This window comes from Mesoplodon mirus (genome assembly GCF_964341445.2).
Source record: "Mesoplodon mirus genome assembly, chromosome: 3".
Classification (NCBI taxonomy): domain Eukaryota; kingdom Metazoa; phylum Chordata; class Mammalia; order Artiodactyla; family Ziphiidae; genus Mesoplodon; species Mesoplodon mirus.
In genome coordinates, this window is record NC_138978.1 from 140,643,030 (window position 1) to 140,787,208 (window position 144,179).

At 39.2% G+C, this 144,179-nt stretch overlaps 2 protein-coding genes and 1 long non-coding RNA gene across 3 annotated transcripts; all 3 read right to left on the reverse strand.

Annotated features, from left to right (window-relative positions):
• Positions 1 to 25,837: 25,837 nt before the first annotated feature.
• On the reverse strand, positions 25,838 to 35,287 carry LOC309800334 (putative spermatogenesis-associated protein 31C2). Its single transcript, XM_082614395.1, has 4 exons — positions 32,768 to 35,287; positions 28,161 to 28,218; positions 27,758 to 27,818; positions 25,838 to 27,544 (listed from the first exon to the last, which is right to left on the reverse strand). The coding sequence occupies exons 1-4, from the start codon at positions 32,792 to 32,794 to the stop codon at positions 25,978 to 25,980; spliced, it is 1,713 nt and encodes a 570-aa protein (XP_082470521.1). The 5' UTR covers positions 32,795 to 35,287; the 3' UTR covers positions 25,838 to 25,977.
• A 15,798-nt stretch (positions 35,288 to 51,085) lies between these two features.
• Positions 51,086 to 100,345, reverse strand: LOC309800337. Its single transcript, XR_014293444.1, has 4 exons — positions 99,989 to 100,345; positions 64,788 to 64,914; positions 55,057 to 55,101; positions 51,086 to 51,150 (listed from the first exon to the last, which is right to left on the reverse strand). It is a non-coding gene; the product is annotated as an uncharacterized lncRNA (long non-coding RNA).
• LOC309800335 (uncharacterized protein) lies at positions 82,566 to 99,786 on the reverse strand. Its single transcript, XM_082614396.1, has 4 exons — positions 99,017 to 99,786; positions 98,224 to 98,279; positions 83,146 to 83,226; positions 82,566 to 82,676 (listed from the first exon to the last, which is right to left on the reverse strand). Exons 1-3 carry the CDS (start codon positions 99,699 to 99,701, stop codon positions 83,167 to 83,169), a joined length of 801 nt encoding a protein of 266 aa, XP_082470522.1. The 5' UTR covers positions 99,702 to 99,786; the 3' UTR covers positions 82,566 to 82,676; positions 83,146 to 83,166.
• Positions 100,346 to 144,179: the final 43,834 nt, after the last annotated feature.

Genomic DNA, 144,179 nt, shown 5'->3' on the forward strand with positions numbered 1-144,179 from the left:
ATTATGAGCTGTTCTTTACATTAGCATTCTGTAGATTGGCAAATTTATAAATAAATGCTATTTATAATTTCTAAAAATATGTGCTTTCTTACGGAAAATGTCTCAGTGTGACAGCAAACATATTTATTAATAGTCTTAAATATCTTTACTTTCTCTGTAAAAGGAAGCCAATGTTTAGTAATTAATATTTCAGTATATTATTTTATTTGGAAAAGACCTCGATATTCAATGAATTCTCATCATTTAGCTTAACTTAGTTAAACTCTAAAATTTCAAGTTACTAAAACTTCCAGAAAAGCTATTTTTAAGTAGACATTCCTAAAACATAATTATTCCCAGAGTTCACCTAAAAACTCCTGTCTCATTTACCTCTGTTTTATTCACTTGTTCTCAAAAATTATGTTTAGATTACCCAAGAAAACTTTATGAGACATTAGACCAAGTCAGCCATTATCCCACATTTAATATTGAATATTTTTCAGATCACATGAATCTGAAATTCATTCAAGTTAGTTTCTTTTATATTTCTGAGAATTTCTATAAGTGCTTAATTTCCTTTAAGTCAATTAAATAGAGCTCATTTACAAACTAACTTTGATAATACCATCCAAAGGAAAAGAGACATATTTATAATGTACACATGGACATACATACATCCAGACAAACAGAGATCTCACAGTTTTCCTGCCTGAGTTTAAAAAGGACTCTTCTCCCCTTTTTTCCCCCCTCAGTCTCAGGAATTGGCGATGGTATAGACAAGAGTGAGTGAGAGTACATTAGAGCCCAGGGTAGAACATTTACATTTCAACGGCACAGGGAGAAAAATGTAAGTTCCTCCTAGTAAGATTCGTTTCCTTCTGGTCAGAATAGTGAAGAGATACTTTTAACAAGCCAGCTTTTTCATATGCAAAAACAAGTTTTAGAATGTCAAAAAGTGCCCCATCTGGGTCATTATTCTCCAGAGCCTAAAGAATACTGTGACCACATGATTTTAGAAAAACATCACCTTCTCCTTTTCATGGGTATGAGCCCATGAAATGAAGAGCTAAGAATTTCCCAATTCTGCAAAATACACCGTAGGGAATATAAGATGAAACAGAGCTCTGATTACCCATTCTCAGTTGTTTATGGCTGGTAATCTTAAAATCTCAAACAAACAAACAAATGTAGTCTCTCAGTGTTGCAAACTCCTCAGCCCAAAAGGGAAAATCCCAAAAATGTTTAGCCACTGACAGACCCAAATGGCTAAGAGAATGAATACCCTGGTATTATCACACACAAGTTCCACTACTTACTAGAGAAATCTCAACCAGCAAAGCATGTGTCTTTTTCCCTTTACCACAGAAATGAAAAGTGCCATGGGCCAATGATGCCTGGTCAGTGGCAAGTGTTCAGGGCCATCTCTGAGACAAAGGTGCTCAAGCAGCTGCTGAGTAGTATCCATGAGCTGCCACTGGTCAGGGGCCAGTGTGCTATGGTTGAGATGCCCACTAGGGATGGTGGCCCCTTCATGGTTGCCAAAATTATTGCCAAACCAAACACAGATTCACTCACCCAATACAGAGCAAAGCCAATCTACTGATACCAGTTGTGGTGAAGGGTTTTATTTGCAGGATGCCAAGCAAGGATAACAAGCAGCTAATGCTCAAAAGACCCAAACTCCCTGAAGACTTTTGGGCAAGTGTTTCTAAAGGCAACATTAGGAGTGAGGGTCTCAGGGTGAATTATCAGTTCATGGACATTCTTTTGATTAGTTGGTGGAGAGGTGACAGGGTGATGTTTTGGGAACCTTAATCATCAGCCTTCTTGTTCCAACCAGTCTGGGACCTACATGCTTGTGATCAGCATGTAGTCAAATCCTCCATCAGGTGGAGAGCCTTAGTGTCTACAAAAAACGCTCAAGTGTCGTGGTCCAAACGTGGGTTGGAAAAGAATTTCCAGACACAAGGCAGAATGTAAAGAAGATAGAATTTATTGGAGGAAAGTGTCTCTGCCAGAACAGCAGGCTGACTTCCTAGTAGTCTGGGGGAGTCGACCCCAAACATGTGCTATTGATCAGTTTTTATAGCCAGAAAACAAAAGAATGGTCCAAGGGGAAAATTTCGTTTACTAATTGGTGGAGGCACATATACTTTCCTTCTGTAGGGTGGCAGTGGGACAGGGAAGATGCCTTTTCTTATTTGGGACAGGTCTCATGGCCCAGCTGGGCTCAGGAATTTCATAACCATCACAACATGGTGGGGAGGGCAATTAAGGGTCTGATAAGGGGTGTAACGCTGACACTTTTTCAGAGAGGGTTGTCCTTTGTCCTTGAAGCACCATTGTCCTTGGAGCACCACATCAAGGATATGTGTCAGACTGTTATCTATATCCCTTGAGGAGAAAGGGATATAGATAACACTGTTTTTCAATCTATTGTTACTTTTCTTGCTTGACTGCTTTTCCTTTGTTTCTGAGTTTTGTCAGTTCTATAATCATTAACTGCTCTTTGGAAATCAAGGGAGGCCTAGGAGACTAAAGCTTTTTTCTACAAACAAGAAGCAGGGAACACTGGGAGTCTGTCACTGGGAAGGCCCCACAGGATTCTACTCAGTTTCACAATCATGAATAAAGTTGTTTCTATGAACGTTCATGTACAAATTTTGTGTGGACATATTTTTCTCATTTAAATTCCTAGGGGGTGAAATTAGGGGGTTGTATTAATGCTAAACTGTTTTCGAAAATAGTACATCATTTCACATTTTCTTCAGGAATGTATGGGACTTCTGGTTGTTCTCCATCCTTACTAACATTTGATGCTATCAATCTTTTTAATTTTAGTCATTCTAGTAGATGTGAAGTTATTTGCATTGTGGTTTTAATTTTTCTTTGATGACTAATAATGCTGAACATTTAAAAAAGTTGCTTATTTACCATTCATGTATCTTCTTTGGTTAAGTGTCTTATTAAATTTTTTGCCCAATTTAAATTAAATTGTTTGTCTACTAAGTAGTGTTTTAGTAAAAGCTGGAGAAGAAGTAAGTTTGGCTGGATTACAGAAAACAAGGGGGAGAGTGGTAGGAATGAGGCCAAGAGAGACATGGGAGAAGGGGAGAACAGATCAAAAAGGACTTTGAGGCCTTGGTGCAAACTTTGGATTTATTGTAATTAAATTGAATTCACTGGATGATTTTGAGTATAGAGTGGCACAATCAGGCTTAAATTTTAAGGGACCACTTTGGCAGCTCTGTGAACAGGCCAGAGGAATGGGAGTAAACACAGGATAGACTAGGAGGTTATTGCAGCAGTCAGAAAGAGAGAAACTGGTTAGTTGCAGTTCTGAATGATCTTTCCCCTCACTCTTGTTCCTGACATTCCAAACTGTATAATTTCAGATGTGGAAGACTGAGAAATTTCCTGGATTTTCTCAACAGAATATTGACTTACTCAAGGCCTTTAAGTGGAACACACTCTACTGAGGGTTGAGAGAAAGCTGACAATAGTGGCTTGCTTAGCTTAACTCAGTGGTTATGGTTGTTAGTTGTGGTTGCAATATTATGGTTGTGTGACTCTTTGGTTAGTATTCACTTTCTCCATCTTGGAATATAAGTTTGATGAGGATGGAAAAGTTACCTCTTTTTTTAACTCACCACTGTAGCCTCAGTTTGAGCACAGTGCCTGCCAATTAGCATTTAGTCAATGGGTTTTTTTGTAGGGGAGTGAATGTGTGTATGTGTGAGGGAGAGAGAGAAGAGGGGCAGAAACAGAGAGGGGAAGAGACAGACATAGGGACAGGGGAACAAGTCCATATTGCAAAAGAACAGGACAATATTTTCTGTGAGTAGAATGCTCAGAGCCTGTGTACTGTGTTCTTTTCTACTTTCTCAGGTTAGATTTATCACTTCATAAATTTTCTTTATCTTATCCAAAATGAATCTACATTTTTTTTTCTTATAAGTATAAAGAAAAAGATTTTGGGGGGGGGAAATTTTTAATGTCTCACTACAATTCAAGTACCATAGATGTCTCTTTCTATTATTTGTATATCTTGAAAATATACCAGTATTATTGTCTAACACAAAGGAAGCACTAAATAAAACTTTTTCTTTGAAACATTGGTACTATAAATTATAAGAGACAGGAGCTATGTTTTCACAGCTCTGTTTCTTGAGCACCCAGCCCAATGGTATTGTGGAGATGGAATAACAATCACCATGAGCACAGGTCACTGCTGACATAGGGACTTGCTTTCTCTCTAAACCATTTGACTTTGTTGGTGCCCAGGGCAGGATGCTCCAAAGTATGCCTCAGTGGAATATTACTTTGAATTAAAGTTACTGAAGAAATGACTGATGCAAGAGAAACACACTGACCTTCCTATCTGTCTCCATGAAAGCAGGAAATTAATATCTCATGTGAATGCTGCCCTCCCTGTACCAGGAGGTAGAAAGACATCATTAGCACCAGAGATAGGGAATGCAGGGTCAAGAAGACTGTATAAACCTTTTTACTTCTTTAACTCAAGAAGGTTGGCAGGGACATTTCTTCCTCCTCAACAGCTGACAAGACAACCAAGAGGCTGGCTAAACCCTGCTTCCCACCACAAGACTGCTGCAGCTGAGAGATCCTAGGACACATGACAAAGGCCAGCAGAAGGTAAAATTTCTTATCTCCTCAACTTCCCAGGCCTTTAAGATCTGGTGGGAGGGAAAGTGCTTAAGAGTCTCCTTTTCTCTATCTCTAAATTTAGATTAGCAGAAGAAAAGACTTATGGAGCAAGATCCTTGTGACATAGAAAATCTGGTATTTGGAAATGAGTAATCTCGTCTCAGTTTTTCTTAATCCTTTCCTCCCAGAGACAGTCACTGTTTTTCTTTGTCTCTGTCTCCTGAGTCATGTTTCATAAGAAGAAAGAACCATAGGGCAGAAGACAGGCATAGGCCCTATAAGCCTGCTGTTTGAGACAGCCTCACAGACTGGTGAGTTAACAGTTCTCTCCAGTCCAGTGCCTATTAAGACAAACTTTGCTGTCAGTCCTCTGTATAAAAACTGGATGAGATTTTTCCTTCTGTATTTTTCTATGTCCTGAGAGTTTGGCTTTTTGTCCAGTGAGAATATTATCTCTGGTCTCCACCATCTGGATGGTGTATTTACTGGGGTGCATCTGGTAACCCGTTGAATTGACTGGGGTTCTGAGACACAAAGTCATAAACAGCACACTCTAGTCTTGTTGTGCCAGCTGTCAGAAGAGTTTGTCCTAAGGGGACCCAGTCCATAAGGGGCCTTTGTTGTTTCAACCTTCATTGCCTTGTTAGTGTTGGAAAAGTCCCATTCCAGTAGCATATGCCTGATGTCACAGATTAGTAGGTTTGGGATCAGAGGTGCCTCAAATTCCCAGGAGAGACCAGGGACACAGTTTGCATTATACCACCCTTACTGCCTGTGCAATGAAGGCCTTTGCTTTCTTAGATTATCCTTGGAAATGAATTTTCACATTATAGGGGCTATATCATCTGTGCCCTCTCCATCTGAAAGTCTGCTTATTTTATCCATGGTAAGGATTTATTCTAAGCCTGAAAAGTTACCTCTGGGTCGTTCCATAAAAAGGCTTACTGATTTGAGTCACTATTTGAAATTAATGTAAGGTCTTACTCCTCAATGGCCAGATGATGGATCCTTTAAATTTGCTGTATTTAAAAGATTGCCTTTTTGAGAGCTCTCATCATAAACAGCTGTCATATTGATATTTATGGAAGGATCAAATTGAAAGGAAAAATAATGTATAACAGCTAGCCTTAGGGAATCGTTATTAAGATGAAATAACAGAAATTAGACTTAAAGATCCAACATGAATTCCCCTTTTTAAGAAAAATTTTAAAAATTGCCCCATCTCCTCAGCAATTCCTTAGGCCCTCCTACAAATAATTAGGAAAAGATCAGTTGGAAGCCAATATTCAAGAGCTAATAGAAACAATTATCTTTGTCTTCCAAATCTCTACAAAACCAGAAATGCAACTTAGGAACGAGTCAAGGCCCATTTATCTTCACCAGCCCTGAAACCTATTCCTCTCAAATTCTTGTAGATATTATAAAAGTTAAGGATAATTGGAACAAAATTGTCCTGTACTTAAGAAGAAAAAGTTTTTTAAATAATAATTACCCTGAGACTTATGATAATAGAAAAATACACTCCAAAACTCATAGAAGAAAATTTACATTTTTTTCCCTCTGTCCCTTAAAGTTATAAATCTTACCATGTCTTTGAAATGTAAACACAGCCACATTGGCTGAGACTGAGCCCAGATTAGCTCAATTGTTAGAACCTGAAACTAAAATTTAAAGAAAAAAAAGAAAGAGGTTTTTTTTTAAACAAAAACCCTCTCTTGCTCAAACTCTAAATCACAGTCTCCTTAAAATTGTTTATCAAGGGCAAGTACACTTAAAGGGCAAGAAGACTTAAAAGTCTTCTCCATAAATAATAAAAGACTGTAGCTATCTGAGTGAGTAAACTTAATTTATTCCAACAAGCAATATAAAAATTCTCAAAAATATAACAAAAACAAATACAAATATTTTTCAAATTCACATGATCTAAGATAATTTTTGGTAAGTAAAATCTAGTTCAGGTTTAGGTTTAATTAATACAGACATATCTTAAGAGTTATCAGCATTAAGTATAATAGCTTTATTCTATGTAGTTTTACTAAAAGTCAAATAAGCTCATGTTATCTCTTTTACAAAATTTCTCAGAAAAAAGTAATAATAATAATAATTTAAGATGATGGCTAACACTACTTTAACATCTTATGAAATTGTCTTGAGTAATCTGAGTGATTGTTAAGAACAAATTAATTAAATAGACATAAGATAAGAATTCTTTTAGGTAAACTTTTTTTAGCAATAATTGTTTTTGCCATGTCAACTTAAATAGTTTTCTAAATGTCTTTGATAAATTGTACCTTTAGAGTTTTGCTAAGTTAAATTAAATGAATTGAATGTCTAGATCATTTCCAACTAAGACAAAATACTGAAATATTAATTGCTGAACGAGTCTAAGTTTACCTACTTTTGACCTCTTATTACACACTAAATATGTTTGGTTCTATTAGTAAACATGTCTTGTGCTTCATTAAAAGCTTGTACTATGAAGTAGAATATGTTTCTAGAAATTATGAAATGTATTTATAAGTTTGCCAAGCCACAAAATACTTACACAGTTAATAATTTTAACTTTATCTTTACAAAAAAATTAAAGCTTCAAAGGATTAAGAATTGTAAATAATATATGTGGTTAAAACTACTAGGAATTATAAGGAAATTAGAATGTGTTTTGGGGTAAGAAAAAGTGTAAGGTATGGAGATGTTTTTGTTAATGTAAAAACTTTGTTAAGTGATTTTTGTCCTAAAGCCAGTTACTTCTAAATGGGAAAGAGAACAAGGGACGAACCAAAATGGACATAGAAAGTTGTAAGAGGTTTGTTAAAAAGGAATCTTTAGAAAGGAATTTTATGTGTAGTCAGGTCTAAGATTGGAATGAATTTAATAAAGTGATTGAGTTTTAATATCCAATGTAAGCTGGTAGAAAATTAAAATTTGTTTTTTCTCTCTTTTTGCAAAATTTTCTTAATTATTAGTCTGCTCTTAATGAGAAATTGTAAACAAAGACTTTTTTTTACATTTAATGTAATCTGTCTAGCAAAACAAATATTGTTCATTTTGTCTTTATGAGTCTTTGATAATTTTGAAGAAAAACTGAGTGCTTTCAATATTAAAAGAGCTAAGTCTTTGTACAACTATTTAACTATCTGTATTTACATGTGAATCTTTGTCACTTTGATTAAATTGATAACTAAATATTAATTCACAGTGACATATGATCGTATTTGACAAAGTGTTTTAAAACATTTTTATTTTTGAAAAAGTAGATTTTCCCCCAAATCAAATTCTAAATGAAGTCTTATTGACCTGGAAATAACGTTCAGGTTTTCCAGAGGCCCCCTGGAACACCTTAAAAGATTTGTTTTATCTTATTAGAAAAGAGAGCTATGAAACTCATTAGGCTTATTTGGTATGTTACTTACATGGGAAGCATTGCTAAATAAATGATCATAAACTCTAGGTTATATCATAAGGGTGAATGTTATTAATATAAATGTTCTAGAAAGTATATGAAATTCCTAAAATTGGATATGTCCTAGTATAATGTTATCAGTCATAATTCTAGTTATTATCTTAAATGTTTTGTGTCACAGATAAATTTTCTTGTCAATTCCATTAGAATGAATCAAATTTTTAGTAATGGATATTTGTCTTTTATTACTTAGACAATGGTTTCACTCAGATGCTTTTACAAAAGCTTCCTGAAAATGTGTTTCATGTTCAGAGAAATTCTTGGAAAAGGATCTAACAAGTATTCTAGAGCACAAGTTTCTGATGAATTTCAAATCATTACACTGAACTGAGTAAGAATTTACAAAACCCTAATGGAGAAATTGATGGTTTCATAAAACTTCTAACAAAAGATCAAACAAAACAAGAATTAATTACATGGGACTAAGTAAACTGAAGAAGATGGTTATAATGTTTTATGATTTTAAAAATAAATTTATTTATTTTATTTATCTTTGGTTGCGTTGGGTCTTTGTTGCTGTGTATGGGCTTTCTCTAGTTGCGGCGAATGGCAGCTACTCTTCATTGTGGTGCGTGGCCTTCTCATGTTGTGGAGCGTGGGCTCTACGTGCATGGGCTTCAGTAGTTGTGGCTTGTGGACTTCAGTAGTTGTGGCTCATGGGCTCTAGAACACAGGCTCAGTAGTTGTGGCGTGTGGGCTTAGTTGCTCTGGGGCTTGTGGGATCTTCCTGGACCATGGCTCGAACCCATGTCCCCTGCACTGGCAGGCAGATTCTTAACCACTGTGCCACCAGGAAAGCCCCATTTTATGATTTCTTTTTCGTGGTACACGGGCCTCTCACTGTTGTGGCCTCTCCTGTTGTGGAGCATAGGCTCCGGACGAGCAGGCTCAGCGGCCATGGCTCACGGGCCCAGCCACTCCGCGGCATGTGGGATCTTCCCGGACCAGGGCACAAACCCGTGTCCCCTGCATCAGCAGGCAGACTCTCAACCACTGCACCACCAGGGAAGCCCTATGATTTTTAAATTTGAAACATTGCTGGTTCTTTTTTATAAGTTTTGTTTCTCCAAATTTAGGAAAATTTGTTTTTCTTTTTTTTTTTTTTTTTTTTTTTGCGGTATGTGGGCCTCTCACTGTTGTGGCCTCTCCTGTTGTGGAGCACAGGCTCCGGACACGCAGGCTCAGCGGCCATGGCTCACGGGCCTAGCCGCTCCGCAGCATGTGGGATCTTCCTGGACCGGGGCACAAACCCGTGTCCCCTTCATCGGCAGGCGGACTCTCCACCAGTGCGCCACAAGGGAAGCCCTGTTTTTCTCTCATAAGCTTAGAGCAATTTGGTAAATTATACCCTTGTAAGCAAAATTGAATCATTTGTCTTTTTCTCCCTACCCGATTCCTCCAGAATTCAGAGGCTTTCAGTGAACATTCTTATTTTCTTGGCAATATAGTTATTTGCATAATTTCAATAAGAATCTGTTCTCCTTATAATAGCACATAATTGCAAACATTGATTATATTACTAAAGTTTTGCCTAGAATGTCATATTTGAGAGAGATATACATAAACTTAGATTTGACCAAACAGCTTTAAGAAACTAAGGTTGACTTCATGGAGCCAATAAAGCCCCTTGGGAAAATAGTGTGGTACCTTGCTTACAGAGTTCCCAGCAGCCTTACTAGCTGAGTAAGGAAGGTCACTTCCTGGCAAATGCAAGAACCTCAGAATATTTGGGGGACATTGAGGAGAAAAATTCCCCCAAATCTATGGATGTCAAATGATTGGCTTGGCTTCTTAGCCTCAAGGGACTATTAAAAGTTTAATCTGGAGATTCCTTATAAAAAGTTCCAGCAAAGCAGATTTAAAAGAGCCTATATGGGAGATTTCCCTCTAACCCTGGAGATATTCTGCATAGATAGTGGTTGACCAGAGGTAAAGCCTGAAGTCCTTCATGAATTTCAATCAAAATTGGACTTTAAGAAGCCAGAACTCCTCACAGTGACATTCAGGAGAGAGGGTAGAGACAAAGATGGCAGAGTAGAAGGACGTGAGCTCACCTCCTCTCATGAAACCACCCAAATCACAACTAACTGCTGAACAACCATCAACAAAAAAGACTTGAACATACAAAAAAGAAAGACATTCTACATCCAAAGACAAAGAAGAAGCTACAACTAGATGGTAGGAGGGGTGCTTTCGTGATATAATCAAATCTCATACCTACTGGGTGGGCGACCCAGAAAGTGGAAAATAATCATCATATCACAGAGGTTCTCCCACAGGAGTGAGAGTTCTGAGACCCACGTGAGGCTCCTCAGCCTGGGGACATGGCAATGAGAGGAGGAGATCCCAGAGCATTTGATCTTGAAGGCCAGTGGGACTTGAGGGCAGGAGCTCCACAGGATTGGGGGAAACAGAGACTCCACTTTCGGAGGGTGCACACAAGGTTTCATGTGTACTGGGACCCAGGGCAAAGCAGTAACTCTGTAAAAGCCTGGGTCAGACCTACCTGAGGGTCTTGGAGGGTCTCCTGGGGAGGAAGAAGTTGGCTGTGGCTCACTGTGGGGGCAAGGACACTGGTGGCAGAGGACCCAGGGAATATTTTTTGCTGTGAGCTCTCCTGGAGGTCACCATTTGGGCACTGAGACCTGGCCCCACCCAATAGCCTGCAGTCTCCAGTTCTGGGATGCCTCAGGGCAAACAACCAACAGGGTGGGAACACAGACCCTCCCATGAGCAGACAGGCTGCCTAAAGTTATTCTGATCCCACAGCCGCCTCTAAACACCACGTGACACAGCCCTGCCCACAAGAGGGAGAAGACCCAGCTCCACCCACCAGTGGGCAGGCACCAGTCCCTACCACCAGGAAGACTGCACAAGCTCCTGAACCAACCTCACCCATCAGGGGGCAGGCACCAGAAGTGAGAGGAGCCATGATCCTGCAGCCTGAGGAAAGGAGGCTACAAACACGGAAGGCAGAGAAATGTGTTCCAGATGAAGGAACATCATCAAACTCCAGAAGAACAACTAAGTGGAGTGGAGACAGGCAATCTTCCAGAAAAAGAATTCAGAGTAATGATAGTAAAGATGATACAAGTAACTGGAAAAAGAATGGAGGCACAGACCAAGAACATAGATGAAATTTTTAACAAAGAGCTAGAAGTTTTAAAAAACAGAGATAAACAAAACTGAAATGAAAAATACCCTACAAGTAATCAATAGCAGAATAAATGAGGCAGAAGAATAAATAAGTGAGCTGGTAGACAGATTGGTGAAAATCACTGCTTTGGAACCGAATAAAGAAAAAAAATGAAAACAAATGAGGACAGTCTAAGAGACCTCTGGGACAACATTAAATGTGCCAACATTCACATTATAGAGGTCCCAGAAGGAGAAGAGAGAGACAGAGGGGCTGAAAAAATATTTGAAGAGATAATAGCCATAAACTTCCCTAACATGGAAAAGGAACAGTCACTCAAGTCCAGGAAGCACAGAGAGTCAAATACAGGACAAACCCAAAGAGGAACATGCCAACACACATGAATCAGATTGACAAAAATTAAAGACAAAGAAAACATTAAAAGCAACAAGAGAAAAACAACAAATAACATACAAGGAAACCCCAGTAAGGTTATCAGCTGATTTTTTCAGCAGAAACTCTGCAGGCCAGAAGGGAGTGACCCACTATATTTACAGTGATGAAAGGCAAAAACCTACGACCAAAAATACTCTACCCAGCAAGGCTCTTATTCAGACCTGACAGAGAAATCAAAAGCTTTATAGACAAACAAAAGCTAAGAGAATTCAGCACCATCAAACCAGCTTTACAACAAATGCTAAAGGAACTTCTCTAGATGAAAAAGAAAATGCCACAACTAGAAAAAAAAGAAAATTATGAATGGGAAAGCTCACCATTAAAGACAAACATACAGTAAAGGTAGGAAATCATCTACTCACAAATATGATATCAAAACAAGCAATCATGAGAAGAGGAGAGTACAAATGCAGGATATTGGAAATGCATTTGAAATTAAGAGACCAGCAACTTAAAACAACTTTTCGTGTATATATATATATATATATATATATATATATATATATATATATACACTCTGCTATATCAAAACCTCATGGGAAATGCAAACCAGATATCTACAATAGATACACAAAGAAAAAGCAACCCAAATGCAACACTAAAGATGGTCATCAAACCACAAGGGAAGAGAACAAAAGAGGAAGGGAAGAAAAAAGAGCTACAAAAACAAACCCAAAACAATGAACAAAATGACAATAAGAACATACATATTGATAATTACATTAAAAGTAAATAGACTAAATGCTCCAACCAAAAGACATAGACTGGCTGAATAGATACAAAAGCAAGAACCATATATATGTTGCCTACTAGAAACTCACTTTAGATCTAGACACCCACACAGACTGAAAGTGGGAGGGTAAAAGAAAGGTATTCCATACAAATGGAAATCAAAGGAAAGCCAGAGTAGCAATAGTCATATCAGACAAAATAGACTCTAAAATAAAGACTGTAACAAGGACCAAGAAGGACACTGCATAATGATCAAGGAATCAATCCAAGAAGAAGATACAACAATTGTAAATATATATTCACCCAACACAGGAACGCCTCAATATATAAGGCTAATGCTAATAGCCATAAAAGGAGAAATTGACAGTAACACAATAGTATTGGGGGATGTTAACACCCCACTTTCATCAATGGACGGATCATCCAGACAGAAAATCAATATGAAAACACAGGCCTTGAATGACACATTAGACCAGAAGAACTTAATTGATATTTATAGAGCATTCCATCTGAAAGCAGCAGAATACACATTCTTCTCAAGTGCACACGAAACATTCTCCAGGATAGATCACACACTGGGCCACAAAGTGAGCCTTGGTAAATTTAAGAAAATTGAAATCATATGAAGCACCTGTTCCAAACACAATGCTATGAGATTAGAAATCAACTACGAGAAAAAAACTGTAAAAAACACAAATACATGGAGGCTAAACAATATGCTATAAGCAACCAATGTATCACTGAAGAAATCAAAGCAAAAATTAAAAATATACCTACAAATGAAAACAAAAACACGAAGATCCAAAACCTATGGGATGCAGCAGAAGCATTTCTAAAAGGGAAGTTTATAGTGATAAAATCTTACCTCAGGAAACAAGAAAAATCTCAAATAAACAACCTAACCTTATAAGTAAAGCAACTAGAGAAAGGAGAACAAACAAAACCCAAATTTAGTAGAAGGAAAGAAATCATATAGATCAGAGCAGAAATAAATGAGAGACAAAGAAAACAGTAGGAAAGATCAATGAAACTAGTAGCTGGTTCTTTGAAAAGATAAAATTGATAAACCATTAGCCAGCATCATCAAGAAAAAAATGGGGAGAGCTCAAATCAATAAAATTAGAAATAAAAAAGAAGTTACAATGGACACCACAGAAATACAAAAGCTCATAAGAGACTACTACAAGAAACTATATGCCTGTAAAATGCACAACCTAGAAGAAATGGACAAATTCTTAGAAAGGTACAACCTTCGAAGACTGAACCAGGAAGAAATAGAAAATATGAACAGACAAATCACAAGTACTGAAATTGAAACTGTGATTAAGAAACTCCAACAGGGCATCCCTGGTGGCGCAGTTGTTAAGAAACCACCTGCCAAGGCAGGGGACATGGGTTTGAACCCTGGTCCAGGAAGATCCCACATGTCACAGAGCAACTAAGCCCATGGGTCACAACTACTAAGCCTGCTCTCTAGAGCCCACGAACCACAGCTGCTGAGCCTGCATGCCACAACTACTGAAGCTCACGTGCCTAGATCCCATGCTCTGCAACAAGAGAAGCCACCGCAATGAGAAGCCCATGCACCGCAATGAAGAGTAGCCCCCGCTTGCCACAACTAAAAAAAGAAAGCCTACATACAACAACAAACACCCAACGCAGCCAAAAATAAAATTAATTAATTAATTAATTTAAAAAAATTTATTTAAAAAAAAGAAACTCCCAACAAACAGAAGTCCAAGATCAGATGGCTTCACAGGTGAATTCTCTCAAGCATTTAGAGAACACTAAACACCTGTTCTTCTGAAACTATTCCATAAAATTTCAGAAGAAGAAACATTCCCAAACTCATCCTATGAGGCCATAATCACCCTGATACCAAAACCAAACAAAGGTACTACAAAAAAAGAAAAAGAAGTCAATATCACTGATGAACATAGACTCAAAAATCATTTACAAAATACTAGCAAAGTGAATCCAACAACACATTAAAAGGATCAGACACCATGATCAAGTGGGATTTATCCCAAGGATGCAAGGATTTTTCAATATCCACATATCAATCAGTGTGATACACCACATCAATGAATTCAGTAAAGTCACAGAATACAAAATTAATACACAGAAATCTCTTTCATTCCTATACACTAAAAACAAAAGATCAGAAAGAGAAATTATGGAAGGAATCCCATTTACCATCACATCAAAAAGAAAAAAATACCTATGAATAAATCTACCTAAGGAGACAAAAGACCTGTACTCTGAAAACTCTAAGATGCTGATGAAAGAAATCGAAAGTGACACAAACAGATGGAGAGATATACCATGTGCTTGGATTGGAAGAATCAATACTGTCAAAATGACTATACTACTTAAGGCAATCTACAGATTCAACGCAATCCTTGTTAAATTACCAGTGGAATTTTTTTTTTTTAGACTTTTTTTCATGTGGACCATTTTTAAAGTCTTTATTGAATTTGTTACAATATTGCTTCTGTTTTATGCTTTGATTTTTGGTTTTTGTTTGTTTGTTTGTTTGTTTGTTTTTTGGTTGCATGGCATGTGGGATCCCAACTCCCTGACCAGGGATCGAAGCTGCATCCTCCTCATTGGAAGGTGAAGTCCCAACCACCGGACCGCCAGGGAAGCCCCCACCAATGGCATTTTTCACAGAACTAGAACAGAAAAATTTAAAATGTGTATAGAAACACAAACCCCCAAATAGCCAAAGCATACTATGAAAGCAAAATGGAGCTGGAGGAATCAGGCTCACTGTCTTCAGACTATATTACAAAGCTACAGTAATCAGTATGGTACTTGCACAAAAACAGAAATATAGATCAATGGAACAGAATAGAAAGCCCAGAAGTAAACCCACACAACTATGGTCAATTAATCTATGACAAAGGAGGCAGGAATATACAATGTAGAAAAGACAGTCTCTTCAATAAGTGGTGCTGGGAAAACTGGACAGCTACATGTAAAAAAAAATGAAATTAGAACAATTTTCTAACACCACAGACAAAAATAAACTCAAAATACATTAAAGACCTAAATGTAAGATGGGATATTATAAAACTCTTAGAGGAAAATCCAGGCAGAACACTCTTTCACAGCAGCAATATCTTTTTGGATCCACCTCCTAGAGGAAAGAAAACAAAAACTAAAATAAACAAATGGGACCTAATAAAACTTAAAAGCTTTTGCCCAGCAAAGGAAACCATAAACAAAACAAAAAGACAACCTACAGAATGGGAGAAAATATTTGCAAATGATGGGACTGACAATGGAATAATCTCCAAAGTATACAAATAGCTTATGCAGCTCAATATCAAAAAAGCAAACAACCCAATCAAAAAATGGACAGAAGATCTAAACAGACATTTCTCCAAAGAAGACATACTGATGGGCAAAAAGCACATGAAAATCTGCTCAACATCACTAATTATTAGAGAAATGCAAATCAAAACTACAATGAGGTATCACCTCACACCAGTCAGAGTAACCATCATCAAAAAGTCTACAAACTGTAGACTACAAAAATGTTGGAGAGGGTGTGGAGAAAAGGAGTCCTCCTACACTGTTGGTGGGAATGTAAATTGATTCAACCACTATGGAGAATATTATGGGATTCCTTAAAAAACTAAAAATAGAACTACCATATGATCCAGCAATCCTACTCTTAGGCATGTATCTGGAGAAAATTATACTTCCAAAAGATACATGCACCCCAGTGTTCAGTGCAGCACTATTCACAATAACCAGGATATGAAAGCAATTTAAATGTCCATTGACAGATGAATGGATAAAAAAGATGTGGAACATATATACAATGGAATATTACTCAGCCATAAAAATGAATGAAATAATGCCATTTGCAGTAACATGAATTGATGTAGAGATTATCATACTAAGTGAAGTAATTCAGAGAAAGACAAATATCATATGATATCACTTATCTGTGGAATCTAAACAAATGATACAAATGAACTTAATTACAAAAGAGAAACAGACTCACAGACTTAAAAAACAAACTTATGGTTACTAAAGGGAAAAGGTATGGGGAGGGATAAATTAGGAGTTTGGATTCACATATACACACTACTACATATAAAATAGATAATCCACAAGACCCTACTGTATAGCAAAGGGAACTCTACTCAATATTCTGTAATAACCTATATGGCAAAAGAATCTGAAAAAGAATGGATATATGTATATGTATAACTGAATCATTTTGCTGTACACCTGAAACTAATTCAACAGTGTAAATCAACTATACTTCAATATAAAATAAAAATTAAATTTAAAAAAGAGATTAAAAAAAGAAGTGTCTTCCAATGCAAGGATCAGATCAAAGAACATGAATGGAATATTCCTACTGGGACGATTAGGAGGATAACACATCCTTGGTAGGTGCAGAGCCTGTTCACTTATCCTCTGACTTTCCTTGTTCCCTTTCTCCACTACATCCAATTAAGCAGATAAAAACTTTGAGAAAGCTGCCTCTTCCTTCACCAATGCCAAGAAGGACAAACTCAAAGAGCCATTTGTCTGTCTGTCTTCCTCTGATGTTGCTTCTTCATGTTTGAGCTATTGGGAGGAGAGAGAGGCAATAAATTCTCTTAATAAAAGCAAAAAATAAAAATAAAAAACAAGCCTATATGGTCAGTCACAATCCTTGCTATACTTATATAAATAAGACCAAGTTTATTGAATCTAGACTTATTTTGCAAACAAATTTGTCTTAATTTGGCTATCTTTGATAGAAATGACGGTGATTTTAGAGGGAAAAATTATCTTTCAATAGAAACCAAAATACGTATTGTGGATATTAGATTCTAGTGCTATTAATTTTCCTTGAAGTTTTGTTAATTACCTGAAAACTGTACTGTATCCTGAATTTTTCTAGTTTCCTCCACTACCTGACTACAACTCTCCAAACTGGTGTTTCCAAATTTTCTCCCACCCTTTTGACTTGGAATCATTGCAACTAAAACTGCTTTTTTTTCTGAAGTCCTGCATACTGAAGGTAGATACCTTAATATAAACTTCAGAGAAATCTCCACAGCAGCTCATGTTTAGACAATCTTCTTCGTTCCTGTTGCTATATGGACCACTCAGAAAGTTTACCTGAACATCTGATGGACATTCAAACTACAAAAGATGCTTTAACCCTGACATTTAGAGATCTTCTCAACTGTCTACCCTCAGAACTCAAAAACTGATCCGAAATTTGCCTCAATTATTAACCATTGTTTTTTTGTCTCCATAGCAATGCCTCTTATTAAATACCTGATTGCTTGTACAGTAAGCTTAACTTCTACTTGGAAATACTGCTTTGGAAGAGAAAATTAAGGTAAAATGATCATATGGATGGACTCTAATCCAATATGACTTGTATCTTTATAAGGGGGGAATTTTAGAACACAGACATGCACAGACTGAGGGGCAACCATGTGAGGACACAGCGAGAAGGTAGCCATCAAAGGAGAGAGACCTCAAGGAAACTAAACTTGATACTTTGATCTTGGACTTCTAGCCTCTAGAACTATGAGAAAATATATTTTTGTTGTTTAAGCCACCTAGTAGCCAGTGTGGTATTTTGTTATGGCAGCCCTAGCAAACAAATACAATCACTATTAGGGAAAAAAAATCATGTGCTTTGTTATTCCAGTAGAATGATTTTAACACTGATTACTTCTTACCTTGAGATTATAAAAGACAGGGATAAACATTACTGTAGAGTATATATGAGTTGTGTCCTATGAAACAAAGCTAGTTAACAAACACCTCTCAGCTGTAGATGATGCCATGTGTTCATCTGATCAGCAAGAGGACATGAGTGGAAGGGAGAACCTTTTCTGCTTCAGACAAGCAACTTCCTGGGTTACCCTGAGTATGACAAAGAGGGCCATTGCTTGGGGACCAGGTCTCCAAGCAGTCGCAGCAGGCCTCAGGGACCCACAAGAAAATTGTGAAGGAAGAATATTACTAGCCAGGCCCATATGTATCTTTTCCTCCCATCACTGCTCTTTTGTGAAAAATTCTTCCAAATACATATTTTTGTCCCAAAATATCATGTTGGACGCTCGCTACTAGGAGCAAAATTTTCTAGCATCTCTGTTGGATGAATTTTCACACTTGCAAAATCACTCAGAAAAGAGTTCATCCTCCCAACACCTGCCCTGCACCAGTGTCCCCCTAAACAGCATCTGACCACAATATGAAGGAACTTACCTCCCAGGTAAACAGGTGCTTGAATGTGATTTAATTATCTCTGCATCCTCTCCCTGGTCTCCCTGTGAAATCTAGTCACCTCTTTGCATTAAAGCATTTCTGTGAGAAGCCCTGTAAGGTGCTGGATATTCTCAATTCTGTCCTGCTGGTTTCTCTGAAGTGCCTAGAAGCTGTCCTCTCCACACACAAACTGTTCTGACAAACTTCATTTGAATGATTTGGATTTTAATTCTCAATTTGCTTCTGTTCCTAAGCTCTTAAGGCTTTTTTTTTTTTTAACAATTCAGAAAAAACATGAAAAAAAAGACAAGGTTGGGCTTCCCTGGTGGGACAGTGGTTGAGAGTCCGCCTGCCGATGCAGGGGACACGGGTTTGTGCCCCGGTCTGGGAAGATCCCACATGCCGCGGAGCGGCTGGGCCAATGAGCCATGGCCGCTGAGCCTGCGCGTCCGGAGCCTGTGCTCTGCAACGGGAGAGGCCACAACAGTGAGAGGCCCACGTACCGCAAAAAAAAAAAAAAGGCAAGGCTACTCGCAGATCTAACATGCTAAGCTTTAACTTAGTACGTTCTTAAGACTGATGTTTTCCAAGGAACAAACTTTCATGTTTCCTGTGCAATAATAAAGGTTTGTTATAAAAGTTAAGTACGAAAAGTGAAAAAAAATAAAAATTGTGGTATCTTCACAGTTGAGTTCTTAACATATTTTCTGATATATGTAAAAAGAGAAAAATTGTCAAAATGAATACCAACATTTTTAAAAATAATAATTAAGCCTAAATCCCTAGATTTACCAATTTTATAAAATAAGAAAATAACATTTTATAAAATACAATTTTATGAAATATGATTTTATAAAATGTGTTTAGCTAAGTAACAAATGATTTGCCCAAAAAACAGATTGAGCAGGTGGAGTCCAGGGGGCACATTCTACAAAATAAGTTTATTGACACTGTAAAGGGTCACTAGCATAAAATTGTGGCGGGAATAAAAAGGGCAGTGACCTTCCTCCTGAAGTTTAGGAGTGATCCCTGAATTGAGAGATATCTGAGTTGAAGTGGTCATTGGAAACAAATGGTAGAGAGAAATCACAGAGAGCAGACTATCAATTCCAGCTTCAGGACTCAGAGAAGGAAGGAAGAGCTTCAGATTTCACTGCAGAGAATGAGGCTGAGAAACTTTAAAATCAGATGCTGTTTCCCAGATCCAGGGGGCCAGCTAATGCACAAAAATGCTTAAAGCCACATAGGTATGTCACCTTTATTTCCTAGAGAAGATGTTAGCATTTTCTAAATCCTCATCTACCGTGCCTGGCATGCATTATTTTATAGCTTTCTGGAAGTTTCATCAGCACCACTTGTATATTTGTAGTACGATGTGTCTGTGGAGAGTACAGAATGCAGGTCCGGGGTGGGGGCAACGGACTCTTCTAGCTACCACAGTGAGTGGTGCCCCTGCAAACCTGAGTAAGGAAGACAACTTGCCTTTGGGTGGGTAGTGTTACAATCTGCATGTCTAGGGGCACAAATGTAAAGACCGACCCTGTTCTGGGAATGATTCTGATTCTGACTGACCTCAAAGGGGTAATTATGAACCCCCTGGATCATCAGGATCTGGATGTTCCCTACTTTTTCCATGGTGTGATCATGACAGAAAGTGTGGCTGTAGATATCTGGGAACATTTCCAGAAATGTCCTCCTGTAGGAGTTAATTATAAAGTAAATGTGTATAAAACAGAAAATAATATTGAAACCTATCAAGGGGAGTAGATATTAAGGGTTAATATTGTAGATGGACTACTTTGGAAAAACTCTTTTTCCCTTGGAGTATTAAGAAGTCATCGCATAATTGCCATCTCTCCACATTTTGTTCTAGAGTGCCTGGTTTATTGATATCAGTGTGAGACCTGTTTTAAATAAAAATCTATTTGTAAAAATCCAGATCTGTAATATGTTCTAAATATCATTATAGTGTCTTTTAACTATAGATTAAAAATCACTTCATTTTCAACAAAATATTTTGATGTAAACATCAAATGTTTTGAAAACAAAGGGGATCTGTTTTTGTTGTTTTCTCTTTTATCTAATTTTTGTATCCATTTTGTCTGGGCATATTAAATGGTAAAAATATTTATAAGATTTGCAGTAGGTGAATCTTCTTAAAAAGAAAATACTGAAGGCCACAGAGTCTGGGAATATTAATATCTTTTTAATAGATTGATCCCCCTTGATTTCTTATTCTGGAGTAAAAGTACAAGTTTTTCCATGAAAATTAGACACACAAATCATCTGACACAATGTATGACAGATGGAAAATGATTGATGGGAATTTTGCTTTAATGCACATTGCTCATTGTAATTTTGCCCAGCTTAATGAACTGTGAATTAATAATGAGGAGCAACACATTCAACGTATTATAGTAATAAAGTGCTTTTATGGACATTTTTCATGTTTCCAGACTTTCTTGGCCACCCTGAACAATTTTAACTCAAAGGATTAAAAAATAATCGCTTATTTAACTGTGTTAAAATAGTCAACTTTGAAAAGGATATTTTCCTGTATGAACTTTTTCCTAATTGATTCCATTTTGTTCTGATCAGTAAAGTTACCTGAGTAAGCTGCACTATTAAAAAAAAGTGATCTGATAGAGTATTAGATGACATACATGACCATAGTCCATTGTTTTCTGATTCAACGACATAAGGGAGTAAAGTGAAAAATTAATACTTATACATTTTTTAATTAGGAGAATAGAAAAACTAAATTTCTTGTAGAAATAAGCCCAAAGAGTCCTCGTGTCAGCCCTGCTCCTCTTAAAAGACCGTGATGCTGTAATACCAATGGATAATCTGGGAGACAACCAGCTGTCATTAAAATAGATTTTACCAAGGCAAGGACAATAGGTTGCTTATTAGCAGTGAGAAATCAGTAGTCTTTTAGAAATGTACCCTTTGGAAAGTGTGAGATATATAATAAATGAAAGCCTTTCATTATTCATTGTTATGAGCCAAATGTAGATTAAATGTAGACTACCTTCAATTCAGATATTAAGATATCCTTCCCTCAGTAATTTTATGAGGTAACATGTATAATGTCAAGCATAGGCTAAGTCATATATTTTATAATCTTTCAAAAATTTTTAAAGCAATGTGTTAACCCTATAATGAATATAAAATGGATCCTAACTGCATGTCTTAGAAAATGTGCATTTCATAGAATTATTTAAGAATGAAGCCTTAATAGCCCATCTTTTTAAGTATGTTAGCTGAACGTTATGATTGTGTAATATCATTTTAGGGCATTACCACATTTTAAGAAATAAAATAATATTCAGAAGCATAATTTTGCCAGAATGTAAAATTTAAAACCAGAAATTTGACTTGTGAAAAATCCCCACATGATTATTGGCCTGTTAAAAAAAATAAAGCAAACCCCACAAACCTGATGCAAGCTATTATGTGCAAAATAATGTGCTAGTTACACAGCCCTCTGGGAAGTGAATGTGAGTCCGGATGCTTCTTTCTTGGTTTATTTCATTCCTAGAGTACCTTTGTTGCAGGTTTTTCTTATGTTTCCAAAGGAAACAAGTAAGCCATCTCAAGTTTAAGTTTTGTCCTCAATAAAGTAAAAAATGTGCCAGATACCATTTGACTGGATGATAACTAAAACTGGACAAATATTTTCCCTCACTGGAGACTGACAGTGTTTTAGTTGTGCTTAAAATTTGTGATTCTCCTAAAAAAAAGGGTACAAATGAAAACTTATGGTTACCAGGAGATAAGGGGGGAAGGATAAATTGGGAGATTGGGATTGACATATACACACTACTATATATAAAATAGATAATAATAACCTACTGTATAGCACGGGGAACTCTACTCAATACTCTGTAATGGCCTATATGGGAAAAGAATCTTTAAAAAAAGTGGACATATGTATATGTATAACTGGCTCACTTTGCTGTACACCTGAAACTAACACAAATTTGTAAATCAACTATACTCCAATAAAAATTTTTAAAATTAAAAAAATAGAGTACTACATGCATTTCTAAGAAATAAACATTATTTTCTTCATTCTTCTAAAATAAATAAAAATAAAAAAATGTAATTTGTGATTTTCAAGCTAATGAACACCTAACAATGAAATTTGCAAATCTACATTTGGAATGTATAATTCTTTTGTTCAGAGGCAGTGACATTACAAAAGAACAAAACTTCTCAAACATTTCCCCATTTAGAGTAATGCTGACAGTGAGTGTCTGGTGGATCTCAGAGGGGCACAACTGATAATATATTTATCATGCTGCCAGTTTGCTAAGTGGTTTCATATTCACTAAGAAAGACCTGTCAATGGATACTGAAGAATAGATGTGAGGTCTCTGTGAGGTCTTTGTGCCAAGTCTCTGTGTGTTGTCTCTGGGTGAGATCTCTGTGTGAAGTCTCTGTATGAGGTCCCTTTGGAAGGTATCTCTGGGAAATCTGTTAAATCTGTGCTAGGTTTCTGTCTGAGGGTCTGTGAAGCAACATGAGGTCCCTGTGTGAGGTCTCAGTATGTGATCTCTGAGAAAGGTGTTTGCATGAGAAGTCTCTCTTGAGAGGTGTGTCTGTGAAGTCTTTGTGTATTGTCTCTGGGTCTCTCCATTTCTTTTTTTCTTTTGGTCTCTCAATTTCTTGTCTTACTGTACCTTATGGAAGACAGAGCAGCAAGAGAAGGGCAAAGGGACTTGCTTCTTTCTGTTTTCTTGCTGTTCCATCAGCATCACCTGTCTGTGGCACTCTCCCAGCAGGAGCCAGGGGGTCCAAATCCAGCTTCCCCATATTCCCAGAACTCACTTCTGGGTGCCCCTGAGAGGACCCAGCAGCAGCCAGGCTCAGGTCCCAGCCCTGTCAACTCTTTCCTCTGGGTACCGACCCCTCCCACAAGTCCTGGCTCCACTCTCACTGCTGTGCCCATTCTGGAGGCTGCCTTGGGAATTGGGGCCCAGAGGTAGGGCCTGGCTCCAGGGAGAAACCAGGGGTGTGAGCAGTCCTGTGCTCACTCTGCCCCCTCCACCCCAGGTCACAGCATTTCCACATGTTGAGGGGCCTGACAGGGATGGGGGATGGGGTCCATTTCTGTTGTCATCTGGATCAGGGGCATCAGCTGGAACAGAAATCTCCACACTGAGAAAGACACCACCTGGAGCTGTGTCCACCATGCGCCCTGCACATGGCAGAAAGCACCAAATCACTCTAGAGAAATTCTTCCTCATCTCCCTGCTTTTCCATATGGATGGGGGTCAGGAGACAAGAAAAGCTGCGCCAGAAGCAGATCAGTGGAACACTCCTGGATTGCACCCTGCCCCATCCACTTTGCACAGGTCACCTCCACACCACCACAAATCCTGTCTGATTGCTTCTTCACCTGCCAGGCTCTGGGGTGATCAAGGACTGGGAGACAGGCAAGGCTTACTACACAATCACAAGCCAGTCCCCACCTCTCCCCTGGAGCAGTCCTTGGGCCATGTGTTTATGTGAAGGTCACCAGGCTAGGAGTCACATCCCAAGTTCCCTAGTCCTGGCTTTTACACCTATTGTTAAGTTATCCTTCCTAAAAGTCAAGAGGTGATGATGTGTAAGCTTAAATATAGTATTAAGAGATTAACCTTCCCTGATTTGCTTTACTTCTATAAGTTTGACTTTCTGTTTTGACCTAACGGCGGTTTCTCTAGGTCTGCGATCTTAGAGTTGGAATAGGGTAGAGACCCTGGGGTGGGGCCATGATGAGCTACTGGACCCTTAACTTTTCCTCCCCTTTAGACCTTTAGATGGTGGTTGTATGTCAGGGGGCTGCTCTTTCAGAACTGCACATTTATGGGAATCTGGTACCACTTTGCCTCCTTCCTTGGATCCAGTGATTTTTTCTACACCTACATCCCACCCTAAATTCACAGTGTTTGACCATCAGATAGTTACTACCCACAGTCACACCCCTATTCCATTCATCCAAAACTCCTTCTCTGGGGTTAACATAGAGTGGAAGGTAGGTGACCCATGAACATAGCCATTCATTTATATGGGACTGGACTCAACACAGCCCTCAGCAGCCTCCCTGATACTCCCCCCACCTACACACACAGAGCTGGAAATGCCATCCTTGCTGCTGCTCTAAAGTATAGGAAAAACAGAGGTGGGGGAGGGTGATGCTGTACATTTTATTATGGCTAAGCTAAAAGGGGTTCATAGGGCGTATCTCAATCCCAGCCTTCATCAGAGAGAGAAGGAACTCTTAAGAGCAGATGTTGTATATTCCCTACCAAGAGATCCGGGGCAAGCTTTCTCCTGTTTCTGAACTCAGAGCCCATACTCTATTCCCCCCAAACTTCCATCCACTTGGCTCTGACACTTCCTGGAGCCTGAATTGGAATCTCCGGCCCTATCGTGTAAACCTATCCACTACAGTTGCATAAAGTTCAAAGTAGCATAGAAGGAGGAGAAAGACTGGTTGAACCAGATCCTTGGGTGTGGGTTTCATAGGTTTTTCCCGTCTCATTGTTAGAGTAATTTTGGTTTGTGTAATGACAGTATTATAAGGTGCAATGAAGGGACACGAGACAAGGAGCAAGCTTGTGATGCTACCGTCAACCTCCCTCCATGCCCCTCCCTTCTAGAAGACAAAGTGCACAGCACAGACAGCAGCCATTACACTCTGCTTTTATTAGAAAAAAAAAAAATATATATATATATAGACATGTATTGGGGAACATTAAATACCTTGGATGTGCTAATGAGAAAATCATTTTCTCTACATGGACTGAATTTTTACTTGGAGACATGTTTTCCTACTAAAGGGAAGACTAAAGAAGGATTTTACTGTCGACCAGGCAAGACACCTTCCCAAAGATGACAATGACTTGGACAGTGTAGATGGCGGGCTGGGGCACCTGGAATCCTTGGCCCATACTGGCTGGTACTAACTGGAAACAAACCCTTCTTGGGGGGCAAGGATGGGAGGCACCTTAGGCCCAGCTGCTCATCTTCGAACCTTACACTTTTCAAGCTATGTTGGTGTCTGACTTCCCTTTCCCTCATAGAACAACTCTGGCCCTTGGAGGTGGCTTTATGACTGCAGGCTGTATAACCCATCATTCTCCCTTGCTCTGGGTAGGAGGTAAGCCTATGGTAGCAGAAACACCTACATACTGGGACTTGGAATTCCAGTTTGTGTTCATTTAACTTTGTGGCATGAAGTCCATGGTGAATTGCTCTTTTTTCTTCTAGGATCTGTCCAACAGCTGCCATGCGTGCCTGACCCTCAGCAGTCTCACTCTTCAAGATTGATCTGCTTTTGACTGATCCGTGACTCTGGGCAGTGGCTGATATGGGCTTTTTTTTTTTGCAGAACATCTCGACCATTGACTTTTTTCTTGGGGAAAATCCACTTTAAAAATAGCATCATCCTTTTTCTGAAGAGGCTTTCTGGAGGGCTATGTTTCTTCTCTGGCATGCGCTGGAGACATCTGCTCCCAGTAGAGCCTGTTATTCCCCTGACCTGGGCAGGGCGGCTCATACTTCCAGCTTGAGAGGTCCCTAATTCTTTAAACCTTTCTTCATGCTCTCCTGGTTTATGCCTCCTACAGTCCTCCCTTTTGTAAGTAGGGGCAATCATCTTGCTCTGGCTCTTCCATGAGTCTTGGAGTTTTGAAGTTTTGGGCTCCTGCTGCCCTAGGTTGCTCCTTTGGGCTTCCATAAGGCCACTTGGCTCCTGGGAAGCTAACCTGTCTCTGGTGAGGACTCTCTGGGGATGGCACTGAGGCACCTGAGAAGCCAAGTTGTCTGCAGCAAGGAACCTGTGTTTGGGAAAGTCCTGAAGCTGCTTGTCTGACTGTACCTTTACTTTGGAGTTAAACTCACTAGCAACCTCCATATTAAGGCATGGCTCACCTGGATGTTGGAAAACAGACATTCTAGGTAGTAGGAAACTTTTACTGGCCCCTGGCACCTCTAAACTCCTCATATGTACATTTGTGGTTTGGGATTTTGTCAACACTTTGGTTTCCAAGATAACACGAGACTGTGGTTGAAGAGCAGGAGACTGCTTGGCCTCCACAGCCTCCCTGGCCTCTTCACCTCTCAAAGACTGGGATCCTAAGTTCACCTCCATCACTGTTACCCTATGGCAGGGGTCTCCTGAGGCCTGACCACCACTCTCCTCTCTTGGCTCATTCCTGACCATTGCTGAACTTGGACCTGGCTCTAGGCTGTCCCTCTTGACCCATTCCACAGTCTCACTCTTCCAGGTTCTGCCCACAAGGCTGAGTGTGAGGGACTGAGAAGGTGGCCTGCCCTCCTGTCCAGTCAGAGAAGCCTTTGAGGGCTCATGGTAGTCACCAGATGGAATCGCTCCCAGGGCACTCTGGATTTCCTTACACACAGTTGAGGGGACAAGGAGAGGCCTCTTCAGGGTAGGAACTGACTCTTCTGTTATCATCTTCTCTCCTGAATGAGCCTGAGGAGGTTTCTCCAGGAACTCAGCAAACTGGACTGTTGAGTGGGACCCAGACACACAGGTAGCTTCAGGGGAAGAGGCAAACTGCAGAACGGTGGAGGGTTGGAACTTTTTCAACTTAAAGACATTTATGGCCTTGAGGACCTTGAGGGGTAGGGTCCACCTGTGCTTTACCCCAAACCTTATAATATGTGCTTCCAGCACCTCTCGAGTGTCTGGATCAAGGAAGGAAACCCTACAGGAGGTGTTCATGCAGGGTTCCCAACCCTTCAAGCAGTATCTTCCACAGGCTCCAGCAGGCACTGCTTTGCACGCCTCACCAGGAGGGTCTTGACATGAGAGCTGATGAAAGTTGTCCTTGCCAGGAAGCCTCCCCAGGCAGCTGTAGGAGAGCAGATGGGGCCAGGATGGCTGGACAGGACAGGCAGGGCTGGGGACCTGCAGCCCAAGAACCCTCCTCTGCCCCCACACTGACTTCATAAAGCTCCTGCTCTCCCTCACTCTAGGGCCTTAGCCACGCCCTCCCATGGCTGGGGTCACATTATAGGCTCTGGGAGGAAGGACGACCCAGGAGAGAAGGGGAAAGATTCTTTACCTTTGCCGAAGTGAAACCAGGTTGTGAGTCCCCTCCAGTTCTTCCAGGCAATCTCTGCAAGCTGGAAATCAGGAGACTGGGTCATGGTGGTGAAGGCAGAGGCCTAAGAGTCTTTCAGGAGGCTGAGTGCAATGGCCCTTTAAGGGAAATCTTTGGAGGATTAGACTCTGGAGCCCAAGTATCAGTGTCCAAGGCCACATGTCCCTGACAGTGATGGTAAATCTCACTTGAAAAGGGTTTGTCCTTTGCAAAGTGCTTCCACGTTAATTAGGCTCAGGCTCTGTTTCCTGAGGAATAAGCTCTGCCACTGGCATCCTCAGAGACCATGAAGCTGGGCCCTCAGGACTAGGAGAGATGGAAGCTAACTCTCGGGGGCGCACAGGGCTGAATGGCAAAGGCTTACCTTTCAAAGATCCACTTTTCTTCCTACTCCTGCTCCTCCCCTTCAGCTCTACTTGATGCTGAGAGATAAGAAAAAATGAGGGGCGAACACCCAACTCTCACTGTCCTCTATCTAGGCAAGCTGTGTTCATGAACAACATGACTTTCTACATTTAACTAAAACTCTGTGGGTTTTTTTCCCCTTTTACTTATTTTTAAAGTGGATAACAATATTTTCAGTTTTTCTTCTTTGAAGAGTGCAAAGAAGGTTTTTTTTTTGTTTTTGGGGTTTTTTTTTTGCGGTACGCGGGCCTCTCACTGCTGTGGCCTCTCCCGTTGTGGAGCACAGGCTCCGGACGCACAGGCCCAGCGGCCATGGCTCACAGGCCCAGCCGCTCCATGGCACGTGGGATCTTCCCGGACCGGGGCACGAACCCGCGTCCCCTGCATTGGCAGGGGGACTCTCAACCACTGCACCACCAGGGAAGCCCAAGAAGGATTTTTTAAGTTTTAATCACCATAGATTTCTTCTGTCACTGTTCCTCTGATCAAGAAACACACACATTCTCAGACCTAAATGCTCACGTGAGCTTTGTCAGATAGGATTCTGCTTCCCAAGGCCAGACCTCCACTCCAGCCTCTTCTCTCAGGCTCTCAGGGGCTCAGCCCCAACACAGAGGAAGGTCTCACTTGTGACACCCGCTGTGGGTAGGTGGCTGGTGAACCAGGGCTCAGGGGTCAGCCTTCCTGCAGAGATTGAACTCTTAGTAATCCAGTCCTTGACCATTATTAGTCACGGCATTTGGGACTTGCCCTGGAGCCCTCTACCATACCTGAACTCCTGGTCTAAGATCTCAGGCTAGAAATCCTCATGCCCACTCTAACCCCTCTCTGGCCTGGCTTTTCCCTAGAAGGATGATGTTCTATACTTTTCTGAGAGTTCCCATCTCAGGAGTCTCTCTAGGTGGTTTAGAAAAGTGGAAATAAGAATAAGAAAAAAAGAGATAATCTCTGCTGGGATTAAGCCAAAGGTTTCTTACCTTCCTGATGTTTCTATGTTTCCTAGGTGGTGCTAAGAATGGATTACTCTGGAAGCAGGGGAGTAACATTAGGAAGAGCACCAGTCCACACAGGAACCCAAGGATGATATTAATCACCCAGGAAGTTGGGCTGCATCTCAGCCACATAGCAACAATGCTTTTCGAAGAAAAGAGATTCTCCATCTTCTGAATTGCATTGCTGCCCTCAGGCAACAGAGCACTGGGAGTTCACTTGATGGCAGAACCCCAGGCCTGCATCACAGAGCTGTGGCCTTGTCACAAAGGGCTCCTGAGTGTGGGGGAGGGGCAATAAGAGAAATAGGCTGAATCACTGCCCCGCCTTCCCATCCAGACCCACAGACACCTGCACCCTCCTGGGGCTTCCAGATCCCTCCTTCCAACTACTCTCATCCTGTCAGAGAGACCTTAGCCAATTTTCTGTTCATTGCATCTGGAACCTGGTTCCTTCATCCATTAGAGACCTTTACTTGAGGCCCACCAATTTGATAACTCTTGAACATCTTAAGCTGACCCTGGAAGACTGGCTGTTTCACAGACATTTTTACTCAGGATTTCCTTTGTCCTCAGCTCCAACTTTCCCACATCATGTTTGTGTCTTGTGTAAACCCAGGGATAGAACTTGAATTTCGTTTACACTTATTTAGTTTTGTGAATTTTGAATAGTGTATGTTTTGCCTCATTTTCTATCAGAGGGAACTACACACAAAAATTAAAATAATTTATTTTTCAAAATTCATAAGTATGAAAGAATGATAAATAGTTATGTAATAGGGAAGAACAAATCTGACTCCACATTAGATCTTTTTTACTTTAATCTTTATGCTTTGTTGCCGGAGCTAACTCTGTCCATCCCTGTGACCCAGGCTGGCTCTGCACTTTTTGGAAAACAATGTTGCCTATAGCCTGAAATATACAGGATAGCCTATTGCTAAGGCTCTGACTTTTAAGAGCCCATTCATGGAGATAAAAAGTTGCAGAACAGAGAATAATAATTGTTTTGTTGGAGGTTTACAGGAACACGTGACCTGACCAGGATCTGACCCATCTGGCCAGCTGCTAGAACAAAGGATCCAACACCAAGATATTTGCAACAATTAGCCATGCCCCTCCCTCACCTTGCCTTTAAAAAGGCTTTGCTGAAAGCCTTCAGGGAGTTTGGGGTTTTTCCTGGGCATGAGCCACGTGTCTTCTTGCATGGCACTGTGTAAACCCTTCTCTGCTCCAAACTCTGATGTTTCAGTATTTAGCCTCACTGTGCATCAGGCACACAGACTTGCATCTGGTAACAGTTACACCTTCAAATGATGTTTTTGTAAGTTTGTAGTGTTTATAATTCTGGAGTTAGTAAATCTTTAAACTGCACAAAAACTTGGGACACACTGCAAACACGCACACACACACGTACTCATTTTCCTTAACCAATCTACTACTTTCAAATCCAATAATCCATAATTTTCTACTTAAAGAAAATCTTTCATATGTTGTCTCAACCCAACTTCTTAGTTTGCAACGATAAGACAGTCCCCACTCTCCAGATAAATTTTGAAATATGTGTAATCCATTAGGGCTGCTATAACAATATACCATAGACTGGGTAGATTAAAAACAACAGACATTTATTATCACAGTTCTGGAGGCTGGGAAGCCCAAGATCAAGTCACCAGTATGGCCACCTCGTAGTGAGAGCTCTCTTCCTGGTTCACAGCTGGAGCCTTCTCTCTGTATCCTCATATGATGGGAGGAGGCTAGAGCTATCTCTGGAGTCTCTTTTATAAGGCACTAATCCCATTCATGAAAGCTCATAAGCACTTTTGCATGGCCCCGCCTCCTATCTGTAAGAGGTAGGATTTCAACATGTAAATTTTGAGAGAACATTAACATTCAGACATGTGCACTCATGCTATACCCGGAAGCTAGGAATGGGTTAGGGTGAGCCAAGGTCCTGACCCTAAAGGGCTGTAGGGTGAAGAGTAGGACTAGGGGTCAAACCCTTGGGGCTGAGCCAGGTCTTGAGCAGCCTCTTCAGATATTCCTAGTGTGTTATGTATGTATTCTCTTTTCTGAGTGTGCCTTGCCTTTCCAGCCCCATCCTCTCAGGCCCCTGAAGCTTCAAGTCCAGCCTGAACCATATAGAAAGGGAGCTTTGAGTCTTACACAAAATTCCCTTATGACACCATTTTCTATCCCTTAGCAGTAACACAAGATTCACTGAAGGATTCACATGGTAAATATGTCTTAATGCCCCATGAGGGCTTTAAAATAATGTGTATTCTCTGCTTGTTGGTCATAATTTTATACAGTTTTAGTGGGAACGTGGGCATGTGAGTTTATTTGGCTATATTGCTATGAATGTGCACTTTCACAAACATATCTCCTACATCTACTATTTTTCCTACAGTCTTTTCCTCCCATATGATATTCTCACCTTAATTCAACCTTTTATCAAAATTTAGACTTAGGTCTCTCACCATGTGGACATGTTTGTAACAAAATAGCTTCAACCGAGGAGGTCAGTGGAAGGCCTGGACCAGCTACCTTGGTTCCATGATAGTAAGCAAAGGATCGCAAACTACCATGTTAAGCTTAAGCACAAAGCAAAGTTTATTTAAGCATAGGTACACTCTCAGAGAGGGAGAGAGAGAAGGAGAGAGAAAGAGCAGGCTGTTTCTGAGAACAGGCTATTTCAGCGAAGTGAAGCAAGCCCAAATCAAAGCAAAGTATATCGAAGCAAAGGTACACTCTCGGGGTGGTGGGGGGGATGGGTGTACTGTTCCTGCAAATTGAAAGCAGCATTCCTATAATGGCTTACGAGCGCTTTTAAGGAGCATTTTGCAGAGAGGTGGGGGTGAGTGACAAGGATCATTATTTGATTGACAGTCCTGAGCTATGTAACAAGTTTTCTGCTGTGCATGCTCTCATCCTTGAATCCCCAAGAAATGCCTACTGGGTGGGGGGAGGGGCAAAACCACATGTAATTTATTGTAATTATGGTATAATGAGTTTGGATTTACTACAGGTTATACGCCTGTCTGGTCTGGGCATGCACAGCCTGGAGAAGTCCCCTTGTGTTACTGTGCCTCTCTTTATCAGGATAAGCTGCCCACCACCCGACCATAGTTTCTCCCATTCTGGGTGGATTCAAGGGAGAGTTCCCAGATGGCTGGGTGTGACTCAATTTCTTCTTCTTGTCTTTCTCACCACTGTCACCTCCTTGCTGCTAATGTCTGACTAACTACCTAACAGGTCTTCTTTGCATTCATATTTGCTCTCTAAATTTTCTCTATTACTTTATTTTCAATATGTTTTGTTTGATGGGTTTTTTTTGAAATTTAAAAATCTTATGATAACATTTACCTTGATTTATTTAATTATTGTTCTACTGTTATTGATTTCTGTCATCTTATTTTATGCTTTATTTTCTACATTTTCTTTATTGTTTCTTTTTTTCCCTTTGGCATCTTCCATTTTACAGGTCAAGGGTACTTATGTTTGTTTGACATTTGGGAATTTTTAATATTGTAATGGTTTTATATCTTGAATTATGTTAATTTTCTCCTCAATTTCTTACCTGTGGATGAAAAATGTTCCCTGCCATATCAGTAGACAAAGGATGTTGCAGTCGTCAAGTCAGACGTCAAAGCAGGAACCCTCAACTGTGCACCTTGAGGGGATTCGGGATGGAGAAAAACAGGGTACTGATTCTAGAGTTAAGGTGCATATCAAAGGAATGATTTCACGGAGCCCAGATTCTTTCATCTTCTCATACATAGAAAAGTGCTAAAGTCCTTAACTTGAGATGTCTAGTTTTCTTTAATTAATAGTAATCTTTTGATGTTCTGACTACCTGGTTTTTGTTGACTCCTCCCTTAGGTCTTCTGAGCAGTTCCTCAGAGTGATCTGACAGGCTGTGTTCTGGGCTTAAGTCCTCAGAAAATCTGCCAAATAAAACATAATTCTCCTTTTGGGTTGTGCATATTTTTCAGTCAGCAGTCTTGGCAACCAATGAAGGGGTCCAGAGCAGACTTTTCTTCTTTGCCTGAACTCTATGAGGATCCAGAGTCCTGGCACCAGCAGAGGCTTCTTGGGCCTGTCCGCTTTCTCAGAGTGTCCAGACGAATTTGGGTGAGTATCTCCTGGTTCTTGGATCTCCAGTTTTGGTTGATGATCCTAAGTTTTATTCAGTGGTGTTAAACTCTTCTCTTGAGTAGTAGGTTATCCTTGAAACTTGGTTTCAAGAAGAAGTACCTGGGTCATCCTCAGTGAAAGACACTGGGAAGATTTTTACTCAGTTTAAACACTGAGAGCTTATCCTCAGTAGAAAAACACTGGGAAGACTTTTGCTCAAGTGGGTTAGCCTCACTTAAAAGACACTGGGAAGATCTTGCTCAGTTTAGACACTGTGTGGTTTATCCTCAGTTGAAAGACTGGGGAGACTTTGCTCAGGTGAAAGACACTGAGTAAAAGTTGGACTGGGTAATTAGGTGGAAGACTAACCTGTCTTCCTTGAATTGGCTACTTTAATAGAGTTTGTCAAAATAAAAGTGATCTTCACAAATTGAACTCAGAATGGGGAACTTAGCTTTCAATACAAAAGAAAAAGGAACAACAGATTTCCAGCCTCCAACGGATATCCTGGCCAGGTTTATGTACATACAAAATTTACATTTACAAGTGCTTACTTACTTGGGACTTAAAGAAAATCTTGCCCTAAAAATGACTAAGATAGGACTCTTTTATTGCATATGCAGTTAAGTTAGAAAAAGCTGGCTTGATAAAAACATCTTTTCAGAATTCTGACTTCAAAAAAACAAAAGGCTTTCTAGGGGAAACTTGCATTTCTCTTCCTGTGTCTTTGAAATGTAAGTGTTCTGATATTTTTCAGTGTGTGTGTGTGTGTGTGTGTGTTTTGAGAACTTGGTCACTACCATCCAAAAGTACTTATATGGTGTACATTTGGCAGCCAGTCAAATAGACTGGGATTCTGAGCAGGCTTTTGTCTGACTGTACAACTCTCGGGGGCTTTTTGCCATCCTAACCTTCATTGTGTCAGCCTGTACAACAAAGACCATTACTTTCTTAAACTACTTTTGGGAGTAAACTTTCTGGATCTTATTTAGACAGCATCCTTTACACTCTTTTGTGGGGAAGCCTCTTGTGTCTTATTGGTTTGAGTCACTATTAAGGTATACCTCATTTATGGGCAGATCATGGATCCTTCAAATTGGAGAAACTTCTAAATTGGTAAATTTTTAGAGAGCTCTCATTATAAACAGCTGTTTCATTGGCTCCTATGGGGGGGAAATGTGGGAAATTAGACATATAATGGTTAACCTAAAAACTCCTTTAGTTTCAAACAAACCCAAAAAATTGGTTTGGGAAACCTTATTTGTGGTCTCTGCTTCCCCTAAATGGGTCTTACAGATGCTAATAAAAACATTAGAATAATTATTGTTAATTAGGTTAAGTAACAGGGAAAAAAACTGAAGGAAAAGTCTAAAAACTTTTTCCCAACAAGGTGAAAATTTTAAAGGGACTTCTCCTAAATGAATAAGAAATCTTTAGATGGTTATTTTAAAGTGGGATAAATAAAACAGACATTAATGAGATAAATCAAAGATTGGATACAATACTACCTAAGATTGGATGGGCCAAAGGGATCTCCTACTTGTCATCAACATTAAAGGGCCAGACCCAAACAAGTCTGCCCTATTTACCCCAGTTTAAAATACGTATATTTTATTACATATAAATTTTATACACGTAAAATTACACTGAGATACCTGACCAACAATTACTTGGGGCAAAAGTTAGACCAATTAATCAAGTTAAAAGATTGACAAAAGTGCCTGAGTCCCTTGGCTCAACCACTCTCTGGGGACCCCAGAGTCTTTATAAAAATTGGTATGTTTAAATGGGCATTGTATAAGATAATTACCTCTCTTTTGCCTAATTATATTGTGTGGGATAGACATGTTTCACTGGGGAATTCTTCCCCTGCTTGATATTATAAGACGGCATATGAAGGAAATATTAATTAAACATACTAAAGGAAACCAGTGGGATTACCTGAGCCTATAAAATATAAAGTAAAAACTAACAGCTAATATTTAAGGGATAATAAAAATAAATAATGGAGACTTTACTCTGGGTCTAATCTGTGCACTCAGAAAGAGGGTCTTTGTTGAATGCCTTATGCACGTTTTGAAGGTATGATAAATTAAACCATAAAGTTCTAGACTATAGAATTCTGAAATTTCAGTCTAGTTGGAAATCTTCTCACTGTTACAGAAAAGCAAATTAAAGAAAACGTAGTTGGGCAAATCACTCTTTCAATATTATTTAGGTGACAGGCCAGTTCTTTGGGGAATTAAAAGCAACTGTCTTTGTCTTGCAAATCGGTACAAATCAGAAATGTAAATACAGACCACAATGACCTGAGACTGAGCCTAATTAGCTAAATTAGGTAGAACCTGAAACCAAGGTTAAAAAAGGGGAAAAAGTGGCCTTTTAAAACTCAAACTGCTGATTAGTCAGTCAAGAAGACGGAGGAGTAGGAAGATGTGGAGTTCATATCTCCCCACAAATGCATCAAGAATACACCTACAAATGGAACGATTCTCCCAGAGCGCCTGATAAACACTAGCAGAGGACCTCAGGCACCTGAAAGGACAAGAAAGATCCCCACGTAACCAGGTAGGACGAAAGAAAGAAGAAGGGAAAAGGAAGAGCAGATGAAGTGGGACGTGACCTGTGACCCTGGGCGGGGGAGCGGAGCTGAAGGTGAGAAGAGGTTCCCGCATCTGGGGAAGCAGCGGGGAGAGAAGCTGGGGCAGAAGGAGAAATTTGGTGGCTCAGAGAACAGTGCAGCAGCCAGTCTGTGGCAGGCAGGAGAGAGTGAGGCCTACACAGATGGTCTGGCCACAGCTCTGCATGCCCCAGCCACTGGTGACCACTGGTGCACACGGGGGCTGAGTGTTGGAATGTGGGGTTTGAAGAGCAGACCCAGGAAGGGGAATGATGTTGGCTGTGAGGAGACAGCTCAAGGGGATAGGAGTGAGGAGCTCCACAACAAGGAATGCTCCTGGAGGAAGCCCAGACCAGCATAGAAGCAAAGTGCCACTGCTGAGTGATGCACAAAGGGCGGGGCCCCCATTGCAGCCTCTCTCCTCACACACCGGCCCCTGCCTCCACAGGCACTAGGAAGGGCTCCTGCCAGAGTGGCTCACATGCCCCCAGCCATCATCACCTCAGCACTCTCCTGCTTGGGTGGCCCATTTGCCCAGCTTGCCACCTTGACTCCCTCCTGCCTGACAGGCTCGTACATCCCATAGCCACCCAGCACCCTCTCACCTGGGCAGCCTGCCTGCCCTGATTGCCGCTTCTACATCCTCCTGCCTGACAAGCTCGTGTGCTCCAGCAGCCTTGGGAGCAGACACCAGTGGGTGGCCCACATGCAGAGATGGGGCTGAAACCACAGCTGAGTTCCAGGGAACATGCAACTAAGGAAGAAGAGCTGAAATCTCTCCTCATGGCTGTGCAAATCATGGCATTACACTTCCTCTGATGGTTTCCTAAATTCAGCACCTGGGAACATCCCAATGGACAAGTGCTCCTGCAGCTGAGACAGGTCAGGCTTTAGCAGCTGTGGGTTTTGTGGGCACATACATGCTGGGGTTTGGCCAGGCCAGAGTCTGAGCTGCCTCCATATCTCACATAGTGGGTCCAGGTACATAATTACTGCAGTCCTGGGACCTGACCTCAGTGGATCTGGGCCAGTGGCCTAGTAAAAATGAGGCCTGAGTCACCAGGGCCAGTTGCCGGCATAACCATGGTTAAGGTGGGACTGAGAGCAGTACCAACAGCCGTGTACTTTGTAAGCCCACACAATGGGCGAAAGGAGACAAAACAGAGCATACCCACAGGTGAACACCTCCAGAGGAGGAATACTCAAAGGCTTCTATCCCAGTGGGAGTGCTCCAGTCCTCCCGACCTCACACCGCAGATCAGAAACACAGCTAAGAAACAGATCTGACGGCCTCTACTCCAACGACTAGGGGTCAGAACCCAACCCTGACAAGGCAGTGACAACCACAGAGGAAAGGGAAATTTCTGCTGAATAAAAATCAAAATTAAGAAAATCAACAGGAAAGATCAAACTTGGAAAATGTTTGCAATATCAATATCTGGCAAAGAACTTATATACAGATTAAAGAATTTTTACACTTCAAAAATAAAAAGACAATCCAATGGGAGAAAATGGCAAAAATATATTTATGGATATGTTATATATATAAATGTAAAGTATATGTATCTATGAATATATGCCTATTGGCTATTTGCATGTCTTCCTTTTATTTTTAAGTGCCTAATTATATTTTTTATATGTATACACACTATTACATATAAAATAGATAACTAATAAGAACCTACTGTATAGCACAGGGAACTCTATTCAGTACTCTGTAATGATCTATATGGGAACAGAAACTAAAAGAGTGGATATATGTATATGTATAACAGACTCACTTTGCTGTACAGCAGAAACTAACACAACATTGTAAATCAACTATACTCCAATAAAAATTAATTAAAATATTTACATATATTGTATACAACATATATATTAAGTATATATAATTTATATATATTTAGAGATTGCTCCATCAAAGATGTATAAATTATAATGAGATACCACTACATACCACTATAATGTCTAAAATTTAAAAAACTGTTAATATCAAGTTTTGGTGTGGACCTAGAGAAACATGAATACATTGTTAATGGACTTGTAGCATGAAAGCTTTAAAGTTAAATATACATTTACATATGACCAAGCAATTACCTAATAGTTCATACTTATCCAAGAGATATGAAGTCTTATGTCGCACAAATTTGTTCACAAAAATGTGTAACACCATTATTCATAATAGGTAAAACTGGATATGACCAAAATATCCAAGATTTTTTTTAAACATCTTTATTGGAGTATAATTGCTTTACAGTGGTGTGTTAGTTTCTGCTTTATAACAAAGTGAATCAGTTATACATATACATATGTTCCCATATCTCTTCCCTCTTGCATCTCCCTCCCTCCCACCCTCCCTATCCCACCCCTCTAGGTGGTCACAAAGCACCGAGCTGATTTCCCTGTGCTCTGCGGCTGCTTCCCACTAGCTATCTATTTTACGTTTGGTAGTGTATATATGTCCATGCCACTCTCTCAGTTTGTCACAGCTTCCTCTTCCCCCTCCCCATATCCTCAAGTCCATTCTCTAGTAGGTCTGTGTCTTTATTCCCGTCTTACCCCTAGGTTCTTCATGACCTTTTTTTTTTTCTTCTTAGATTCCATATATATGTTAGCATACGGTATTTGTTTTTCTCTTTCTGACTTACTTCACTCTGTATGACAGACTCTAGGTCCATCCACCTCACTACAAATACATCAATTTCGTTTCTTTTTATGGCTAAGTAATATTCCATTGTATATATGTGCCACATCTTCTTTATCCATTCATCCGATGATGGACACTTATGTTGCTTCCATGTCCTAGCTATTGTAAATAGAGCTGCAGTGAACATTTTGGTACATGACTCTTTTTGAATTATGGTTTTCTCAGGGTATAGGCCCAGTACTGGGATTGCGGGGTCGTATGGTAGTTCTATTTTTAGTTTTTCAAGGAACCTCCATACAGTTCTCCATGGTGGCTGTATCAATTTACATTCCCACCAACAGTGCAGTAGGGTTCCCTTTTCTCCACACCCTCTCCAGCACTTATATGGTACTGGCACAAAAACAGAAATATAGATCAATGGAACAGGATAGAAAGCCCAGAGATAACCCCACACACATATGGTCACCTTATCTTTGATAAAGGAGGCAAGAATATACAGTGGAGAAAAGACAGCCTCTTCCATAAGTGGTGCTGGGAAAACTGGACAGGTACATGTAAAAGTATGAAATTAGAACACTCCCTGACACCATACACAAAAATAAACTCAAAATGGATTAAAGCCCTAAATGTAAAGCCAGACACTATCAAACTCCTAGAGGAAAACATAGGCAGAACACTCTATGACATAAATCACAGCAAGATCCTTTTTGACCCACCTCCTAGAGAAATGGAAATAAAAACAAAAATAAACAAATGGGACCTAATGAAACTTAAAAGCTTTTTTTGCACAGCAAAGGAAACCATAAACAAGACGAAAAGACAACCCTCAGAATGGGAGAAAATATTTGCAAATGAAGCAACTGACAAAGGATTTATCTCCCAAATTTAGAAGCAGCTCATGCAGCTCAATATCAAAGAAACAAACAACCCAATCTAAAAATGGGCAAAAGACCTAAATAGACATTTCTCCAAAGAAGATATACAGACTGCCAACAAACACATGAAAGGATGCTCAACATCACTAATCATTAGAGAAATGCAAATCAAAACTACATTGAGGTATCACCTCACACCGGTCAGAATGGCCATCATCAGAAAATCTCCAACAAGATTTATATGGGTGAACCAGTTGTGGTATATCCATACAATGTCATATCATACAGCAGTAGAAGGATAGAATTATGAGGAATGCAACAAGGATGAATCTCAGAAACACTATGCTGAGAAAAAAGCTAGACACACAAGAGTATGTACTTTATGTTTCTGTTTATATGACTTTCTAGAAAAGGAAAAATGAATCTATGGCGACAGAAAACATATCAGCAGTTGCCTGTATCAAAGATGGAGTAGAGAGTGACTGCAAAGAGGAAAGGGAAAACTGCAAAAGGGGGTAATAGGAAAATTGTCTACCTTGATGGAAACAGAGTTACAAAATATTTACATTTGTCAAAATTCATTAAAGTGTACATTCAAGTTAGTATATTTTTTATATTATACCACAATATATTTCTTTTAATAAAAATAATTATGAAGAGTAGGTAAGTGGGCAAAGGACCTGAACGCCAGCTTTAGCTATGTTAGAGCTGTAAAATCAAAAAAGATCAAGTTGCCCCTAATTTAAAAACTAGGAAAATGCATAGAAGTTGAGGAATAGAGATTTTAACTTATTTTAAGAGTGAGTTTTCTAACAATTAGAGCTTCCTAAAAATGAAATAAACTTATTTTGAGTTGCAATTTCTTTCTCAGTGAGGACATTCAAGTACAAGATGACGATCATTTTTCAGGTATGTTGTAGAAGTGCCTTAGAGATTGAAATTTGCATTAACCAATACTTAAGATGATTCAATAACATCAGAAAATATGCTATATTTATATATGCTCTTTTATGGTAGAGTTCTGTCTATAATGTTTTCTAAAATATCCTTTGAACTAATATTTCAATAGTAGTCTCCAGTGCTGCAAATGTAGGCCAGAAAGTTAGATCTGTGCACAGTCTATTTTTTAAGAAGCTTGTAATCTGGAAGAGAAGATAGACAAAAATGTTGTAGCAAAATGCAGTAAGTTTCATAATAGAGATATCCTCATGCTCTTATATGACATGGAAGCAGTGTCACATTCTTAATATGTCATCTTTTTCTGAAATACTTCAGTATTAATTTCTAACAATGATAATAATTAATTAAGGCATGAATTATTTACGGAGAGATACTAGTTATTCCTAAAATATTTGGAGATTGTTTTAACATGAAGGTATTTCTTAGAATACCTCCAGTAAAGTTCCAAAACGTGTCTTTCAAAGCCTAAATGTGTTTGTACAATCCTGAAAACCTCAAGGAAAAATGTGAATGTTGCTGATTATCCACCATTTAAAGTTTTCTAGGCTTTGGCATTTTTCTGCAAGTATAAATAATTGACTATGAACTATGCAGAGAGTTGTTTTACCTGAATTTCTTTGAGATCCATCAGATGTGGCCATTAAAATGAGCCAATCTCCTCCATTACAACTACTCACTGTGCAGGCTTCTAGTCAAGCATTGGTGGAGATAGCGCAGCTCAATTTAAATTTAAAATTCAAGGTAATGTAACTAAACAAGTTAGTCCTATCCTTTTCCCCTTACTTTCCCTTAGAGAGTTTTTGAAGTTAGGGATTTGTAAAATGAAAATATTAAACCAAATTTAATAGCAAAATGTCATTGATATCATTAGTGAAACCAAGACCAGTTTCCATTTACCCCAAAGTATAAATCGCCTATCTGAGAAGCAGTTCAAATTTAAGTCATGTCAGATTGGTGGTCTTTCTGAGTTTCAGTTTGGAACTCTTATTTGAAGTCATTGTTTCATTCAAGAGCACCTCAATATCAATAGCAGATTTTCTACTTCAGCAAAAGCCTTGATGTACATCAGTGCCATTGGGTCCAGAGGATAGCCTCTTTGTACGTTTTTTTCTCCCAGTCTCACTGCAATGTTAAAGTCACTGATATCACAGAGCACACTTCTAATCCTAACCATATGCCCTAATTTTGGCAGAAATCCACTCCTCCACTTTTATGCAATGTATTAACAACCAGAAATTTAATTGTATTTGTTGAGACTGTAATATCAACGTGAAGCATTCCTTTTTTGAAGCTCAAATTCTTAATACTTGCTTTCCCCTTTGCAAGAAATACTTACTCCTTTACTCCCTTGTCCCCTTAGGCTACCTACCCTCATACATCAGTTAAGAAGACATTTCACAAGGGATGCCTTTCCTCATCCTTCCAGGTGAGAAAGGCTCCCTGTTCCATGGCTCATAGTACCCTGTCTATATTTACTACAATTAGTAATTATTCTTTAGACTGCAGGCTCTAAGAAATATGGACAATGCTTGCTTTTCCACACCTTGTATTACCAGCACCTAATGCAGTGCCTGGGACATAGTAGAAGTTCTATAAATATGTAATGATTGATGAATGAATGAATGAACGAATGTGTTAGTAACAAGATAAATGCATAAATCGTATTTGTAAAGCACAATACAAAGTAATTTCATTAATATTCACCCACTTATTTGTACCTTTATACCCTTCTCTTCATTTATATATCTTAGAATTACTTTTAATTTTATCAGCAGGGATACAGGATTTAATGATGAAATTTTGATGAAATGTATTAGAAATATTTGTGAGTGAGTAAGCACTATGCCATGGTGAGAGAGAGAAAAAAAATAAAAGCTATTGCTATATTCTTGACTCAAGTCATACTCAATATTATTTGTTACATATTATATTACACACACAAATGCATTCTCACTGGCATGGTATCACCTACATTATTATAATTTCCATTTCCTTCCCAATCCCTTTAAAGCCCACATCTGACCCTTAGACTTATTAAATTGCATTGTTTTAAACCACTTCTCCAATTTGTCAAGGTCATATTATGGTCATGTTGAATTTTGATCTTGACAAAGTATTAATCAGTCTTATCAACTAAAGAGAACTGTAAATTACTAAATCCACATGCTTTTCTATCATCCTAGACTTGATGAAAATACTAAGTAGCCTCTGGCCCAGGATTGACCTCTACATATAAAACTTCTGTCCACTTTGGTTGAGAAGGAACTATAAATGAGTTTAATTGTTCTACCTACTTTGTTTCCAATAAATAGGTCTCTGGTGCTGATCTATTTTTATAAATTTGTGAATGAATTCAATTAGTAACATTTTTTTATAATATTAATATTTAATGTCTGATTTCAAGTCATGGATGAAAAAATGCTAACATCAATGAAAACTACTACTTGCCCAAATAGATTAATAATAGTAAGAACAGTTAAAGTAGATTTTAAATCTACTGTCATGTTTATTTACTTTCCTGAATTGTTCCCACTGTGCCACTTCCTTACTTTCTGAATATGACAGGTTCATGCATGACGTCTTCCTCTAGATGCTGTGCCATTAAGAAATCTCACTGATTATAATAGGTGATCATCTATGATGGATAATAAGATAAATATGCTTGTGCATTTTCAATCACAAATCCATGTCTTGCACAATGAAATGATTTTACTTGTTGCTTGATCACGGGGACTTCTTCCTCTGAATAAATAAGACTTGACTTTGCCTCTTTATGCAGTCATCTGTTCACAGTTCTGCCTCTCTCCAGTAGACTGTGTCTCCTTAAAGACAAATGAATATTCATTCATCTTTGATCCCCATTGCTTAGCATGCATAGTAATTGTTCAACAAATATTTGTTTAATAAATTAAACACCAATATGTCGTGAAGTAGGAAAATCTGGAGATGTGAGTGGTCAAGATGGGGGGTGTGATTAAAGGACCCCTCTGAATTCTAAGAACAACATACTTAGGAGGGAATGCATGAGTAATCAATGGGGCTGACTACTTGACAACTAGTATGTATTCAACTTTCAAATTCTATATTATAAGCATCCCTGAGTGTAATTTGAAATGGATAGACAGGAATCTTTATTTTATTTTTTCTAATGAGGAAGCAGTGTAGGTCTCTATTCTCATGGCCTCTGTTGCTTCCTATGAATACTTCTCCAATATCTTGACATAATCATTTTCCAGAAGCCAAGAGAGTCCAAAAGAAAATGACAAACAACAGAAACTGCTTTCATTTTCTAGTGTTTGGAAAAACATAAAAATAGGTTTAAGTTTTTCAAACATACTTAGATTTCATGAGATTTTACTTGGTTTATAATCAATATGATAAGATGCATATATATGTATATATAGAATCATCATTCATTTTAAATTGGAAATAATGTGTATCCCCATGGCTGATTTGCAAACTGTCAATAATAAGAACCAAGCTTATGTCCTCCTAAGTCTTTTGTAGCCCCATTTTAACACATTTTCTGAAAGTTATTTCACTTCAACCACTCTAGATACTTTCTATAAAAACAATAGATGACTTTTTAAATTTTTCATTTCAAAATGAAAATATTAAAATATGCTACAAATTGGTGCAATAATGGAAGCTACAACTTACCATGTAAGTTTGTTTGTAATTGAGCAAAATATGTTCCAATAATTTTTGCATTGTATTTGCCTTTCTCTCTGTAATTATTAACCCTTTTTCTTTTACTATGGAATGTGAATTTTGATTTCTCATCTTCAAATTTGCCTTTAAATACATTTCTACCCCTATTTTTCTTCCATCTGGAAGCTAAGTTTTCAAGAGAAAATTTGTTTCCACAAATATTGAATGTCTTCATATTAGGAATAATTCTAATGCAACTACTTTGTATTTGGAAATGTGCCACTGTGTTTAGGAAGGCTAAACACATACTTTTGGGTAAGTTCAAAAAAGATTACTCCAATGATTCAACCAAATATATTTCAAGCATATTGATAAGAAATTTCAAACTAATTGTGTGTGATAGCCATCAATTAAAGACGTAAAATGAATGCCTGCTATTTTAAAACATAATTAAGCCAAGGAAAAGCTATGCATAACTAGCATGTTCCGTAAAGGTAATTGGCTCACTAACTAAATTCTAACAGCCCATTCACATTTCTAGATTTTAATTGAAGAATGGATGGAAATAGTAAGGTGAGCTCATTGCCCAATACACATAAGCATGTGACAATTTTAATTTCTGCAGAGATGCCCATATCGTATGAAATCTTATTAATATTGTGATGGAATACAGTGAATCATGCTGTGAAAGAAGCACATATTTGACTGTTGTACATGTGTTCACACACACACACACACACACACACAAACACACAGATACACACACATTTCTTTTCTCTCCTCTCTATTCTCATTTCAGTCCCATTTTTCCTTTTCTTAGGTAACTGGTATCATGAATTTAATATAAATATTTTGAATCCATGCTTGAAGTTTTTACTATATGCAAATGAATCCATGAAAAATACATGATTGCTTTGAGTTTTAAAAATTTGTATACATGTCATCATGCCAAATATGTAATCTTGAAAATCATTTATCATGTATATAATTAATTATTTCGAGTGAAGTATTGCATTGCATCTTAAAAATAGTTTATATATGTCTTTTGTAAGCAGCAAAAACTGGAATTTTTAAATTTATTTTTATTGTCTCTGTGATCAAATGTATTGTGATTATTGATCTATTTCTCCTTTATTTTTCTATGTTTTATCCCTCCCAGTACTAACTTCGTTTAAACACATTTTTCATTCTCTTTTTATGGTCTACCTTTTTATGAATCATATATGAAGTATTCATTTTTAGTGTTTTCTGAAAAATTTGACATATATTTCTAACTTTAAAAAGTCTAAAACTAATTATCTCATCTTCCTCCTAAGCGGTTCATGGACCCCTCAAATTTTAAATCTGATCTTCAGTATTTCAGTATATTATCTAGTGTTTTAGTTTTACTTTGTACATACCCCCATTGGCTATTATTTTTTACACTCAACCGTTATTCAGATTCATTCCAACATTACAAATTTCTTTGCTGGTCACTGTTCAGTGCACCTTCCTACTTCTTTTTATGCTTATTTTCTTTCTTACTGAAGAACATTCTTTGTACAATGGTCTCCAATCTTGCCTAAAACACATGAGAATTATGTGAGAACTTTTTAAAGCTCCCATTATTGAAACACCGCCTAGATCACTTTGGTTAAAAAAAAAAAATCTCAAAGTATTGGCTTTAGGCATCAGAATATTTTTTAATGCCTTCAGACAATTCCAACAGCTGCTGCCACTGCTTTAGTCATTTGTTGTTGTTACAGTTTGTGGGTGGTAATTCCTCTTTGTCTAGGAATGAAAATTTCTTTACTTCTTGTTCTTGAGTAGTTTTTTAAAATGAGGTGTAGAATTTTAATTTCGACAGCTATATGTCCTCAGTACTTTGAAGATATTATTCTATTGTTTTCCAGCATCTACCTGTTTTCTGATAAGACAACGAATATTTAAAGCCAGCCCTCAAAAACAAGGCTTATTATTTCCAGGGCCCTCTTGAATTTCTTGGTTTCAACTCCTCCTCACTATTCTAATGTTGAATTTGTTTTTTCCCCTTAAATCCTGAGACTGGGGATCCCCCCCCCCTTTTTTGTAAGCTTGTTCATTTGCTTTTTATATGTTGCTACATGTAAAAGCAACATATAAAAGAAAACACAAGTATAACAAACTGTGTGTTCAGATTGGAAGAAAGGATTCTCAATATCTGTTCAGCCTATCGTATTGACTGAAAGCATTTACCTTGTTTCTTTTACAACTAACTTGAATATTATGAGTCTTACATCTATACAGTACTCTTCACCCTTCTTGGAATGTCTATGCTCAATAAGGACATTAGTTGATTTGTCACTAATATTGCTTTCCCTACATGTGACCTCATTCAGAGTTCTATCCTGTCCCATATACATAGCATAATCTTATATTTTGTATCTAACTGGCATCAGTTTTCCAGTTTTTTTTTCGATTTACTTTTAAGCTTTACTTTTAGCAAGACTGTACTGAAACACTCTTACACTTTAATAGATCTAATTGTCTGGACTTAAAATAATAGATTTCTCTATCACAGGGGAATTTGTCTTTACAGATACTGATTTCTGTTCTCTGCACATGTTTTCATGTTATATGCCCAGTGTAATATGAAGCGAGTTAATTTATTGTGTTACATATAGTAAAGAATCCAGCAGAATAATGTTATTTAGGTTTTTTTTCATTATTTCTATGAATAACAACAACATCAACAATAATAGTAATAGAAAAGATAATTTTTACCTATAGCAAGTCTCAGTTTTTTCTTAAATGCAGTAGAAGGCCCTTCACACTCTATTTGTCAGCTTGGCTTCAGGTTTTCATTTTGTTGGCTAGAAGACAGATAAAGGGGATTATGGACAGAACTGAGCCTGGTTTCTGCTAATCTCCGACTTGAATTCTTTCAAGGGTTGCAAAATACGATTCAAGTATTTCACAGGCCTTTATAACCTTTGTCATCTGTCTGATATATGTGCCATCATGGGTGGATTTGGAACTGACATTTTATATCTCTGATCTCAACTGTATAAATATTTGTTTAGACTGACTATCAACATAGAACACAGACATTCTCTTCTGATGTATGGATGATACAATAGTCCTTAACTGGGCCCCTAAGGATGGGGCAGGCACAAACTAACAGAGGGCAATGAGGCAAATTTACAATGAACTCAGATTTTATATTTTCCTTTAGGTAAAAGAGTGGTTGCTTCTATACCAAAAAACTATTTCTTATAATTTGGGTTACATTAAAAATATCTCATATATACAGCCATTTATCTGAATCTATAATAGTGACTTGGTTTTCTCAAATACATTATATATGGAGTCCTTTAGACTGGAATTAAATTAATCATGGTTGTATTTTTTTTCTATTGACTTCCCAGCTATTTACCCCTAGGAAAACTCTCTTAAATAATCAAGAGAAATATTTTAGGCAACATTATGTAAATCATCACCCTTATTAGATGAATTAATATTCTTGAAGTTACAGCTCATTTCATGGAAATCAGATTAACCTGGTGTTATGGGCATTGTCATTTATCAGTAAGTTATTTGTTAATATGCTCAGTATGTGCCATAAAATATGTAACTTTAATAAGAGAATGGATCACCTCAAATAATTTAGCAAATCTTGAAAATGATAAGGATTAAAATTGTGGATGTATAAAGGACACAGAAGCTTGGAGAACTTTAAAACCATCTATTTCTATCCTGTTTCCCTCAGACAAGGAAATGAAGGCTGACACTTTAGCATGGTTTGGAAATCCTTCTAAAAATTATCTGACTTTCTCTTAGAATTAACAAGTAATTTAAAGTTTTAAGAACTGCAGAACTGATCACATGAATTACCATAATTTAGTCAAGATTTTTTTTGAATATCCACCTTTTGACAAACACTGTACATATATGTACCAGGCTGTAGAGATGAATAAAATCATCCTTAGTCTCAAATAACTGAAAGAAAAATCCCCCAATATTAGTGAATACTGAGGAATTAAGGATGATGCTATGAGAAAATTTTTATAATGTGAAACTTATTAAGTTAAATAAAATATTTTGCTTTTGAGATTAGAATGCCTTGTTTTTGTTCTAATGATACTGATGATAGATAGTGGTTGTATTTTGCAGAAGTTTTATGGGAGCAAAATAAAAACTTGGTAATGTGATATAAATTTGGTCCCCCAAGGCGATTTTTATTGTGATTTCTATTGGTGTTGTTAATGAGAGAAATTTCTGTGAGCTATTAGAAAAGAAAATGTGGATATCGATATCTAATCAAAAAGAAGGACAAAATAATGGATAATTAGAGAATATATATAACCAGTAAATTAAAAATATACTCACATGCTAAGGAAGCACAGTGGTGGAAGTTTTGCTCATCATAAAGCTTTAACAGTGAGTAGAAGTTATCTTGGTGTCTTGGGTGTGGGAAGATATGCTAACAACCAGTGATAGATCCGTTGTAAAATTTGGAACTGTTTCTTTGGTATTCAATTTCACTTAAGACCTGTGCTTCTGGACAGGATGGAGTAATAGGAACTGGATTTACTCTCCTGGCTTAAACTGCTAAAAGTAAAAATATATATATATTAAACAATAATTTTAGACATTGAACAACAAACAGCACAAGACAACGGTTGTATAAAGCTGTTAATTATAATGAAAACCCATAAAAACCAGTGGCATAATGTTTTATGTAATACAGTTAAATGTTGGTGTTTGAACAAGTCCCTGGTCACCTGTAAAAAATAAAGGTGGATTCTCTTTTCATATTTATTAACAAAATGAATTTCATAGGGATACAGTATTTAAATATGTTAAAATACTACAGTTACTAGAAGAAAACATTTTTGTTTTATTTAATAAAAGTTAATTTTAAAATTTTTTTTATATTTTTATGTGTTGCATTTATTGCTTTAAGATTATACAAATATGTTTTGATATAATTTAATACATGCAGCATCAACTAGAGTATTCAATACACAGAGTATTCAATGGGTATAGCCTTAGTAGTGGGACCAAATTAGCCCTAGACTAAATTGTTTCAGTTGCAGCCTAATAAGGCTTACAAGGAAGCCTCCAAATGATCAAACTATTTCTTAACTACCTCTTTGAGCAAAGTTACAAATATTTAAAAAAATACAAAAACGCCCTGCAACCAGTAAAGTAAAATTCACAATATCTGACATGCAATCTAGAATTACCAGGGATGCAAAGACAAAGGAAAATATAACCCATAACAAGGAGAAAAATTAATTAATGAAAAGACACTGAAAAATGGTACAATCAGTAAACAAAGACATTCAAACAGTTATTATAACTAATTTTCATAGGTTCAAAAAGGTTAAAGGAAAGCATCAACATCTTAAATAGACATATAGAGGATATAAAAATAACCCAAATTGAGTTCCTAGAGATGAAAAATATAGTTTCTGAGATGAAAAATAAACTGGATGGGATTAAAAGAGATGAGGCAATGCAGAAGCAAAGATTGACCTCCCTGCAAAAGCAAAATTCTGTTATTATAATCTGTCCCACTGAGTAGTCCAAATATAAAGTCTGAAATGAAAAATGCCAGCTTGGTCACCTTTTTTCATTTCGAATTTGCTTTACCCTTGCTTTACCCTTTCAAAAATAATTAAAGTATAAAATTATGAAAATTGTATTCAATGGTATTAATATTAAGCATCTATCCATCTTATGGATTGCCCTGCATAATGCAAATATCTAAAATCTAAATATTATGTGTATATATACATATATGTATATATACATATATGTATATATATCTCACTAGCAGAATGAAAAGAAGATGTGAAAATACAACACAAGTTGTGGAGGAATATAGTAAAGGAAAGTAAAATAGTATTTTTTTTAGATATAGTTGCTCTACGCAGTGGAAAAATGATATATGGATTAGCATATTTTATTTTCTGAGAAGCATGAATCAATTTAAAAGGCGAATGGGCAGATGAATTTAAAGAATGAGTAATTTGAATACATTATCATTCTTCAATTTTTCTGTTACTGACAACATCCCCTTTAAGATTTTCAAAATGCTGAAAGGTGGGATTCCAAGATTTTTAGTTGCTATGGAAGCAATTATTAGCAAATCCTTTCTTCTAATCTCATTACAGAAAATACTGCTCTTTGTGCCCAGAGAACTCCCATTAGAACAGATAGCTAGTGGGAAGCAGCCACATAGCACAGGGAGATCAGCTGGGTGCTTTGTGACCACCTAGAGGGGTGGGATAGGGAGGGTGGGAGGGAGGGAGACGCAAGAGGGAAGTGATATGGGAACGTGTATATGTATAACTGATTCACTTTGTTATAAAGCAGAAACTAACACACTATTGTAAAGCAATTATACTCCAATAAGGATGTTAAGAAAAAAAAAAAAGGAACTGCATTTCGGAGCAGCTCAGAACATAGGGTGTAGCAGTCTGGAGCTATCCCACATTTCCTGTGTCTTATTAAATATTGTGTATATGTGCTATGTATTTATATCTCCATCTAAATATACATCTATATCTCCTAAAATACTGTCTCACATATAATGAAGGCACAGTTTCCAGATAGTTGTTCTGGTAGTCATTAGACAAAATATAGTCTCATTTATTTAAAAAATGTGAAATGAGAGAAATGTACGAAAAACTTGATCCATCTTCTGACTGAATTTGTAGTATTAGTACCTTCAGAAGAGGAAATAATTAATTTATTGTAAATTATTTTATTCCTCATTTATTAGAGAGGAAATTTATAAACTGAATCTGTTAGGGCTTAAAGGGTTTTTTTCCAGAAGATAATATCTGTGGTTCTCACCTTACACTGAGCAGTATATCACTAGTGAACAATCTGACAAATATGTACACTATTAAGTTATTTTATTTTAACCTGGCTTTTTAATACTATCATCTGATATACATCATATTAATTGACACTGCAATTTCTTCCTTGATTTGTATATTTTTTTCTACAAACACTTTGCATTCCATCTTCCACGTATCTGATTTACTCATCCATGTGATGGTCTTCATCTTCAGACATCTTGCTGTCTGAGCTGTTCAACCCTGTGACAGTAAAAGCACACTCACTAGGGACTAGGAGTTTGAGAAGGACTTAGAAAATTGTTTGACACCTGAAAAAAATGGCTCCAGGGTATGAAAAAAAAATCTGCAAAATTGAGATCAAAACTTGTGTAATTAATTTTTTCAACTAATATTACTACAACAGCAATGTTACTCAGCTTTCATATAGTTATCTATAAATTATATTGGATATGTGACTTGGGCACATATTAATGCATTTGATAACATTTAGGGTAAAGCTTCTAAAAGGGCAATTGCCTAGGACTGAGGAAGGTTTAAAAATGGCCCTGCACAGAATGAACTAGAAGTGACTTGAATGGGAGGCTGAGGCAGAGATGCTGGACCCAGAGAGTTACAGAGCAGGCGTACATTGGAGAGAGCTTTCCTATATAGGAGAGCCAAGAATTTGTTACTTATTGAGCGGGGAGCATGAAGGTAGGGGACCCTATAATGAGAATCCTAGGATTGCTTCTAGATTTCTAACTTGGATAAGTGACAGGACGGTACTCTTTGGTGAATACTAAAGGAACAGCAACAGCAGCAAAAGTCTAAGAATGGAACTTTAACATATCACAATGCCACCTTTAAAGTAAATTTGGCATTCTTCTCCTTTTTGAATGAATGAAAATGCATTAATTAAAGACATACACGTTCACACACCTGCTAATATCTGCTCTTCTGCAATCATGTGTTTTCTGTATAGTGTCTAAATATCTATTCCAGTTAAAGTAGTGCTTAAACACTGCAATATGCCTCTTTTCAGCCAAAAAGAAAAACTGTCTATGACTGTTTCAACATATTTTAAATATATGTATAATCATTGCCAACTTATCTGCTTTGCAGATACTAGTTTCCTATACAATATTTAATATCTCCCTTTATTGAAAATGTCATTGCTCAGTATTATGATTGTTTTTCATTTTTATTATATGTCTGACTGTTAGAATTATTGATTAATCTCTTTATTAATGGAATGATCTCAACACAATGTTAAATACTCTTCTTCTCTACCATTATTGTATGTTATTTTAAAGATTTTCCATACAGTTACTTTAAATGGGATTTTCAGATTTTTCAGGCTTTTTGAAGTCAGTAGGATAGGCTCCAGTGAGTAAAAGAAATGCTGAAGAACAACAATATGAATTAAACAAATTTAAGTAGTTAAGAAAGCACTAATCTAGTCATTGAGAAATATATACTAATATTTACATAGTATGTATATATAAATCAATAGTTTCAAAATGAGATAATTTACTGAACAAAATATCTTAAAATGTGAATGAAAAGATGTTGTCAAATCGCTATATGATTAAAGTACAAAAATTTGTATAAGCTTGGAATATAAATAATAAGTACATTTTTGTCTGGGAGACAAGTTGTTATCTGGGAAACCTCAAGACATTTTGTAGATTATCGAAATCACTTTACTATCAATCTTGAGCATTTCTCCTATCAACTCTATAATTAGTATTGGAAATTAGCATGCTGACTCTATTTCACTATCAGGAACATTGAAGAAACTATTTCAAGTGCTAAACATTGGTTTTAACAAATAAAAAACAATTCATCTGAAGAAAATGTTACAATGAGCTGAGGAATTAAAAGATCTCAAAGTAGAGAAATTTCACTGACTGCAGTATACACAACTTGAAGGTAGAGTTTCTGTTTTTCCTGTTTGCCCTCCAAATTTTGGAACAGTGTTATATGCACAGTGCAGGGTAATAAGCAAATATTTAACAAATGAAAAGTACTGAATTCATTACCTTGTGGTACAAATTAGGATTTCTTTTGTACTGTAACTAGAAGATTTTAATTTCAGCATTATGAATTATTAATGTCTTTATCTGATTCCCAGTTCTGTGTCAACCAAACTTATTTGAGTGATAATTAGAGGACTTCATGTTTATCCTATCTTCTAGGATTTCACTTTTGCATATCTGTTAGTTCATAATTTTGACATTTTTATAGCACAACCAAAGACTATAAAAACACATGGAGCAAGCACTTGCCGAATAACTAAATAAAACAGGTTTCAGATATGAAACTAGAGCCATGCTTGGTTATACTTCTAAATGCTTCATCTAAAGAGAGACCTGCAACACTGCTGCATGAATTAATCACCTAGGGTGACTTTTAAGCCTACCAACAGCTGGCCCCTCTATCATATCTGATTTTATTCAATAGTCTAAATAATAATTTTTTGATCAAGAACTTTATTTTACTGGTTGTAAAAGTGCGCGCATGAACGCGCACACAATCCCCAGGGCTTTTAAAAATTGTGGGACAGAATTAATCATAACTATTGAGTTTAAATGTCATTTATCAACTTACTAAAGTGCAAGCATGCAGGGAAAATAAGCTAAAGACAAGACTTTTGTTTTTCAATTTATTTTTAAAAAGTCTTGTAGAAATCTTTATAAAATTAACACAAAACGGTAGTACCAAAAATCTTTTTGCTTTGTTTATTCCCTAGTCTGTGGCAATGTAAACAGTGGAAGTTAACCCGGAATTTAAGTTAAGGAAAGCTATATTGTATTAAGTTTAGCCAAACATTGTCTAACTTGCCATCATATTTTTTCAAATAAATAAAATTTCTATTCTCTTCCCTCTCTCCTCATCTCAAGGTATGTCAACTCTAACCCCGCCCCCCCATACACACACCTTGTTGCCTCTGGCATTATCTCCTCTACTAGACGCGCTTTTGTACTTATTGCTACATAACAGTTCAACAATAAAATGTGATAAATGCAGGCAAAGTTGTTTCAAGAAGGAAGGTAAATGTCCTTACACATTTTCAACATAGAAACAGAATTTTTCAAAAGTGAGTTACAAAACAGCAAAATTAAAAAAAATAGTTATAAAGTTTGCAGATAATGTTGTCATCCCTCTTAAAAGAAGAGGGATAAGGCACAGAAGAAATGTAGTGTTGAGGACAATGAAAATCAGCAGTTATTGCAATCTATTTATGCTGCATTCAATGGATTTAGAAGACAGAGGCTTGAGTTCTGTCGTTATTACTTGTTTGCCATTTGATGGTGGGCAAAATATTTAATTTCATTGCGTTTCTGTTTCTATGCCTCTAAAATTTGGATTCCCAGGCTAAGAAAATATTTCAAATCTTTTCTAGGTCTAAAAGTCACACACCTTAGTGTACCCTTTATAAAGGCCACATTTTCACAAAAGATAGCATTCTTGTAAAACACCTTTATAGAAAGAAAAAGCTATATTTAGAAGGTCCACTCAGTGTCCAGGGTTTTCTGAAGTCGTACTGCTGTTTATAACCAGGTGTAGGCCAGTAGGACAACACATTTGCTTTAATAACTGTCCAGATTTCTTGGAGTTAAAGATAAGTTTTCCATTATTCTAAGTGTTGACCTAAGAAATTATTGAAAGAATTGTTCTAATTTACTTATTGAATTGCCCAGTTCTCACATGGCCTGACATGAAAGGTGATTTAAAAGATTGCATTTAAGTTTGGACATATAGCCTTCATCCTGCTGTTTCATCACAGACCTCTTACAGGATAAACACGTGCAACCATTTTGAGTTTCTGAATGGGAGTGCTCCTTATAGTATTTTCCCCTTATAAATTTCTTGCCAACTTACTCCAATTTGAATGCAGGTAGAAATTTATAAATTTCTCCAAGAACTTATTTTTATTTTTATGAATCTTACTGATTTTGTTTTAATACCGAGGACTTTATCAAGTTCATAGACATTTGATAGAATAAAAAGCAAAAGCATAATTAGGAAAAATCCAAAAACCTCAAATAGAAAATAAGATGCTAGGTTGTTAGTAACAGAAATTAGCACAAATAGACTGAAAAACTGACCACCGTTGTAAACTGAGCTTTTAACTATGGGAGTCGCCAGGAAAAGGAGGGTTACCTGACTCAGGGCTCTTCTCCTCTTTCTTTGCCTTCTTTTAACAATCTCGAAAATTAAAGAAAGATTGAAATGACAATAAAAATAATTTATTTCCCAAACCATTTGAGAGTAGTTGCCAACACAATGCAATGTCTCCCCCAAATCCTCTAGTATTTCCTACAAACATATATCCAAATATAATCATGAAAATCAGGAAATTAACACTGACACATGACCACAGAGCTACTAATCCTCAGACCCCTTTCAAGTTTTGTCAATTATCCCCATCATGTCCTTCATAATAAAAGGATCAGCCCAGTGTCACATGTTGCATTTAGCTGTCCTGTCTCTTTAGTTTTTTAATCTGGAAAATTTTCTCAGGCTTCCCTTGAATTTCATGAACTAGAAAATTTTAAAGAATATGGATCAGTTACTTTGTAGGATTTAGCTGTTTGTATTTGTCTCATGATTATTCAGGATATGTGTAGTTGGCAGGAATAACACAGTGGTGAAGCTCTGTTCTTCTCACTGCTTCCTATCAAACAATTTCGGCAAACTTTTAACTTGTAACCTTAATGGAATATTATTTTACTCATTTGATTAAGGTGTATCACCCAGTCTTCTCCATTGTAAAGTTATTTTTTTCTCCATTATTAATAATTTTTGTGGTAAGGCACTTTGTAATTATGTAAATATCCTGTTCCTCATCAAACATAATTTATTCAATTTAATTATTTAAATCAGTATGAACTCATAGACTCCTATTTTATTCAATTGACTATAATATGTTTCTACCATTATTAATTTTGAGGCTTAGATTGTTCAAGATTTGTCCAGTGGAAACCCCTTCAGTTTGGCTTCTATATCCTTTGATGTTTCCCAATTATTCTGTGATATCTCCCTTCTTTTTTTTTTTAAACATCTTTATTGGAGTATAATTGCTTTACAATGGGGTGTTAGTTTCTGCTTTATAACAAAGTGAATCAGCTATACATATACATACATCCTCATATCTCCTCCCTCTTGCATCTCCTTCCCTCCCACCCTCCTTACCCCACCCCTCTAGGTGGTCGGTCACAAAGCACCAAGCTGATCTCCCTGTGCTATGCAGCTGCTTCCCACTAGCTATCTATTTTACGTTTGGTAGGGTATATAGGTCCATGCCTCTCTCTCGCTTTGTCACAGCTTACCCTTCCCCCTCCCCATATCCTCAAGGCCATTCTCTAGTAGGTCTGTGTCTTTATTCCTGTTTTACCCCTCGGTTCTTCATGACATTTTTTTTTTTTTAGATTCCATATATATGTGTTAGCATACGCTATTTGTCTTTCTCTTTCTGATGTCACTCTGTATGACAGACTCTAGGTCCATCCACCTCACTACAAATAACTCAATTTCATTTCTTTTTATGGCTGATCCCTTACTTCTTGAAACAATAATATGTTCTAGAGTCATCTTCTATTTTCCCTATAGTGGTTCTAGAATCAGCCATTTCTCCAAAGAGCTTTAATTCCTTCAGTTGGAGAGCTGTATTTAGAAACCAAGATCTGGACACTAGGTGTATTCATTGCTCTTGGGAAGTAGTGGTCCCAGGTATTCTCAATAGGCAGGGCTAGGGGATTTATGTACATATATACATACACACATATGAAAACATATATTCATAACCACTTACATATATTCACAAACACATTCATAAACATATGCATACATATTGTCTATGTTTATTCTTATAATGTCTCTATATTGAAAATACATCCTCCATTCCCTTTCAACACCCTTTCATTCCAGTTTTTGCCCTTTTCATATTTTAACTCCCTCCACAGATATTAAAATAACACTGATTACCATATTGTTAATATCCTTACTTATTTGATCAATCTTCCTGTATTTAAGTAAATTCTTGTAGCTGCCACTTTCCCATCCACACATTTTCTCCACCTGGCACGGGTTATGACTATCTGTACAGAGTGGTTGCCAAGGCCACTTCCTCATGTGGATGCCCTTTCACACGAATCAGACTTCAGCAGTCAACTCCAGGCTCCCTTATGCAGACATCCTCTCCCCTTTCTCAGACTCTGAGACCCAATGCCAAGTCATGTGGCTCCTTGAATGCCCACCTCCCCCATGCTGACAAAGGGTTATTTTACCTCACTTAATGGACTAATTTGTTCAAGAAGGGAAGGGATCACAACACTAAAAAGCAGTTATACTCCAATAAAGATATAAAAAAAAGGAGGGAAGGGACAAGGAAGGGGATGAAGGGAGGTGGACAGGGATGAACAGGTATCTTTTTTTTCTAAACAATATTTGAAGAGGTCCTTCATTTAGAAGTTACAAAGACATTATGAAGTATCAGCTGAAGAACTGAAACAACGACATATATTTACACATCTATATCCCTACATCTATGACACACAATGTACACCTAATTTTATAGCAACCAAAATATAATTTAACAAAACTTATGATGCTTAGCCAGACACTTTAATACTCAGCAACTTAAAAAAATATGCAGTGCCATTTGGCTGTTAACTATCAGTCCATTTATATGAATGGATTTGTAAAACTTCTAGCCAAGAGTGCTTGGGATAGCGTCTCTACTGGTCCTACTGGATCCTCTTCTTCTTTTGTCACTCTTTTCAGTCATTTGTTGATTCTCCATTGTATCTCATTGGTGACTTGCATGACCTTTGCTAATCATATCTGGGCAAATACCCCAGCTTGGTGTCTCTCAAAGGGCTGACTGAAAACCATCTGCAACAGAATCAACTGTGGTACTAGATAAAATTCAGGTCCACAGGCCCTGTTCTGATTTCCTGCTCAGAAGCTCTTTAGAGAGTAATGAGTATTTGGAAAATACCTTAGCTAATTCTCACACATTAACACTGAAACCATGGTGTAGTTTGCATGTCTACAATTCCTCAAAGTTCACAGTTTAAAACACATAGGTCTCACCAACTACAGTTCTTTTATTTTAGCTTCATCAATTCACATTTGTTATTTAACCAACTTGGAAATTGCCAGATGTGTGAATAGCCGCCAAAGTAAAATGTATCTATCTTCTGCAAAAATGTCTTCTACCAAATGTCTCTACAAAATGAAATGTAAATACCTTCTAAGATCTTGCTTGGAGGAATCTTACAGATTTTTAAAATCTTCCAGGTTTTAGGGAATACCAAGTGCAAAGGCCCTGATGTTGGGAAAGCCACTGCAGAAAGAAAATCTGGATGTGTGTGTGAGAGAATAGTAGTAGTAAACGAGCTTGGAGAGTAGGGCAGAAGAAATACTGAATAAAGCATGTAGGACAGGTAAAAAGTTTAATTTTTATTCTAAAGTTATGGGAACAGGTTTTGGGAAATAATGTGATATGATTCATGTTTTTTTTGTGATTATTCTGGCTATTGTATTGGTTATAGACTATAAGGATTGGGGCAAGAGGGGAAGAAGCAAGGAGGTTGTGGAAGAGGCTGCCTATTGCATTAGATGAGGCAAGCAATGATGGCTTGGAGTAAGTAAAGATGGCAAGAGTAAGGTGAGAGGTAGGTGGATTCAGGATGTATTTTCAAGTTAGACTGGCAAGAATTTCTGATGGACTGGACATAGGAATTGTGGGAAAGTGAGAGTTTAAGGATGAATCTAACATTTTTGGCCTGAGCAACTGGATGAGTTATGGAGCCAGGAAAAACTGGAGTGCAATGGATGGATCAAAGCAAAATATTTAGTTTTATTTGCTAAGTTTGAAATGTCTATTATGCATAGATTGGAGATATTTAGTGGGAAATTGGAATTAGGAGTCTGGAGGTTAGGTGAGTGGTTAGGGCTAGAAGTATGAATTGGGGAGTCATAAGTCATCTTCCCATTAAAGTAATGGGACTAGATTAAAACTCATGAGTAGTTAAGGTAGATGGAGAGTGAAGGGGGCCAGGAATGAGCCTTAGGGCATTCTAACAGACTTTGAGGGATGGGAGGCATCACCAAGGGAGACTTCCAAGGAATGCTGAGTGAGGAGGGGAGAAATCTAGGAGAGGATGGTGTCCTGGTAGCCAGTGAAACAAAATATTCATTCTGGAAATTATGAAGTTCATTTTCCAAAGTTTCTTGAATTGATGATCATTTGAAACTTGGTATTTTAAAAAGAGCTTTAGCAAACAGAAAAGAGAATAATTTTCTACCATGAGTGATTGATTGCAGTAGCATGGGGAATGGAAAAGTTGTGAAAAGGGAATCAAGAATTTATGTAAAAGACAATTTTAAACAAAAGTCTTCATTTAAAAAACAAGTACACAATATTTAGACATTATATTTTGTCTTTGTGTCAACAGCAGCTACAGCATGCTGTAAGTGAAAGATGAAGGATTACAGTTGAATATCAAATCAGGGAAAAAGGTGAAATAGTTGAATTCTTTGTAGATTTTTAATAGATTTCAAACCTCTATTGGTTTTGAATAATGTCATATTTCAAACATAATTTTCTAAATAATCATAACAATTTTAGAATCAGAATAAAACTTATACAAGCCTTATTTAAATGCACATATAGTTCATTTTTATGGGTAAAACTAGGACTCTAGTCTTCTGATTACCAGTACTATTTCTTATTGCAACACACTGTTTAAATGTATAGATGATTGAAAGAAAGAGCATACCAGTGATCTCTTAAATGGTTTACAAAATATTAAGTAATTAAAATTAGGGGAAATAAAGCTCATGAGGATTAAATTACAGGAAGAGTTTAAAGGGGGCAAAGAAGTAGGAGATGTATTTCCACATGGATAAATATGATATTTTAGGAGAAAATGACCAAAACTGCATTTATAAGGTCATGATACTAGCTAAATGAAATAAAGACAACCATCATGTGAATAACATATAATTTTGATGGTGAATTTTGAATATGGAGACTGATACAGATTAACATCTGATTATAATAAAAACCAGATAGGCAGGGTAACAAGGTCTTCTTCATCCAATCACAGCTTATCAGGAATAAGGGAACCTCTTGTGCCATTTTAGGACAATGAACTTGCTACAAAGTGAACACTTGACACAAGAAATAGCTTAGAAACATAAATATGATTCAAGAAATTCATGGATGGTGAAAGCTATGTTGGATTATTTCAAAAAGTTAGGGATGACTAGGTTAAGTAACTTCTCTTTTTAATAACAGAATAACTGTCACATGAAAGATCTCACTATGCCATTGACAAAGATAAAATCCCGGGACACCATGGCTTCACAGTCTAATAGTCTAGAGATACAATGTCCAGTATAGTGTCCATTAGTCACAAGTGGCTATTAAATACTTGAAATGTGGGCAAGTTTGACTTAGGAACTTAAATTTTAATTTTATTGAACTTACATTTAAAAATTTAAAAACATATGTGACTAATGGCTATAGTTTTTGACAGCACTAAGAACATTTCCATTATCATGGAAAGTTCTATTGACCAGAGCTGACCCATAACATTTTTATTTAATTTTACATTTATTCCTCTTTGCTAAGAAAATCCTCTCTCTTACTAAAAAACAATATTAGCAAGATGGCTAGATATAAGCTCAAGATGCAAAAGTCTATTGGATTTCTATAATCCAGGAACAAAGAGAGAGCTTAAAAATTATTTAAAATGGAAAAAAAAAACTACCTAGGAATAAATCTAAATAAAAATGTGCAAGACATTTATGGAGAAAATAAAACCTTATTGAAAGATATTAAAGAAGTCTTAAATAAATGGAGAGGTACATCTTGTTTATGGAGAGAAAAGACTCATCATAATGATGTAAATTTTCCCCAACTTAATTTATATAGTCAATACAATTACAATAAAAATACTTAATAGAGGTTTTACAGGATTGCCAATTCTGAAATTTATGTGAATGGTCAAGAACAGCTCAGACACACCTAAAAAATCCATTCATTCCAAAATGGTCCTGGAAAACTTAATTATTCATAAGAAAACAAAGAAATTGGATAATACAGACAAGTCGATTGTAAGTGAATTAATGGCTTGAATATAAAACAAAGATACACTAGAACTTTCAGAAGAAAATATACTATATCTGGGTAGCATTAAACTAGGGAAGGACATTTTAAGTAGAACAAAAAGACACTAAGCTAAAAGATAAATTTGATTTCATTAAAATTGAGAGCCGCTATTTATCACAAGACAACATTGAAAAAGTGAGAAGGCATGAAGTAACTTATTTGTGTCATATATAGCTGACCAAGGATTATTTGCTTGTATTTAAAAAACAATAGAAATAAGTAAGAAAAAGATAAACAGTAGAAAAATGGACAAAAGATATTCTCTGGACTTTCATAGAATAGGAAACATAGGCAACTATTAAACAAATGAAAGGATTCTCAACCTATCAGTAATTAGGGAAATACAAATTAAAATTGTTATGGACTGAATTGTGTTCCCTAAAATTCGTATGTTGATGCCCCATCTCCCAATGTGGCTGTTTGGAGACAGGGACTTTAAAAACATAATTATGGTTAAATGAGGTCATAATGGTGGGGCCCTAACTGATATGACTGGTGTCCTTGTAAGAAGAGGAAGAGATACGAGGGATGTATACACACAGAGAAAAGGCCATGTGAGGACATAGCAAGAAAGCAGTGGTCACCTGCAAGTCAAGGAAAGAGGCCTCAGGAGGACCCAAAACTGCCAACATCTTGATCCTGGACTTCCAGCCTCCAGAACTGTGAGAAGATAAATCTCGTTTTTTAACCCACTGAATCTGAGGTATTTTGCTAGGACAACCTGAGCAGACTAATACAAGGAACAAAAGACTAGAATGGCCATTCTAACTGGTGAAGCTATAGAGCAAAAGGGATGAAAATTGATTCCATAACTTTGGAAAACATTTTGACGTTATTTTTTAAAGTTGAATATTTGAATTCCCTACAACTCAGCAATTCTACTCTTAGTATGTCTACTCTTTTACTTATGTTAAATCTTGCACATGTCTACCAGGAAACATTAAAATAAATGTTCATGGAAGTACTGTCCGTAATAGGCCCAAAACAACCCAAATATCATTAATAGAATAATAAAGACATTTTCTTGTATTTATACAATAAAATATTATACAGTAGTACAAATGAATGAACACTAGTTAAAGTAAAGTGGGTGAACCTTAGAAATATAATGTTGAGTAAAAAAAGCAAGCACAGAAGACTAAAGTATGATATCAATTTTATAAATCTCAATAATAAGCAAAATCAGATAAAAATTATGTGGATGTTGAACATAAAGCCAAGATCAGAGTGATTTCTTGGGTGAAAGCAGGAAGGTGGGATCAGGGTAGAGAACAGAGAGAAGACTCAGCAGTTTTGATTCTAGTTCTTAGTTTCGGTGGTGTGTTTCAGGAGTTTTTATTATTTATCATAACTTACATACAATTAAATATATTCTTTTGTATATTATCTAATAATATTTTAAAAATCAAAATCCATTGTATACCAAAGATAACCCTTAGACATTAATTATAGAGAGTCCACTTTGAAACAACATACATAGTTACTCATAAATCTTCTGTAGTTGAAAGCTTTTAGCTATGAAATTCTTCCCCCTTCATATGAGGACTTTATGTTCCATAATGAAGGAAAACTGTTCCTACTTTGGGACAATTTGCCTTCTTTATTTAAGTGATACTAGTCCTTTGGCTGCCTAGAAATTTTAAAAACAACCGATAACTACATCTACTGCCTGCAAGAGAATAAAGGAAAAGGAGCATAGGAGGCAATGTCATACATTATTGATAAACACATACAAAGACAATATTGGTACAGAGCTATTTCTCCATATAGCAACTCTGAATTTTATTAATAAATACATATATGTATATATATCAAACATTAATAAAAGAATAAAATTATCCAATATGAGTACATTTGCTCTTTTTTTGCAATTAGTTCCAGGATTCTATTTTAGATTATTACTTCATATCTGCGAGAGTTGGGTGTGTGTTTGTGTGTTTGGTTTTGTGGAAGTTGCATTGTGCTAAATTTTACATTTCTTTCTTGAATTAAATGGCTTTTGTTATCCCTTGGGAATACTGAAGATAGCAACAGCAGATTACTACCTACCGGTGGAAAAGTATAAACAGCAATTTTAGCTGCTAGTGATTCTGAAATTGCCCTTAACTTTGCCTTTCTAAAAATGCTCCAAGAATTACGTTTTGCAAATCCACAGATTTACTATCCATATTCAAGTCATTTACGTGGACAAAGAATGTAGCCTGCGGTATCAGTAACAAAGGATGTTACAGCCATCAAGCCATCAGCACCCTGAGGGGATTCAGGATGGAGAAAACAGGATACTGGCCCTAGATAATTAAAGTGCATATCAAGGGAAAGATTTCCATGAGACCAGATTCCTGCATCTCACCACATATAGGAAAGTGCTAAATTTATTAACTTAACTTAGTTTCTTTAATTAACAGTAATCTTTTGATGTTCCAACTACCTGGGGTTTTTTTTGCAACAACCCCTAAATATCCTGTGCCCTCCCTTACCTTTTCAGAAGGGTCCCTCAGAGCTATCTGAGAGGCTGTCTCCTGATTTAAGTCCTAAGTATGTCCTCCAAATAAAACATAATTCTCAACTTTCCGGTTGTGCATTTTTTTTTCAGTCAACATTTAATTGTATGGCTCACGTAGGTACTATGCCTAGATGTAATGGGATGAGATGTAAATTATTAAAACTAGATAAATTCTGTCAGCTCTACCACTAGCTGAGATCCAGGCTTTCATCTCTGGATACTTCTGTCATAGACCTTGGCAGATATGGGGTCTGTGTTGGTCTTAAAATTATTCTTAGAATTGTGGGGACTCATTCATTCTTTCAACAAAATTTTATTGATTATATTCTATGTGTCACTTACAGTTCTGGGTCTTGGAATATAGAAGTCAACACACGAAAATACAAGGATAAAACACATTTTCTACCATATTAACTTTCTTCATTCATTAATTCATCCCTAAGTCATTCAACACGCATCTTCTTATTGAATACTGATGAGGGGTCAAATGCCATGCTGAACACTGAGTAGATAACTGCAAATGAGATGGATAGGCCCTGATTTTGATGTCACTACTATCTTTTGTCCTGCCATATAATGGGACAGCTTCATTATTCCCTTTACCCTAAGTTTTTATCACAAATTGCTAATGAAAATAAAACTGTTAGTGGAGTTTCAACATGCATAGGTAAATGAGAACAGAGAACTCCCCTTTTGCATGCCCCATTCTCCTCCTTCTAACTCCCTATGTGAACTCACTTTGTGCCAAGACCAAGAAGATGTGCCCCAATAAGAACTAAGCTGATTTCCTCACACTGACTGGGGCTTTGCTCACTTAGAAGACTTGATGCTTAATTTTGATAAGCAACTAGAAGACCATGGAGACAACCTATAAAAATGATTTGTCTTGGGAGAAAATACTAAAAAGGGTTAATGTGCTGTTCCACATGTCTAACCTCCTGGGATTAAACCACAGGCACCAAGATCACCAAGTGTACGTGGCAACAATGAGCTAAAAATGAAAAAAAAAAAAAGCATCATACTGTTATTGTATTCGTCTTCCCCCAAGGCACTCTCTGATAAACACCACAACCTCTAAGGGAATTGAGACCAACTTCCTTGTGAGGTAGGTTATATATGCATCTTTTTCCAAGAAGTTAAATCATATCCAGCTATCAGCACACCTTACTTAAGGTGATTGTAATGTATGAGATTAAATGTTCCTACCTGATTGGAAACCTTCTTGTCCTCAATTCATTGGCTATACTGGATTATTTTTCTTGGGTCAGACCTTCAGACTTCTACCAGAAATCGTTCCTTTGGGGAAACAAGGCCTTCCCAGAAACTCAGGAAACTGAAATGGAAACAGCAAGAGAGAAAGGAAATTATTTGGACATATAGACCTCAATTGTTTGGTTTTAAGTAAACGTCCAAGCAAACATCTTCTAAATGGTATAATAACTTCAGGGAAATTCACGGTTTCTAAGTTTGTGTACTCATGAACTAAACATATTATAAGAGTACAGGTTGCATTTTGTGTCTTCAACTCAAGCAAAGACTTCAAAAAAGGCCCAGTTATCCTTTGTTCATTAAGATACAAAGAGAGGGCAAAAAGGGCAAGTTTCTAAGTCTTTTTCTTTAAAATTTACTTCCTTTCTTCAGTCTTTATCAAGATCTTCAGGAAATTAACTTTACTAAAGTTAATTATTCATAAAATAAACATAGGAACCTGCAGAAGACTATTTCACAGAGACCTGTAATGTACAATATCCATTGCATACATGCACCATGAGCTTGTCTTTTCAAGCACTGGCATACACAAAACTCTGTGTGTGTGTGTGTGTGTGTGTGCACATGTGTGTCTTTTTTGTGATGGAGCCATAGGGAGAAAATAAAGCTATTGGCTGCAATTCAGTGATGTAGAAAGATTTAAGGGTAAAGGAAAAGGCTACATCAAGTGAAGCAATAAAGTCATGAGGTTGTGCCTCCATAATAATAACAATAGCAGTCTTCTGTAACCAAGGGAGCAGGCTCCTCAAATTATAGTCACACCTGTTAGACCATCTGCCCATAAATTTCACACTATCATTAATGGAAAACAAATGGCACTGTCTCTCCTTCCCTTTATCCATTGGCTATTCTCATATAAATTATTTTTCTCTTCAAGGTCATGCTCTTTCCTATCTGTTTAAAAATATTAGGATTTAGGAGGAGTGATACAAATGTGCCATGCCTTGGTACTTGTACCAGTGATGGCTCTGTAAGGAGCACCGGATTGGTAGGAGGCTATAAATTGAATTCCCCTAGAAGCAGAACCTGAGGCAATAATTTGAATGCAAACTGTTCATCTGGGAGGTGCTTCCAGAAAACTCAGAAGTGGAGTGGGAATTGAGAATGGAGGCATGGAAGGAAGCCAAAAGAGGTGCATTGCTGAATAAATTACTCCTGTAGGGAACTGCTGCCAGTACTTCAGGGGAGTTCTGTGAAACTCTACAGAACATGTCTCAGAGTTATCCCAAGAATCGGTGAGAAACTTGAAGTATTTATCTTCCAGTCCCCTCTGTCCTTGGTTGAAAGCTACACCCAGATACATTAAGTCCTGTACACTTCTGGCCTGCCCTAAGGTGGATAATTGCAGGTGGTAGCATGATTCTATCAGCATATACTGGAATGATGAGTGCTGGGGAGATATGAGTGGATCAATGAAACCATCTAATACAGTTGGGGCAGAATATATTAATTATTGGCTTGCAAGTCCAAATGGATAACCTTAAATTCCTGGGTTAATGGTTTTACTTTGCGGTATTTAAACATGATGTATGAGTAAAAATTCTTCTATTAAATCAAGTTGAAGATCCTAAGTCCCTAATCTTCTGGAAAACTGTGGGTATCTTTTAAGAGATTTTTGAAAAGTAACATGATTAAGATTTCAAATTGACCATTCATTCATTCATTCATTCACTCATTCAATAAACATTTATTGAACACCTAAAGTATGCCATGGGTTAAACTAGGCACCAGTGTTATTGTTACTAAAATCATTATCGTGCCACCTAGAATTCAATGTATTGTGACACTCAAACAAGAAAATCCATAGTTACCGTAAAAATTATTACAGAATGCTATAGGAAGACACGGTAAGACCTTAATGCATGCTGTGGAGAGTAGTATATGGGGGATATCAGTAGGGCTTCCTGTAGAAGGCAATTGAAATGGATATGTAACATGAAGGAAGGGTGAATTTTTGAGGAAAAGAGAAGATAAATTCATGTTTGCCAGAAAATGAATGGTTAAGGATCAGTCCAGAAAGGAGTTCCATTCATAATCAGTATAAGAAATGCTCACTGGGGCTTCCCTGGTGGTGCAGTGGTTGAGAGTCCACCTGCCGATGCAGGGGACACGGGTTCGTGCCCCGGTCTGGGAAGATCCCACATGCCACAGAGCGGCTGGGCCTGTGAGCCATGGCTGCTGAGCCTGCGCATCCGGAGCCTGTGCTCCGCAACGGGAGAGGCCACAACAGGGAGAGGCCTGCGTACCGCAAAAAAAAAAAAAGAAAGAAATGCTCACTGCAGTGTAAGAAAAGAAGACAATGGAGAGGGTGCTAGAAGCCAGACCTTGAATGGTCCATGTATGTATACTAAGTGCTATGGTCTAGTCTTTGTGTTCCCCTCCAAATTTATACGTTGAAATCTTAATTTCCGGAGGTGATAGTATTAGTAGGAGGGGCCTTTGGGAAATGATTACGGTATTAGTGCTCTTACAAAAGAGACTCCACAGAGCTCCTGAAGCTCTTCTGCCATGTGAGGTTGCAATGAGAAGTCTGGAACTCAAAAGAGGGCCCTCATCTGACCATACTGGCACCCTATTCTTGCACTTGCAGCCTCCAGAACTGTGAGAAAAAAATGCCTGTTGTTTATGAGCCACCCAACCTGCAATATAATCTTACAGCAGCCCAAAAGGACAAAGAGAGTTTGGATGTGAGATTTTACTCCAAGAAAGATGGGAATCCACTGAAGGATTTTAACTGGTAACTTAGAAGAGAGACAAGTTTCATAACACAATCAGGTATTTTTATAAGAAACATTTGTTTCATTTTCAGAACGATCACTCTGGAAATACTGTGACTAGATTTTTGGAGAAGGGTGACGGCAGTCCCGGATATAGAAAGATGAGTTAGTAGTCCATTAATGTAAGTCAAACAAGAAAGTGGAGATAAAAGTGTGAATTTGTGGCTGAGTGTTCTTTTCTGTTAGCACTTGAAAAATGTTATGTCAATGCTTCTGACTCCAGAGTTTTAGACAAGAAATATGCTGTCATTGGAATTGGTGTTTCTCAATAAGTGATGCATTGTTTTTGCCTGTCCACTTGCGAGATTTTTTTTGTCTCTACTTTTCAGAAGTTTAATTATGATGCGTCTTGGCAAGGATATCTTTGCGTTTTTCCTCTTTGGGTTTGTTCAGATTCTTGAATTTGTGTTTATGTCTTCTAAAAAACTGGGAACTTTTTAGTCATGATTTCTTTGAATACTTTGTCAGTCCTACTTGCTCTCTTTTTTCATTCTGGAACTTTGATGATATTAATGTTAGTGCTTTTGTTACTGTTTACACGTTCTTGAGATCCTGTTCTTTCTCCCATCTTTACCCCTCAGTCTATTTTTCTCTGTACATATGGTACATTGTACTGATCTCTTCTAAGTTCATGATTCTATGCTTTGTAATCTCCACTCTACTCTTGAGCAAAGACTTTTCATTGTTGTATTTTTCAGTTCTACTGTTCTCATTTGTTTTTATTGTTATAACTTCTAGTTTTTTGTTTACATTTTCTATTTTTCCCATTTCTGTCAAGGAACGCATAATTGCTAACTGAAGCATTTAAGTGACAGCTTATTTAAAATCCTTGTCTGATCATATCAATAGATGTTTTATCTCAGTGTTGGTGTATGTTTATTGTCTTTTCTCATTTATTCTGTGATTTCCTGGTTCTTGGTGTCATGAGTATTTTTCAATTGTATTCTAAACATTGTGAGTTATTATATGACTCTGTATCCCATTTAATTTTATTATTACTTTTTAGAAGGAAGTCATCCTATTTGAGGCGTAGTATGAGGACTGGGGAGTGACGTACAGATTTCCATTGGGCCCTACTGACAATACCCCAGCAAAAGTGGGCACTTATATTGTCTCACTGCAGACAGATCAAGTAGAAGTTCAGCTAGCCTATGGCCCTTCTGACACCTTCCCCCCAAAAGTGGGAACATTAATATCATTGTGTTGCCTTTTAGTAGGAGTGGAAGTTCATCTCCCCAGTAGTTTTCTTGACACCAGGGGAGGGGAGAAGTGAAGTGTTTGCTGTCCTTCCTCCCGCTTCATTCCTTCTTGTTGATGCCGGGTGTGGGTAGAGGGTCAGCTACCTGCTGGCCCCACTGACACCAGGGTAAGAGGAAGAGAAGTGCCAACTAGCCCTGCTTGTGCCAACTCATTCTGTCTTACTGCCTCAGGATGGTTATGGGGATTCAGCACCCCAGTGGGTCTCACTGACATCATGTGTTGGGGGTTAGTGGGGTGCCTACTCCCTCCAATCTGTAACACCCTATTCTTATTGATGTCAGGGAGAGATGGAGGCTAAGTCCCACCAGTGGACCCCACGACTGTGTGAGGGCAGCCCAGTGTTAACTAGCCTGTCAGGCACCACCTTTTAAAGTCTGTTTGCTCATGGAAAGGGTTGGAGGCTCAGCTCACCACTGGACCACACTGAAACAACCCTGGTGGGGAATCAGAGCGCTGGCTCTTCTGGAGGGCAGGAGTGGGGTGGTGTAGAAGATCAAATCCTACCTTGGCCCAACTGAAACAACAGGACATAGGGGATGGGTGCAATATTCCACTGGCACTTGGCTCGAGTAGTGTGTATATTCCACTGGCACTTGGCTCGAGTGGTGTGTATATTATTGCCCAAATGGTCTTCTGTCTTTAGCAACCCCTTTCCTCATACTTTGGCTAGGGGGAACAGGGTTTTGTAGGGGTTTTTTTGAAGCTTTTTTGTCTGTTGTTCTGTTGGTGGTTATTGATTGGGGGTCCTGTAATACCCTCTCCAGGATGTATGGGAAGCAACAGGAAACACAGGGGACTCATCACCATGTCATTCCTCAAGTCCCAAAGTCCTTAGTTAAGTCTGCCTTCTCATTTCCACCTTTCAGCGTCTTCCTATGTTTGTTTGTTGTTATGTTCAGGGTTTTAGTTTTAAGTGGGAGAACCTGGGAGAAATGGGCTACTTCATCTTCTTGGAAGCAGAGGTCTGGAGGCCTTTTGATGTTAAAAAGTACTGCTGACTGTAAATTAAAATTTGATGATATACACCTTGCACTTTAAGAATTATTTTGCTAGATGATGTGGCTTCCCAAAGTTGCTACAATTTGATTTTCATACTTCTAAAAGCCAAGTGTTTTGCTGGAGTTGAAATTTAAAGATAAGCAAGAGATGAGGCTAAGATGATCTATGTGGTAACAGATTAAAGTTGGAAACATCAATATACATTCATGTTTAGCTTAATATTGCTTCATATTACCTTAATACACATGGTCATGTAGAGAGATACTTACAGATATGTGCATATACATGGGTAATGTACACACATATCTCTTTGCTCTGTCAGCTGAGAAGATCTAGAAGCAATGACATCTGAGCAGCAATTAGCGCACCCCACACCCAGATCCTGCTGTCTAATACCGTTCTCCACTAAAAAGACCTAGTTATCCTTGAAGAAATAGCTGATTCTAGGACTGGGGCAGTAAATATACAAGATTTATATGCAAGACCATCTTATAGTGTCAGAAAGCAAGGAAGTTCCAAAAAAATATATAGGATGGGGATACCTCAGAGTGGCACAGGAGCCAACTGAAAAGAGTTCACAAGGGTCAGGACTAGAGCAATTTGAGGAACAAAGTAACTAAAGTAGAATTCGATTATAACCCAAAGTATAAAATAAAAATCCATGAGTTCTTCTGATATAAATAAATAATTGGATACATAAACGCAGGAGAATAGATAAATCTCCAGTGCAAAGGAATTCCAAATAGTTTATGTAGTACTCCATCTTAAGCATAACTCCCTATTCCTTAGTTGTGGGCTGAGCATATTGACTTCCTTCCAAAAAAGTACAGTATGAAAAAGGGAAAACAGTAATCTTACTATGGAGAAACCTGAAAAACACTACCTCAGTCTGGTGATCAAGGTCCACCTCAGCATTCATAATGCATATTGATACTTTGTACACTTGATGTGATCTGACAAAATAACCCTTCTACTCTGTGGTCTTCCTCCCCAAAACACATAATCCCAATATTATCATGAAAAATGCATCAAACAAATTCTAGTAGTAGGCATCCTACAAAAACCTAAGTACTCAAAATTGTCAAGGTCATCCAAGGAAAATCTGAGAAGCTATCAAACCCAAGAGGAGCCTAAGGAAACACGGCAACTAAATGTAATGTGATGCTTTGGATGAAATCCTGGAATAGAAAAAGGACATTAGGTAAAAACTAAGGAACTGGACTAATGTATGGGCTATAGTAAATGATAATGTATCAATATTTGTTAATTGATTGTAACAACGTAACATACTAATGTAAGTGGATCATCATAGAGGGAAATGGGTCTAGTGTATATGGAAACACTTTACACTATCTTCTCAATTTTTCTGTAAAATTAAAACACTTCTAAAAAGTAAAGTCTATAAAAACGGCTGTGTTTTCTTGTTTTATGATTATGTGCCTGTATTTCCTAATAAATATGTAAATTTGCTTTACCTTCCTTGATACTGATATTACAGAAAATACTAAGTAACTCTGAAAGAATTTGTAACTCCAATTCAACAAGCAATAATTCTTGGTATTAACTTTTTGGAAGAACCCACTGAATAAATCAAAGCAAGTTGTCTTTAAAGGCTGAATTTCTTTTCAGTGTTTAATCTTTTATATGATTAATGCATACCACAAGCATGATTCTCTTTCAAAGGGCAGAAAATGTTGATTGTAGGCAATGACTAAAGTACAGTGAAATATTAATGCCTGATGCTATAACAACTTTAATGTATTTTATGTTTTCAAAATGATGAATTGTTTTTTCAGTTAATAAAGTATTCACTCTTATACATTTCCTACCCACCTTTTCCCAAAACACCCACAAGGAAATGATACTATCACCTGATATTAGGTTCATCAATTTAAATTGGAGTTTTTGGTAGCTGTGGTTGCCAATGGTACTGGAATGTGTGATACATTTACAGATCCTATCCATGGCAAAATCTGATCTTCACAAGGTAAATCACAGTAGGTGCCTAAAGCCAAATGACATATAGCTTCGTAGCTAGATTACCAAGCATTTTACTTAGAGGCACAATAGGATGTAGAAAAGGCCATTTCTCTTTCTGTCTTTTTCTGCTCAAAGATCACTCACCATCTTCCTTTTTATCAGCCATTTCAGAAGTTTTCCACAAATTTAGACTATATAATGTCACTTAATGTGAATGTAGCTCAACATTCTGTTTTAGTACAGCTAATCTCACATTATTTTATTGGTGCTAAATATGTTAATCATCAGCAAATTTTTGTACTTAACTTTTTTCTTTGATGTGGACCACTTTTTAAAGTCTTTGTTGAATTTGTTACAATACTGCTTCTGTTTTGTTTTGGTTTTTTGGCTGTGAGGCATGTGGGACCATAGCTCCCCGACTAGAGATTGAACCCACACCCACTGCATTGGAAGGCGAAGTCTTAACCACTGGACCGCCAGGGAAGTCCCTGTACTTAACTTTTAAAAATAATTAAAATAAGCTATTCAACACATTTCCCCTTAAAAAAAAAAGTAATTCTCCTTAGGCTGGCCCTGGGCACATATGTGACTTTGCTATTTTTTCCATGGACTATTTTCTTATCTGTTCAACTGTGTCACATCTGTTCTACCTTCTCAAAAAGAAACATTTAAAAATTCATCTATGCACGCATGCATTCACTCATTTATTAAATAAATCTATTGAACACCTACATACAGCACAGAAAAAAAGGCAGAAAACTAATCTGGGTTTCACAGAAAGTAATGAACTCAGTTACAATTTTTGGTGAACACAGGTGTTACTCAATCTACTGGAAATTACATTTCATTATGGGGACTCACAGACTCAAGGAAAATCAAGACCTAAATAATAATAAAGTAATAAAAGCACTAGCCATTTACTGAGTGCCTGCTTGTACCTGACTCGGAAACTCTAAAATCATTACGGATGTTTTGAGGATTGTCTGATATAATTGTAATCTCCATTTTACAGATGAAAATAACAAGGTTAAGAGATATTAGGTTACTTGCCTAAAGTGAGGTGGCCCAGAAACTACAGAACTGGAAATTGAACCTTAGACTTCATAATGCCAAAGTCTGTGCTTTTAATCACAATGTATGTGTGTGTGTGTGTGTATGAGAGAGAGAGAGAGAGCGAGCGAGCGAGCGAGCGAGCGAGAGAGAGAGAGAGAGAGAGAATGTGTTTAATAGAGAACTTCTGAGAAATGGCAAGAAAACTGCCAGGTATCCATAAAACAATAACTTAGGAGATTCCTACTATACAATAATTGTTAATCATATGGCTGAACTAAGGATCTCTCACTTTTGAACCAAGAAATCAAAAGCTTCCAGAAGTTGAGTCTAAATTTTACACTTACATAAGATACTTCATACAGAATGCTAAAGTATAATAACTAAAGAGCTCTGAAAATACTGGAATCATTCATATTAGTATGATTTTATAATGTGGATAATAGAGGATTTAAGAAATTGGCAGAGGCAACTGCAGACTCATTTGTTATCATTTCTGTGAATAAAATGAGAAAAACGAAAAAAGAATGGCTGGCAATTTTAGGTAGTTTGCTTAATCTCCATACTAGGAAAGACTAAGCAAAAAAAAAAAAAATTCTAAAAATCTTATTTTTTGAAAGTACCTACAAGTGTATATGGTCTTTTTATACAAAATAACTTGGAATTATGAACTGTCAAATGAGTCTAATCTCCCCTGATGATAAAATTGCTGACTTTATTTGAAACTATGAAATGAAAAATGAGGTAATAATCAGAAATTCTTAAGAAAAGGAGTAGAAAAAACAAAATTATAAGAGTTATGTTAAAAAATATTTTGAAACAAACATAAAATCCCCATTACTGGTACAGAGCTTTTAAAACCTTATTTTGGTTTTAAGTTTTAATAAATATTTATATGTTTACATAATTACTGTCATAAGGAAGACACAATTTTAGGTCAGCTTTCTTCATTCTTTCTTTATTAAGCATTATTCTATTTTGCTCCATCATCCTGTAATTATAATATAGTAACTGTGTAGCTTTCTACTAAGTGGATATAATTTCCTTAACTATTTTCCTATTGTTAACAATTAAAGGTGTTTCCAATTTTTTGTTATTACAAATGACATGACAATGAGCATCTTTATATAATAATTTTGGGGATTATAAATTATTTGTTGCCATAAGCTTCCAGAATTAGAATTAATGTGTAAAAACCTATTAACATTTTTATCTTGCTAGACATTGCCAAATTACTTGTCTAAAGATGGAACCAAATTATATTGCAAAAATCTTTGCCAACAGAAGACATTATATATAATTTTTGATTTTGCTAAATTAGTAAGTTGGAAACCTATGTTCCATTTCTTTGAATTCTTTGATAACAGAGTGCTGCTGGAGGCTGGGAGGGCAGTCATGTCCGTGAAGGCTCCCCAGAGTTGGAGCGGGGAAGTGGAAAAAGGTAAAAAAAAATACTAATTGTATTTTCCCTCGATTGTTATCTCTCACTCTTTTCTGACTCTGTGTAACTTATATCCAGGTAGCTGGAGAAAAATCATGTGGCAGGGCAAATTGGTATTCCAATAAATTAATAATCACCAGCTTCAAATGGATTTTCAAGACTGGAAATATTGCTGTGACTTACAGTACGTTCTTTCTAATTCTCCTTAAGGACTATTTTTTGAGAAGCTTTACCTGCCCTCCTCAAATGTCCCTCCATCCTCTCTACTTCCTTCACTCTGAGCTGGTGAGGTGCTTCATAGCTCATTAAGAACTCAGAAGTCAGTAAATAGTCCACTGCCAAATCCATTAATTCATTAGCATTTGCGTTGCTCTTTGTATTCCCTTTTACTACAGGAGTGAAAGTTAAAAGGCCATGTGCACTACAGACAGCATTTCGTTTTCCCTCATCTTCTCAAGTACTTCACAGCACTGCGTTTTCTACAACACAGCTACTCCTTACGAATGATTCTTGCCAAAATTCAACCTCATTCTAGACTAGTAACTCCAACTTAAAATGTTAAAAACTATACGTGTAACATGAAAGCCTCCCTCCTCCCCTAATCCCTGCATATCTTCTTTAGCCAATTCATGTCTGAACTTTTCAAAATTGTTATCTTCATATACTGTTTCCATGTCCTCACGTCCCATTTACTCTATAATTTACATCCATCTGACTTCTCTCACCGTAAGCTCTTTGCCCACTGTCCTGAAATTTTACTTATGACGGTCACCAGCGATCTCCATGTCAGTATAGCCAATGAATAGTTTTTGTCCTAATTCTAGGCTCTTTCCTTCTTTAAAAAAGAAAAAGAAAAAGAAAAACAAAAACCGTTTTTTTTCTTCTATGCTTTTACACTCTCATCATCTTCTGTCTTGGTATATTTTACTGGCTTTCTGTGTTTAATCTCATTTCTAATATTCTATTAGTTTCCTTTATCTTCAGTGGAATAAACCAGTATATGAAGGATTATTCTCAACAGTTAGTTCTCAAAATAACAGTACTAGGAGCAGCAGTCAATACTCTATAAAGCTTACCATGTGCCAGACACTATTCTAAGACACTGTTTAAATACATATATATATACACACACACATATATATATGAGGTTTTCCTCCTCATAAGCCTATGAAATAAGCCTATTATTATACCCACGTTACAAATGAGAAAACTGAGGCAATGAGAGGCCAAGGTCACATGATCAGTACTTGGTGAAGCCCCGCCTGAGTTAATGCCGGAACTTTAGAGTAGACAAGTTAAATAATGTCTCACAGATTGGCCTTAAAAGCGAGCAACATTTAATTAATGACTTGTGAAGTATCAGGAAAAAAATGGAACATTTTTAATTGAATGGGAACTACTAAGTCATGTATCAGTAACTAAGATTGACTCTTATTGAATGAAATTATTTTTCATTATTCTTTTGAAAGAAGAATATTCTTGTGTTAGTGTTTTACAGTTTTCTTCCATTCACATATTTATTAATTTATTAGACGCACGTTTCCTACACACCTTCTATGTGCCAGTGTCTGCTGCAAGCCTTGGAAGATTCAGTGGTGAGCAAAAAATTACAAAGTCCTTGCTCTTAAGCAAGTGTCCAGTGGTGGAGGAAGACAGAGTCAACATGTAAATACATTTTGTACAGCGACAGAAATACGACTGGACAGTGGGATGGAGAGGCAGTGAGGAGGCAGGTCTCTTTGGTCAAGATAGTAGTGGTGGCGTTTGAACCGAGACCTTAGTGATCAGAGGGAAATTGGTCTGGGTAGAAGGATTAGCCAATCTAAAGCTGGGAGAGCAAGAACTAGAGCTTGTTGCATCTGAGGGACTGAAAAAGACAACTGTGCCTCGAACCCCATGAAGGTCAGGGAAACATGTAGTAAGTGACCAGAGCACATGGTCCCTGTGAACCTGGCTAAGTAGTTGAAATTTTCATCTCTTTACAATAGACAGCCTTTAGAGATTAGAAGCAGTGCGATAATAGCATCTGATTTGTGCTTTTTAAAAGACTACTTTGACTGTGGAGTGTCCTACAAAAGCAAACTACTTGTGTCTCTATGAAGTGCAGATAGTAAATTTTAAAAAGCCCAATGAGCTCATAAGCAGTTGGTTTACTAACTGTAATCATTTATCTTAACTAGACTTCATTAATATAAGCTTGGTGACCTTGGGGTCTGGGGACATATTAGATTAGGGAAACCCAACTATTTTCAAATAGTGTGATTTGAAAAATTCTCGAAATTGTTGGGGTTCAGGAAGATTATTTTATTGCTGGGCCTGGATGGGAAGTTTAGAATAAGAAAAGAAAGTATGATGGCTGGCTTCCATCTATTCTCCCTTTCTGTGGGAGAAATGATGGTGGGGTGACTACTTTGCTGTTGACCCAATGCTTAAATTTCAGAGCTAGTTCAATCCAGTAAATATTTGCTGAACAACTATTATATGTTAGGCACCTAGCTGAAACTGGGAATATAAAGAGAATAATTAATAATAAAAGCAGGTATGACTAACAAGAGACAGGCACTGTGCTAATGCTTAACATGCACTATCTCAAGTTACATTAATTTACACACTAACCATATGGGGTAGATGCATTTATTATACCATTTTCCGGGTGAGAAATCTAATCCCTTTAAGGGGCTTAAGTTATTTCTCCAAGGTTACACAGCTAGTTAGGGGCATAGGCAGTATTTGGACTCAGGTCTGGTATCAGCACCAATTCTCTTAGCCATTATGCTCTATAAGGACCTTACTTGAGAAGTTCAGGATTATACATATATGGGTCCAACCAACCCTAAGACCATCTGGCAAAACTGGCTGCTTGAGAAGTCCTGGATTTATGTAAGATGCTCTTGGAATGGAGAAGATCATGAAGGAGGGTCCCCAAAACACACTCTCTATACTAAGGGGCAACAGAAGAGAGAAAGAATTAGCCTACAGCAGTATGATACTGAGGACCAAGAAACAGTGTTTCTCTCTTTTGTGAATAGTTATTAAATTATTTCTACTTCAAAGTATCAGAAAGAAATCACAGTACTATGGACAGTTTGCGGAGCCACCCTATCTTAGCGTGAATCCTGGCAGGTATAGAGTCCATAGTATGACCGTGGCACCTAAGTGTAGTTAAGTAAGCTTTCATTTTTCTTTAGCCTTAAAGAAAAGTAGCTTTCTGATAGGTATAGTTTAGGAAAGTCTTCAAAGAAAATATTTGAAGTCCACTATCTCAGAGAAAAGCAATTTTGCAAAAGATCTATCAGCAAAAGCAAGGCCAAACACACTAATTATTTAGTGAGACTTGTATTGTTATATCATTGCTCATGTTGTTTCTTTATGCATTTACCTGGAAGAAGGTTTTTAATGTTCAACAATTCTCAAAGAGATAAAGACCCACACTGATGTGTCAGAAGGAGCTTTGCCCCGGAATTAGATCAGTTTAGGTTTGGCTACTTACTAGAATTAGGTAACATTCTTAATCTTTCTGAGCCTGTTTCCTATCTGCAAATAGGGATAACACTATCTATTACAGAGGGATGTGGTTAAATTAAATGACACATGTAAATGAAATATATCCTTCCAGACTAACATACCTAGTAAATGTTAAGTGATCTGCAAATATTCTGCTTTCTTGAAATGGATGAAACCTGTTATCATGTTCTTAACCAATGGTCTAAATATCAAGACAATATTTAGTTAAAAGTTATATTTGTTCTTTCACTGTCCATCTGCATTTTAACATATTCTAACATATTCTCCTTGATCAATTGTGTCAATATTAGTAACATTTGTCATTTAAGCTATTACTGTTCATATGTTTAAAATATTTCAGTGTGATATAAGTCATTACTCAAAGGGATGCCTAGCTGGCTTTATCAAAGATTTATTTTAAGTAAAAATAAAAGACACATTTTTCATTTTCACCAAGTTTTATTGAACAGTGTATTCATTAACTGTGTGAACTTTCTGGCCAACCCAATACAGTAGCCAAGACATGGAAACAACCTCACTGTTTTTTTGTGGATAAATGGATGAAGAAAATGGGGTGCATACAACCTACTATTATTCAGCCATGATAAAGAAGGAAATCTGGCTACTTGTGACCACATGGGTGGATTTGGGGGGCATTAAGCTACATGAAATGTCAGACAGAGAAAGATAAATACTTTAGGATCTCATATGTGAAATCTAAAATACTGAACTCATGATAGAAAGGATGGAATGATGGTTGCCAGAGCTGGGGGTTGGAGGTGAGGAAAATGAGTGAAGATGATCAAAAGGTAAAAACTTCTAGTTATAAGATAAGTGAGTAACGGTGATGTCATGTACAGCTTGGTCACTGCAGTTAACAATACCGTATTTTATGTTCGAAAGTTGCTAAGAGAGTAGATCTTGAAAGTTCTCATCACAAAAATAAAATTTGTAATTATGTGAATTAAGGTTAACTAAACTTATCGTGGTCGTCATTTCACACTATATATATATATCAATCATCACATTGTACACCTTGGACAGATACAATATTATATTTCAATTCAATCTCAATAAAACTGGAGAAATCTCATTTATATTTTGGCATAAATATATCAAATGGGTTTCCTGACAAGATGAATAATAACTATAGATAAAAGGAAATAAGATGTTGCTGTTGCTGTTGTCTGCTTTTCCGGAGCGCAAGACACTAAAAAGGGGGGAGGGGAGTATGGGCTTGCAAATGCTGCTCCATGGGCCCTAATGCTGTGATACAGACATTTAGTCCAGATCTGAAAGAGAACTTGAGTCATTTCAACCAATCTGCAAAACAGTCGTGTTCAAACGTGAAGAGATGAAGAGATATCAGTAAATTCTTTTTCACACTGCAAGAAATCTGCCTTCAGCTTTCAGCAAAACCTCAGTTTTGGGGTTATGAGGGTAACAGTTCTTAAGCAAGCAGCACAATGCTTCCACCAGTGCTTTCTCCCTACGATGAATAAGTTTTCAGTCTCCCCACCAGTGCTCATCCCTTCTCCCCTTAATGTCTTGGCCAAAATTCAACCATCAGCCCAGAAAACTCTTTCCCAGTTTCATTGCCTGTACATGACCACGTTATTTCAATCACCTTGGCACATTTATATTACCTACTTCCTAAGGTAGGTATTATATATATGAGATTTTAAATAAAAGAATGCCTGTAAAGTACTTAATGCTCAACTCCTAGCACAATATCAATATTCCGTAACTGCTGACTAGCATTATTATTATATCATTTACATTAAAACTGATCTGTACTTTCTTTCACACACCCATGTTCTTTGTCCCCAACTGGGGTAGAGGAAATAAATGAACATATATTGATTATCTACAGTAAGAGTATAGAATGCAGTGTAGGCTATAGAATTAGTGGTGTTCAAGACTGAAACTGACCTGGATTTGAATTCCAGACCTCTCACTTACTTAAGACTTTACGACGCCTCAGTTCCCTTACCGATAATTAGAGATAATAGACATTTCAGGGACCACGGTAAGGATTAAAAATATTATAATGTTTGGATCCAGAAAGGGCATTCATTACCTCATTTAATGTAAACTCTTAGATAATCTGATTGAGTTTTGAGAATCTGATAACGGCTCTGCATCCTTTTGCTAAAAATAATTAGATAGGTAGATAACTATTCATAGCATTTTGCATAGAATTCCAGGGCTTTGCTAATACGAAAATCAATCAAAGGCTTTAGTTGGCACAAAGAACTCAGAGAAATTGTTATGGGGCAAGAATTAGAATTCTTCTTGAAATACAGACTATCATCCTGGAGAAGAAAGGACAACATTTTAATGTGGTTAAATTTGGGTCAAAACTATGCACTTCCTTAATGGTGTTTCTACCAGCTCTTGATTTGACTGGGATTGAAATTTCTGACATTACTGTCCCCATCACAGACTTGAAAACCTGGCAGACAATCAAGTGCAACCTACAGTTAAAGGTCGCTCATCTAAAAACATGGGTATGTTACTACCATTCTGACAAGAGCGTTATGAAGATTAAGAAAAAGCACAAATAAACTCTCCTAACACCTGACAGCCAAGTAATACATCTTTCAGCTCTTTCAATTCTTTTTCCTGCTTACCTGACTTATTTCCTTCCCTGCTCTGAGTTCTCACTGTGTTTCATGTCCCACAATGCTGAAGTCATTGTAATGCTTTTACTCAGCAATCTCATTTAACATTTAGCATAGTAAATAAGAAAGCCTAAGAAGTGACTGAGGTAAACTGTCATTATTGCATCATTCTGATAACCTGATTTGTCCGGAAATGTAACTCTGTGATTCTCCTTTACTTCCAGTTGCTCACCATTCATGGGCACAAATTGAGTGTATATCAGATATATTAAATTCCTGGAAAATTATCTGTGGTGTGATTTGGGGTTCTATTTGTGTACTACAGCCTTCCTAAAACTAAACTATTATCATTTCTACCCCTCTTCTGTCTGAAAATCCTCAAAACATAAGTTCTAATTAATAGTTATACTAGTTGGCATTATAGTCATTCTTTTTTGCTTTTTCTCTGATTGTAAGTCTCTTCTGACTCTTAAGTCAATCAAATGGGTTCTCTACATATGAGGAAGCTCAGAGAGGAAAATAGGATGAGTAGGGTAAGAAGACATTCACACATAGAATTAGTGGAAGCCTTACCAGTAACAAAACTAGTGAAATTAGAGCTAATTAATTAGCAGCCAGGAAAATTTCATTATGTGTTGTCATTAACTGGTCAACTAGGGTAACTAGGCTTACAAACAATAGAAAGAAAGAGTAGAAAATCTATTGGTTCTGCCAGCTTCTCCTGCTTGTTATCAGCGCAATTTTCTCCTAGTTTATGAAACAATAACAGTTTGGTATTAGAATTTAAATGCCATCAATATAAGATATGGAGATATGTGAAGCCTACTACACTTTCTTCGTAAACTAGTACTATAGCATCATAAATCCCACAGTAGAATGATGCATTTGAAAGACAAAATTCATGCAGAGTACACTATTTGTTTAAACTTCAAAAAAATCAAAAAAGATTGCTATATCTTGTTAGATATGTTATGAGCCCAAAGATATGTTATGAATCCCAAAGCCAGCCAGGCTATCCCTCTGCATTTCTTTGTCCTAACACAGGCTTTTGTCCACCAGCATCCCCGTCGGCCCCTATACAGAAGAGAACACCGTCTGTTCACCAAGAGCCCCACGCCGCAGACACACGGCGCGGAGTTAGAGCTCAACGATGAAGCTGGAGGAGAGGCAGGGATCTCCCAGTTGTGTCCGGCCTGGTGGGATTCTAGAGAAGCTATTTCTTTAGGAAGCGTCCCTTTCTTCAGACAGACTGGGGCATTTCCAGTGGCTGGCCACAGTGCCCCGAAAAGGTGGACTCAGATGGACTTGGGCATCAAGGAAGGTCCTGTGGGGGGCTCACGGGCTGTTCTTCCGTGTTTCCAACATACAAATCAAGGTGGGGGCAGGCCACCACTAGTGCGGGGCCGACCAGAAGGCACGTTCAACAAAGTGTCCCCTCCCTAACCCCTGCAGCCCCTTCTACAAAAGGAAGACCAAAAGGAAGATGTCCAGGGAAGCCTCATCTACAGGTGGAGGAGCAACATTCCTCGGTGCAAGTGTCCTGGCCGCGGCTGCAGCGGGAGGACCACACCATGCCACCCCCTGGCTGGGTGTCATGATGAAATTTGGACATTATACCAGAAGCCAAAGGGTCACTCCACCAAACCCTTAAGAAAAGGATGAGGGACGAAGCATGTGTGCCCTCGAAGCCCCAATCTTCTGGTGCTCCAGTCTTCAAAACTTACACAAGCTGCCTCTTACATGTCTCCTTTAGTTGTCACCTTGGGACAAGGACCTCTGAGCACCTGACTGAGGAAACAGAAAGGCCGCTGCCACAATCATCCTACTGAGCCCTCTCCCCTCCCCTCAAAAAGGGCCAGCAGCCCCCTTCCCTTGAAAGGGCTTTTCTTTAGAAAGGGCGGCCTGGACTTAGCATGACAGGGGAATGCAGTTTAGAGACACCTGGGACCACGGGGTGCTTTCAAAGCCTCTCCCCGCCCTTCCAGGTCTTGTCTGGTGGGGTTTTCAATATTAACGCCGCACAGAGAAATAACACCCAGTGTCAGGATGAAGTGTTCTTACGTGCACAGGGTCAGATGGAGGGTTGAGGCCCCGAGCGTGGTCCAGTGTCACGGGAGTGGGGGCGGGGCGGGGGGCTGGCCGTGAAGAAACAAGAGGAGGAGGGGCAAGGCTCAGTACTGGATCCTGCTGACTACACACACCCACACACACACACCCACACACACACTTATAATCTTTAGCTGCCCCATGAACTTTTTGTGAACTGTTTAAAACTGGAGGTCTGTTGAACAAACAGCGGCGCCACTGCCAGCCATAATTTCATTGCAACGAGCTAAAGACTGTTAACTCTTCAGGTTCCAGGCCAAAGATGGACCTGAGCGGAAAGGGCCAAGGAGCCGGGGGCCCTGCCTGGCGTGAGGCCCTTCTCCAGAGCGACAGCCCAAATCCTGGGCAGGAACACCCTCATCCTGGGCAAAGGCCGTACTGCGTACACCCCACCATCACTGAGAAACGGGCCCACTCCCCATCTCTCTGGGATGTAGAACTAACTAAGGGGATCTTGGGCACAAGGGACACAGAGATAGGGTCAGAGACACCGCCACACTCACCCCATTCCTCTTCTAGAAGCGGCTATTGAAATAGTTGGGGATCTTTCTTACTTTCTTCTTCTTCTTCTTTTTTTAACCTCCAAGGAAAAGTTCTTCAAAAGTGACTTCCCTCACCCTTGGCTGTGGGTCACGCTGCAGGGGGCAAATGACGTGATTTAGATGACAGACAGAGCAGGCGCTTTGCTGCTGTATATAAGAGGCTCATCTGCCCCTATTTCTCAACGACCCCCCCCTTTTCTTCCACAGGTGGGTGATGCTTCTGGAAGTGCCAAGATGTGTGAAGTCAGTCATGAAAAGCACTTTACAAGCACCAACCTGTTTCCAGTGGGAGCTGCTAAGCTACACCTTGGCTCTGGGTTATAACCCTTTTTTCCAGCAGTGGAGAGAAGGGGGCAAGGATGTGGGATAGGGATGAAGAGGGAAGGTGGCCAAGAGAAGGGGTCAGCCGGGGAGATGGAGGAGGGTCTGGTTTCTGAAGAACAGACCAGGAATTGTGGTGGCTGCCCGCTGAACACCCAGTTCTGGGAGAGACCCGGCTTGCAAAACGCAGACTCGCCGCGTGGTCTCTGGCTTTCGGTCTGGCCCTAGGGCCAAGCACAGGAGAGCCTGAGTCTCCCTCGACAGACTTGTGCAGTCATCTGGTCCGGGAGCCAAGAGTTATGATTAGCATCCGAGCTTGGCCTGGACGCTGGGGAGAAGAGCCTGATTGGCAGAAAGAGGTCAGAGGGACCAAGATTAGGAGCTGTCCCCCCAACCTCGGCATCCCTGAGTGAGGGCACCTTGGCCCTCTGTGAAAAGACACGAGGGGGCACACGGGTCCCCAGCTGCACCCACCACCGTTCTGCCGATTCCTGCCATGAAGACACCATTATGGAATGAGGAGAAGGAGAGAACGTTTGTTTTTTTTTCTTTAAAGGCGACTTCCCTTGGCAGGCAACAAACAGATTGCAAAGGAAGGAGCAGTGGCAGTGAGAGGCTGGCGTGAGCGCAGGGAGGAAGGCAGCACCAGGCCACTCCTGCCACCTCTCCTTTCTCTCCACCCCAGCTCCTCCTGGCACCGGGCCACTTTCCACTGCCTCCGCCCTTGAGGCGCTGATGGATTGGTTCAAGTCTGCACAGCACGCTTGTCAAGTGACAGCGACGGAATGGGAAGCAGCGCCACCAAACCATCCCAACTCCACTCCAATACTAACAGTGCCCCTTCCTAGGGCCTCACTCTCTAGGCACCCAATGCCGCATCAGGCACTTATCCAGTTAGTGACCAAGAAGACCTGGACGGGTTTTGGGGAGCTTCCGGCTCAGAAGGCCGGGCAGACGGCAGGGCTCCCAGCCAGCATGCCATGTGCCACGGTCCTCCGTAGGCTGGGGACCTCTTCGGGGAAGGGGTGTCTCTCACTGCACGGGCATGGCTGGTTCTCTGTGGAGGACACGCGCGCGCGCAGTCACCACAGCCTCCCGGCTCCCACTCTCATCCACGGCGTGTCTCTGGGCAGGTGGCCGGACCTCTTCAACTTTGGCCCCCTCATCTGTAAATCTTTGGCACCGTGTTTTCCAGAGGATTAAACTGCACTATGGACTTGAGTTCTGCCTGGCAATAGCTGGTGCAGGCCACATCTAACCCATTAAACAGCATCTGACTCCACTAAACATTCTACGTAACAAACAAACCCCAGAATGGCTACATAGTTTCCTTGCGGCAGAGGGAAGGCTGAGGCAGGGACACAGAGGGGGCCAGGGAGAGGTGACCTTCTGCAGAGTGTGTGGCTTTCATGGAAGCCCAAAACTGATGGCACGGGAGCCCTTCCTGGGACTGCTCCAAGCGCAGACTGAGTCACACACAGGCACTTCTCTACTGGCGTCAAGGAAGGGAGGGATGAAGAAGTTCCTATTTTAGCACTGGGGGCCGCGAGGAGGTGGGAGATGAGAAAAAGCGGTCCAGGGTGTGCAGCGTTGGGGCAAGTCCTCCTGGGATGTTTTCCCCAGTATGTGTAGCACTGGGGAGAGGGGAACCCCAAGGATGCCCCCACGTCGGGGGGAGGGTCGCAGGCTTCCTGGGGTGTGGCTGAAGGAGGTCGCCCGACTGGGTCCTGCAGCCGGGCATGGGTGCTGGGGGGGGGTGGGGGGTGGGAGGAGTGATCCAGCCTGCCCAGGCTCTGTCTCTTGGCACACTCCAAGTCATGGCTGTCGCCGCCTCCAGAGGCGTCCCCACTCACGACCCAAGTTTTGCATTAGTAACAGAGCTGCGGAGCAGGAGTGCGGGTGTGACGGGGTGGGGGACGGGAAACTCACGTGGCTGGCCCTGACCTTTTGAGCAACCAGAACCTTCCCTGCCTCCTCCCAGGGCGCCAGGATAGCGCCGCGAGCCACTCGGGTCAGTCGGGAGTGAACTTGGCCCGCAGCGGCGGCGGCGAGTGGGGGAGGGGCGTCCCCTCGCCCCCTCCCCCGCCTCAGCCCCGAGCACGGATCGGTCGGCAACAAAGGGATTTTCTCTCCCATCACACACACCCGCGCTGCCGCAGGCTCCTCGCCCCTCCTACGCCAGGTCCGCGCGCGCGGGGCCGACCCCGCACACGCACCCCCCGCCCGACCTTCCAGGACCCCCGGCTCTCTCGGCCAGCCCCCGACCCCAGCTCACCCCGCCCGCGCGCTCCTCTGGGATCCCCCTTCCCAGGCGCCTGCCGCCGAATCTCTGACAAAAAGCAACTTTGGGTGGGCGCACGGAGAACCCAGGATGTGCGGCGGCGCGCCCCAGGGGAGTGGGCACTGACTGGAGACCGCTCCGGCCCATCGTCCTGCGCTCCCTTCGGCCAGTCTGGAGTGTTCTCTCCGTGGACGCCTCCCCCACCTTCCCCGATTCAAAGATGCAAGCCAGGTGTAGCCAACTGTAAAAGGGGGCTCGGGGGCTTGGGGAGGAGGCACCAGCAAGGATCGACCGGGAGAGCCGCTGCCAAACCGGGGCTGCCCGCCACACACCCCCTTTCCCAAAAGCAGAGCCGTGGCCCCCCGTCAGCTCTTGGACCAACCTCAGACACTTCCCCTTCCCCCCGCCAACCCGCCCCCGCCCCCGACGCCAGGCCTCGGCTTTTTGTTCCTTTCGCTTTCTTTCACGGTTGTGCCACACACAACCACGCGTGTATGCAAGAGGGGGCCCCATTTGGAAGCTGGTGTCCCTCAACAGGAGGCAGCAGCCCAGGACAGGAAACCGAGGTTGAATGCAATTAATCGACCTGACTCCACTCCTCCCCGCCCACCCACCCTCCACACCCCCTCGGGTCTGGTCCCTACAGGCTGGGATCCCACTTGGAGTCTACACAACCTGGAAACAAATCCAGAATAAACGATCCATAGACCACGACTCTAGAGGGGGTGTCACTGCACTGCAGCCTCCATCAGGGCTTTGTAGAAATAAAGTGAACTCACTGCAAACTCCTCCCCCCACAAGGAACAAGCTATACCAGAAAGCTATTAACGACAGCTATCATTAGTACACACAGGAAGCACAAAGGAACTTTTTACGAATAAAAGATGCATAAAACACAGGGTCCTGTGATCTGCACCCGGCTTCCCTGCTGATTGTGTGCAGCCTGGGAGTCCTGGGAAGGCTGGGGATGAGGGTCAGAGGAGGACAGGGGCTCCCACTTTCTTTACGAGGAACAATAGGAACCCCACGTCTGTTCATCTTGGAACCCGGAACACCCCAAACAAAGCTGTGGGAAAACTGCGGTAGACGTGGGGGCCCGTGAATTCTTCTAGCTGTTCAGAGCTTAATTACTCCTCCTTGATCCGTGGGACCAGACACGACACCACCAAGGTTAAAATGCCCCAAACAGCGCCGAGCAGATGTGAGCGAGCTGGCAGACGCGCAAATGAGGCCTGCCTCGGAGCACGATAACAAGTGACCAATACGTTGCATATCGTTGAAAGAAAATTATTTTTCTCTGATTTGCATTTGCTTCGGGGGGAAAAAAAAGCCAACCAGAGTCCCTCTTCACAAGCACGAGTCTAATCCTGGAAATGCAGCCCGGCTGCTTTAAGAGAGCTGGAAGGAGGGAAAGACTGCCAGCGCTTTGGCGTTGCAGGCTTGTCTATCTTTCCGCCTTTCCTCCAAGGCGAAACTCGTTTTGCAAGCAACATTCCTACAGAAAATGGCACACGTCATAAAAAGAGACGAGTTTATAGAACTGGCACCGAAGTTCATGTATCATTCCAGAAGCATCTCCCAGCTCCCCTCTAGGGAACCCAACTAGATGTAGAAGTCCACATTATAACCCAGAGAGTAGATCTGGGGGCAGGGTGGGGCGGAGGTGGACCCATAATTTGCAGATATCCTGCAAGCTGTACACTCAGGGGCCGAAGTCACACAGAAGGGCACGATATAGAGTTAAGTCAGCTCTAAATGATCCTCCAAAGCCCGGGGGCCAGGGCTGCGGAAGCCTTCAACCTTGAGGTTGGGGGGAGTGGTGTTTACACCCAGCTTGCCCCAGGACAGCCCTGGGGCAGGCCCATCTTCTGGACCAACCTGAGGACCATCCTGAGCCCGCCAGCTTGGACCGGCCCAGCGGGGTATTGCTGCCACCCACCAACTGTTCTCCCTCCCACCCTGGCGCCTCCCCGCAGTGCCTGGCAGAGGACCAGGAACTCAAGAGAAGGCCGGGCTCTGGGCATTTAGTTGATTAAGTCACAGAGTGGGTGGCGCTGTGGGCAGACCTCAAGACAGCACCGTTGGTCCTGCAGCTGAAAGGCAAGCGCGCTCTTAAAAACCGGGAAGGCAAAGGGAGGCGGGTGATCAAAAGCCGACTTGCACCCCTCCCCACCCCCATTCACCCCCCCTTCGGGTCCTGAACCTACCCACTTGTGTTTCCAATCCAGGAAACAGGGCCGAGGGCATAGAACACAGCGGCCGCCCGTCTCTTGAACTTGTCTGAATAACAGGGCCATTTCAGAGGAAGAACAACGGCCTTCAGAGCCTCTGCAATTTCCAGAAAGCCTTCAGTTAATAATACATTCTTTCCAACAGGCTTGCTTTAGGGCGGAAAGTTATTTTCCCAAATCTTAACAACCCGGTCACAAGCCACTGAGGCCCCAGGTCAACAGATCCCGGCCAAACCCCTCCAGACAGTTGACACTCATGACCCCGCAGGCCTTCTCCTGCCACCTCTGCCTAACAAGTTCCCTAAACCACAACACACCAGCCAGCGCGCACGTCCACCACGATCCCAGGAGCCAGAAAGATGCGTGTCGCGGGGGGCGGGTGCCGCCGCCGAGGGCTCTCTCGCAGCGCATCCGAGGGCTCCCGGGCCAGCAAGGGGCGGCCACCTCTGCAGCTCTCCGCGGGCCTGCACAGTGCGCGCTCTGTGTGAGCGCCGAGGAGGCACAGCGCTGCTCGTGCGCCAACAGCTGTCACATTATTTGCACTCGCTGTAAACAGCCTTCACACTCCCCCCTTACCACACAGTTAAGGCCAGACTAACAATCCAGTTAGAGATCAAACCAACAACAGCAGCATTGTGTCTGCCTTCGCACCAAGCCCAGCAGCTGGCAGGTTTCTCCGGAACAAGAGACCGCCCTCCCCCCACCCCTCCAGGCTCCAGCCAAGGCTAGCCGAGGCAGCAATGCGTGTGTCGCTGCTGATTGTTAAAGCAAGACAACACAGCCATTTCGCGCAGAGTTCTGTGCGGTTCATCAGCTCTCCCAGAGTTTCCTCCTCCCAGGCCCCCTCCCCCATTTCCTCAGCTGGGAATAAAGGTTGTTCAGACTCCCAGGGTCGGTTTCTCTGCTCAGCAAAGTGTGGGTCGGCCTGCCCCGGCCAGGCCTGGGGTCCTGCAGCCCTCTCTACCGTGGTCCCAGAGGCTAGGCAGCCCGGCACTTTCTGCAGCCCAAAGCCTCGTGTGTTTCGGAAAACCGTCCAACTCCCTGAATCCTTCCTGGTCGCCCCACTGACCAAAATGTCTCCTTTTATGATTTTTGGTTAAGTCGAACATTTCCATAATCGTCATTATTAGCGCAAATTACATGCCTAATCGGTCCTTAAATAGATTTTAATTAAATAATCATACAAGGCTCATTTTATGACTTAAGAAAGGCATTAGTTTTCGTTATAAACTTTCCACCAGGATATAGAATACTGATAGCAGACATATACTTATTCTTTGAAAAGCACCAATAACTGATGGGCAGAGTGTTGGGAAAGCAGACCCTGCTTCACACCTTCTGGAAATCCAAGTGGAGACTAGACAGACCACATCTGCACAACTTTCCTCCGGAGAAGGGAGAGGGGATTTCTTCCTCCAAAGCATTACTTTTGTCTTCTCTTTGGGGCCAGGAGAAAGGAACCCCAAATGTTCCTTTTCCTTGCCCATCTGAAGAGATCTCTCCAGCTTAGAAGTCTCTTCTAGAGACCACTCCTCGCCACCCCCATCTGTTTTCCACCCCTCAGTCTGCTGAGAGCCGTGGTGGAAAGCAGGCAGGCTGTGCTTGTTAAATGCTGTGTAAAATGCTGTTAATAAAATAATAAATACAAAGGATGGAGGCTGCTGGTTCCATGGGTGTTTTGACTGGAAATGCCTTGGCACTTGTCATGTGTTTATGGGAGGGCAGACAACTCTAGGATTTACATAGTTTGGACATCTCTGTACTTCATTTATTCTTTCCTAATTGACGTAGGCCTAGAGCTATTTCAAGTTTGCATTTGTACAGAACTGTTAAATGCCTAAGAGTTTCTCCAATTAAACCAAGTTTTAAATCAGACCCAAGGCTGGAACGTACTCTCGGCCTCGCCCCACTCCACCCTTCTGCCTCTGTGGCTGGAGAAAACAAACAGACACTCAACAACGATCCCCTGTCCTTGCTCTCCCCACCTTCACCACCCCCACCCCCGGGGGGGCACCTAGGGCAAAGGTTAAGGTGTCTTCAGATTACAGGCAAGGCCCTGGCTACACACACTGGAAAGCACTGCAGTTGGGCGCATCCTGGGCATACTCGAACTTCTAAAATAGTGAGCTAAGATGGGGGAAAACTGCTGGCCTGGTAAAACCCACTGTTCACAAAACAATGTCAGCAAAGGCTGAAAGGCATTCTTTAGAGAGGTACCAGGGACTCATGCCTACTGAAGCTCTTTCAGCACAAAGGCTTTTAGGGGAAGAAGGGAAAAGGAGGGTGGGGGGAGGGGAGGAGAGAAAGGCAGCGCTCCTGTTTCAGAGCAGGCATCCCCAGAGAGTCAAGAACCAAGTGTAGCTTCAATCAAACGCTGACTTCCCCTCTGGGAGTCTAGTAGGAAACCTGATCACAGTAGCTTACTACCGGCCTGGATCCATACAGGTCTGGTTTTCTTCTCATGCTAGTAATTTTTTTAAATACATATCGATAGAAAAGAAGCAATCCCTGACAGACTTTTATTGAAAACCACACTGAGACCTCATAACATCCAGACTTAATCCCTATCAGACAAACCACAGCACCTCTGGCCCCTGCAGTGGGCCAGACCCTTTCACCTCTTCCCACCAGGTCTCTCCCCTCCAGCCGCTGCTGTTCCCTCTCCCCGAAAGAATGACGGGAGGACTTGCCAAAGAGCACCTAGATACCGGTTCTGGAATCAATTCCTAACCATATAAATGATCCCACTTAGGGGGAGAAAAAAAAAATCCCAGCCTTTTCATATGGATTCCTTTAAAGCCCAGAATGCAAAGAACTGTAACAAAGGGAAAGAGGAACCCACGGAGGCAGACCTGGAGGAATAGCCTCAGGAATACCCTTGGAGGGGAGCTTAACCTGAAGTTTGGTCCCCAGACACTGGCCTACGCAGGTCTTGGTTGGGGGGGGGGGCGACTGGCATCTCAGGGGCAGCAGGGAACGGAGAAGCAACCTATAGGAATCTGACCAGTCATTCAAAGCAATTACTAATCCTCCGGGCCTACTATGTGCCAAGTATTCTTTGATCCTAAAGGTGGAAAATTATTCCCAGTCTTACAAATGAAGAAACTTACTGAGGCTCAGAGGCCATAAATAACCTGCCCCCAAGGTCACACAGCTAGTAAAAATGGGCCACGGTCAAACTCAGTCCTGGAGTTGAGGAGAGGAGCCAATTATTGGTCAAATTGTGCCATCCAGAATCCCCAAGAAGTTCGGAAGCCTTCCTTAGCCCTTGTACTCCAATACAGAGTAAAAGGATAGCACTTAACACGTATGAAATTCGGTCCACAAGGAGCCCGCACCCTAGTTTCTCCTACACCCAGAAATCTCTTGGTCCATGTGAAGGCTTTCGAAATTTCTGCCAACATCCTACCCATCTCCCTACACTGGAACACCCTGGTGTGAGGCCAGGGGTTCCCAACAAGGCTCCACTTTCCCCTCCTCCAGGAGCCCAGAACAGGCAGTGGGAGGTGGGTGCTACTCTTAGGTCTCTATAAAAAGTGCTGACACCTGGAACTAGAAGAAGGCTTGCCACATAAAGCAATAAATCAAATTATCTAGACAGAGCAAAAGCCCTTTGGAAAGACTGCCTACATCTACCTTTCCTAGGACTTTAATGAAAAACTCAGGGACCAAAGTGGGCTGGGGAGGCAACTGAGGGGGAAGCGGCTTGCAAGATGCTGGACCCTCCTGGACTCCTGGGGGTCCCCACAAAAAGCCAAGTCCCGAGACAAGCCGGAGGTTGGGGTTATCTCTCCTCTCCCCAACTTCTCATCCCAGCAGCGCAGGGTCAGCGCTCAACATCCCCTCCCCACCCCATCTTCAATTTCCTGCTCTGCCCCGGGCTTTCAGAAGCTCCGGGAACCATCCACACCCGATGCCACAGACGCCACAGGCTCCACGACCGAGGGCCGTCTCCAGCTCAGCTCGGTGGGAAGGGGAAGGGGAACGGGCAGGAGCGCCGGACACTCAGCCGCCCCTGCGGCTTCCCGGCCCCGGGCGGGTGGCTCCTCCAGTGGCCGAGGCTCCGGATGTGTGAAATGGCTCCAGGAGCGCCTGGGGCAGGCCAGGGCCTCCGCAGCGGGAGGGACCGAGGCGATGGCGGAGCCGGGTCCTCACCCCTCTAGTCAGCCAAACACGCCCCGGCGGCCCGGCAGCCCCTGGCTCGCAGCCAGTGGCTTTCTCTCTTTTTTAAACTTTCCGGCCTTGGCCATCACCGCCGATTGGGACAGGATTTCCAGCCCCCGCCTTCCCGCCTCCACACCCTCCGTGCAGGCAGGCCCTTCCAACCTCCAGGGAGGTGACCCCCGCCCCCGGGCACCGTGAGTCCCTGGCCCCGGCAGACCCTCCCCCGCCCCCGCCACTTGGGCCACCTGGAGCGAGCCGCTTCCCAAAGCGATCGGCGTCCGGCCGAGTCCGGGGCTGCTGCTGCGTCCGGGGAGGAACTCCCGCAGCCTCCAAAGGTCCAGGCCTGCCCGCAGCGGCATGCAGAACCGCCCCCTACTCTCGCTCTTTTCGAAAGACCAGACGCGGGGGCGGGGGGGGGCGGGGCGGGGGAAGTTTAAGGCCTGTCTTTAAAAAACAATTTAACTCTTCAGATGCAAGAATTTGGGTGCCCTTGGCACGGTTATGAGCGCTCGGGTAGAACAATAGAAATGGGGGGTGCCGGAAATGGTGCAGGAAGACCCCTATAACCCTATAAACCTCTCCTCCCCCCTCGCAGTTACTACTAGCATTAAAAGATCCCAGTGCCTTCAATGCAGTAGTGCCTGTTTATAACTTTTCCCTGCTGGGTCCCCATACCCTATACAAGCCCCCTCCTCACGTTTTGAAATCACCAGGGCAAAGATCGCTCCCAAATCTGTGACCTCCCGGAGCTCTTGGGCCTCTCACCTGCTCTTGCCCCTGGCACCCTGACCTGACTCACCCTCTTCCCCCCAGTAGTTCCTCTGGTGTGCACCTAGACAAGAAATTTAGTTTCATTTAGCTTCCGGTCTTTAATTTTAGCAGGTCTCCTTTTTGCATGCACATCAATATGGCAATTACCATCTAAAAGCTCGCCCAGCCCCGGGTCAATGTAAATTGATCATTGTCCACCTTCCACAAAATAACACCGGGAGTCTGTGATGCATAGTGAGATTATACTGGAAACTGTCTTTTAGATCAAATTCTATTTTATGCTGTCAGGATCTTCTCCTGGCGAACTTCCCCGCTAGTCTAATCACGGGGCGCCGGAGCCCATGGGTGCTGAGGGGCGATGGCTGGCCGGGGAGACATGGTTCTAAGAAATAACAAAGTGCGGGGACGCCCCCCCCCCACATTTCCAACACCCTCGACTAGGGGCCGGCGGAAATGAGCCTGCGCTGGGAAAGGGGACCTTCTTACAGAAACGTTGCGGGGGGAAGAGCTCGTTGGTTAATTCCCATCCAACAGAAAGTCAGCTATCCCTTCCAGAGGAACACATGGGGGGCAACCAGCGAAAGCCGTCGGGCCGGGCTGGAGGTTGGGAGACGTCCACGGCCAAGTGCTCGGGGCACAGGCGGCTTGGCTGCCACGGGGGTGGCCTGAGAAGACCTTCCACTCCTGCCCCGGCTGCTTCTCAAGCCAGCGCCACCATCTAGGCCCCGGCAGCGCAGCCAGCCTTGCAAACAGACGGAATCCTGCCGGCCGGTCGGGCCGGGCCCCCTGACTGGGCGAGGCCCCTCCAGGCCCGAACCGTGTGAGCCGAGGGCTGGAGGCCTCCAGCCAGGAGAAGGTCCTCCCGCCCCCGCGCGGCCCCCGGGGCACGGGTGTGACCCTGGAGCTTAACAAAGGGCCTTCAGAGCTCCTCGGGCGGGCGGGGGAGCGGTGGGGCCAGCGGGGAGAGGGGCGGTACGGCGGCCCAAGTGAGGCCCCCCGCCCCGCCGGGCTGGGTCTGCCGGGCCCGCCGCCCTCGAGGAAACCACCGAGGTGGCATTGCCGGGGCTGCTGGGCACTCCCGAGGACCATCCTGGGGTTCGGGCGGCTCGGAGGCCGGCGAGCCTCCTGCCCAGCCCCGCGGGCCCGGCTGTCGTGCCCGACCCAGCGCGGGCTCCACCCGAGTGCGGTCTTCCCAATAAAAGCTGGAATTCCCGGCTGGGCTCAGACAAAGAGGGGCCGCGGCAAATCGACGCCGCGGGCAAACCAAACCCAAGCCGAGTTTATGCGCGCGTCTGGGGTCACAGAGGCGCCTGCTAATCCTCCCTGCGCTGGCCGTCCCCGCGCGGTCTCCTCAAGGGGGAAAAAAAAAGGGAAAGAAAGCATACCTCCCCTTGATTCCGCCCAGAGGCCGAGCTTCGCACTTCTTTCGGTTCAGTCTCTCTCAGTTCACTAGGCCCTGCGCCACCTTAGCAAACAGGGCTTAGAGGAGCGCAACATCCCTTGCTTCCGACCCAGAATGCAAAGCTACTCCTCTTTTTCCTCCACCATCCATCCTCTCAGGGTCCAGAACTCAAAAATCTTTCAGAAATCCTCCTACCTGCTCAAGACATACTCTCTTCCCCACTCTAGATGCGAAGAAACTATAACCAGAAGCAATCTTAGTAACCAAGGGCCATCCACCCTTAGCTAGGCACCGTCGCCCTCAGTTTCCCTCTAGCCGAAGACACAGTATTTCCCAGTGAATGAGTGTGCGAATGTGGTTGTGTGGCCCACACTTCCGTGCCCTGCTCTGTCTCACCGGGCAGGAAAATCTTCATCAGGCATGGAGGAGTTTTTGTCATTCAGCCTGTGTATCTAAGCATGGATGTATGCATGTGAATGCTTTTTGTGTTTCCAAGTGACCCTCTTCACACCTTTAAATGGGCTTTTGTCTCTCGAACGAACTTACAGAAATTCTGCTCCAGTTTCCAGCTCAACAAAGTCTGGGATTTTCTCCTAGAATCTCGCTCTAGGTCTCAGTATTTGCATACCCATGTTTACATTCCTCGCGGCCAGTTCTTTCTCTCTTCTGTATCTCTTGTTCCATGTGGGCACCAGAGCCCAAGTGTCTTGATTTGTCTCAGCACATGTCATTCAGGCGCACTTCTTAATCTGTGCATTCCTGTCTAACACGTACACCTCCCCACGACTTACATTCTTGCTTTGTCTATAATGGGGCTCGTTCCCAGACCAATATGGGTTTGCAGTTTAATGTAACTAGAGGATCCCCTAAGACTCCAAACCCTAAAAGGAAGAGGAGGGGGAAGGAGAGAGGAGTGTGACTAATGATTCATTTCTCTATAGGGTAACCCACCCACCAATTTCTACCTCAGGGAAAGAACGAGACCAATGCCTGCGGAGTTGTATTCAATTTTTAGACCCATTCAATGTTGACCCCATGGATGTGTATACAAATGATCGATCTTGTACACATCACTGTCCAACTCCTGTTTGGAGGCTGCCTCCCTGCACATATCTTATTTGAACTCTCCACAAGTTCATGGTTAAAAGTGTTTTTATTTACATAGACAACTCAAGGACCCCTTTGCTCTCTCCGACGCATACCTGTACGCACTGGCCAGGCATTTCAGGCTTGGGTCTTTGGTAGGCAACACTCTCGGTCAGAGGCCCCACTGACTAAAGCTCTGAGCAGACCTTCACATACTGGGCCGCTGGGAACGGTAAGGTCTAACCTCTGCATCTCCCCAACTCAGTTCCTTAAGTGAGGGTGCCCACTGTGTGTGTTCACACCTTCCCCATTGAGAAGTATCGGGTCAAATTAGATCACCTAGCAGCTGCGTTTGGTTCGTCGAAGAATCGAGCCCAATGTACCAGGATGTGAGACTGCATACACAGAAGAGAAAGGAAAACCCCAAGCCCAGACTCCCGCCTCCTCTCCCCAGGGAGCTACTTTGCCTCCAGAAATTTCTACTACACTCCCCACCCCCACTCTCCCTATCGTCTTTAAAGGGTTAAGAGAAACCCTTGCAGCCTTCCCTCCACCCTGGTCGCTGGGCCCGAAGCCTCGCTCGCTCACGGGAGTCTGCCGCCGCCTCCGCGGCCCGCCCCCCCCTTCCTGTCCCTCAGGCGGGAGGGAGCCTGCATGCCTGTCTAGACCCATCTATCACAGGCACACCAACAACACCCGCGAGAGCGCGGAGACCCTACCCAGGTCCCCCTGCCTGCACGGTTCCCGGTGGACAGAACGCTGGAGCGTGAGACCGCGCCTGCAGGGTCGGGGTGGGACTCTACGGGCTCGGGCTGCCCCGAGCGCACAGCGGGTCCGCCCTGGCCCCGGCCCACAGCGCTCCCGCCAGCCCGGCTGCCGGGGCACAGTCACAGTTCTGTGCGCTGGGCAGTCCTATTTTTATCTTGTCTAATCCCAAACTGGGCGGGGAGCACAGACGTCGTGCTTAGAGAACAAGAGATAGGCGAGGGAGGCGGGGAGGAGCAGCCAGGCAGCGACGCGAGCGGGAGCGAGTTAAAGACACGGTCGAGGCGACCGAGAGCAGGAAGAAAGAGCGGGCTGCGCGGGCCTCCAGGCGCCGCACGCAACGCGCCGCCCGGCCAAGTTACACTCGCCTCCCGGTCGCCCCTCGCCGCCCATCCCTCCCCACTTCCCAGAGGCGCTCTCCGCAGCCCGGGCCGCGGGGCCCCGGCCTCTGTGGGAGGCACAGGCCCGGCCGGCCCTGCAAAGGGCTGGAGAGAATCGCTAATGAGCTGTGCGGCCCATTGATCCGGAGAACACTTCCCAATTAGCTCTCAGTCACCTACTGGTGACAGCGCCTCAAAGGACAGCGCTGGGGCCGTCCGAGCCCCAACCCCGACCTGCCCGTGGAGCGCCTGGCGCCCGAACCCCGCGCCCCCCCCCCCACTACCCCAGGCAATCCCGGTGAGTGGCGGCGTAAACCCGCACACTAAAGGCCAGCCTCGGGTTAAACCTGGACGGCATATTAATCACCGCCATCTCCCCGCTTCCTCCTCGCGGTGAAATCATGCCCAAAATAAACACGGGAACCAACACTGCAAAGCCCAGACCAGATAACAGGTCGGGGGTGGAGTGGGAAGGGTCGAGAAGCAAATGTATTTTCCAAGTGTCCACGTACAGGAGTCTCGGAGGCCGACAATTAAAATGACTTCCACACAAGCAATTCTGTTGGCCAAACCGAATCCAACACCTCGTAAGGATTGATTTCGGCCCGCGGTGTCCGTTTCCAGTGCCACAGGAAGTGTCAGATGGCTACAAATACCCAAGTCTGTCTGCGTTCACCACCCACCACCTTCTGGGGTGGGCCATTTCCTCCTCGTTTTTATTCCCAAGTCATTTTAAGGATTTTTCTCCAGAGACTACCCCTAGAATCAAATACCACTACCCCTCCTCTGGCCTTCTCTCAAAAAAGAAACAAACAAACAAAAAAACCCAGCTAAAACCCTGAGCTGTCTACTCTAGACACAAGAGGCTGTACGAATACCTATTTGAAGCGCGCTGGTTTCTTTTTTTAAGGTTTGTTTTTAAATACACATAACCCTCCCCCCTCCTTCGCTCTCCCATCCCCGCAACCCCCCAACCCTTTAGACGCCGGCGGCACGCGCCCTCGCGCGCGGGCACTCACAGCCTCTGGCTGGAGATCGCGGACTTTCTGGAGAAGATTCATTAACTGCAAATTAAGCCTCGCCCCGGCTTCGGCCTACACGCGGCCAGGCTCAGCCGTCTCAGGGACCCGGGGACGTGCCCACTCGAGAGTGCAGGCGGCGGGAAGCCCGTCGGGACCACGCGTGCCTCGAGCCGCCCTACTCCGCACACGGCGCCCCGGGGCTTGCTTGGTCAACAGCAGGAGCACGTCGCCGCCGCCCCGAGCCCCCTAGTTGGCGGAGTCTCTGCAGCGCAGCCGCCCGTCTGCTCCGAGCGCGGGCCCCGCGGCGCAGCGCAGCCTCGCCCTCCCCGCCTCGGCCGAGGATCGCGCCCGGGTGCGCAAGTTCCTCTTCGCCCTCAGCCTCTGCGCCGCACGCCCTCCGAGTGGGACCAACTTCCTCCGGCCGCAGACTCGCACACGCCCTACAGGGCTTTCCACCAGACTCCACGCTACCCAGAGGAGGACCCAGGTCTCGCCCCCCCGCCCGCCGCCGCCCCCGCCCCCGCACGATCTACCCCAACCCCTGGGGGTAGATCTTAAACTTAAAACCAACTTAAAACCAACCCCACGACGTCGTGGGGAAGGTGCGGGTGGACCAGGGTGGCAGATTAAAATGTTTAAAGAACATTTACAAAACAAAGCGTCTGACCTGACTGGCTGGCTGGCGGGCGGGCCGAGTCGGAACCCCTCGCTCTGCTCGATTTCCTAGTATTTTTTTTAAATCCATGTGATTCACGCTTTGGAGCAATCAAAAAAAAAAACAAAAAACCGGGATTCCCCTCCCGAGTCGCGCGGCAGCGGCGGCATGTCGAGCTCGGCTCGGCCCGGGGCGCCCGCCACACACACCCTCGCGCACGCACACGCCGTCGTTCCACGAGCAAGAACGAGCTGCCCCCGGAGAGGTGAGACGAGGCAGCGGCGGCTGGAGGTTTTTACAGTTCTTTCCCGAGTCGAAAAAGAAAGCAGACGGGAAGCCGCCGCCCTCCCCTTCCTGCTAGCGAGCTAACGCCGAGCCGAGCTTCCCAGCTTCCAGGCCAGCTCACCCCCCCGCCCGACTCGCGGCACTCAGCGACGACCGCGCTCCCGCGCACACAGACACACACTGCCTGCAAACTTCCAATCCGCGAACTCCCTGCTCTCCTCTCAGCCCCCAGGGGGGCGGCAGCCCCCCACCCCCGCCGCGCCCCTCCCTCCCCGAAGCCCACGCCGGGCCGCTTAGGTTGGCTGCATTTTTAATAACTTACAGCTAGGAAATAAAAACGAAAGCGAGCAAAGCAGCCAAAGTGAAGCGCGAGGCACAAGCTTCGAGGGGTACGCCAGAGAGTCAGAGGAGCCACCCGCCGCTAGTCTGGGCCCCGAGGGAGGGGGCCGACTGCAGCCCGCCGCACGCACGCCCGCCAGCCCGCGCGGCCTCCGCGGGGAAAGGTGTTCCGGGCACTGACCTGAAATCCCCAGCCGGGGAGTAAGCAGGGAGCCTGCGATCCGGCGCTTTGAAGTTTTCCCCGGAGCAGAGTCGAGGCGGCGAGGAGGAGCGACGGGAGGTGGGGTGGGTGGGGAGAGGTGTGCGGGGTTGGAGGAAAGTGGGGTGGCGACGTTGGCGATGGGAGAAGGGGCCGGGCCGGGGAAGCGCGGCGAACAGCAAAGTTTGCCGTCCCCCGCTCCGCAACCCGCTCGCGGGGCCGCGCTCGCTCGCCTCCCTCGCCGTCTGCTGCCAGCCGGCTGCCCTCGGGGTCGGCCACGCCGAGGGGTGGGCTCTGGGCCGGGTGGGGGCGGGGGCGGGCTCAAAGCCTCCGGGCAGGTGGCGACAGCCCCGCGCGATCCTCCGGGCTCCGGCGGCTGGGCCGGGCTCAGCAGCTCTCGCGTCGCCGCTGCTGCCGCCCGCGCTCGGGCAGGAGCCCCAGCGCCATGCTGACGATTAGCCGCGAGCGCCCGCTCGGGCTGGGTGTGTATGTGTGTGTGAGTGTGTTGGCCAAGTCTTCCCTGCGCGGCGACAGCGCGGCTTGGGCTCCCCGCCCGGCAGCTCGCGGGCTCCCCCTCCGCCGCCGCTGCCGCCTCGCTCCCGCTCTCGGTCGCGGTCTGGGCTCCGGCGCGTCTTCCCCGCTGCCGCCGAGCTCGGTCCGCGTTCATCAAGGAGCGTAGCCCTGCCTCCCCTCGCCGCTGGGAGCCCAGGCTCCGTCTGCCGCCGCACGCCGCGATCCCAACGCGTCCCCCCTCCCTGGTTCCCTCCTCTTCCTCCTCCCCCTCCCTCCGCCCTCTCGCCCGCCCGCCCGCCCGGCCTCCCTCCCTCCCTCCCAGCAGCCGCCTCCCCTCCCCCCGCAGGCGCAGCGCTCGGGCGACAGCCAGCCGCCCGCCCGCCGCCGCCTCCAGCTCTCGCAAGTTTGAGCTCCCCCAGCCTCCGCTCACCCTCCGCTCACCCTCCGTTGCAGCGCCTGGGCGGTGGGGTGTCGGAGCGGTGATTCCCCAAAAAGGTTTGCCCGAGTTTCCCCAGCCGATTCCCGGCGCGTTTCGCCTATCTGGGTTCGAACCCCAGACCACTTGGGTGGCGTCCCCCTCGCCCCTTGTCCTCCCCTCCCCCGCTTGGACCGAGTTTCCTTCCTCCTTTCCATACTTCCTTTCTATTTCCTTTTTTTTTCTTTTAGATTCACTTTAGAAGAAATTTTACATCTTCTTCAAAACATAGTTCCTTTAGCTTTCTCTTTTATAGGCTAAATCGTCAACATTCAATTTTCTTCATCATTTATATTTGCCAATAAAATACTACTTTTTATGGATTCTCATTTATAGCTCTTTGTGTTATATAGAGTTAGATATTATTAACATATCTTATTTTACATGATTAGAGTATGAGAAAGAGGAGAACAAAAAGAAAAAAAAATGTGTGATGTGATGTGTGTATGTGGGAGGGGGGAGATTTATCACACACACATACACACAAACATATTCATATCAAAATAAGGAAGAAGTACTCATAACTATTACAGCCTGTGTTTCTCCAGCTGATCACATGATCATAGCTGGTATGTATAACAAGCTTCTTCCACTACCATCCTGTACACCCTATACCCTCAGCAAGCACTCCTGTTGGTCATAGATTCTTGCCTGCTAAACTTACCCAAACCTTTATTCCTGAAGGAACTGGACCATAGCAGCCCAACCTGAATTATGATAGTTTTCCACTGACTTTAATCATAGGAAATGAAAGTATTAAAAGGCACCCTGGAGGATCTTCTGCATTCCATACAGACCCTCCTTTACCCACATTATTTGGTAGCAACCCAATTTCATCTTGATAGAAGGATCTCTCCAACTAGTGCAGAAACCCCAGTCTTTGCCTGTTAATTCAGAAGTCCCATCTGGCTTGGTCAAACTCTCAACTTCTATTTCAATGAAAGTACTGTCAGGTTCCCTGGCAGAAGCATTATTTTCCTTGGTACTAAGATCTCACTGGACTTAACATCATGGAGATGAGAAGCAAATATTTTGCTAGTGGATCACTTGCAGTGATAGTGGAGGAGCCTCTCCCATTTTCCTCCCTTGGTTCCCTGACCCAGGAACTCTGACTCTGGGAGATATAGCACTATATGTAAAGGAATGGTGATCATACAGAACACTCTGGAGATATCACCTCAGCCCTGAAAGGTATTGCCATCTAGCTGGCACCATAACTGAGTCTCCCTTAGACCATTCCACCATTACATCTGTGGCTCTGTAAGGAAAACCATGGTTAGACTAATTAATTCCATGAGAATGGACCCATTGCCACATAACTATATCTCTGTATTTAAGCTGCAGGATATCAATGAGAGAGTATGAACGAATTAATAGAAAATGACTAGCATGCAAAGACAAAAAAGGGACTTTGTATCCCTTCTGAGGAAGGGATTCATCTGTTTTCAGTTGGACCTGGGATATTTGTACCATGTTAGGTGGAAGCACGACTTGGCTGTTTTCAATATTTGGAGAGCAATACAGTTTAAGGAGATTTGCATGGGTTGACAAGGGGTGAGCTATGGTGGCCTTTTGATGTGGCCACTTGGCTAGGCCTTACCACACTTTCCAGCATTCCTTTTCTGTATGTCTCTGGTTAGGGTGGGATATAGCAGAGTTTCCTACAGGGGACTGGAGGGGAAATGAAGCAGCAGTCATCTTATGTCCTCACTGGTCTGCTGGCTCATCTCATTGGTGAGAGACAGTGGCCAGGTCTGCCATTGCCCACCTTCCACTGGGCCTTCCTTCAGCTTCTTCTACTCTGGGACCAGTGTGGGTATTTAGTTCCATGAGGAAGGGGCTTGACTTCTGCAGGAAAACTACACAGTCAAGGTCAGAGGCAATAAGGGCTCACATAGGTTTCATTCTGTTTTCGTGGCCTCTAGCTTTTTTTTTTTTTTTTTTTTTTGGTGTATGGGTTCCGGATTGTTGCTACTTTACTTTACATCCATATTCTCTCCCTCGCGGCCTACTTTGTGACCCCCAAGCTCCAGGATCAGACACAGTCCTAAGAATTCAGCCTTACACAATTGTCTAGGTCAGACTGTTGCCTGTGTCTGATACTGGAGCTTGGAGTCCACAGGACATGAAGTCAGGGAGAGAAGACAGACAGATGGGCCTCATTTCTTAGTAGTTCTGCTTCTTCTGGGGGACCTATACTGAAATATTCCCTTTGTATTCTGGAAATGAATATTAATACATTCTTTCTTAGAAATATAGAAGAAAGAAATATGATGTCATTAACTTATCCTTAACTTTCCTAAAGATCCAGAATTATGCTGTGCCTTTTTCTTTGAAAGTCAGAAGTAGCATAACACCCTAAATGTTACTTATTTGCTAGCAATACTTAACAGAGAAAAAGAGGGATAACTTTGCAGTCAGGAGAAAGACAAACGGCTTGGAAAAGACACAAAATAATTGTCAGCTCCTGAAAAAGTCTTTTTTAAAAACGTTTTTCTCTTTTTAAAACAGTAATAACTTCCCACCACAGAGAGGTGCTCTCACACTTACTTCTCCAATATTTGCAAAGCATTCAAGTCCTAAAATGTGCCAACATTTTTCAAACACAGGATTAAAAATAGAGTATTTTTGTTTAAAAATAATTATATGCCATAACATGGAAACAAATCATTCTGTAGTCTTTGGAAAACAATGGTTTGCCTGTGGATAAAGTCACCCTCCCGCCCTACCCTCAGCCATCATGTCCAAGGAACAATAACCTCCTAATGTGTTAAGTTCTCCATGCATTGTGTTTTAAAACAATGCTTTATGAGCACACCATTAGTGAGCTTTCGGCATTATCTCAGTATATGATACATCTACAGAAATTTTTTATTTATACGCTTGTCCTTTTTTTTTTTTCCTAAGGTACTTGAAACATTTTGCTTTGTAGTAATTTTTACTTATTTATGTTAAATAATATCATCTTTTGTAAGCCGCTGGTGATTTTGCCTGAAAGGCTGACTGTTGATAAGAAACATTCTTCTCCTTTTATTTGGCTGAGTATTTTGTAACAGAGGAAACATGACACTGTGGTCAGGCATCAGGCTTCAGAGAAAACTACTAACTTCAAAGTCTAGCTCTGCTCCCAGCCTGCTCTGCAACCAACAGCATGCCTTAACCTCTCTGTGCCTTATTTCTTTTCATTGGAAAAACTAAGATGATAACAAAATATCTACTTCCAAGATTTGTTTTGTAGATTAAATAAGCTAGTTCATGTAAAGTCCTTCACATAGCACCTGGCAAATGCTCAATAGATATTACCCATAATAATATTGTCTTCTGTGCTTGCCAATAAACTATGAAACTATATGGATCTAAAGGACAAGGCTTATAATTAACCAAAAAAAAGGAGTAAAGACCTTAGTTAATAAAAGTAAAATAATGTATCTTTTAAATATAGAGATATTGCTTCTACACAGAAATATTGCTCAAATAATAAATGTCAGACAAATAGATGCACATAACTGTTTTATAACTAGCAGCTGGATCCTTAACTCTCTATAACTTTGAAATGGAGCTGCAAAGTACAATGCATTTCCCTCAGTAGTTTCTCTAGATTCCCGTTGAATTTGTGCAGGGTCAATTGATACATACAAGCACTATTTGATAAAACATATTTTTCAAAAAGTGAGAACAGCACGTAATTACCTCTACATGATATATCTTTGGTAATTGCAGATAAATTGGTAAAAATATTTCAATTAGGCAAGCAGACTATTGATTGCAACTTACTAGGCTGTAAGAAAAAGTGATTTTTCTCTCAAGTTTTAATATAAGTACTTACTTGTTTTATTTACAACAAATACAAACCTTCTCATTTCAGCAGCTCAAAGTCTTCATGGAAAAATCACATGATTACTAATCCTCAAGACTGACTCTCTGTATTTTTTGCAAGTTTTCACCTACTTATTATGTTCCTGCTGGGAAGTTCCTAAAAATTACATTTCCTATAACTGGGAGTATTACTAGTTCTTTCTATCAATCTATTTTTAAAGTGCAGAACCTTCAGAACTTTCTGAATATATTCTTTTTAGAAAGGAAAACAAGAAGGTCACAGATTCTTCTTTTTCCTTTAATATTTCTCAACCACACACTCACACACACATTCCCTTTATATCTTACGAATTCATGAGAAAGCTCATTCTGTTTGCAATTTTAATTTTTGCTTTTGTTGACATGCAGTCTTCCTTAAGGGAACTTGATTATCCTTTTATACTGAAGGTAAGCTATGTACTATATTCATTTTAATTGAGGATGCACTGTTTGGAGATTACATCATCTGGTTAGTTACATTTTTCCTTTCTTCCTTGAGTTGATCTCAAAGGAAACATGTGTGCATTTATAGTTCATGTATTACTGATAGCTATCCTGAGTATAACAGCATTTATACTCAGCTCTAGTTATAACTTGTTTCACTCAACCAAAACCACACTTTTCTACTGATTATAAGGTTTTAAATTCATCACAGATATCAAAGCAAGAGAGTACAGTGAGACTCAGTAAGCTTATGGAGGGGAGCTGGGGGTTTTATACTTAACTGAGGGAAACTTGATCATTGATGACACTGGTTTATGACAGCGTCAGGATGGCATTAGGCAGCTCTGACGTGATAACTCCAGGGCACAATTTTTCACCTCTTGGGAGGTAGTGTGAACATCTGAGCAGCTTAGCCAGTCAACTGTGTCTCCCTACAGCCATCATTCATCCTCTAAAATCTAATGATTCTCTTAGTTCCATGGCAGAATCAGGTCACTCTAGGTAGTTCTATGTTATGTGAACAAAAGAATCGCTGAGGATAGTAAAAACTAATGTTAATTTATCAAGGATCATACGTTAAGTATAATATTTTATAAATCATTTATTTTACTCTAAAATTAGTTGACAATTTTTTCCCCATAATTTGATTGGCACATTTGATAATTTGCACAGAAATGTACATGATAAGTGAACATAATGATGTTAAATAGTGGAAGATTGGAGCTGATGCAAAAAGAAAAGGTAATTAAATATATAGAAATTATAACATTATTCAAATTCCTACCCAATCTGCAATCCTTTCTCCAATTATATTTTTTCTGGAATATAGTCTTTTAAGCCAAAAGCACTTAGAATGGTCATTTTAGAGATTATGAGAGAGGAATTATAGCCCAGAGAAAACCTACATGCAATAGGTAGCTAGGGGCAGGCTTATTGAATGACATTATTCAGCCAACAAGTTGATACATCATCTTAAATCTGAAATTTTGAACAACTGCAGATAAAATGTCCTAAAACATACGAGGCAGGATGGTGTCTTCAGTTTCCCTCACTTACTTTATCTTTCTTTCCTTTTCTCACTCTTACAGGAAGAGAATCTCCCTTTAACTCATTATGGTTATGCTATAAAAGACTGAGTGATAAAAAAATAAGTTTATTTCAAAGGTGCCTCACTCTGAATCATCTGAATGACAGGGATCATTATACTGAAGAATGGGACTCACTGAGAGCATATAAAAAGGAGCCTTATTTTTATCCTCCACTGTCCATTCCCCCTGTGCTGTGAGACTTGTTTTGCCTTTGCTTCCTTGGGTGAAAAGCAGTGCACATCCCATACCTGCCATGGTCACTTTCAGATAACAAGAATCCACCAGTAACTTCCAGTTCCACACACAGTCTCAGTTCAATAATTATTTTGTTCAATCCACTGTATTAATTTCAACATTATGAATTTCATTTAAAGTTGAAATTCCACCCATCCCCCATCAAGAGAGAAGTTTTCAATCCACACTAGTTGTTGGAGTGTGGCATGAAAGCTCTTACTAGATTAATAATGTTGTGTGTGCCTGGTAGATGCTTAAAGCTGACACTTTCTCTTATGGTGCGTGGGTTCTTCCGAGCCCACTGCCCCATCACTGGGAATTTCTCACACGTGGTTCCCTTTAGGGTTACCAAGAGCAACTCTATTCTGGATGGTTAGTTTTAGCCATTGCCTATATCTTGTCCTATGCAAACAGCCTACCCAATCCATTGCCAGGAAACCCTATAGAAATTTAGGTCTTATAATGTCAGTAATTTATTTAAAAATAACTCATCATCACATGTGTGACATTTAGGGAATACATATTTGTATTATACCCTCTAGGTATTTGGTTGACACTTGAAATACTTTAATCAGGAATATTCACCCTAAGGGTAGCGAGTCAGCATTTGAAAATTAGGAACTTTCGATTTCTACTGAGAGAAATAAGGAACCCCTGGAAAAATCATAAAGAGGTAGATTTCAACTAAAAACGATTGAACTATCATTGCCTCAATCTGCAATAGAGGACTTGTTAAACAGCCTAAGGGAATTTACAAATATGTACGTATTTGCTAAACGGGTAGTGGTTGAGATATGTTTATTGACTAGCAAATTTGTACAGATACTTGGCCTTTGGACAAGTTCTAGAGAACTCAAGGTGTAACATTTTCCCAAGTGGGGGTTTTAGCCCAGGTGTTTATTCCTTCGGTGCCACCATGATATGAAGGAATCTGTCATCGTACTAGAGGAAAAGGTACTAAATGTAGAACTGAATAGCGATGAACTTATGGGATATAGGACTGAATATGGCTGCAACAGTACAGCTCAGGACTGTCTGGGGTCTATTTGCCAATTCATTTTTCTACGAGTGATAGAATTTGGTCTAAGCCTTGCTTTCACTGTAACATCTCACCTGGTTGTGCGATTTTGAGAGAGGATATTTACAGCGCTCATGTTGCTCTAATCATTGGAAGCCTCTAGCCTCCAGAGTGGCAGCGTGAAGAAACTGTCAGAAGGCTGATTTCAACTCAGACACCTCTGTCCTTGATCTGACCTAATATCACCTAGCTATCCAGTCTTTTGTTCCTTAGGAGGATATGAGTCAGACAAGAATACACTGTGCGCCTCAAGCTCAAGGGGGGGCCATAGTAAGCTATCTGAGTGGTCTTCTTAAACTTGTTATTTTTTCACATTATATGAAGAGGGAAGTACCTTCCACTTTGTTTCCTTGAGGACTGCGATTGGGACTCACAGCACTTCAAGAACTCTCCCTTAAAATCTTCTCTTAATCTCTAAATCCTGACACTTTTGTTGTCTCTATGTAGTTGAGAAGCTTTAGATTTAAAAAAAAAAGTTTGCTTTTTACTCCGTTTCAAATAGTCGAATCACAATTCAACTTGGGATGTGGGAACAACTGGCATTTAGTGTGCTGCCGTCTCAGTCTGAGAAGGAAATAGTTCGATTTTGTTATCCTACTATGCATAATAAAGTGTAACTTCTAGAAAAATATTTTCAGGTAAGTTGTTTTATTTTTTTATTTATTTTTTTTTGCGGTACGCGGGCCTCTCACTGCTGTGGCCTCTCCCGTTGCGGAGCACAGGCTCCGGACGCGCAGGCTCAGCGGCCATGGCTCACGGGACCAGCCGCTCTGCGGCATGTGGGATCTTCCCGGACTGGGGCACGAACCCGTGTCCCCTGCATCGGCAGGTGGACTCCCAACCACTGCGCCACCAGGGAAGCCCTCAGGTAAGCTTTTTTTGATATTTCATCACATAATCTGTAGTGAACCAATAATTTTCAGGCTACCACTGGGCTATTTGCTACAGTAAAACAGTGATTTAATCTAGTAAACCAATTGATTATGCGAAAGTATAATTTAAAAATTATCTTACTTATACAAATATAAATGTAACTAAAAATTATTTCATTATTGGGGGGGGCAGAGAGATAGTAGAGCTGGTTCAAAGAACACTTTAAGGCATTTATAAATAGTGGAATAAGAAATAACAAAAATAATACCATGAAAGACATGACACTAATTAAAATTCTCTGGGGCAATAAAATCATAAATTTGGGTTTATGTTGTTTTTTTTTTCTTTTCTTTTTTGCTGGTGAGAAACCTGTAAACTAAGACGTGGCTTTACAGTGGTGTCTGGGCACTAATCAAATAGTAAAGAGCTAAATCTAACTCAAGTACATTTTCCTGGAGAATTACATAATCTTTGGGTGATTCTTTTAAGCAATGCCCCTGCATGACATTGAAAGGACATACCACATTCCCTTTGTCTTATTTGCAAATTGTGGATAATTTTTCCTAATAAAGGACAATATATGCCTCCTGATGTGATTATATAAGCACTTTAACTGTTTTAGATAATTAAATGAGAAAATAATGATGGCCACTATGTATAACATGGCATAAAATACATATTTCATATTCCTCAATTTCTTTGGATCCCACTAACAACAATAAATTTGGAATAACTGGTTTTTAAGGTCATATCTGACACCAAGAGCCATTCGTTTATTTTTCTAACTGCTTGAACTGTTAGCAACTTTCAACACTGTGGCCTTTCTTTTCAAACAATCTCTTCTTGGTTTCACTGACAGCTCTTCATCCTGCTTTCTATCCTAAGTATCTGGTTATGTTCATCTTTGTACTCTTCTCAGCACTATTTATAGTGTTTTCTCATATTCTTCTTTGCTGGGGATCTACCTCTTCTTCGCTAAAATCCTACCTCTTCTCCTGAGCTGTTACATGTCGGAGCAATTAAGACCTGGTCTGAGACCCCATTTTTTTTTCACTCTGCATTCTCTGTCCTGGTAATCTGATCCACGTTTACTGCTGTAAATGTCATCTCTAGAAAAATAGGCTCCAAATTAGTAGCTCTAGTGAGAATCAGACATCACCAAAAGTTGCTTAATCAGTATCTACATATGGATAAATAAAAGCCAACTCCAAGTCAGCCAGTCCTAAACCAAACTCATCTCTCTCTTTTGCTGTTTTTTTCTTCACTATTTTCATTTTAATGAACAACCCCATAGTAAATCCAGTTGAATAAGACAGTAACATAGGCATTGTCCTTAATGCTTGTCCTTAATCCTCTCTTCTGTATATAATTCACATTGGGATCTTTCAAGTTTACTCTCTAAATCTGTCTCAAAGGCATTCATATTTTTCAACATCAGTACCACTTTCACTCTAAGCCAAAAACCACCATTTCTTGCTTAGACTAATACTGATTCTATCTAAATAGTTTCACTAACGTGTACCTTTTGCTCTCCATCCAGTTCTCCACACTACAAAAAGAATAGCCATTTTAGAAATCACATATGTTCAGGTTATCCTTTAAAACCCTACAGTGGATTCCTATTTCTCTTAGGAGGAAGGGAAAAAGAAATCCTTCATTTGCCACACAAGTCTTGCACGATCTTTCACCCAGCTGTGTGAGCGGGTGTAGTGTAGTTGTTATAGACAAGAGTTGTGGAGCTACACTGCCTGGGTTCAAACCTAAACACCTTCACACTTTAACCGGCTGAACTATACAAGATGTTTCCTTCTCTGAGCCTCAGTTCTCAGAGAAGTTATTACTTGTACCTACTTCATATAATCATTTAAAAACTCGAATAAGCTAACACAGATCAAATACTTTGAGCAGTGGCTTTCACTCAATTAGACATGAATTTACCATAGTATTAGTATTACTTTTCTTTCTCATTTCATGATTATCTCACGCTCAATCTCTGTAGTTTTTTAATTTGCTTTAGTGCTGAAAACCCATGCTCAGTGCCCCCTCTCCCTTTCATTTGTACCTGCTACCTCCTCTACTTGGAATGTTCTTTTCCCCCCCTTACCTCTGGGGGCCTTGACATTTATGGTGATTCCCCTTAACCCTGGCCCCGCTTCTCCAAGTCGTACCTTCATTTCATTATCTTCTTTGAACCCAGTGAGTTGAATTTTCTTTCCTGCCAGAAGGCTGACTGATGCAGAAGCTCTGCCCGTTGTAGACACTTAGGATTTACGCTGATGGAGACTCATCTTCACACCCATGCATCTAAGATCCTTATGGCACAGGGAGAGGGTATAAATATTAATTCACTAGGTCTTACATCTCCTTCCTGCAATTGACTTCTGCTCATGTTTAACTGGTCAAGCTATATCATATTTCCACATCACTCTTCAAATGGAGCAGGAAAGTACAGTGTTACCATTTTCTTGGAGAAGAAGGGGAACTAGAACACATATTACCCTGTTATGACTACAAAGCAAAGCATAAGTAAGGGCATTAGAATGTGAAAGTACATAGACTGTTGGAGGTTGTTGATCTAGTGTGAGATGAGCTTGACACATATTCCAGGATTCGATGGAAACACCTGTGAGGTCAGCTCAGTGAGGACTCTACGTGTCATGCAAAATTTGTGTGGTGTCCTTTTCTTAGAATTGAAAAGGAGACATAGGAAAAGAAATCTGGGAAGGAGAAGACAGGAGCATATCTATATTTTGGAATATCATAATTTAATCATTCTATCCTGCTCGTAGCTTCTTTAACTAAGGGAGATTATATAAACTGTTTTCAGATAAATTTGAAATATCCTGAGCTCATTATTTCAGCATCTGGAATGTAGAGTCAACCAAGATAACAAATTGTATGATTTCTCTATTAGGCAGAGGCTTCTACAGCATGAATCAAGGAAATTAGAAGGATCAAGTTACTAGTTTATTAAATTAGCACTGACATTATCACAGTCTCAGAGGAAAAAAAATAACAAGATTGTTTGCAATAGAAAACGTTTTGTAAAATAGCCCTTAATCAGAATAGTCATTTGGAAATATTCTAGCAAAAACGTATATGTAAAGCAGCACTGCACCTCAGACTTGAAATTTTCCAAATAATTAATAGCAAGTAAAAATGTTATATAAATCCATGGAAATAAAATTGGAGTGGCCAAAACATTACTGAAGAATTCTGAGATAAGGACAGTAAATTCATGAAGCACAAATAAAATGACATAAATACCTCTATGTTCTGAATGTAATTTAATTATTGACTCTCACATACATAGCTAGAGTATCATCAATCACCATAGATAATATTTTTTCTGAGCCATCAAAGCTAATTATAGTCAGAAATCTCACTCACTGAGACTAAACATTACACTACATTAAAAATCAATCTATTATGTGATGTCAGGAAGTTCTGTTGAGTGTAGTGATTTTTTATGAGCCTCAAAATTCTATGTTAATTACCTGAATATTTTACATAGATGTCTCAAATAGTCCTTGTAAGTAATAAAAACAGTGGTGATTTGTATTTCACCATTGCTAAGATAATTTTCAAATTAGAATATTGACAGAGGGGAATAAACCGAAATACAATAGGAAAATGCAAGAAAAAGGCAGAAGTAGAACTAAATGAACCATCTTTTCACTGAGGGCTTCTTCACTTTTCCCTAAAATATGTCCCACTGATTCTAAGGTTGTGTCTACACTATGCTAAAGGATATTTAAGTTTCCAATAATTGAGTCTTCCCAAGTACTTGTATGAATCAATTCAAATCTGATACTTCATGTTCAAAGAATTTTAGAGACAAAAATTCTTAGGAGATTGGAGATTATGTAATTCATTATAAACACGGAAGCTGGAAAATAGGGTAAGTAGAAAGGTTTCACCATGAGTGGCATAGTTAGACCCTGTGTTTCCCAACTAGTTAAGAGAAATATTTTTACCAAATCACAAATAAACAGTGAATGCTTACAATTATATTTATAACTAAAATAATTTCTCTCCACTTGAAACAGTAGTGTATCTATTCAACAAATGATATTGCAGCAACTGGACATTCTCATGCAAGAAAATGAATATAGACACAAAACTTACACCCTTAACGAAACAACCCAAAGTAGATCATAGACCTAAATATGAAATGCAAAACCATTAAACTTCTAGAATATGAATAGGAGAAAACCAAGATGACCTTGGTTATGGCGATGACTTTTTAGATACAGCACCAAAGGCACAATCCATGGACTTCATTAAAATTAAAAATTTTGCAAAATTGTTGTTTCTGACAACACTAAACATATTCTTACCATTAAATCCTGCAATTGCACTGCTTGGTATTTATCCAAAAGAGATGAAAATGTATGTCCACACAAAAACCTGCACACAGATGTTTATAGTAACTTTATTCATAATAGCTAAAATTTGAAAGCAGCCAAGATGTCCTTCAGTAGGTGACTAGATAAATAAACTGTGGTATATCTAAACAATGGAATATTGTTCAGCACTAAAGGGAAATAAGCTATCAAGCCATAAAAAGACATGCATTTTAAGACATTTAAAAAAATTAAAATAACTACTGGGTATACAGAAAAATACCTAAAATGAAAAAGGGTCTTTTATTTTCATACAGTAATAATGAAGTAAGAATTTTAGTTTAAGATCAGTTAGACATTTAAAAGCCTTTACATTTTCCAAAAGAAATTAATGTATTACTATTGAACATTTTGTTAAAAATGCCACAGACAAGACTATGAGACTCTCTAAGTATTACTTCTATCATCTTACTAAAATCAGTAAAAATAAGTTTGCGTTAACACATTCCAGCTTCCTCTCTCTAGAAATAGAATGAGAAAAAAAGCAATAATAATAAGAGACAGTAGCTTCAAATCTTTTTAAAAAGTTATTCCCAACTGCACATCCATTATCAGTCATAGAAAATGTAGGGCTGCGGTAGAAGTCATGGTTTCCAGCACTCTGAAAAGCACATTATTTTAAAGATGGATCAATATAAAAGAAGAAAAATACTCAAATCATCTGAAGATGATGTAGTATTAAAAAGCTTTGGGGGAAAATGAGGCTGCAATTTGAACAAAATTATCTACTTACAAAGAAAGGAGGACATGAGTTATTGTCTAAGAGTTACCATAAAGACACTAAAAAGAAAAGAAATCACACACACACACACACACACACACACACACACAATCCTTATATAACTAGTAACTTAAAATTAACAAATAATATGTCTTCGATTTACTTGTGATGAATAAACCTCACTTGAATTAACAGAGGAAAGCATTTAAACATAAGAAACAGAAAAAGAGTTTCAACAGTTTTAAAATATACCTAGTTTATGTTGTAAAGAAACGCTATTGACAACAAAATGCTCCTAAAAGGAACTTTGGTAATAGAGTCCAGCTGAAAACCACTGTCTATTTACAAGGTAGACTTGGGGTGCTGCACTGAACAGTGTGCCCCCAAAATTCATGTCCGTGCAGGATCTGTGAATGTGACCTTGTTTGCAAGGGTCTTTGCAGATGTGATTAGTTAAGATGAGGTCATACTGAATTAGCATGGGCCCTAAGTCTAATGGCTGGTGTCTTTATAAGAAGAGGGAAATTTGAACACAGAGATACAGACACAAACAGAGGCAAATAGGCCGTGTGATGTCAGAGGCAGTGACTGGAGTGATACAGATAGAAATGCCAAGAATTGTCAGCAACAACCAGAAGCTGGGAGAGAGGCATAGAACAGATTGTCCCTAGAGCCTTCGGAAGAAGCATGGCTCTGCTGACACCTTGATTTCAGACTTCTAGGCTCCAGACAATGAGGGAATACAATTTCTGTCATTTGTGGCATTTTGTTACAGCCACCTTAGAAATTAATATACTTGGTAAAAATTCAACCCAACAGTCATTTTTATTTTGATATATATCACGAAACTAAACCCTAACTAATGCGTTTCCCATTTTGCCTCCATCTCTGATTTTTTTTAAGCTAGCAAGTATTCGTTTCTTGCTTATACCTTCAAAATAAAAGTTATGATTTTGATGACATGATAGCTAAAATCTTTACTCATTATTCTGGTCCATATACATTTATTCATGACATCAAAATTCATTTATTGAGCATCTAATATATATTTTATTCTAAATCTCATCTTTGATTTCTCTAGTAGTCCAAACCTTCTCATTTGTGATAGAGTTTCAAAAATCACTTGGCTAAATGGATAATTTATTGAGTGTCCAAAGTATTTTCTTGAGTTAATAATTTTCAAAAATTGTATTACTCCATTTCAGAAGAGAATGACAGGGCTTTTCAAGAAATTATCATTTATTATATAGAAAAGATTCCAAGTATTCTTCTGGATCATCTGCCGGTTCAGTTTCTAGTTGCAAAAAGGCACCACATGACATACTTAGCCACAGTCTTGGATGATTGCTGTTGGCATCAGAAAATTTCTGCTCACTAGGACCTATGGACCTGTGATTATTGCTACTACTTATCAACACCATCCTCTTAGAAAATTATCATCTTAGAAATATTTCGACTATCACGAATACTACTGTACAAGTACTAATTCTGCGAGTATTGATTGCTGTAAAAATGTAGCAAATGATCTGGAAATGATCTACCAGTCACAATCTGGACAATCACAAATCTAATTACAGAGTGCAACATTGAAAATATACTAGAGGAAAGGTATGGAACCCTGCAGAACACATTACTAACATGTATAACTTTGTTGTAGGAGATGGGGATGCTATTTGTATTTTACATATATATATATAGTCTATATTTTCAGACTTATTACAATGAACATGTGGTTCTTTTGCCATTTAAAACATAGATTTAAGAAATTGGAAAAGTTCTTTTTCAAAGAGAAGTTGTTCTTTTTAATCCTATGATTGCAGGCAAGTTTTCTATATTAAAGTCTTGAGAATTGCTTTTCTTCAGGAAATCTGTCTTTGCCTTCAACTGATGGGATGAATCCCACCCAGGCTATGGAGGATAAACTGCTTTACTCAAAGTCTCCTGATTTAGATGTTAAACACATCTTTAAGTAGACATTCACAGCAAGATCTAGATTATTGTTTGACTAAACAGTTGAGCACTATATCCTAGAAGGCTGACATATAAAATTAACTGTCATGTTGAATTTCTAATCAGGAGAGTGGCAAGATGAGTCCTGTGTTTCAGAAGATATCCTTGGAGAATGGAAGGACATCGGAAAGAGAGCACGGATGAAGGTGGACATGTCACTAGGAGGAGGATGAATGAATAAAGACCAGAGATGATAGAGATAAACTGGGTTGTTCTTGTTTTGGTGGAGAGGACTATGTGGATGGTTTGAAGGATGAAAAGCAGTAAGATTAACAAGGGTTGGTAAATGATTGTATATTGGATGTAGGGGAAAAAAAGGAAGACATAAAACTCTACCATCCTCCCATAATTAATTGGATTTTAAAATAGAAGCTTTACTATTCTTTCACTTTAAAGCAAAGACAACCTATTGCTAATTCCCACTTATAATTATCTCCCAGAACTCTTAATCTGCAGTATTCATCCTCTTCTGAATAACATTCTTCTGAAGACTATTTTAGTTAATTTATTTCTCTTGGTTGTTATTTTTTTTATAACCAGGCTTCAGTTACTTGTGAGGTAAAATTTAAAATTGGCAGTGAGTTCCAGACGAGTTATACAGGGCTTTGTAGCTCTGAAAGCCTTTCACATATATAAAACAGTAAAATATTCCTTTGTTACGAGGATATGACCCAGTTAAGTTTTACAAGTGATGCTTAGTGTAAGAAAAGTATAATACTCCAACATATTCCAAACAGGACAGGTAACTTTGGTAACATAGACAATGTAATAACTTGACAAGAAATAAGGGAAAAGTGATGAAAAGGACAGCTCGCTTTTTGTAAATAATTTCTTTTTCTCTAAAGAAAAATTAAAATAATACTTCTGACATGTCATTTTCTTGTTCTTATTACCAATGTCTTTAATAATTACTAAAAGAGAATTTTCATTCCCTGTCAGGCAAAATATAATTTAGCATCATAATGATTCCACCTCCTCAGCATCATTAGGCTACTTGATAGAGGATGTGATTAATGCCTGTGTAGAATCATTAACTGCAGGAGGTCTATTCCAAACAGTAGGAACAGAATCCTGTTCACTCGTAGATAGAACTGTGATAATGTGCTTTTCATCTAGGAGTGGTGTGTGGATACTTAGAAATATGATTTCACTTGATCTAGAATAATATGGGACAACTCTCTGAGTTCAAAATGCTATTAGGTCAGCTAATACTGCAACCTGTAGTCACCTTATAGGAAATAGATATTTGTCAATAATATTACTTGTTAAAACAATTATGATGAATGAAGCAAAAATTTAAAAAATATATATATAAAGCTAACTTCTTGAATGTAACTATGGTCATGTTAAAGAAGTGTTTTCACAATTTATTCATGTTTCCAGACCAGAGAATTATAGTTTTGTTTTAAAAACTGTAACCATGCTAAAATTGTAGGAATAATACATCTTACATCTATTTAATATTAAACGGAGGTAAAGATATCTCTAAGAAGGTTAAAAATGAAGATTTAACCTATTCATAAAGACATATCAGGAGGTGAACAATTCAGTTCAGATAGTCGGTTCTTTTCTTTTACAAATATTCTAAGAATTGACATGAAACTTCTTTAGAGATCTAAATAATTTATTTAAGAACATTTCCTATTTGGTGTTCAGTATGGCGAAAAGGCTGCAATTTTAAAACTGTAAGGTAAATGAACCCTGTGAATTGAATCCTGATAAACTAGTGTGGTTCTTCATCATTCACTCCTAAATAGGAAAGCACAATATTTAAGTCTTAGGATTATTACTCAGGTTCAAATAAGCAATCGCTGTCCTCTCGGTTAGTCAAAGTCATTTAAAATCAAATAACACAATGGCAAATAGGAGTCTGTTGTAGGCAAAAATTGTTTTACCGTACAAAAACATTTGACATATATATTTAATATTACAGTGAGCTTGTGGAATGGCTGTTTTAATTCCCATTTTATGACGGAGTAAAATTTGACAGGTAAGGCATCCCAATTAATATTACACAGCTCAGTGTGAAGACAAAGAAAACCTAAATCCAGGGTATTTTTTTCCAAATTTCATTTACTTCATATTAAGAAGAAATTTCAGTAAAGCTGACTTTACATCAACAAATACTCGAGGCATTTTTAGACCAAATTGTACTTGCAGGAGAAGAGATAGGACAGAGTCAGTGGCTTCCAACAGGGGAGACAGAGAGTTCAGTGAAAAATAAAATGTAAAAGTTACCATTAACAGGGAAAAAAGAAAAAAATGTGAGAACTAGCTATAGAAATACTCTGATTGCTTGTGACTTTTGAAGTTAGACTTTAATTCAATAATTACAGGCTCATTTGAACAATTCTAATATTTAATATCCTATTTTAAATAAAATTTGTGATATTAAATAACTCCATTCTTTGATAAGCATCTGAAATTACTCTATAGGGACTGATTTGCTAATATGGATGTTAGTATCATCAGAGTTTGATGTATTTTGGGTTTCACCATCTTGTCCTTTCTGTTTTCCAGAATTTCCACTCTTCACTAGAATGGCTATGGTTACTGAAAAGTATTTTCAGGCAATTTATAAAAATCTTGTGAAGAGTTTTTAGGTGTTATATTTGGAGAAATGATTTTCACATAGTCATAATGGTAGTAAAATCCCTGTTCATTGAACTGGTTCTACAGAAATTCTTTGATATTACTTTTCTAAAACTGTCACACTTTGGGGAGAAAATTGGGGAGTTGCTGTTACATCTGATTATTTGGAGACTAGATGTTGCTGTTAATACTGTGTTGCCAGAGTGAAATATCTATTCTATCTCTCCATAATTAGCTTTAAAAATGTTAGATATTTGGATATAATATCTAGGGCAGGGCATCTGATAACGTGAGCCTAAGTTCGGTGCAACTGTCTATCTCCAGGTGGGTGCTAAGAAATTAAGTATCTGAAATATTTGTCTCTCAACAAGCCCTGGATAGTGGGACATTTTCATGCATCTAAGTAGTAGTTCATGTGATGGGCATCTACAAAATTATCAGTTTTCTCTTGCTACACAGGAATAATAAGGTTTTGTTCATTTAAATGCCCAATTAAAAATTATACAAAGTAAGACCAAACTCTGTTCCAAAACAAGAATTTGTGTTTTTTTTTTATTAGAAGATAAATATGTTGATTATAGAAAGTTTGAGAAATGCAGAAAATTATTTTAAAATGCAGAAATAAAAGGTACCAGATATTCAGGTTGATGTAATCTAATCACATGGGCTCTTTAAAAGCAAGGAGTTTCCTTTGGCTGGTAACAGAAGGAGAAATCAAAGAGATTGGAAGTGTGAGAAAATTTTGGCATGAGAGGATATTCCACTGTCAGCTTTTCAGATGGAAGAGGTAAGATGGGAAGGACCTGAGCGCTGGTCCTATGAGCAGAGAGGAACCCTCAGCCAACAGCCTGCAACAGAATGAGGACCTCAGGCTGTAGGAAACGAACAGCAAGGAATTGGATTTTGTTAAAAACCCAACTGAATTTGGAATCAGATACCTGCCCCCAACCCACAGATCCTCCACATAAGATGCTGGCCTGGTTCACACCTTCATTTTGGCCTTTTGAATCCCATAGAAAAGAAAACAGTTAAGTCCACCTAGACTTCTGACCTGTGGAGCATCAGATATTGAATAGGTGTTGTTATAAGCTGTTAAATTGGTGGTAATTTGTTATAGAGAAATAAATAGGAAATTAGCACAGGAGACTTCCTCTATTCAATGGTTCTCAAACTTTAACATCTCAGAAGCACCTGTCTAACTTGTTAAAATACAGATTGCTGGGGCTTCCCTGGTGGCGCAGTGGTTGAGAGTACGTCTGCCGATGCAGGGGACACGGGTTCGTGCCCCGGTCTGGGAGGATCCCACATGCCGCTGAGCCATGGCCGCTGAGCCTGCGTGTCCGGAGCCTGTGCTCCTCAACAGGAGAGGCCACAGCAGTGTGAGACCCGCGTACTGCAAAAAACAAACAAACAAACAAACAAAACCAGATTGCTGGGTTCTGTATCCTGAGTCTCTAATTCCATAGGTTTGAGGCAGGACCTGAGAAATTCCCTTTCCATTAAGTTCCCAGTGATGTTGATGCTGCTTATCTGGGGACCACATTGCGAGAACTATTGCTTTACTATAATACTCTTTGCCTCAGTTCACACCTCTCGGAAACTCCTTCCTAAGGAAAGAAAAATAACTTACCTGGTTGCAGAAACTGGTAGAAGGAATTGACCTTCCTAAAGCCGTTCTCTGCTCTCATTCCTGTGGCTCTGCCAGCCTGCAGACTGGGAACATTCTGGTCTGCTCATGGCCTTGAAGTCGGCTGTTTGCCGTTGTGAGAAGTGGTCGGTGATTTCCCAGGACTGCCAGTGACTCCGTGAGCAAGTCTAATTCTGAGAGAATGATGCGGAAGCCCGTTGGGACTCCTTATCTTCACCACATCCTCCAATCCTGTTTTTGAGTAATAACACTGATATTTAGTTTACTACTGTGTTTATCTCAGTGTGTTTGGGCTTCGGTAAGCCTATATGATATTATTTTTTGGCCCCATGAAATCTCAACAAACTATAGAATAATTGGAACTCATTTTAGCAGCCTGCAGCTCACTTCAGTTGCCAAGAACTACTCTTTCCCTAGTCAGAAGAGAGAGAACTTTTCGGCCAGTAGTCAGTTTGGAAGACAAGCAACTTTGTGAGGCAAACTCGGTAAAGCTGTGGATTTTATCAGCTGCCTCTAAACAGGCCAAGCTAATTCACTGCTTTATACCACAACCAATCAATCACACTTATTCAAAGGTCAAACCAACCTTACATATTCATAGCAAAATTAAGGCCCTAGAATCTTCTATTGTAAATCTGATTACCATCTGAAGGAAAACTCATTATATGGGGTATAAAAGACCCAACATTTATTTCCCCAGCCTTTTGTCCAGCAACACCATCTTTCCTCCTAGAGAGATGGAAACAAAGTGAAACTTACATATACTGAATATTCACAATATATGACTCTGATGTTTATTATCAGGACATTTATTTCTATTTCCATTTTACAATGAGGATCAGAAAGTGAAATAAGTTTCCTAACATCATACATCCTGAAGTGGGGTGACCTGGGGCTCAAACATATGGTATGTTTGATTCCAAAGCTCATGCTATCTCTACTCTGCCATTTTACCGATAAAGAATGCTGTTTTAAAGCAATGTAGGTTATTGTGGTGGGAAAAAAATGGACTTCCTAGATATACTCCTCTAGCTGAGGCCAAGTTAAAAGAAAAAGGACAATTTTACATAAAATGTTTACCAGATGTTTTTGAAAAAACATATTTCAAATATTTTAATGATGCACGTTTATAAATCACACTGTAAGTCTCATATCCTCTGTCTTTAAATAGATTCCTATATGAAAAATTACTAAGAATGATTTATCATGTCATACATTATTTAATGACAGTCAGTTCATGTTATTTTTTTATTACAAAGACATTTAAAATGTGGAAATAAAAAACGATGGAAAAGGTAATATAAATCCACTATTAATATCATATGGGCAAAAATAATGATATTTATTGTAACCTAACACTTCCTAACTGTCAAGCTGATTTTCCAGTTCTTTTGGCTATTTCCATCATAGATTTCCTGTGTCACATTTGAGAAAATTAATATAATAGTATAATAGGATTCATAAAGTCTGTTTCTGGCTCCAGAAACACACTGCATACATTTTCTAGTTGTCTGACTCCAGGAAAGTAATGCATTTTATATTTCTTTGCTCAATATGAAGTGGAAAATAGTACTTGCCCACATGAAAAGTTTGTTGTGAGAATCAAATTTATTGATTGAATAGTATATCAGTCAGATGATTATTTAATTAAAAAAATTATTTGATGTCAACCATGGGCCAGGCATTGTGCTGGTCACAGGCGCTACAAAGAGAGATATGATCATCATTCTTAAGTGAGACACAAATACGCACAGATACACAAGTCTTACTTTGGGATATGCACAGACTATTATGAGAGTCAATAAAGACCATCTCGCCCAGCCTGGGGATGTTAAGTAAAGTTTTCTGGAGTAACTCTTGAATTAAATTTTGATTATTGAATAAAATTTAAGGAGGGAAAAATCCAAAGAAAAAACATAGCAAGATATATGGGAAACTTATAAGCATTTTACTGTTGTATCATGAAATGAGAGAAAGGAAACAGTGTTCAGTGTGGCACAAACAATAGGAATAACTTGAAATTATTCTTACAATACCTACCAAAGCTTTTAAAGTTACACTTTTAACCCAATATATTATCGTAGACAAAACTAGGAAATAATCAGAACTGTGGACAAAGATAGGTGCAAAGGTTTTTATATAAAAATTGTAATAAAATTTGGACAGATGCACTTAGAGTACAGGACACTAGTATTATGGTGATAATGAAATCTTTTCAAAGAATGTTTAGTGAATTGGAAAGTGCTCACAATCATTATATTATTATATCATATATACTATATATTATAACATTATATATTAATTATATTATTATAATGTTAATACTAAGACGTAGACATCAGATTATCTACATGTAAGAGGATGCCAATTTTTAATTTTATATATATATATGCTTATTTATGGGTAGTGAACTTCTCATAAAGGGATGCATCTAAATGTTCACTGTTTTGCCTGGCAGAATAAATTTTTATGAGTAAGCAAAATACTAACATATGCTGGGCATCTATACAGATGTGTTTTACGTCTAGTACATGAGATTGCAGATATTTAAATTTTCTTCTGGTTTCCTGTCAGAACTTCTATATTTATAAGAAAATTTCAGAGTTAAAAATCAAGAATAAAAGTATCATTAAAGAAAAATTAGATTAATGGATATAACGTGAGTAAGACTGCCTGAATATAAGCTATGAGTACAAATAAGAAATAGCTGATTAGTTTGGGGGACTTAATTTAAGTCTAATGAGTTTAAAAACGTCTAGATTATTAGGTTAATACTATGGCAACACAAAAGTGATGCAAACGGGCTTCCCTGGTGGCGCAGTGGTTGAGAATCTGCCTGCTAATGCAGGGGACACGGGTTCGGGCCCTGGTCTGGGAGGATCCCACATGCCGCGGAGCAACTAGGCCCGTGAGCCACAACTACTGAGCCTGCGCATCTGGAACCTGTGCTCCGCAACAAGAGAGGCTGAGATAGTGAGAGGCCCATGCACCACGATGAAGAGTGGCCCCCGTTTGCCACAACTAGAGAAAGCCCTCGCACAGAAACGGAGACCCAACACAGCGAAAATAAATAAATTAATTAATAAACTCCTACGCCCAACATCTTCTGTAAAAAAAAAAATAAGTGATGTAAACTAGGAGTGCCTATCGTGTATTGTAGTAAACCCTTACTTAATGAAACCCTAAATATTTAGGCATTTCATATAAAAATAAGAAATTGCTATTCTAAACTTTGCACATATTAAAATACTAAATTTAGGGTAGAGATAAATGAGTGAAATAAAATTCTTTTCAGGCCATTACTCAAAGACACAGTGACTGGTCAAATCGTTCAAAGCATGTTTATTCAATGAAAAAATGAACGAATAAATGAATGAATGATTGACTTGGAGAACATAGTCTTTTGCTAACGATTACAGTGGTATAATAATTTAGGACTTGATTTAAAAGTTATTTGTGTTTACCAATTATTGTCTTCTCGTAACTAGTTGATATCCATGATCAATCAGCTTGGCTAAATTTAGCTCATGGCAAGCATAAAATCATTTGTAGTTATCAATATCAAGTCCATTCCAGTTTTATCTATTAGCATCAAAGCCATAATACCCATCACAAACAAAACAAAACAAAACAAAAACAAATAGAAAATTTGAGATGGAAAGAAAAAGCAAAAACAAAAAAAATCAAAACTGAAGTAAAAAAAGAAATACTAAACGAAGGTAACACTGTTATCCAATTAGCTGACTCTATATTTTAATACTTACAGCATATAGCATCAATTATAGAAAATATATAAGGTATAGGACACTAGCTGATAGTTAAAGTTTAGTGTCTTAAACAGTAAGGGAAATTGCTGTAATGGTGTAAAGTTTGTGCACCAGTGGACTAAATAAAAAATTATTCAGGAACAGCCAAGCTTAGGACCTTATTGAATTGAACAGATCTGGGATTTGCTACAGTGTTCAAACTATAATATTCACTTCCATAAAAGAAAAGCTGTTTTCACATGGAAAATCAAGAGAGGCTCCAAGGAAAAGTCGTGTGTATCACAGACAGTTTTTGATAAATATTGGCTCTTCTCTCCTGCCATCCCTATCACCATGTCCACAGGTTTACAGTCAAAAATATAATTTCAGGCAAAGAAGGAAAACATGGCTATGATGACCCACTAATCCTCTAGAAGTACAACTTCTCAAACTATTTTGAGGCTGTTTCCTACACAGGCTGGAAAAGTCACAGTGAGAGAGTGAGACAACCATAAAAGTCAGAGGAGGGAAGAAAATATGATGTAAATCACTTTAGAAAACCCCGAGACCAACGGTGACAAACTCTGACCAACATGATCTTAAAAATAGAAGCTGACGATAATAAACTGGGACGTGTTGCTAATGCAGTCAAGAACAAAACCAAAGAGAATGAATGAGAGGATTTCAAGAGCCAGGAATTTTTACTTCCATTTTCTACTCTCAAGTGGGGAATAGCAGGTCTATTTGCACAATGTGTGATGTCCATAAATTTCAAAAGAACTACTTTTGACCCATTTTCAATACCTAGAAAAGCATTAAGTTATGTTTTTTTAATGACACTTCTAGAAAAACAGACAACATGGAGATTTGTTGTTCTGTTTTAAATTCTGCTTAAAATAAACTTTAAGCAGTTTGCTATTACATTGCAAGTTAGTTAATTTCGTTATTTTGCTATTTTCCTTTCACTAGATGAATTTCTATAATCTCTGGATTTTCTTTTTCCTACTAATAACTCAACTTGCAATCATTAACTGGCTATGTATTTTCTTTTTTATTTTTCTTTTTTCTTTTTAACATCTTTATTGGAGTATAATTGCTTTGCAATGGTGAGTTAGTTTCTGCTTTATAACAAAGTGAATCAGTTATACATAAACTCATATCCCCATATCCCTTCCCTCTGGCGTCTCCCTCCCTCCCACCCTCCCTATCCCACCCCTCTAGGTGGTCACAAAGCACCAAGCTGATCTCCCTGTGCTATGCAGCTGCTTCCTACTAGCTATCTATTTTACATTTGGTAGTGTATATATGTCCATGCCGCTCTCTCATGTTGTCCCAGCTTACCCTTCCCCCTCCCCGTGTCCTCAAGTCCATTCTCTAGTAGGTCTGTGTCTTTATTCCCGTCTTGCCCCTAGGTTCTTCATGACCAGTTTTTTTGTTTGTTTGTTTTTTAGATTCTATATATATGTGTTAGCATACGATATTTGTTTTTCTCTTTCTGACTTACTTCACTCTGTATGACAGACTCTAGGTCCATCCACCTCATTGCAAATAACTCAATTTCATTTCTTTTTACAGCTGAGTAATATTCCATTGTATATATGTGCCACATCTTTATCCATTCATCTGTTGATGGACACTAGGTGGTATTTTCTTTTTTAAAAAAATCATGAAAATCTGTGATACTTGGAGATGGCAGTGCTCAAACTCCATGGGTAATAATTCTGTTTTTATTGTTTGCATTCTACAGTAACTGGTCTATTTAAATTATTACAATTTATTATAAAAGTGTGGTTTCATCAAAAGCTATGTAGAAACATTCTGGTATATTTTTATAATTTACCTTACATGGACTTTAATTCAAGGAGGATCATGATTTATTAAAGACAGGTCAACAACACAGTACTACATCTTCAGGGCTACAGAATTATGAATCTGAGAACTGCTGTGTGTATCACTAAAAATTATTTTAGAGAGAGTTCTAAGAGGTTAATGATGTTTCTCCCTTTCTATCCTCACTTCTGAATAGATTCTGTTGATCTTAAATTTTATACTAGTTGCAAACATGGGATGTTTTAAAAGCTCAAAGGATAAGGTATATAATTCTACAGTGAGCTGTAAAAATGTAGGAGAGAAGGATTTGGCAGTGAAGACGTTTAACCTTGTCTTGAGACGAGTCTTGAGAAATCAGGAGGGATTCTCTGGAGGGACATTCATTTTATGATACAACTATTAGACATATAGCGAACGTAGAGCCCTACAAAGGAGAGGACAATTCTGGCGCATTTGTAGCTTACAGTCTATAGTAAAGACAGGAATCCCTGGCCAAGGGAAGAGCATAATTAAAGGCACAAGTTGTGAAATAACTTGGGGTGTTCAGAGTGAAATATTATTTATAAGACTGCAATAGCGTATATGTGGGTGAGGGAAGCAAAAGGAAGAATAGAAGCATATCAGAACTGTACTATGTGATCATTCTACACATATAGTGAAACCATCTTTAAAAATTCTAAATTACTATGGAACTTATGAGTACCTAAGTGTAGATAGTAACCATATGCAGTTTTGCCATGTGACACGTCTTGTACTTTATCTTGCCTTAGTATTTATATTTCCTATGGGTATGAAACATTCAGAAAATATTTGACAAAAGAATATTATTTATGGCTTTCTAAATTATCTCCCTGGTCATTGAGGAGATAAATCAATCATAACCAAGATTTTCCTAAATGCAAATGATTACATAATTGAGTGTTTAAGAATTGAAAATCTCCTAAGTTTACTATTTAGTTTTTTTTCCAGTAATTTTCTATGTTCAAAATAATTGATAGCATTTATCAAGTCTTTCTATGTGAGAAAGCACTGAGCAAGGGACTTTACATCTAACATGAATGCCTACAACAATATTACAAAGTAGTATTCTCAATACTATTTTAGAGAGGAAAAACCTGTGTCCCAAAGAAAGTAAATACTTTTCCTAGTGCCACATAAATAAGTAGAGAAACTAAAAATCAAACTCTAAAAGTCAAATTTCAGTCTGAAATTCACACACCTCCCCACCCCCTCCGACTCTCTCACATTTGTTTTATTCCATCACACTGTCTTTTACGCTTACTTAGATGACCTATATTTTTTGAAAGTTAAATGATTTAGAGTTCCTTATTTTTCTTGAAGTGACTTTAGCAATTATTATGTTTTGGGCTTTGGGCAAATTATTTATAAGTATATAAAGCTTTATATCCTTGTCAGTAGTATCATAAAGACAGGTAATTATTTTATTTCTCTCTGAATCTCTCTTATCCAAGCTTCTGAACTATATTTGTACAGGAAACATGTGAAGCATTCATGCTGATCCTCATAGTTCCTAACTAACTGGTTAATTCATTTGGAATTACTCAGAACTTTGTATCTGAGCTTGAAAACAGACCCAAAAACTTGCCTATTGCAATTTGACCAATTATGCTTCAAAGTTATTCTCTAATATACACTAAAAACTTTTGATTTATTGATCAAAACATTCTTTTTTTGACCTTTTTATACTGCTTTTAGTTGTTTGGGATTTCAGTTTTATTCTAATAATATTCTCTAATTCTGAAATCTGAAATGAAATGGTATGCTTAAAATATTTTATAAAAAATATTCTTTAACTTTTTGTTATCTCCTTTCCCACACACTTTTTTCAGAACTACTTTAACCACCATGCATATCAAAAATCTTCTGTCCCAGGGATCTCCCAACACAATTCTAAATAATCCTTGAATTATGAGTGACAAAGGGGTCTCTGTCTGAACTTGATCATGACATATACAAAGTGTTTCATGGATACTGTAGTTAGGAGTCAGTACTATGTATAGGTTAGATCCCAAGTCACGCCTCATGACCTGTTCAGTATTTTCATTCTTCTGAATCTATTCACTATTGAGTATCAAGGAGCCTTACTTACCTTTCTTTTTGTTAGAATACTAAGGACCATGAAAAATTGCATATCCTTTATCTATGACATTTTCTTGAATAAGATAATATGATTTCAAACAAAATGAAATGAGTATCTTTAGATTTTTGTATCAATATTTTTCCTTTACTTCTGAGCATAAAAGAAAATGTGAAATTTATTCCAAAGTAATGAGTATAAGAGCACACATTTTATGGAAATTTGTATTTTACTATACAAATCTATAGCAAGCTATACAATTGATATTTATCAGTATCAATTATCAATTTCATATATACTATATATAATATATATGGATATATTTGCATTTCAGATATATATATATATATGCATATAAGGATTATTTAATATATTATAATATAATATTTAGCATATTTTCTCTATTTATATGCCATATAGTTAATTATAGTTAAACTCCCCAACAGCATCCTATTTGTATATGTATCCATACTCAACAAATCTGCAATAGGGCAATTAGTATAAGTCTATCAAGACAATTCAACTCCGTGATTCCCTGCATATTTAAAGGCAGTGAAGTATAAAGAATGAATGAAACATGAATAAACAATATCATCATTTAAGTCTGTGCTGAAAGTTAGGTAGGACTCAAAGGGATGGTTCTCTGTCAAAAATCTTTATGAATACTTACACAAAATATACTTACAGTTCCAATCCTGTAGCTGACAGAAGCTAATTAAGCATGTATTTATTTTAAATTTCAGTAAAATACTAAACAAACTCTTTTAATCCTAGTCATCTTGAAATGCATCAATCATCTAAAAGCAAAGTTTCATGATACATCTACATTATAATCAGGGGTAATCAGAGACACAAAACATGCTTATCAGTGTCTCTGTACCCCATGTATAGCCCTAGGCTTTAAAGAAGAGAACTCCTAAGTCACTGCCATAGAGAAGAGAATACTGAAATAGGAGGATGCACATAAAGGTCTTTATTTCTTATAAATCTCTTGGCCTCAGTTTTATTATATTTAAAATGGACTTATTAAAACATCTGCTGCTGATATAACAAGGTACTTTTAAGATAAAATGAGCTTCTACATATAAAAACTATTTAAAAGTACATAGAGTTGAAGCAGATTTATCCCAGGACTAAAATCAGTTATCATAGTTCAAATTAAAATGGAGAAATCCCCATGGAAGAACATTTCACGAATTAATCTTTAAGAGACATAAAGTACATTTTATTAAGGACATTTATAGCATTCTCTTAAAATTGATAAGTAGCTGACATTTAATAAACCTTAATTGTCCAAGTGTTCTCTCTTTCTAATTTTATGTTATATGCAGTATGTATTATAGGTATAACACATAATGTATACTCAGATTTACAGGGAAGTAGCAAAGACAATATGTACAGTGTTCCTATTTACACTTTATCAAATTTCCCCAAATGCTATTTTTTTCCATAACCATGGTACCTTTGTCAAAACTCAAGTGGGAACATTGGCCTATTACTCTAAACTACACTGTACACTTTCTTTGGATTTCAGCAGTTTTTCCGCTAAAGCCCTTTTTCTATTCTAGTATCAAATCCAGGATATCACATGGCATTTAGTCACCATGTCTTCTCAGGCTCCTCGATGATGATTTTTAAGTCTTTTCTTGCTCTCCATGACCTTGATGAAGTACCTTTGGGAGCATACTAGTCAAGTGTTTGACTGTCTTTTCCTTGATCAGCACTCCAACCCTTGTACTCAGCCGGGGCAGCTACTCAGCAGGGCAACTCACAGCACGGCAGCTGACTTCCTTCAGAGCAAGCAAGAGCGTAAGAGAGAACACCCAAGGCAGAAGCTACAGTCTTTTTGTAACATAATCTCAGAAGTGACACCCCATCACTTGCACCATATTCTACTCTTTTCTGTTCTGGTCAGTACAACGAACCCATACCATACCAGGTGCCTGGGATCATCAGGGATCAACTTAGAGGCTGCCTGCCACATAAATATGTACATTAAATTAAACACATTCAAAAGAAAACTGATGACTGCTCAAATAATATACACTTAATAAAATATAAGAATGTCTACTAGGTCAAAGAGAGCATGAATTCTGTGACATCATGGATGAAGGCAAACATGTTTTCTTAAAGGCCTCTATAAGTCTAGGTAAATTGGGATATTATGTTCTTAATACCATCAGAGTTTAAATACAACATTGCAATGAATCATTTTGTTATTGCATATGTAAATTTATATATAGTTCCTAAAATTTTTAATTGCTTATGTTACTGCAATATGAAAAAAAAAACTTGAAAGTTGTTTTATCTTACTTGATGTATCTCTTGTTACCTTTATTTTGTGTTAAATATGATTTAATTCACGACGCCGATTCTTGGGAGCCTGATCATTACGTGTTTGCTGTAGTGAAGTGAATTGTTCCTTTTAAACATCTTGATATTTTCAGATAGTCTTGTAACTGTTAAAGTTCTGAAAATTGGCCATGTCTTGCAATAGTAAAAATCATGAAGAAAACACTTTTTTTAATCATTATTAGTGATCATCGTCACAAAGTGAAGCTATTTTGTAGTGCTTTGTTCTTTTCAAGATACTTTCCACACTGAAGAAATTCATTTGGCTTCTCAGAATTTTATGAAGTTCTATTATTCTCACTCTTTTCCACATTCACTTTTGATGTAGAATCCAAGTGAACGAAGGGTTAACTCATAAGCCAAAGTTTTTTCCATCTCAAAGGGCTAATTTGAGGGCTAAGCACATAATTTGACAAAATTGTTTTCTAAAAAATTATTTGGACACTGCACTTTGCAATATATATGGTACCCTGCTGAGAAGAATGATCTCTTCCTGATACAGAAAATCTGACAACGTTGTAGAAGGTCAAAAACTATTTTCACTTTAGAATGTGTAATTCTTAAAGTTATTGTTACTTAGGTTTCACTGAATTTTTAAAGCAATGCAGAATCTTCTTTTCTTCAATATGTACGAAGCATGAATCCGACTCTATTCAATACTCTGTAATGACCTATATGGGAATAGACTAAAAGAGTGGATATATGTATATGTATAACTGATTCACTTTGCTGCACAGTAGAAACACAACATTGTAAATCAACTATACGCCAGTAAAAATTAATTTAAAAAAAGAATCTTACTTGGAACATTTGCTTCCAAAAGAAAAACATGTAGCTACAAATATTCTTCTTTTGATGAACAGAGAATATACCCTGAGACAGTTATTAATCTTGATATTATGACTCCTCTGTTTTGAGATATCAGGAGATCATAATTTTATAAATAAATAAGTTCTCATCACAAGAAAAAAAATTTTGTAACTCTATGGGCTGATGAATGTTACTAAAGTGTTGAGTCACTGATTCTGCCTTCCTGGGTTCTAAGTTTTGAAAATCAGGCACTCTTAAATTTACCCACAATGTGCTTAAAAGTTAAAGCCCTGGCTAGTGGTACAAAGGTACACTTATGTTCTGTGTTTATATATTCATCAGATTGCCTTGATTAACTTGCCACTGTGAACTGGCAGCTTCTTTTGGAGCCAAACTGGAGACCAGCAGTTGTAATGGCAGGTAGAGAAAGGAAGTAGGAAAAAGGACATTTTTTTCTCTTTCTACTATGACTAAATCTATTTAAACTGGAAAATATATTGGGTATCTTACTCACAATTTGAGCTCTACTTGTTTGAATTTCACTGCTTTATATTTTAAATGCCAAATTACCAAAAAGAGATATTTTAATTAACTTAATCCATTCCAGGAAATTATTCATCTCTTGGTTCAAGTACTTCTACAAAGTGGGAGAAATCAACCCAATTTACAGTTGACTAGTGACTAAATTAATGATCTAAGGGAGTAATATGTTATTGATATTATTTCTTATTATTAGTCTGGTTCAAATGCACTAAAGCAATGCTCTTTACGACCTAAATATCCCATAGGTTACTTAAGAACACAAACTTTTCCAATAAGGTATCTCCCACAGGGAATCACTGCTCATTTAAAAAGCAACCGTAAGGATGAAGTAACATTCTTGTTTGTTGCTGTTGTAAATACTTCTGCCCATTTCCCGCTGATAACAGTCTAAAAATTAGCAATTTTTGAACATTTCTAAATCATTTAGTGTGTGCCTCCTTGCTTTCTTAAATAAAATGTAGAAGCGGCACCCTTTTGATAATTGAGGCTATCATTTTGACCTGATGGTGTTATACTGAAAAACTGTACTTGCCCATTTCCATCCTTGTAGTTATCTCTGATTTTACAAAACATCCTATTTAAATTTGTTTTTTGTGTTTTCTGCCTTACAAGAAAGCTGTTATTCATGTTTTATAAGTAAAAAAGTAAATAAATTCTGAATAACCATCATGGGGAATCCTCCTTAGAGTCAAGTGTTTAGATTCCGATGCTGAATTTTAAGCAAGTTTCCTCACTCTGTTAGTTGCACTTTAAAATGGTGTAGGAAATTACTGTTTTTTTCTGCAAAAAGGGGAAATACCAGAAATTATGAGAAACTTATGCTAGGCTACTTTATTTTGGTGGTGGCACCCTTACTTTATCTTGGCATCAGAAGACTAGATGGGTTAGTCAAATCCAGTTTGATAAACTCCTCTGAATCATACTTGTTTGTAATTTTTATATTTACAAGTTTTTCAACAGGGAGTAGTGAATAGGGGGGAAAGTTGTCATCCTTAAATAGGTCCTCTGGGTACCATTTCTCCCCTGAATTGAAATCTGAAAATTATTTGCTAACTCCTGAGTGAACTTTAGAAAAAGTAGAATTCTTGAAGTCTGTGAACTGACATGTTAAAAGCAAGCTCTCATTGGTGGTTGCCAAGGCTTTAATCAGAGAAAATTGACTCAGTTTGAAGTAGTTTCAGTTCAAATAAAAGATGTGCTAAGATTTCAGATATGGTACTTAATTTTGAAACTGTTGTAGCAGATTTAATCTGAAAATCAGTTTAACGACTTGTGAGCATTACCTATGGAGCTGTATCAGGAATGGTTTCAGATTTTATGTTGAATATCGGCTACTCTGAGATTACATTTTGTGACAGATAGCATAAAACATAGAGTTTACAGTTTCTAAAATATCTGAATGATTTGTGCTATATCTGAAAATTTATAAGAAGAAATAATGAAAATACTAACATTCTATAATATTCATGTAGAAACCAGTATTACATTTTTTCCTGCTTATTCAAGTTAAAGTTTATTATCCATCCATAGATTTAAAAGAATAAACACTTATTCCATTCATGTGATTTTCTGCTTTTATGAGACTTTTCTGCTCCTCTCTTAAGTGGAAGAGATTGTCACATTTTACAAGCAGCTGCTCTATTCTTCAGAAGCTGAACATGCCTTGCAGAACATTGCCTGAAATGTAATTACTGTTTATGCCAGTTTGCTTTTCATCAATTTGTAGCGGAATGAAATGGACTGCTTTGGATTCATTCACTGATTTTATATATGTCAAAAAATTATTTTTTTCTACATTAGGTTTTAAATGCCTATCTCTATGTATTTACTTTGGAATAAGGGGAGATGCTAATTGAGATCTTTAAGAATTTCAGAAGTTAGTTAACTAACCACTGTTCTTTGAAGCTGGATTTTTATTCAGAATACAATTTAGAACAAATTGCTGGAAGAAATACATAATCATTAAGACTTAAATTCATTGTTAGTAATAGGATATATACTATAAGGAAATTTATATTGATTAGTATATTAGGATACATTATTTTATCATATTTTAAGGCATTTTATTTTATTATTTTATTATTTTCTTTCTTTTTTTTTTTTTGTGGTACGCGGGCCTCTCACTGTTGTGGCCTCTCCCGTTGCGGAGCACAGGCTCCGGACGCACAGGCTCAGCGGCCATGGCTCACGGGCCCAGCCGCTCTGCGGCACGTGGGATCTTCCCGGACCGCGGCACGAACCCGTGTCCCCTGCATCGGCAGGTGGACTCTCAACCACTGCGCCACCAGGGAAGCCCTGACATATTATTTGATTAAAAATTATTGTATTGTGCCGAGACATTTTAAAGCATGGGTTTCCTTAACATTCTCTTAGTGAGATCTGTTTCTGTGCAATATTGGAAAGGCCCCATAAGAACTGGGAAAACTGCACTGCCACCCCACCATCTTAGAAGGGAACCAAGGAAGATCTTGGTCTTATAAAAAATGCTCAAGGACTCCTTCAGATTTCAAAGGCACGTAAGTCCAGGGACGGTTAAGTCACAGTACACCAGCCTGTCAAAATGGCATCTACTGTATAAGGGTCTGGTTTAGAAAGAGACCCACTGTACCATAGGCATTATCAATTTGCACTTACATAAAAGTAAAAATTAATTTGTTAAAATTTTTACAAATACAAAAATGTATGTTACTTGTCAAATCAACATTTTCTTACTGATGTTATAATAATTATTGACTGCAATGAACTTCTTCTGTTAATGAAAATGTTTTCCTTCACTAGAAAACTGTGTTGGCACATATATATATATATATATATATATATATATATATATATATATATATATATATATATACACATACAATGGACTCTAATTCAGCCATAAGAAAAGGATATCTTGCCATTTGCAACAGCATGGATGGACTTTGAGGGCATTAGGTCAAGTGAAGTAAGTCAGACAGAAAAAGACAAATACTCCATAATCTCACTTATATGTGAAGTCTATAAAAATAAAGTAAAATACCCCCCCCCACACACACACACAAAAAACTGAGCTCATAGATGCAGAGAACAGATTGGTGGTCGCCAGAGGCAGGTTGACAGGGGGTGAAATGGGTGAAGGGGGTCAAGAGGCACAAACCTCCAGTTATAAAATAAATAAGTCGAGGGGATGCAACATACAACATGGTGACTATAGTTAATAATACGCTACTGAATATTTGAAAGCTGCTAAGAGAGTAGATTCTAAATGTTCTCATCATAAGGAAAGAAATTGTAACTATGTATGAAGATGGACGTCAACTAGACTCATTGTGGTGACCATTTTACAATATATACAAAGATCTAACCATTATGTTGTACACTTGACACAAATCTATAATATGTCAATTATATCTCGATTTTAAAATGTTTTATTAAAGTCTTCTTTCTGCCCATTCTCTGGTCTAACACAATTGTTGTATTCAGTTATGTCTGTATTTGTTTATACAGGTTTCTAGTCTACTTTGAACCTCATAATAATTATATTGAAACTAACTTCTCTGACAAACATTTATTGTGTCAACTATATGTGAAGCACATACTAGGCATCGAGGAGACAGAAATGATGAGAACTGAGTTCTGTGCTATACAGTAGCTCCTTATTAGTTATCTATTTTATATATATATATATATATATTAGTGTGATAATGTCGAGCCCAAACACACACTTAGCCGATAGGGATGATCTCAATTTGATAGTGACAAAACAGTTTAACCACATCCTCTCTGATTGGGAGTTTCAAATATAATACCCAGAGAGAAAGCCCAGAAGCAAGGCAGTAGAATCGGTACTGAGCCTAGGAGGAGGGGAGAGAGACAGACGGAGGAGAGAGCTGGGTTGGTAAGATGGGGGTGTCACCAGGACAGGAGCCCCAATTTGATACCTGAACTGAAGTTGTTGGTAAAGCCTGCATCTGTAATTCCTGAAAAATGCTTTTGTTTTCTTATTTCTTTGTGCTCTCTCTCTGAAATAAACTCATTATGAGGGAGAACTTGGAAATGACTCTACTGCTTTAACTTGAAATAACATAATTTGTTTGTACCTTCAGAAATATTGTAAGAATTTAAGCCACTGGGTTCATCTTCAAATCAGAATAATTCAAAGGCCTTTTCCACCAAAAACAAAGAGGCACAGATGAAATAAAATACAGCCATTCCAGTCTGATGCTCGTTGGAGGCATCTTATAAAATTCCAAGCAACTTAAAGTTTTCAATAACAATTTTGTTTAGAATAAATATTAGCTATAGTTGGGAGGAGTCTCAGTGTTAATAGACAATTTTGGTTTTTCTCTTTCATAGTGTATGCAGCTTTGTAGTAATTATGATCATTGAATTGCATGAAATTTAAAGAAATATTTTCAACATATTTTAGTCTCTGCTTTGTTAGTAAGCCTGATCTAAACCTTAATCTTTACTCTCATACACATATTTTCAACCAAGTGTTAGAGTTAATGTTAAGAATATTTGAATTAAGATATCAAAATGTAGTAGCTATTTAAAAAAATAAAGCTCTGGGGACTTCCCTGGTGGTGCAGTGGTTAGGACTCTGCACTTCCACTGCAGGGGGCACGGGTTCGATCCCTGGTGGAGGAAGTAAGATCCCGCAAGATGCACGGTGCAGCCAAAAAAAATTTTAAATAAAATTAAAATTAAAATAAAGTTCTGTTTCCAGGTCTTCTCAGTTATTTTGTCATAATGATGTAAGGGAACAACAGGAGAGAGACACCGTTTCTCCGTAAAGAGCAGACCAGAGCAAGGCCCACCCTTTCCTTACACAGAGTTAACTGCTGAATGGCCTTTTTTATAGCTGTGCAAATGTAAAGCAAGTAACCACTCATTTCCCTGTAGGACAAACTAACAATACATTTGTAGGCCAGTGAAGGCGCTAGTCTCTCTAAATACGCTTGGATCGGGAGTGCTGAGCACTGAACTATAGGCACCTTTGCCAACATGCTCAAGGAGCTTTTTAGGAAGAAAACAATTAGGCTCAGGACCTCTTTTCCCTCAATATTTTTGGAACCTCCATAATGGGATGGAAAGCTTCTAATTCATGTCCTCTGGAAAGATAATTCTCCAGGTTCTTAAGAGGAAAGCATCTGGAGGGAAGTGGAGGCCTTTGTGGCATCCATGGATAAACACAATGGTCTGACTGTTTATGTAGGGGGCTGGCACTGAGGTTACAGCTGAGGTTTTAAGTCCCTGAGTGCAACCACTCTGGCACTATATCATTCTTTACAAACTATACCTTAGCATGAGAGAGTGATCTGAATGAGCTCCAATCCGGATCTCAGAGCAGCTTCTAGAAACATAATCATCGAGTATCACTGGACTTGCGTGGCTAGTTTTGATTATTTGTAGGGGTAGAGTTATATGCATATCTGACTTTTTAGTATTTTATTATTCTTTAATACATCAAATTTTTAAAAGAAACACATGCAATGTTTGCAATCATATTTTTTATAAAAACATAAAAGTTTAGGTACCATTTTATAAAAATATTGAGAAGAGTCAAAATAATTGCATAGGTAAATTTAAAGCCAAATCATAAAAATCTTAATTGCTTTCAACACTATATCTAGTAATATGATAACATCATTAATTTTAATGTCTCCTACTTATTTGCTTCAATAATTTTTAAGTAAAGCATAAGAGGGCATGAAAATAGATGATGTCTCTCTCATCTAAATATTAATCTTTCTAATTGAAGACTAAATACAATTTGGGTTGAAATGATCATTTAAATCACCTTGATACTCTACATAAAATTCCTTTGACTTGTATACACAATGTTTGCTATGAGGGTACACTGGAGAATAATATTATGAATGAAAACAACTCTGTTACCTTCTGGATAAGCAATGGTTTATCCCATTTATTCCATTTGCAAAAATATACTGAGTCCCTACCACATGTTGGTACAGTTCTAGGCATCTTGTATACAATAGTGAGTAAAACAAAGTCTTTGGCTTTGTAGAGCTTAAATGTATTTATTTGGGAGAGAGTCAGAAAACAAAATTAGATAACATCAGATGGTGATAAGTATCCCAAAGAAAGATGAGTGCAAGGAACAGGGCATGTGGAAATTGTTGCTGTTTGACATAAGCTGGTCAGGGAGGGACTCTCTCAAAAGGTGACCCATTTGAACAAGCACCTGAAGAAACTGAGGATGGGAATAGCAAGACCCTGGGGCAGAAGTTCTGTGTTGTCCAGGGAAAGCAAGAAGGCCACTGCAGGTATTTTGGAGCAATGCTGGATATTATTATAGGAAATGAGATCAGAGAATTAGTCCAGGTCAGAGCTTGTGTTGTCGTGTCTAAAACTGGTTTTTACTTTGGCTTTTACTCTGTATGAGATTGGAAAGTCATTGGAGAATTTTGAGCAGAAGAGAAACATCTATATTCAGCAAACAAAAAACACATGATGCCCAGTTAAATTTGAACTTCAGATAAACAATGAATGAATGTGAAATAAAACATGTCCCAAATATTACATGGGACATACTTTATTCATTTTCTAAAATTCAGAAGAACAGGGTATCCTGTATTTTAAAGAAATTCTCTCACTGCTGTGTGGTAAATAAACATTTTGGTAGGGAGGAAGTAAACGCTGGTTGAATCTACTTCAGTACATTCAAATATTTTCACTCTTCTTTAATTTGAAGCTGCTCTAAAAACTAGTTTATAACTTGGTGAGATGTGCTTATGGGACGGTAGGAGAATTTGCCTTATTTTAATAAATATCTACTTTATTCAACTTTCTTTGGATAGAAATAAGGTCTTTTTAAAGTAGATACTATAAAATATATTCTTGCACTATAAATTGTATTTATCGTTAGAAAAATAAAATGATTATTTTATATAAAAATAGATAACTTTAAAAAGCAGAAAGTGGACAAAATTAGGTCAGTAAGTAACTCTAGACCCTACATTATTTTTTAAGCATATATAGTGCATTTATAAGCACTGTAAGCATTGCATTTACAAATATATTAAACCCAAAAGCAAATCACAAAACCTTTCAGAAGTGAAATTAAGATATTTTAAAAATACAATGCAATTATATTACAAATCAATGGCAAACTACAAGTAAAATACCCCTCACCTCACATTTTTAGATATTAAGAAATACACAAGTGTATTAAGAAAAGATTCTAATTGATAACAAAATAATGCATATCAAGTCTTGTCTGAAAAAGTAAAACAACATTTTTAAGGAATTTGTAATGTTAAATGTATACCTTAGAAATAAAGTATCACCTGAAAAAGTTGCAAAATGAAAAGCAACCTGGGTCTAAAAAGTGGACAGAAGAAAACATTTTTGAGAAAAATAATTAAATAGAAAGTGTACAAAGTTTCAACAAAGCTCCAAGAAAATGTTTCTTCTAAAAGAATAAGAGCAGGGGGATAGGTACCTAAGTTTTTAAGAGGTGATTTAGGTAAAGCACCATAAATCCACCAATGAGAGAAATCACAGGAGTAGTGGGTGATAGGAGCTAGGTCTGTTCCTCTATGCTTTCTCGTGCCTCTGAGCCATCCTCAGGTAGTGGCTATGTTCCAGCACACTGCTCAGGCAGCACCTCTTCTTTCATGGCCTCACCACTCCCCTGGCTCCTTGACCCCTTCAGCCCCAGGAGAGATAATGGCTTACTGTCATTGCTGTTCTTTGGGTTCATCAATATTTTGGTTTTTTGTTTGTTTCATTATAATATTTTTACACTTCTGTAAATGCTATCTTCATTGAAGACTCTAGTAACATCTGGGTTTGATTCTGTTTCCAGCTGAAAAGCTCACTAATACAATGGCCAAGCGTTAAGACTGGAATTATTTTCCTTTTGTCAAGTACAAGATGATTTATATTTCTTTATCAAAGAAGACCTTTAGACAAGGAAATGATATTTATTACAAGCTATAACTTTGACATTCAGCTGACTAATTAAACTATTTGAAAATGCACATTAAGTGTGGTAAGCTGGGCTGGATAAAGCAATGATTCTTTCTACATATGCTGGAGTCTGACCGAGCATTTTTAACTTGATTTTGGTGTGGTGTCTCTCTATTCTGACATGGTAATTCCAGAGGGTTCTCACATCATTAAGAATAAAGCCAAACTCTATGTTGCATGCTGACCTCAAAGGCCACATATGGTCTGTTCCTCAAGCTATCTTTGGCATCATTTCATGTCATCCTTCCCTTTTTCTCTCTAGTTCAGCCACACTGGCCCCTTAACTGATCTTTTCTGACCAAACACTCTATCTGCAGACGCATCTTAAATATTGTGGCTTCTGCTTGGACTGGTCTTTTCCTGAATAGTTTCATGATTTGCTCTTTTACATTTCAAAATTTCTTAAATTCCAATCCCTAAAGACCTGCTTATTTTTTTCCTCATAGGTATGTTAAGTACTGAAATATTGTGTATCTACTTATAATTTGTCCACTACCTCGATGGGATAATCCCTATGAGAATAGGTTCTTTGACCACTTTTAGGGCCTGTCCAACAGTGCCTAGACACTGCCTGGAATATGGTAACAACTCAATAAATACTTGTTAACTAACTGAGTGTGTAAATGAAAGAGTGGTGAGTAATGATAGTAAGATAAACCCAACCAAAATTAAAACATTTCTCTAGAATAAATTCTAGAAAGGAATTTATTTTGCAGTCTAAGCCTTCTCCTCTTATGGGCCCCACTTGGTTTTGCTACAAACTACACAACTCAGTGGAAGGAAATCCTTTCAAAGTGATAGGTATCATGAGACTTGTTTTATTGTATGGGTTGCATGAGAAGATGAAGAAAAAAGATCCAATACAAAGAGGAATCAATTTGAAAGCGGAAGACATCTCAGAGGAGAGGCCAAGAGATTGCTTGTCTTAGTTTAAATCTATTTAGAATTCCTTCACTTATCCCATTAGCCTCCTTACCACAGTGTAATAATTGTGTCCTTGAATCATGGTCAAGGTTTTCTTCCTTCTCAAAATCATGGGTAGGTGTGAAGTGGGCCTGAGATGCTCCAATAGCAGCAGTTCTGAATCTCAGGTAGTAAATTAAAATGTAGTTTCCAAGTCCTACCTCCAGGAATCAGATTCCGAGAGTCAAAGTATAGCTGATTAATGCATACTTGTTTAAAAAAAAATAGGTGGTGTTGGGTTCCAGGGTTGGCCACCCCAAAATGTGCTTCAATGGCATATTGATTACTTTAAATTAAATCTACTTAAGAAATGGCCAAGGCAAGAGGGACACCCTGACCCTTATTTCTGTCTCCTTGAAAGCAAAAAATAAAACTCTCACGTGAAAAGTGCACTTCCTGCATCTGGAGGTAAGAGGACATCCTTATCACCAGAGACAGGGAATTCAGGGCCAAGGAGCCCATAAAAACAAACCCTGTGACTTCCTTAATTTACTACTCCAAGCCCAAACTACATTTAGATTCTTCACTAATTAAACACCCAACACCTGCATTTCTTTGTCCTGTCAATTCTTACAAATTTATTGTTTCTTTGTCTAAAAAGATAAAAGCTACCTGCTTTGGTCACTTCTTAGGTCCCATTTCTATGAGACCTCTGTGGGCATGATTAAAATGTGTTTCCTTTTCTCCTGTTAATCTGTCTTGTGTCAATTTTATTATTAGTCCAGCCACAAGACCTCAAGAGGGTAAAGGGGGAAATTTCCTCTTCTCCAACAGTGGCTCAGACAATGTAAATATTCACCTTCAATACAATTTATAAAGTAATATGATCATTTCTCTAAATAATCCAAACAATTGGCTGTTGTGATGCCAAAAAGAAAACATAAAATTATTTTGAGTCAAAATATGGAAAAATAATATGTGTTATGTTAAGGAGTTGCTGTGACAACTGTTAAGTACATAGCCTCATCTTCTAGCCATCTTTGGTACATAAATTCTTACTTTGATGAACATAAGGTGCTGAAACAACCTCTCTAATAATATTTTTAAAAGTCCACAGGTAAAAGAAAACATAAGTGTTTAGCAAAAGGCAAAGGTCAACCAAAAGTTATTGTAATATCCAAGTTATAATTGATATGTAAATCATACTTAATTCCTATAGCGACATGAACCTTTTTAAAACCCTGAACACTCATTCATTTCCCCCTAATTTACTGACAATGCTTAGGGAAAAAAACGTATGTAGGAGATGTTGTGACCAGAACTTTTCCATTTCACGTTATTATCAGTTGGCTCGCCTATAATTATGAAATACGATACTGCCTGGCAGAGCACACCAATCCGGAGTCTAATCCTGCCTCTTTTCTTATTGGGACAGCAACTCCCTGGGAAATACATTCTTTGCTGGGGAAAAGTGACTGGCTTAATGCTCATTTATTCTTTTCTTAAATACTTTTTTCCAGCAAATTTGATGTAACATAAAATATGCTAAACCCTGAGAGTACCTGGAAAAGTAGGCAGTTGTTGGCTTTAAGGATACATTGTATATGTAAAGTTCTCTCAAAGTGGACTTGAAAGACGGTGACTCTTACTTCTCTTCCACAGATGCCATTTCAATTGTGAAATCTTCATTCCTAATATTAGACATCATCCTTTAATATTTATATTTAAAGTACATTGTTAAAACCACTAATGTAGTTTTCACTGTCACTAGAAAGTTGCTTATACAGTAAGTCTCCTATATATGAATGAGTTCCATTCTAAGAGCACGTTCATAAATCCAGTTTGTTTGTAAATCCCACAAAGTTAGCCTGGGTACCCAACTAACACAATCGGATATATAGTGCTGTACTGTAATAGGTTTATAATACTTTTCACACAAATTATAAATTAAAAAAAAACAAACAAAAAAAGAAAACATTTTTAATCTTACAGTATAGTACCTTGAAAATTATCATAGTAACATAGTACCCTCTTGAAAAAAAGATCCAGCGATGTCTGGGTAGTAGCTCTTTTTTTCTCATCATAGATGACACGGTAGCACTGGATTGCATTCTGAAAGGCTGCTGCAACCTTTGTGTACCATTCTACCTTTGGGTCCTGTGCCTCAGAAACTAACAGTGCCTCCTCAAATAAAGAAAGTCCCCTTGTTATTTCCTGCGTCGTGAATCTCTTCAGTTCTTCAGTTACTTCTTCTTCCTCTTGTCACTCTTCATCCTTTCTCTGGACACGTTCGCATCTTTGAAAGTTTGCAACTTTAAGGTTCGTATGTAGGGACTTACTGTAATAGTCTCTGAGACAGTTAAACCTGAAGATAGCTTCTAATCTTAACTCACACTTGATCTACTTTATGGACACTCTCATATATTAATATAATTATAGAATAATAAGATAAATATTTGAAAACTACTATCATATTTTAAAAAGTGTAAAAAAATCTAATATAGAAACTGCTAATCTAATTTCAATATATTATTTTTAAAGTTGGTGGAGAAATATAGTTATATAGTTATACAAATATTTTAAACTGAAAAATAAACTCCACACTTTTTCATCGGCTGAGAAATTTTAAATTCTTTTCCATAAGGATAAAGAAATTATTATTAGCCAAAACCAATAAATACAAACTCTTCTATCTAGTACTTTTGTAGCACATGAAAAGTAATTTTAAATTCTTTTGCCTCAATAGTTATTCAAAATAACTTACACATAGCTTCTTTTAGGCAATAATTTTAACTTCCAAAACCAATTGCTTTTTCTGCCAGTTACTGTGATTGGTAGCAGTCTCATCTAATTTTAATGAATTGAGTGTTATGTAGCTACTGCATATGCCATATATTAAAATCAATAGAACATTTTAAAATTCAGAAAAAATAATTTTATTCTGTAAAACACTGCTATTTTGGGAAGAAAACCTCACACTTTTGTTTGCTTGTTTATTATTATTGTTCCAGATCAAAAATCAAGTTTTTTAAATTTAATTTTTTATTTTATATTGGAGTATAGTTGTGTTAGTTTCAGATGTACAGCAAGTGATTCAGTTATACATACACACATGTACATTATTTTTCAGATTCTTTTCCCATAGAGGTTATTAGAGAATATTGAGTAGAGCTCCTGTGCTATAGAGTAGGCCCTTGTTCATTACCTATTTTATATATAGTAGTGTGTATATGTTAATCCCAAACTCCTAATTTATCCCTCCCACTATGTTTCCCCTTTGGTAACCATAAATTTGTTTTCAAAGCCTGTGAGTCTGTTTCTGTTTTGCAGATAAGTTCATTTGTATCATATTTTTTAGGTTCTACATATAAGTTATAACATATTTTTCTTTGCCTGACTTACTTAACTTAGTATGATAATCTCTAGGTCCATCCATGTTGCTGCAAATGGCATTATTTTACTCTTTTTTATGGCGGAGTAATATTCCATTGCATATATGTACCACATATCTGTCAGTGAACAATTAGGTTGCTTCATTCATCTGTCAGTGAACACTTAGGTTGCTTTGATGTCTTGGCTACTGTAAATAGTACTGCAGTGAACACTGGGGTGCATGTATCTTTTCGAATTAGGGTTTTCTCTGAATATATGCCCAGGAGTGGGATTGCTAGATCATATGGTAGTTCAGTTTTTAGTTTTTAAAGGAACCTCGATACTGTTCTCCATAGTAGTTTTACCAATTTACATTCCCACCAACAATGTAGGAGGGCTTCCTTTTCTCCACACCCTCTCCAGCATTTATTGTTTGTAGACATTTTGATGATAGCCATCCTGACCCATGTACAGTGATACCTACCTCATTGTAGTTTTGATTTGCATTTCTCTAATAATTAGCAATGTTGAGCATATTTTCATGTGCTTTTTGGCCATCTGTATGAATTCTTTGGAGAAATGCCTATTTAGGTCTTCTGTGTATTTTTTGATATAGAGCTGCATGAGCTGTTTGTATATTTTGGAGACTAATCCCTTGTTTGTCCCTTTGCAAATATTTTCTCCCATTCTGTTGGTTGTCTTTTCATTTTGCTTCTGGTTTCCTTTGCTGTGCAAAAGCTTTTAAGTTTAATTAGGTCTCATTTGTTTATTTTTGTTTTTATTTCCATTACTCTAGGAGAAGAATCCAAAAAGATACTGCTGCAATTTATGTGAAAGAGTGTTCTGCCTGTGTTTGCTTCTAGGCATTTTATAATTTCAGGCCTTACATTTAAGTCTTTAATCCATTTTGCATTTATTTTTGTGCATGGTGTTAGAGAATATTATAATTTCATTCTTTTTCATGTAGCTGTCCAATTTTCCCAGCACCACTTATTGAAGACTGTCTTTTCTCCATTTTATATTCTTGCCACCTTTGTCATAGATTAATTAACCATAGGTGTGTGGGTATATTTCTGGGCTTTCTCTCCTGTTCCATTGATCTATATTTCTGTTTCTTTGCCACTACCATACTGTTTTGATTATTGTAGCTTTGTAATATAGTCTGAAATCAGGGAGTCTGATTCCTCCAGCTCCATTTTTCTTTCTCAGGATTGATTTGGTTATTGAGGATCTTTTGTGTTTCATACAAATACTAAAGTTTTTTGTTCTAGTTCTGTGAAAGATCCCATTGGTAATTTGATTTTGTTTGCATTCAATTTGTAGATTGCCTTGGGAAGTATAGTCATTTTGACAATATTGACTCTTTCAATACAAGAACATGGTATATCTTTCCATCTGTTTGTGTCATCTTTGATTTCTTTCATCAGCATCTTACAGTCTTTAGAGCACAGGTCTTTTGTCCCCCTAGCCAGGTTTATTCCTAGGTATTTTATTCTTTTTGATGCTATGACAAATGGGATTGTTTCCTCAATTTTTCTTTCTGATATTTCATTTTTAGTGTATAGGAATGCCAGAGA

Excerpts from the sequence above, each read along its gene's own strand:
- LOC309800334 (XM_082614395.1), bottom strand. The coding sequence starts at position 32,794 with ATGGCAGGGAACATTTTTCATCCACAG. Across the intron at positions 28,219-32,767 it reads GGAACATTTTTCATCCACAG|CATCAAGTAGAGCTGAAGGG; the intron begins GTAAGAAATTGA and ends CTTATCTCTCAG. Across the intron at positions 27,819-28,160 it reads GAAAAGTGGATCTTTGAAAG|CTTGCAGAGATTGCCTGGAA; the intron begins GTAAGCCTTTGC and ends CCTGATTTCCAG.
- LOC309800335 (XM_082614396.1), bottom strand. The coding sequence starts at position 99,701 with ATGAACGCGGACCGAGCTCGGCGGCAGCGGGGAAGACGCGCCGGAGCC. Across the intron at positions 98,280-99,016 it reads TCCCCGGCTGGGGATTTCAG|GAAATCGAGCAGAGCGAGGG; the intron begins GTCAGTGCCCGG and ends AAAAAATACTAG. Across the intron at positions 83,227-98,223 it reads CCCGCCAGCCAGCCAGTCAG|CGTGACCCACAGCCAAGGGT; the intron begins GTCAGACGCTTT and ends TGCCCCCTGCAG.